General features: G+C 37.8%; 1 pseudogene, besides 1 other annotated feature; it reads right to left on the bottom strand.

The window, feature by feature from the left end:
• On the bottom strand, window positions 12,624-16,896 carry LOC100421257 (lysosomal associated membrane protein 1 pseudogene; annotated as a pseudogene).
• Window positions 33,953-34,032: an enhancer, noted in NCBI's record as "active region_13488". NCBI's record gives its function as "activates an Ori minimal core promoter by ATAC-STARR-seq in GM12878 lymphoblastoid cells {active_cell/tissue: GM12878}" and the evidence as "EXISTENCE:reporter gene assay evidence [ECO:0000049][PMID:35858748]".

The following is a 144,179-nucleotide window of genomic DNA, read 5'->3' as shown; positions in this document are numbered from 1 at the left end:
ACCTACGGATACATGAGCCAATTCTATTCTCTTTCTTACCACATTTCTGCTAGCTTAGTCCATGTGTTCTTTGTTGGAGAAAATCATTACTGTTAGGTAATCTATTTTTGTTCCTTTTTTTAACTCTATGATTTGTAGTTTTGAAGTTTTATGTAGTGTCTTTCTCTATCCCTAGGTTGGAAAACAGAAAATAGTTGTCCTGTGATTCATTCACTTCCATTGTAGGAGGAAAGCTCCCTAGGAGAAAGAAAAGAAAGCAGGTGACTATGTCCAATCTACTTGTAAGGGGGGCAGCTGTGTAAATTGATTAACAATATTTGCTCAAAAAATATACTTTATAATTTTTAATGTTCTTAGTAGGATATCCCTAACTACAGATTGCTTATCACAAACCCAGAATGCACACAGTTTTGAAAAATAGCTCCCAGGAAAATGTCATTATTAGGTCTGTAAGTTTCTGGGTTATAAAATGGAAATAACTTCAGTATTACTCTCTTTGTGAGGTAATAACCCATGATACCCCACTTGGAGAACTCTCCTATTATTCTGGGCCACTACTTGTCTGATATGAAAAGAAGGACCTGGCAGGCCACATGGGAAGTCCCAGAGCTCTTTCCATCTCAACTGTGCCTCTTTATTGCCTACATCCTTGGGATTATTAAAGTTTGAACTAATTTGTGTGAACCTGGTTTGACAATCTGACACCCTATGTTAGCTCATAGTTATGTCTCCACATTTTCTTCTATTAATTTTATATCATGATATATCTTAATTATGTCTTTATCTAGAGTCTAACTTTGTTAGAGGTGTTGCTAGTTTTATTTTTTTCTCTATGTCATGAGCTATTTTTTACACCACCACATACTTACAAATCTGCTTGATCCATTAATTTGTGGTGCTGTTTTCTTTAATCAAATATCTTTGTTTCTATTTTATCTGTTGGACTATTTATCTATTCTTCAGACAGCATCCACTATTTTACCACATTCTTGATGGAACAGTTTATTAACTACAAAGCAACTACCTTGTCTTTCTTATTCTTCATTATTATTTTTTTTGACGTTTTATCATTTTACTTCAATATTTGTTACTCAACATAAAATTTTAATGTATCAAGCTATTTAATAATCAATTTGGAATTGTTAATTGGATTTTGCTATGTAGATTAATTTGAAGAGAATTTTAATTTAAGAATATCAATTTTACTGATATTTGTATTATTTATATATTATATATTTTTATATATTTATTATGTGTCTATAAATATCTATAAATACTATGATATATTCCTACTTATAGATATATTCCTACTTATATCTATATATGTTACAGATATATAAATACATGTAAATATATAATGTAGAGAGAGAGAGATTGAATTTAAGGAACTGGCTCACATAGTTGTGGAGGCAAATCTGAAATCTACAGAGTAGGCCAGCAGGTTGGAGACCAAGGGAAGAGTTGTTACCATTCAAGCCCAAAGGCCATCTATCTGCTGGCAGAATCTCAACTTCTTTGAGAGAGATCAGTCTTTTTTCTATTAATGCTTCCAAGTGATTGAATGAGGCCCCCACACGCTATAGAGATAAACCTGCTTTACTCAAAGTCTACAGATTTAAATGTTAATCTCATCTAAAAAATAGCTTCATAGCAACATTTAGAATAATGTTTGACCAAATGTCTCAGAACCATGGCCTAGCCAAGCTGACACATAAAATTAACCATCACATCCTAAATTAGAGTTTTAAGATTTTCTCCAAAGAATTATTCTTCAAATAACTATGATTAATTTCAGATGCTTTATGGGTATTATCAATGGATATATTTTTATTATAACTTAATAGCTGTTTTTTGTTATTGTAGAGAACTAAAATTAAGTTGATTTTGTAACTGGCAATCTTATAAATTATCTTATTGCTTCCTAGTTGGTCTTTTTATTCTCTCACTTTTTCTAGATAGATGATAATGTCATCTAAAAATAAGGAGATGACTGTCTTTTCTCCCCACATTTTCCCCCTCCTATTTCACTTTATGTCCTCATAGTATTGGCAAGAACTTCAGCACAATGTGAACCTGTAGCAGTGATAAAATGCATCCTCACCTCGTCCTTGATCTAATTAGGTTTTCTTTTGCATCATTTAAGATAATCATGTGGTATTTCTCCTTTAGTCTGTCCCCGTGATAAGCTGCACTGATACTTTTTCTAATATGGAACCACGTTTTCATTCCTCAGGCAAAGTTTTTCTAGATCCCGACATAATTTTTTTAACTGTTAAATACATTTAGATAATAATGTATTTAATATGTCTTTTATCTAAGTATGTGTAGTAGTCAGTTTATGCATGATGTAATCTAGTAATAAACCAAACCACAATACAAATGGTAAGATTCACTTTTCACTTTGCACATTCTGCTACAGGTCTAGTAGTTCTTCAAAGCAACAATCCTCCAGTTGATAATAGCCTGCAGTAGTCATTTCTAATGTAGTTTGTTAAGGGAATGAACTTAAATTTTTTCTTACATTTAAATGTCTTTAATAAATTTTTCCATTAAGATTGCACTAGCTTCAAAAAAATGAGGTGAAATTAACTTTTTCTATTTTCTAGAAAAACTCATAAAATACAAGAATTAACTGGTTTTTTTTTGAGAGTCTTTGAGGGACACTCTTACACTAAAATCTTTTCCTCTGCAGTACTTATTGATATATCTAAACTCTGTATATTTTCTTGCACTCTTTCATGTTTCTGAAACCTATTTCAATTAGGTGTTCAAATTTATTAGCACACTTCTATTTTTTACAATTTCTATAGCTATTTACCTATTTTCAGTTCTGTATTTGGCTTATTTTAGTTTATTTTTTGTAATCTTGGGTTTTGTTAAAATGGTCTAAATTCTATTAGGTATTTCACTAATTTTCCCTTCATAATTATATTTCATTGAATAAAAAATAATATTTATTATAAATATCACCATTATCTATGAAAACTTGGAACAATTCATGCTTATGTATAGCAAGATGCATCCTGATTTCAGAAATGTTAAGATGTGAGTAAACGTGCATTTTGAAATTTGGAATTGCTCCCTTTTGGTTTATCTTACTTATTAAGTTTAATACTTAGATTACTTATTTTTTAAATTATAATTTCACCATTTATGTATTCAAAACTATAATGTTTCTTCTAAAGACAGCATTACCTTGATTATATTCTACTTTTAACATGCAATACTTTTATTATCACTGACTTCTGCTTCTTAATTAATCTATCATTTTCTTCATAATCAAAATTTAGCTAGTGCCATTTAGTCACAATTATATGGAACTAGTAGCTATTTTTGATAAAGGCATACCCTGGCAATATTGCAAGCTCAATTCCAGACCACTGCAATAAAGCAAGTATCACAAAAAAGGGACCTACACACATTTTTAAGATTCTCCGTGCATATAAAAGTTATGTTACCCTATACTTCAGTCTGTTAAGTAAAAAAAAGCATTATGTCTACGAAAAGTACATAATTTTTAAAACACTTTATTGCTATAAAATGCTAACAATCATTTAAGCCTTCAGTGAACTGTAATCTTTTTGCTGGTTGAAGGACTTCCCTCAAAGTTGATGACTGCTGACTGATTAGGGTAGTGGTTGCTGAAGGTGAGGTGGCTGTGGCAATTTCTTAAATCAAGACACCAATGAAGTTTGCTGCATTGATTGACTCCTCCTTTCATGAAAGATTTCTCTGTAACATGTGATGCTGTATGATAGTATTTTACCTATAGCAGAAGTTCTTTCGAAATTGGAGTCAATCTTCTCAAACCCTGTGGCTGTTTTATCAACTAAATTTAGGTAACATTCTAAATCCTTTGCTGTCATTTCAACAATGTTCACAGCATCTTCACTAGGAGTAGAATCCACCTCAAGAACCACTTTCTTGCCCATCCATAGGAAGCAACTCCTCGTCCAGTAAATTAAATAATGAGGTTAAAGCAATTCAGAAACATCACAGGCTCTACTTCTAATTCTGGTTCTCCTGCTATTTTTACCACATCTGCAGTTAACTACCTCCACTGAAGTCTTGAACCCCTCAAAGTCATCCATGAGTGATGGACTCAACTTCTTCTAACTTCTGTTAATGTTGGTATTTTGACCCCCTTTCATGAGTCAAAAATGTTCTTAATGGCATCTATAATGTTGAATCCTTTCTAAAAGGTTTTCAATTTATTTCACCGAGATCCATGAGAGGAATCACTATCTTTGGCAGCAATACCCTTATGAAATATATTTCTTAAATAATAAGATTAGAATGTCAAAATTACTCCCTGATCCACAGGCTGCAGAACGGATGTTCTGTTAACAGGTATAAAAATAACATTAATCTCCTTGTACATCTCCATCATATATCTTGGGTGATCAGGTGTATTGTCATGAATAGTAATATTTTGAAAGGAATTTTTTTATGAGTAATAGTTCTCAATGGTGGGCTTAAAATATTTAGCAAACCATGCTATAAACAAATATGCTGACATTCAGGCTTTGTTTTTTCAATTACAAAGCACAAACAAAATAGATTGAGTGTAATTTTCAAGGGCCCTAGGATTTTCAAAATAGTAACTAAGCATTAGCTTCAACTTAAAGTCACCAGCTACATTAGCCCCTAGCAAGAGTGTTAGCCTGCCCTTTGAAGCTTTCAAGCTAGGCACTGTCCCCTTCTCTCCAGCTATGAAAGTCCTAGATGGCATCTTCTTCCAACAGAAGAAGGGATTGTATACAATGAAAATCTGTTGTTTAATGTAGCCACCTTCATTAATTGTCTTAGCTAGATGTTTGGGATAACTTGCTACAGAAGGTCAATCAGCCTTTGCTGCTTCACCGTGTTCTTTTGTGTTATGAAAATGGCTTCTTTCTTTAAACCTCATGAACCAACCTCTGCTAGCTTCAAACTTTTCTTCTGCAGCTTCCTCTCCTTTCTCAGCCTTCACAGAATTGAAGAGAGACCAAGTCTTGCTCTGGATTTGTCTTTAGCTTAAGGGAATGTTGTGGCTGGTTGATCTTCTTTCCAGACTGCTAAAACTTTCTCTGTATCAGACACAAAGCTGTTTTGCGTTCTTATAATTCATGTGTTCACTGGAGTAGCTCTTATAATTTTCCTCAAGAACTTCTTTGTATTCATGACTTGGCCGTTCAGTGTAAGAGGTCTAGCTTTTCAGTCTATTTTGGCTTTTGATATGCCTTCCTCACTAAGCTTAATCACTACTAGCTTTTGATTTAAAGTATGAGACACATGACCCTTCCCTTCATGTAAACACGTGGAGGCCATTGCAGAGTTATTCATTGGCCTAATTTCAATATTGCTGTGTCTCAAGGAATAGGAATGTCCAAGGAGAGGGAGACAGTGAACAGTCGGACAGTGTAACAGTCAGAACACATACAACATTTATTTATTATTCCGCATCTTATATGTGGGTAGTTCATGGTGCCCCATAGCAATTCCAATAGTAACATGAAAGATCACAGATGACCCTAACATATATATATATATATGGTTTGAAATAATGTGGAAATTACCAAAATGTGACACGGAGACACTAAGTGAACACATGCCATTGGAAAAATGGTGTCAATAAACTTTCTCGATGCAGGGTTGCTATGAATTTCAATTTATAAAAGACACAATAAAGTGAAGCACAATAAAACACATATGCCTGTATTAATTTTTAAATATATTTGATTAGAGTCATACATCAGTCTTATCATATTAATCGCTTGGAAGACAAAGGGATCCATCTTACCACTCATGTTAAACACTGTACTCAGAACCTATCCATAGAGAAAAACAAACAAACAAACAAACAAACAAAAAAGCATCAAGATGGGAAATAAGGAAATACAACTCTAATTATTCTTATAGGATAATATGGTGTGTACTCCAAAGAAAATTACAAAATTATTTTACTAGAACTCATAGAGAAATTTAGCAAAGTCTCAAGATACAAAGTAAATACGAAAAAAATCAGTTTTATGTCTATATGGAAGAAATAAAAATTAGATGATAAAATATAAATAATGCCCTTTAGAAAAGCACCAAAATATATCATATACTTTTAGTAATAATTTTAATAAAAGATGTAAAAACCTCCCTCAGTGGAGACTAGGGACATTGTTGTAAGAAATTAAATACACTAAAGCAATAAATAAAAATATACCACGAAATTGAATACTAAATACTGAAATGCCAACTCTTCTTAAAAATGTTTTATAGGTTATATGCTACCCCAGTTAAATCCCCAGTATTTTCTTCTTTGTAGAAATTGAAAAGCTTTTTCTAAAATTTGTTTGAAAATGCGACAACATGGTAATGACAAAGATAGCCTTGAAAAAGAAGTTGGAGAATTTGCAGATCTGATTTTAGGACTCACTCTAAAGCGCTGCACTGAAATCATGTGGTACTAAAATGTGGATTGTTGAGTCAGTCAATAGAAGAGAATAGATTGCAAAGGTACATCAACGCATTAGGATTCACTGACTTTTAAAATAATTAGCCATGTAGTGTAATAGAGAAAAGAAGTTTTTGAACAAATTGTGCTGGGAAAACTAGATATCTATATTAAAAAAGTATTAAAAATGTGCTATATATCACACCAGTAAAGAATTAATTTGAGTCACATTGTATACCTAAATAACAAAAAGAAAACTCCAAATCACCTAGAAGAAAATGTAGAAGAAAATATTTTAAGTTTAAGAAAATATTTAAGATAGGACACAAAAAGCACTGACCATTTAAGAAAACATGGATAAACTGAACTTCAACAAAATTAAAAACTTTTGTTTGCCCAAACTCTGTTGAGAAAGTGAAAAGGAAAACCAGCAGATGGGCAGAAAATATTTGCAATAAATATATCTGAAAAAGGATTTGTATATAGTAACAAATATTAAAAACTTGGCTTAAATCGAAAATAAAAAGACATTTCAATTTTTTTTAGTGGGCAAAAGATGTTAGCAATTCAAAAAAAAACAAGAATTTCTATAAATGACCAATAAGCACATGTGATACTACTCCAAATCCAGTTATCAGATAATTGAAAATGAAAAACCAGAAGATATTGCCTCACCCTCAGTATACCGTTTCAGTTTAAAAAGACTATCAATACCAAATCTTGAAAAGAATGTAGAGCAATTGGAACTCTCATACATTGCTGATAAATGTTAACAATGGTACAACTGTGTTGGAAAACTCTTTGAAAGTTTCTTATAAAATGTAATACATTGTGCCCCATACTATGACCCAGAATTTCCATTCCAAACAGTTTCCTTTGTAAGTAAAAGCTTATATCCACAAAAAGCATCACAAAAGAATATCCATGCATGGTTTATCCATAATAGCCTAAAACATGACATAACTCAAATGTCTATCCAGAGAAAGGGAAAAAAATATTGTGCTCTATTTATATAATGGAACATGATCTAGCAATAAAATGGAATAAACTCAGGTACATTTGACAACATGGATGAATCTCACAGACATGCTGTGTAAAAGAAACCGGGCAGAGAAATATATATACTTTATAATTCTGTGTATATTAAGTTTAAGAATAGGTCAAACTCATCTATGGTGATAAAAATCAGAACACCGGTTATCGTGTGAGGCAGGAGAACTGATGAGAAAAGGCGATGGGGGCAATTTATACCTTAAGTTTACCAAAAAAAAAGTTATCCAATCAAAGCCCTCACTGTCCTCTTAACCTGTCCTCTTCCCCGGCTGCAATTACCCACAGACTACCCTACCCTTCATATGCCAGCTTAAGATAGTCTTTAATCTCCCCAGGAATTTCTCATACTATTATGGCTGCTTCCTAAAATCAGAATTTCTCTCTGGCTTTTTAAGTTTCTCCAGTATTACTTTTGGGAGATCATGCTGCCATTAGAAAAACCACATTTACTAGATATTATTTTTCACAATGAACATAGAAAATAACTGCCTTTATAAGTCTCTTCAATTACTTATACGAGCTCATAGCAATTGAAGCAAAACTGTCACCACAGAATGTCGGCATTTCCAATTTCATATTATTAAAGATGAAGTTACTGGTGGATAAATTAAAACCACTGGTTTTATGGTAAATATTCACTATCAGTCATATACCCCAAGGCAGAGAAAGGCATTTTTCATAATCATTTTCAGAGTCCTAACTTTGTAAAATTACTACAAGAGTATAAAGAAAAAATACTAAGAAGACTATTTTGTTTTTCTAGAGAGAATGACAATAGTTACAAGTGTGAAAAGTTACATAAGGAGAGATTTTTCGACTGGTTTTACTACTTGAAATAAGTGAATGTTTTATTCTTCAGAAAGAAAACATGTATGAAGATGTAATTTAGAGAGAAAAATTAAGAGGGATCAAGAAATGGATGAAAAGACAATTCAAGCAAATCTTTCAAGATAGAATTAGATATATGTCATAAAGACAGAAGCAAATTCACATCGGCAGGGTGGCTGCTTGTTCCTCATAGCCTTGGGAGTATAGTTATGGTTCAGCAATTTTCTCCAGCAATTTCTTGACAGAAAATATTTAATCACAATCTTATCAGCAGTTGGAGGATGTGAGAATCCATGAGGCGGCACAAGATCATATCTGTTTCAAAATAGCCCATTGTTTCCTATTCTGTCTGAAATTCCCTTCAGTACAGTCACTGTTTTAAGCCAAAGCCTCCAGAAAGTCCCTTTTAGTACTTACATATTCACTGAGTGAGGCTACTTGTGAGCACATTTTCACTCATCATATATTCTGTTATTTAGAGTTTACTTAGAGCTCTGGCATGTGAAATATGTACTGGGCTCACATAGGTGGACATAGCTCCAGAATGACCTAAAGCCTGGGGAAAGTAAACTACTGTTTAAAGATTGTCATCACTGGAAAATCAATAGCCACCTAACAACAATGGGAGTGATTAGAAAATGACTATCAAAGAGAAAGTGAGGAACAAGGGAATGGAAAATAGAAGTTATCAGAAGGGCTGACTTCTATGCAACAGACTTAAAGGGTTAAAAGAGAAGTTTCCCAACTGTCATTCATTACGTCCTGTAAATAGCAAATACAGCTCTTCAATTCTTAAGCAAAGAAGCACTATAGACATGTCATTTACCACCCCTCTTGGGGCAGGGCAGAATTCATGTTTTTGCTCTGGTGTTCAGAGTTGCTTGTATCTACAAGAGTTCATATGCTGAAACTCTAAGATTTCTGTATCTACCAGTTAAGCAGGATCACGTCTGTCCCATACTCATGATTTTAACACACACATCCTACTTCAGGTGTGTAACAGACTCAACTCTACATCTGATTCCAAGGACAGTTTTCAGGTGGCAGCTTGAAGAGTTCTTTAAACATCATGGTGCAACTGAAGCATGCACTTCTAAATACCATCTAGTCAGCAAGATGCTGTGAAAAGAGTACTAGATTTGAAAACTGTTGCCCAACCCCATGGAATGCATCTTCTCTCTCTGCAATAAACAATAAACCCAACTTTTTCAGGTACAGATATGTTCTTGGTGGTCTTTGTATAGACAGAATTGGCAGACTCTAAGTAATAGTGGATTTGGTTACAATGGATTTCCAAAAACATTAAATTATATTTCTAGGGCGCTGTCTTAGATGTTAGGCACCGTTACAAATAATTTATGCATTAACTTTTAGACCTGGTCATAAAGCTTATGAGATAGGTACTATATTATGAAGACACCCATATTAAACAAGGTTTTGTGATTTATTCGAAACACAGAATCCAAGTTTCCCAACTCTAGAATTTTTTCCCTCACCCACACAATATAATCAGAATTTACTCAGGTTTAGTCAGTTCTTCTTTGCTGCATTTGACAGTCAGAAAGAAAGCAGTAGAGGAGGACTGTGTGCCAAAAATAATGAGTGTATTATTTTGTTTTGTTTTGGTTTCATTTCATTGACAGCATAGAAATATACATTTATTTCTTTTCTTTGACAGCATAAAAATATACATTTATTTCATTTCATTGACAGCATAAAAATATACATTTGAGGATAATATGCTCAATATTGCATAGTGAAATCAATGCTATATTGAGCTTATTTCTACTCTTCTCTCAGAAATATTCAGATCTATTTAACTAGGTTGTTTTGATGCACATTTTGATGAAAATATTATTTTTTAGAATAGAACCTAATATCAAGAAAAAAATGTTTGGATATCTAAATGTATGGACTGATATATTTAAATCATGACAACTCTTGGTTAAACAGTGCTTGGCTAACCAAACAGAAATTTTTAAAAGATGAAAAAGTAAAAGGAAATTTTCCAATGGGCCTTCTCAGTACTTGAATCATACTTATCTTGAAAAGAACAGATATTTTCACTAAATGAGGTTTATTCTCATTTTATTCATGCCATTGACTCTTTTGTAATAAACTATTTATTTTGGAATATTAGATTTACAGACAAGTTACAACGATAGTACAGAGAGTTCCTATATGACCTTCACCCAATTTTAGTTACTACTATCTTATCACATTGCATTTGTGAAAACTAAGAAACCAACCTTAGCCAAGTAACTAAACTCTAGACTGAGCAACAGTGATATATGAGGGGCTCAGCATCAATCTCTGCTATTGACAGATTTTTCAGGTTTGTTTCTTTAGGCTTCAAAACAACTCACCAAGCCATTTCGCATTTGAAGTGTGTTTACCTAAGGCTGCCTTTCTTCCGTATCAACTGGAAGACCAACCTTTGCCCACAGAGAAGATTTCCGTTCACCACTGACCTTTCAGCCTTACTTTGGGAGTGTGATATGGTAGCAGTTTATTTCTGGCTAGCTAGCTCTAATATCTCATACAGATTCATTTGTAAATAAGAACCAAGACTCCTCCTCAGTTATTTGGTCATGAGGAATCTCAGCAAGCCCCAGGTATGAACTGAACCACAAAGGTGGTAACATGGGAGTCTAAGTCACTTGTTCATGTAATTTACTTACTCCTCCTAAAACAACTCAAGCTAGTTCCAAATACTCACGTCCTTCATCTAATGGATTGTTCAACTATCACCTGTCCTTATGAATTAGTGGATCTAATAATATCCAGCTCATGCCACAAAATTTTGATTGCATAGGCTCTGCCCCATGTCCCATTGTCAGTTGTCAGGTTCTATCAATGACCAGTAGCACATTAAGAGATGTTTTCTAAATGGAAAGTTACTTTGTACCATGGAGGGTATGGCTCTGCTTGAGAACTCTAGAGGTCTGTGCTGTCACTCACATTTACAGGTATAACACTTATCTTCAGCACAATCCAATCTTTCTTTCTTTTTTTTTTTTTTTTTTTTTTGAGACTGAGTCTTGCTCTGTCGCCCAGGCTGGAGTGTAATGGCACAATCTGGGCTCACGGCAACCTCTACCTCTTGAGTTCAAGCAATTCTCCTGCCTCAGCCTCCCGATAGGTGGGATTACAGGCACACCACCATGCCCAGCAATTTTTTTTTGTATTTTTAGTAGAAACCGGGTTTCACCATGTTGGCCAGGCTGGTCTCAAACTCCTGACCTCAAGTGATCCATCTGCCTCAGCCTCCCAAAGTGCTGTGATTATAGGCTGAGCCATCAGGCCCAGCCCAATTCAATCTCTTAGATCATAATCTATTCTCTGAGCATCTTGAACCATAGCTTGAACTTGCTATAGTACTCTCTCTTGCTCTAGGCCTCATGTAAAACTTGAATGCATCTATTAATCCAAAAAAAGTATCACAGAAGTAATTTTTTAGCAAAGAGACTTTGTATTAGCATTGTTACAGGCAAGGTATCATATGTGAACTGATCCTTAGAATGTACAACCTCAACCAAGCTGTAAGTAGATAGATCAATAGAGTGAAATCTATTATTGTATTATATAGAAATAGGATCACCCTAAACTTCAAACAGAACACTGAAAAATCACTTTACAAAAGAAATAAAAATACCACCCATTTTTATATTTTATAAAGTACCAGCTCTTAAATGGTAGAGCATCAAAAATATCAAAGGATATGCCCAATTAGCTTTGTAATGCTAAAATGCTTAACTGTTCATTCCATGTGGGCCAGGCCTGACCTGGTTTTCAAAGCTTAATTTAAACATTTCATATTTTCATTTTCTTGGGTCAGACTGTTTCTCTATTATCTTAAATTTCTTAAATATGTCAGCATAACATTTAACTAATCTTCATCACTTACAAGTATTAAGACCAAAGATTTCCCTTCCTAAGGTTTAAACCTGAGTAAAGAATAAAGAAACCAAACACAAAAATCTCGAAAAGTCCAATTACAGTGGAGCCAGTGCCAATTTAGAAAAGCACTCTTACTTATCCTCCCTTAGAGTTCCATGTTGGTAAATATTAACGTTTAACCAGCTAGCAAAATATTTAACCCAGTTAGCAAAAGTAACACAGGTCATTCCGATAGCTACTCTTTTGTGCACTACAAATGTTGCAAGATGAATTTCATTCATGTTAGATAAAATTTGAAAAACAGTTTAAGAGAAAGCATGCTTCCCTATCAACACCAATTTAACCTCAGAGAAGTGAATGTGGAACTCTTGCCACTGCTTTTGATCTGTGAGGATGGCCCACAGTGGGGGTGTTAAATCATCTGAGGGCCAGCATGACTCTTCTTCCTGACCATGAGGTAAACCATCTGGACGACAGGTCCAGTCTTGCCAGGGCCTGCAAACTGCGATGTAGACCAGCGTATTATTTTTATCCAGCTGATATTCTTCCACATATCCAAAATTTTCACCTTCACACTTGAAAGCCTGGACCCACAAAATATGATGACTGAAAATGCCTTTGTCAGTTGAATATCTTCCTCACTCTATAAGAATTTCCAGTAGCGGCTTAAAGTGCTGCCAGTGAGTCACAGCTTTAAATTGGGGTCTCTGGCATTGGGAAGAGTTGAATTCAGCAGAATTCCTTGTATGAAAAACGAGGTAGACCTTGCATTCATTCCAAAATGGAAGACTAGAAGAGTGACACAGTTCCAGAATCACCACCTGAGTTACAACTCTCATTGATAGTGGCTGATATTGAATCTCTTGTTACAGTCAACTTGCCACTCACTCAGGTAGTGCTCAGCTCTAACCCCAGGCTGGTCGGCAGATATGCCCCACTGAAGCTGCTCACATTGTATTCCTATAGAAAGGCTCTCTGGCACTGGCCATAGTGAAGGATTTGGGGGATTTAAACTGAGGTGCTTGTTTCACCATGCTTACTGCATGTCTCTCTCTTGCTGGAGTTATTATTTGAAAGTTATGCTTAGGCCCGCACAGTGGCTCACGCCTGTAATCCCAGCACTTCCAGAGGCTAGGAGTTCTAGCCCAGCCTGAGCAACATGATGAAACCCCTTCTCTACAAAAATTTTAAAAATTAGCAGCCATAGTGAGAGGTGACAGCGTGCTGGCAGCCCTCGCTCACTCTTGGCACCTCCTCGGCCTTGGCGCCCACTCTGGCCACGCTTGAGGAGCCCTTTAGCCCGCTGCTGCACTGTGGGAGCCCCTTCCTGGGATGGCCAAGGCTGGAGCCGGCTTCCTCAGCCTGTGGGGAGGTGTGGAAGGAGAGGCAGGGTTGAGAACCAGGGCAGCACGAGGCACTTGCCGGCCAGCTAGTGTTCCGCGTGGGTATGAGGTTGGCGGGCCCCGCACTGGGAGCGGCCGGTGGGCCCGCTGGCCCCAGGCAGTGAGGGGCTTAGCACCCAGGCCAGCAGCTGCGGAGGGTACACCGGGTCCCCCCAGCTATGCTGAGAGGTGACAGTGTGCTGGCAGTCCTCAGAGCCCTCGCTTGCTCTCGGCACCTCCCCTGCCTGGGCTCCCACTTTGGTGGCATTTGAGGAGCCCTTCAGTCCCCCACTGCACTGTGGAAGCCCCTATCTGGGCTGGCCAAGGCCGGAGCCCACTCCCTCAGCTTGCAGGGAGGTGTGGAGGGAGAGGCACGAGTGGGAACCGGGGCTGTGTGCGGCACTTGCGGGCCAGCTGGAGTTCCAGGTGGGGGTGGGCTTGGTGGGCCCCGCACTCGGAGCAGCCAGCCAGCCCTGCCGGCTGCGGGCAATGGGGGACTTAGCACCCGGGCCAGTGGCCGCGGAGGGTGTACTGAGTCCCCCCAGCAGTGCTCGCCCACCGGCGCTGCGCTCGATTTCTCGCCGGGCCTTGGCTGCCTTCCCAAGGGGCAGGGCTCAGGACCTGCAGCCCGCCATGCCTGAGCCTCCCACCCACTCCATGGGCTCCTGTGCGGCCGGAGCCTCCCCGACGAGCGCCACCCCCTGCTCCACGGCGCCCAGTCCCATCGACCATCCAAGGGCTGAGGAATGCCAGCGCATGGCGCAGGACTGGCAGGCAGCTCCACCTGCAGCCCTGGTGCGGGATCCACTAGGTGAAGACAGCTGGGCTCCTGAGTCTGGTGGGGACATGGAGAGTCTTTATATCTAGCTCACAGATTGTAAATACACCAATCAGCACGCTGTGTTTAGCTCAAGGTTTGTGAGTGCACCAATCGACACTCTGTATCTAGCTGCTCTGGTGAGGAAGTGCTGCTCTGGTGAGGAAGCAGAGAACCTTTATGTCTAGCTCAAGGATTGTAAATACACCAATCAGCACTCTGTATCTAGCTCAAGGTTTGTAAACACACCAATCAGCACCCTGTGTTTAGCTCAAGGTTTGTGAATGCACCAGTCGACACTCTGTATCTAGCTGCTCTCGTGGGGCCTTGGAGAACCTGTGTGTCGAAACTCTGTATCTAACTAATCTGATGGGGACGTGGAGAACCTTTGTATCTAGCTCAGGGATTGTAAACGCACCAATCAGCGCCCTGACAAAACAGGCCCCTCGGCTCTACCAATCAGCAGGATGTGGGTGGGGCCAGATAAGAGAATAAAAGCAGACTGCCCGAGCCAGCATTGGCAACCCGCTCAGGTCCCCTTCCACACTGTGGAAGCTTTGTTCTTTCGCTCTTTGCAATAAATCTTGCTACTGCTCACTCTTCGGGTCCACGCTGCTTTTATGAGCTGTAACACTCACTGCGAAGATCTGCAGCTTCACTCCTGAGCCCAGCGAGACCACGAGCCCACCGGGAGGAACGAACAACTCCAGACGCGCTGCCTTAAGAGCTGTAACACCCACTGTGAAGGTCTGCAGCTTCACTCCTGAGCCAGCGAGACCACGAACCCACCAGAAGGAAGAAACTCAGAACACATCTGAACATCAGAAGGGACAGACTCCAGAGGCGCCACCTTAAGAGCTGTAACACTCACCGCAAGTGTCCACGGTTTCATTCTTGAAGTCAGTGAGACCAAGAACCCACCAATTCCGGACACAGTGCCAGCCCACTGGGGCTGTGCTGGATTTCTCGCCAGGCCTTAGTAGCTGCCTCCCCGCGGGGCAGGGCTTGGGACCTGCAGCCCGCCATGCCTGAGCCACTGGGTGAGGCCAGCTGGACTCCTGAGTCTACTGGGGACTTGGAGAACTTTTGTGTCTAGCTAAGGGATTGTGAGTGCACCAATCAGCACTCTGTGTCTAGCTCAAGGTTTGTGAACACAGCAATCAGCACCCTGTGTCTAGCTCAGGGTTTGTGGATGCACCAATTGGCACTCTGTATCTAGCTAATCTGGTGGGGACTTGGAGAATCTTTATGTCTAGCTAAGGGATTGTGAATACACCAATCAGCACTCTGTATCTAGCTCAAGGTTTGTAAACACACCAATCAGCACCGTGTGTCTAGCTCTGGGTTTGTGGATGCACCAATCGGCACTCTGTATCTAGCTAATCTGGTGGGGACTTGGAGAATCTTTATGTCTAGCTAAGGGATTGTGAATGCACCAATCGGCACTCTGTATCTAGCTCAAGGTTTGTAAATGCACCAATCAGCACTCTGTGTCTAGCTCAGGGTTTGTAAATACACCAGTGGACACTCTGTATCTAGCTAATCTAGTGGGGACACGGAGAACTTTTGTGTCTAGCTCAGGGATTGTAAACGCACCAATCAGCACCCTGTCAAAATGGACCAATCAGCTCTCTGTAAAACAGACCAATCGGCTCTCTGTAAAATGGACCAATCAGCAGGATGTGGGTGGGGCCAGATAAGAGAATAAAAGCAGGCTGCCTGAGCCAGCAGTGGCAACCCGCTTTCGTCCCCTTCCAAACTGTGGAAGCTTTGTATTTTCGCTCTTTGCAATAAATCTTGCTATTGCTCACTCTTTGGGTCCATACTGTCTTTATGAACTGTAACCCTTACTGCAAAGGTCTGCAGCTTCACTCCTGAGCCAGCGAGACCACGAACCCACCAGAAGAAAGAAACTCTGAACACATCCGAACATCAGACGGAAGAAACTCAGGACACGCTGCCTTTAAGAACTGTAACACTCACTGCGAGGGTCCGCGGCTTCATTCTTGAAGTCAGTGAGACCAAGAACCCACCAATTCCGGACACAATAGTGGCATCCATCTGTAGCCGGAGCTACTCCGGAGGCTGAGGTGGGAGGGTGACTTGAACTGGGGAGGCAGAGGTTGCAGTGAGCCATGATCACGCCACTGCACTCCAGCCTGGGTGTCAGAGCAAGACCTTGCCTCAAAAAAGGAAAAAGAAAAGAAAGGTATGCCTGGACGGTGACATCACAGAGCATAATTACTTTATTCATGTAGACCTGGTTGCCATTAACCCAACTGTATTTTTATCCGTTTGCTTTCCTGTCAGCTATGGATTCTTGATTCCTTGGCGCTGGCACTGGGGAAAATAAGTGCGTCTGATAAGTTACAAATAAAATTCAGCAGTTGGACACAGTAACTTGCACTTCTTGTGACAAAAGCAATCATCAGGCCCGGGTCAGAAGCGTTCTCTTTACCACGAGAGCTGCTATTTAGCACGTCTGTAGCAAATGGCAAATCTCGTTCTTACAGTCTCGTTTGTCTGAGTTCACTGGGGCCACTGCCAAGTTCTGCAGGAGTCCCGCTGCCATTTCCACCAGAAACAGGATGCGGTCTGGGGCCTGGGGCAATGCGGGAAGCTCTGTGGAAGCCAGGGCCAGGGGAAAATGCAGGAGTCCTGAGGAGGAGCCTGTGGACCCGGCAGGCAGCTGAGTGCGAGGGCAGCTCTCCCGGGCGGCAGCATCCCAGGGACTGAGACGGCCTGCAGCTGCCTCGCCGGCCCAAGGAGTCTCTTCTTGGCCAGGAGGGCAGACATGAGCAGCACTGCTCCGCCCCTCGCTGTCATGTGGGTCTGCAGGGCCTCGCGAGAGCAGGCACCAGCAGGCTGGTCTGCTTCCGGGTTCCGTGGTTCTCCTGGAATCCGGTCCTGCTTTTGTACCTATCCAAGTCTGGCACGTGACCCCAAGGTCATATGAGCCAGCTTTGGCTGATAACCCTGGAATCTTATGATATCCAGTCTGGACCCCCAGGGGAAGACCTGTAGGTTTCTCAAGTCATCTGTGCTCTCTGAGCCGTACTGGCTCCCCAAGCCCTGGCTTTGTCCATTACAAGCCCCAAATCCAAAATGGACTGGGGCTCAGGAAAAAATGAACAAACAAAAGAGCTGCAGAGGAGGAAAGTGAGAGTGGAAGGAAAAAATGTTAAGTTTAGCCTAAAGCTGCCTCTTGAGATGTCTTAAAGGTACATTGTGAACTGTAACCTAACTGGAGGTGTGAACCGACTGTAACCTACCCTTGTGCCTATCACTGAGTTTCAGCCAATCAAAGGCAGCCAACTGTTCAAACCAGGTTCAAGTAAGGCAAATTCCAAGCTGTCACCAATCTGCTGTTTTTGTACCTCATTTCTGTTTTCTGTAGGGCACTTTCTTTTTTCTTCCTTTCCTTTTTCTGTTCATAAACCTTCTCAAACCAGGTGGTAGCCCTGGAGCCTCTCTCAGCCCGTCAGAGGCATTTGAACCAGAGCAACTCTCTCTTGAATGGGACTGGGTGAAGGAAGGCTGAGACCCACTGGGCTGCATTCCCAGGTGGCTAGGTGTTCTTAGTCACAGGATGAGATAGGGAGTCAGCACAAGGTACACGTCACGAAGACCTTGCTGATAAAACAGATTGCAGTAAAGAAGCCAACCGAAATCCACCAAAACCAAGGTGGCCACTAAAGTGACCTCTGGTCATCCTCACTGCTCATTATATGCTAATTATAATGTATTAGCATGCGAAAAGACACTCCCACTAGCACAATGACAGTTTACAAATGCCATGGCAACGTCAGGAAGTTACCCTATATGGTCTAAAAGGTGGAGAAACCCTCAGTTCCAGTAATTGCCCACCTCTTTCCCAGAAAACTCATGAAAAATCCACCCCTGTTTAGCATATAATCAAGAAATAACGATAAGTATAATCAGCTGAGCAGCCCACAAGACTGACCAATGGAATAGCCATTCTTTTATTCCTTTACTTTCTTAATAAACTGCTTCCACTTTATGGATTCTCCTTGAGTTCTTTTATGTGCAAAAACCAAGAATCCTGTCCTGGGGTCTGGATCTGGAACCGCTTTCCGGTAACAAATCTGTCCCGTTTCAGGGGCTGCGCAATTCACAAATTTCTCTTTTACCAATTAAACTCTGTTCAATTTAAATTGTTTCAGGTTTTTCTTTTAACCAGAGGAAGGGCTGGGAACAGGGAAAAAAGATGCAGCGTGTTAAAAGCTGCAATGGTCTCTCTGTTATAACTATTTTTAAGGGAGGTAAATGTGGCCTTCCGAAATTAACCACTTATCTCTTGTATCCTAATGGTAATAGTCGCAAAGTATGGCAACTTTCTCTTTGCCTTATAGGGAGATATCCCTGCATGACTGATACCCTCTACTGGTATGGCCTTCTCCTGAATGTTGATGGAGTTTATCCTCCACTTCGTGGTATACATGTACCTTTATGGAACATTTAGGAGAATTATAATTTTCCAGTTACCAGGTTTAATTAGCACAATGTCATGAATTGGGTGGACCAGCATGATTTTCTTTAGACTATCAAGATTACTGAGGTCTCTATATACTTCATTATGAAAGACAGCAGAAGTAGCATAGCCCTGGGGCAAGACAGTGAATGTGTGCTGCTATTCTTGCCATTTAAGTGCAAACTGTTCTTAATCCTCACTGATGATGGTTATGGAGAAAAAAGCAGTTGCCAGATAAAAGGCCACGTACTAAGTGCCAGAGGCTGTGTTGATATGTTCTGTTGAAAATATTACATCTGACACGGCGTCTGTGATTGGAGCTTCCACTATGTTAAGAGAGGCAATCTGCCATTGGAATTAAGTGTCCCTGAATGTTCTTTCTGGATATGCTAAGAATGAAAGGTCCTCACCAGACATACCTTCCTGGGCCATTTGTCAGGGCACAATTTCCAATAAGTAACTTTGAGGGAAGAGATAATGTCTCCCTCTGGACATTACATCTCCCCATCTCTGTGCTTCTCCATCGCGATGCAAATTCACCGCATACACAACATTCACCTAAGCCACTCTGCATTGCTCCTGAGGACTTGGAAGCAGGGGAAACCAGCCCAACATAATGCCCCTGCAGCTTTCTGTGTCATTAATAAAAAGGTATTTTGTCTCTGACTGAGGAGTTTCATGTTTTCTGTTAGCATTAATTAAATATTAACAGGCTCACACTAGCTTGTAAGAAGGGTAAAATCCTAGACCCTGACACGCAGTTTAAATTTATGGTAGGGCACCATCATCCACCTTGAACCATCTGTTTTCACAAAGGCCAGATGAATAAGGACGACTTCCTGTGCATTTTTGATGGTGGTTTTCATCTCTTTAATTCTTACCTGAATAAATAATTACTTATGGTATTAAAGGAAACCAGAATGTATCACCCCAACATATGCCTCTTTGACATAAAAATTATTTTGAGCTAAAAGCAATTAAGATGCTGCAAATGCAGGAAACGCTTTCTCTATCCTCCCCCTTTTATGCCTAAAGGCAGGATATATATTATCTCTTAATAGAGAAGACTCCAGACTCTTATCAGTCCAGAGATATTGTAACCGCCCAGTGGGTTCACCTTGCCTGTTGCCTAGACAGAGCCCCATTCATCAAGACAGAGGAATTGCAATAGAGAAAGAGTAATTTTATTCAGAGCTGGCTGTGCGGGAGATCCGAGTTTTATTATTACCCAAGTCAGTCTCCCCAAGCATTTGGGGAGCAGAGGTTTTTTTTTTTTTTTTGAGACAGTCTCGCTCTGTCACCCAAACTGGAGTGCAGTGGTGCGATCTCGGCTCACTGCAAGCTCCGCCTCCTGGGTTCATGCCATTCTCCTGCCTCAGCCTCCCCAGTAGCTGGGACTACAGGCGCCCGCCACCATGCCTGGCTAATTTTTTTTTTTTTTTTTTTTTTGTATTTTTAGTACAGACGGGGTTTCACCGTGTTAGCCAGGGTGGTCTCCGTCTCCTGACCTTGTGATCCACCCACGTCAGCCTCCCAAAGTGCTGGGATTACAGGTGTGAGCCTCTGCGCCCGGCCAGGGAGCAGAGTTTTTAAGGATAACTTGGTGGGTGGAGGTAGGGGGAGCCAATGAGCCAGGAGTGCTGATTGGTCACGGATGAAATCATCAGGAGTGGAAGCTGTCTTCTTGTCAGTTCCTCGGTGGCGGTGGCGGCCAAGAGATCAGATAACCTGGGTGGTGCCAGCTGATCTATCAAGTGCAGAGTCTGTAAAATATCTCAAGCACTGATCTTAGGAGCAGTTTAGGGAGGGTCAGAATCTTGTAGCCTCCAGCTACCTGACTCCTAAAACATAAATTCTGATCCTGTGTTAGTCTAGTCCGCAGGCAAAAAGGAGGTCTGCTTTGGGAAAGGGCTGTTACCGTCTTTGTTTAAAGTATAAACTACAAACTACTCCCAAAGTTAGTTCAGCCTACGTCCAGGAATGAACAAAGACAGCATGGAGGTTAGAAGCAAGATGGAGTCATTTAAGTTAGATCTCTTTCACTGTCTCAGTCATAATTTTGCAAAGGCAGTTTCAATATGGCACTAGAGAAATCTGCAAGCAAACCGTATTCCATCAGTTCGCTGTCATATATTTCCCTTCTCACAGTTTGCCACTCTTAGAAGCCTAAATTCACTTTTCCTTGTCCTGTCATTTTCTACAAATGTATTGTCTTTTGTTAAAGATGCTGTATAAGTCAGAGCCCTAAGCCACCTCTTCAAGTTACTAATTTTCTTGGGTGTTTCCCATGTACATATGAGATAAATATGTTAATAAACTTGTTTGTTTTTCTGTAGCTAATCTGTCTTTTATTAGAGGGATCCCAGCTAAAGACTTAGAAGGGTAGAAGGAAAAGAATTTTTTTCCTCCCCTTCAGTTTAAAACTTTGATGATGAAAATAATAAACATATTCAAAGCTTCCATTTGGCTCCTCCTGCCACAATCACCTTTACTCATTAGGGAAGCAATGTGAATAATGTTCTACCCACTGCTGAAGGTGTCTGTGCCCATTATATATCCAGGTAACAGAGAAATAATTACAGTGTTGGTCCATGGATCTCTTTAACCAACTGACTCAGACCAAAACTCCATTTATTACTGAGACAGCCAGGTGGAAATGGCTCCCTGGCAGAACTCTAACTGGTCTATGCACTGGGAAGAGCCCACACTGGGGTAGAGCCACAGAAGTTTGCCCATTTGCAGTGGGGAGGAGCCTGGCCCCTCCTCTTCCTGGGTGGGACCTGGAATTCAAGCTGCAAGGTGGGAAGCACACTAGGGGAACTCTGGCTATGCAGAGAGTCCCCGTTTCCCCTTATTTTCCTTTTCACCCAATAAAACCCAGCCTTTCTCACCCTTCAAATCATCTGCAAGCCTAAATTTTTGTAGCTATGTGACAAGGACCCCATCTTTCGCTAAACTAAGGAAAAGTCCCACAACATTACTTGGCCTCTAATGCCCACTGTAACTTAAAACCATAGTGCCATTTTGTGTCTCCTGCTATCAGTGTCATAAGACCTTATATCTAACCGTCCCTGAAAATTCTGAGTATTTACTTTTCTTTATTGTACTGTTAACCTATGGTTTGCTGCAGGACTCCTAGGAGAGGTAGTAGAATAACATTTACAATATGTAATTGTGGAGGATTTTCAGGGTCCTTCCTCAAGGCAACCCAAGCTCATTCCAAATGGCAGTCTCTGGATCTGTGAACTGGTAGAAATCTGGGACCTAAGTTAGGAATCCTGATTTTCCATTCTGGAATTCGATGTCAGTCTTCTGCTACTTAGCTCTTAACATTTCTCTGATTATATAATTTGATCAATACCCTAAACAGCTGTCTAGTTGTCTTCTAGGAATACCATGGCCTGTTAGCTACTACCAAATATTATTGACAGTTGTAGCATATTGATTGTCACTGTAGCCTTGACTTCTATAGTGGCAGTAATGACCATCCTACCTTTCATGTTTAAGTACTGATACTTGGCCTCTGCCATTTAGGGATCCAAGCATTCCTGCTGATAATAGAAAACTCAGTTGCACAGCAGTTTCTTCCACTGAAAACACAGACCTACAAAGGAAAGCCATTACTGAGATTCTCAGAAATGCAGGTGTCCACATCATCAATGGCTTTCTTAGCACATTAGTGAAGAAAATGTTCTCTGGACCCTCCTGTAGAGCACAGTCAAGTGATAGTTTATTTGACTGGCATTAAGATATCCATATTGATACATGTAACCACTTGAGTTCACTTGCCTTTAATACTATGCCAGCATGTTCTGGCATCTTTACTTTGTTTACTGTAGAAACAGTTATGACTATATTTCAGGGCTATCCCAGAATATCATTAGAATGAGTTCCAAGTATCCTTGCAAAACATCGAATTCTAAAACATGGGAGAGTTTGTGTTAATAATTCTCTCCTATGTTAATAATTCTCTTCTATTGTGGTAAGCATAATAATAGCTCCCTAAATGTGTCCGTGTCCTAATTCTTGTAGCTTGTGAACAAACATGTTAACTTACATGGATAGGGGGCATTTTAGATGTGTTTATGTTGAGGAGCTTGAGATGGGGATATTATCCAATTAGGACTAATGTTATCACAGGGTCAGAGGGAGGCAGGAGAGTGAGGGTCAGAATAGAAGATAGGACAACTGAAGGAGAGGTTGGAACAATTCAAGGAAGGAAGAACAAACCAAGGAATGTGGGTAGCCTCTAAAAGCTAGAAAAGCAAGGAAATCCTTTCTTTCCCAGGGCCTCCAGAGTGAACACAGCCTTGCTGATGCATTTTAGACATTTGACCTACAGGATACTAAGATGGCACATCTATGTTATTTTAAATCACTGTTATTAAGTTAGTTTGTTACAGCGCCTATAGTAAACTAACACATCTATTTCGCCTTATATTAATCTCCTCCCTTCAGCCTAACTCTCTTGATTCACTCCCAAATGTGTTTCTCTAGTTTTTGCCAGTAAATATTAGCCAGACCTGAAATCCTTTTGGTGTATAGAGCTTGAATTTCTCTATTTAGGCTGTATTGAGACCTAAACTCATGGAAGGGAGGTGAGAATAGTTCCTAAGGAAAGCAAGCATCCTTTTGCTTAGACATTGCTTCAGGTGAGAAGACAATCTCTAGGCAAAACATAGGAGCCACTTTTGCTACCCAGAAGAACTTAAAGTAATTTGGAGTCAATATTTTTTAGTTTTTTTTTAAAACGCAAATTTTCCAATCCTATGTCTCAGGGTTCCATTTTCCCTAGAAGAACCATGAGTTGGACAAAGAAAACATGAAAATTTTCAAATAAAGCTTCTTTTGTCACTGGGCCAGTATTAAAATATGAATCCTGGCCTGTTTTTTAGCACAGTTCAACCTGCAATTGCAGGAGAAAATTGTATACGTTACAGCTGCCATAGAGGCTCTCTGGCTTTCAAATACGCCTTAAGTTGCCAATTACCAACTCTGAACTTAAATGTCTGATATGTTTTTTATAATATGTTTTTATTTCAATGTCTTGTCTTTATGTAATAATTCCTAGCATCTCTAATTAAACAAAAACTCTACTACTATCATCCCAAATGATAAAATACTACAAGTGAAGGTAAATATAAGCTGTGAGTTGTGTACAGTATCAGTCACCTAAGCCACATCTCTTAACACACTGCTAAATGGCTAATATTGATCTAGCATCTGACTACTAGCGTGCAACCAAGAAAGAAACATCAGAGGGTGGTGAGGGACCTTTTTTCCTACTGTCCTTTCCTCAGCCACTCTACTGAGTCATTTAGTTTAGGTCAGTCAATTTTATAGTTTTATAATTTTTGTAGAACTGGAAGCTTGCCATTTAAATTGCTCTGAGTTTCTCATTTTTAAATGTAAGTATGTGGTATAATTGTTCTTCCAATGATTAGCAACTAAAAAGGGTATGCTTAGGGTTGTAACAATATAGGTACTTTTTTTCCGGAATCTTTTTTGTGGTGATAGTTGAATTGTATTTTTCAGGATTAGCATAAGAGTGACTTTTGGAGAGAATTCTATTGCTAAGTAGGCCATGCTTTCTTATGAAATAAAGCTTTATGGCTGAGTGGACATCATGCGCTACTGAGTCATTTGAAGGTACTCAGGGTTACCAGTGGCTCATATGGTACATTTGTAAAAATTACTAAAAAGCATCCCTATCTCCAGATACTTCACTTCCACTTATAGGAAAATTTGCATAATGTATTGATTTTCTTAAAATGATACTTTACTGCCATGTTCCAGGAAATTTTTCATAATCAATATACACATCTATGATGTCTACAACGTGAATGACTCACACTTAGATGTGGGGCCTAGTGCAGTACACAATTACACAACTCTGCATGAATGTCCTCAATTTCACTTACTCAGAGGTTAGTAGTTCTTGGCCATATATATTTTCTTGGAAAAGCCTGATTCTACATTGGTCTTAGAAGCTATGGTTTCAATGGTGTAAAACCAAGTTAATTAATGGGTAGATCTAGTCCAAAAGTGAACATAGTATTCAGCTATTGAAATAACAGTGGCAAACTCAAAGATCAGCAAATTTCTTCTTCTTTCATATAAAGCCAACTTCTGCTCGAATTATAGTGGATAAGTGATTCATCAATTACTAATAGGAAGTAGAGAATATGAATGGAGAAACACTGAGATTAGCCCAAGTATTTTCTTTCTAATCATGCAAAGGCTTCAGGGTTAGCCTGAAATAAGTGCTGTTGCAAGAGACCTTTCAGACCATGGGCTTACGAAATTTCAATTCAAGGAAATACATGAAGATTTAATATAAGCCCATGTCTTAGTTAGTTCTATGCTGCTATAGCAGAATACCTGACACTGGGTAACTTATAATAAACAGAAATTTGTTGGTTCACAGTTCTGGAGGCTGAGAAGTCTAATATCATGGTGCCAGCATCTGGTGAGGGACTTCTTGCTGCGTAGATACATGGCAGAGGCGAGAGGGAAAGCTAGAGCAAGAGTGAGCCAAACTTGCCCTATCATAATGGCACCAAGCATCCCCATAAGAATAAAGACGTCATCATCACTTAAAGGCTAAGCCTCTTAATACTGTTACAATGGCAATTAAATTTCAACATGAGTTTTGCAGTAAATATTCAAATCGTGGTATCCTGCCTCCAGCCCACCATAACTCATGTCCATCTCACAAAATATATCCATTCCATCCCAAAAGACCAAAAAGTCTTAACTCCTTCCAGAATCAGCTCAAAAGTCTATTGTCCATAGTCTCATCCACATGGGTGAGTCTCAAGGCACAATTCAAGATAGGCAAAAGATCCGGGCACTATGGCTCATGCCTGTAATCCCAGCACTTTGGGAGGCTGAGGTGGGTGAATCACCTGAGGTCAGGAGTTCAAGACCAGCCGGGCCAACATGGTGAAACCCCATCTCTACTAAAAAGACAAAAATTAGCCAGGTGTGGTGGTGCACGCCTGTAATCCCAGCTACTCGGGAGGCTGAGGCAGGAGAATTGCTTAAACCTGTAAGGCAGAGGTTGCAGTGAGCTGAGATTGTGCCACTGCACTCCAGCCTGGGAGACAAAGTGAGACTCTGTCTTGAAAAAAAAAAAAAAAATCACAGGCTTCCCAATATCTTTACAATGGCAATTAAATTTCAATATGAGTGTTGAAGAGGAAAAACATTTAAACCATCACAGTGCATAATGGTGTTTCAATCCAAGTAGTTTTGAAGACTCTTATTCCAGAATATTGAAAGATAATATTTATTATTCATTATTCCAACATATTTTCAATATTTTAAAATTTCAGCCTCTTTTCAGCATCATAAAAACAATTTCAAACTTCTTATATATCTTTCTAGTGGATTCTTGGCATATTTCATAGCACCTGCCAGTAAGCATTATAAATATCTCTAAATTATATGAACAGGCCTTTCATCTTTATTTATAGATTACTTTTTAAATTACCTGCCTTCCTTATCTATCCATCAGATAAAAACAACAAAGTTACAAAAATTCAGCATAGCAATTATAGAAAATAGGTAGTGTTACCTGAAAAAAAAAGGCAGTAAATACCATAAGCCAAAAAGTTATATTTACAGTTAAGGAAATGCTGGATGTTAGGAGATATTTTTACATATAAGCCATATAATCAAATAGTTAATTTTAGACTTCATTGTATTTACAGGCTCAATAACAATCAGAACTCTTGGTTTTTATCTTGATCTCCACTTCCTGGTTGAAACACTTCCTTCCCTTGGCTTTGGTGATATATATATTCCTAGTTTTGTCCAACATTTCTGCCCACAATTGCTCTGTTCATTTGTAGGTCCCCATCATCTACTTGTTTAACAGAGGTTAGAATTCCTCAAGGTTCTTTTCTTCTCATTCTATTCTATTCACTTTAGGAAATACCAACCAACATCAATCATACACAGAGAAATACAAATATGTTTCTTCTTTAAGGTGAAACCTATGTATTTGACTGCCTACATAAGATCTTACTGTACCTGAGTAGATTAAATCATTGATCAATTATATTTACTCCAATTTTAAGAGTATAATTTCCTGCCCCTATGATATTGAGCTTGGCATCAGACTTTCTTGGGCCCCATGATTTTCAAGGTTATGAGACCCACTCAAACTAGGAATGTTCAAGACCAAAGCAATGATCATCTTCCTGACTTCCTCACACTAATTTTGATTGCCTAGTTGGAACCTCTTTTTTGCCAAAAATCTTTTTTGGCATGAGGCAGAATACTTGGACCACACATAAAAGGTTTAACTCCTTCATGTGCATATCAATTCCATGACAATTTTTTTTGTCAATTTTACTTTCAAAATATTTCTATAAGAGAACTTTACATTTATTGCCAATATCCTAGTCAAAGCTATAATCATTTTTTATGTGAAGTACTACAAAACTATCTTAAGCAGCTAGTGATTCTTTAGTAAAGCTAATTTGCGACATTAATTTCAACTATGCACCCAAGAAACCATGACAAAACAGCTGAACAATCCCATAAACCATCTTAGAAATCCAGGTAGTTTTCTTAAGTTTCTATATTGACCCTTCTCTCTTGACACAGGGTAATAATAAAAGTGCAGCCAGAAGTATTAGTGGTTATACAGACTTCACCTTTGCTTGCAAGAAGAAAATCAGGGGCAATTCCATCATTTTTAGAATCAGAATGAGAATTAGTGAGATCAAACTGACTGGAATATCTTCCATTGCTAAAGTACAGTTATTAATCACTTAAGCTACATCAGGGTCAGATTTTGAATTTAAACACAACATTTTTAAATAATATATTATTAAAAGGAAATGGAAATGAAAATATTTTAAATGAAACAAAAGTTAAAACACAACATATCAAAATTTGTAAAATGCAAATAAAGCAATGCTTAAAGGGAAGATTATAGCATTACATGCTTATATTATCAAAGAAGAAGCCTCTCAAGACAATAATTTCAATCTTGGTCTCAAGACAGTAGAAAAAGAAGGACAACTTAAACTCACAGCAAGATAGAAAATAGAAAAAAAATAAAAATACAATGTAATTGCAATCAGAAAAATTAATGGAGCTTATCAACAAAATCAGAAGGGAGTTATTTGAACTGATTACTAACACTGACAAATCTCTAGCTAGATAGACCAACAGGAAAAAAAAAAACACAAATTGCCAACATCAGGAATAAAAGAGACATCACTATAGATCCTATAGACATTAAAAGTACAATAAGAAAATATTATAAAGTCTATGCCTATAATTAGACAATTTAGATGAAATTGAAAAGATCATTGAATAACAAAAATGGCCAAATCTCTCTCAAAAAGAAATACGTAAGCCACGTAGCCCTATGTTTACTAAAGAAACTGAATTTATAGTTAGGCTTTCTACAAAGAAAATTCCAGGCCTAGATGACATTATGGGTGAATTAGGTCAGTTAATAAATAATAGCAATTCTCCTTAAGCTCTTCAACATAAGAGGAAGGCCTATTTTATGGACAGAGTATTATTCTGATACTAAAACTAGACTTAGGCATTTACAGATAATTAATTAATCATATCCCTTATGGATATAGATGCAGAAACCTTAAATAAAATACTAACAAATTGAATATTAATAGAGACAAATGGGGCATTACAAAATGATTTAGAAAATCAATCCACAAGCATATGTTAGCTCTAAATATGTATGCACCAAACAGAAGTACAAAACATAAGAAGCAAAAATTGATCAGAATGAAGATACAGAAGAATTCAACAAAACCATCAAAGGATTGGCCCTCACCAACAACAGCACATATACATTTTTTCAAATGTACATGGAGAAGTCATCAGGATGGACTATTTACAGGGTCATAAAACAAACCTCAATAAATTTAAAATTATTGAAATTGAGTTGTGCGTTACTTACTGACAAGGCTACATTCTGGGACATGCATCGTTAAGAAATCTTATCATTGTATAAACACCAAAAAGTGTATTCACACAAACATAGATGGTATAGCCTACTACACACCAAGGCTACATGGTTTAGTGTATTGTTTCTACACTGAATACTGTCAGTGACTGTAACACAATAGTAAGTATTTTTGTATTCAAACATAGAAAAGGTATAGTAAAGATATGGTATTATAATCTTATGAAATAGTCATCATCTATGTACCCCATCATTGACTGACCACAATAAAATTAAACTAGAAATCAATAACAGAAATGTAGCAAAAAGAAAAATTCAAACCCTTGAAAACTAAGAAATACACCTCTAACTGATCCATGGGTCAAATAATTAGTCTCAATGGAAATTTAAAACTACAATGAATAAATGGAAATAAAAATCCAACATGTCAAATTGAAAATTTAACATGTCAAGTTTTGAGATACAGCTAAAGCAGTATTGGGAGGAAAATTAATAACATGAAAATGCTTACATTAGAAAGAAAAAATATATCAAATTGATAATCTAATTTCTCAGTACTAGGAAAAGAAAAAATAAACCCAAAGCAAGTGGAAGGAAGAAAACAGAGAAGATCAGAAAGCAGTGAATTTAGGCCAGGTGCCATCATGCCTATAATCCCATCACTTTGGAGGCCGAGGTGGGCTGATCACCTGAGGTCAGGAATTCGAGACCAGCCTGGCCAACATGGTGAAACCCCATCTCCAATAAAAATAGAAAAATTACCCTTGCACTGTGGCACATGCCTGTAATCCTAGCTACTCATGGGAGTGAGACAGGAGAATCACTTGAACCCGGGAGACAAAGGCTGCAATGAGCTGAGATCACGTCACTGTGCTCCAGCCTGGGTGATGGAGTAAGCCTCCATCTCAAAAAATAAAACAAAACAAACAAACAAAAAAACAGAAAGCTGTGAAATTGCAAGCAGAAAACCAAGGGAGAAAATCAATTTAACAGCTATTGATTACTGTGGTAATTACACAGATCTACACATGAGATAAAATTACATAGAACTATACACACACTTTAATGTAAATTTACTGGTTTTAATATTGTACTATAGTAACTAAACCAATGGAGAAAACTGGACAGAGTACAGAGAACTTCTGTATCATCTCTTCAACTTCCTGTAAATCTTTTATTATTTGTAAGTAATCATCAAGAAAAAGAATAATTAAAAAGTTGGGCAAACATTTTGAACAAACATTTCACCAAGCAGAAATGCAGATGACAAGCACATAAAAAGATTTTTGCATAGCCATTAGGCAAATGCAAATCGAAACCACCATAACATACTTCTACATATCTTTTATAATACCTAAAATTTTAAAAAAGTTACACAAACCAACAATAACAGACTGCAGCCAGGATGCAGAACAACTGAAATGTTCACAGACTGCTGGTGCAAATGCAAAATGAAACAGATGCTTTGGAAGACAGTTTGGCAGTTTCTTATACAGATTGCCATTCATTTATCACAAGGCTCAGCAGTCCCAGTCCTAGGTATTTACTCAAGTCAAAAACTTACATTGCTACAAACACGAACATAAAATTTATAGTATTTTTTTATAATCATCGAAAACTGGGAGCAACCCAAATATCCTTTAACTAGTGAATGGATAAATATATCACAATATACCACTGCAATGGAATACTAGTAAAGAATATAAAGGAATAAACTAGTGATATTACAACATAAATAAATCTCAGATTAATCATGATAAGTGGACAACTCAAACACTTTATACTGTATGATTATATTTATGTGATACTTGGGGAAAGACAAAACTCTAGGGACAGAAAAGAGAACAGTTGATGTAAGGGTGGGGGTGGAATGTGTAGAGATTACTACAAAAGGTAGCAAGAGAACTTTGGAGGGTGTGGAACTATCACCAGTGAAAGGTATCCAAGTTAACAGTGGTGAATGTGTATGCATCTGCAGCAACCTCCATTCTCACTTCCTCAGAAGAAAGCATTTGACTGAGGGGCATAAGGCAGAAAAAGAGACCAAGGCAATTTTCAGAGCAGGAGTAGAAATTTATTTAAAAAGGCTTTAAAACGGGAAAGTATGCTTGAAAGAGACCCAAGCAGGCAACTTGAAGGGCAAGTGTGGTATTGAGCCTTGGTCCTAGGACTTTATAGGCTGGCCCCTTTCCCATGATTCTTTCCTTAGGATGAGCTGCCCACATGTGCCGTGTCCTCCTTACCCTTGGAAGGTGAGTATGCACAGTGCGTTTAAGAAGTTGTACACATGCCCATCTGAGGCTTTCTTCCCTTTTCCAGTGGAGTGCCCCTGGAAAGTCATACTCCACCATTGTCTCTTAATGCACATGCCTGGCAAATTGCATCTCCCTGGTGCCTGCATTCAGTTAACACTTTAGTGCAACAGGTGTGGACCATCAGGAAATGGCCTCTCCCTGGCACTGGCTGCTAATTTATCACTTTTAGAGAAGCAATGTGATAAATGCAGAATCATCACCCAACGTTCTTACTGGGTGGCGGAAGAACCCCCTCCTGCCCCACTCATGCCTGTCTAACTACCTGTAACAGAACTGCTCTATATCTTTATTGTCTTGGTGATTATAGGCCTTTGTGTATTTGTCGAAATTCATAGAACTGCACACCAAAATTGTAAATTATACTGCATGTGAATTATACCTCAATTTCAAACAGAAATAAACAAACAAAAAAGAATGGCTACTGGGGAACATAAATTAAGATAGCAGATATAAGTTTAAATATGTAACTTGACCTTTTAAGAGGCAGAGATTCTCAAAATAGATATTATAAACTCAGCTATATACACTTAACTAGAAATATATCTAAAAGATAATGGCAAAGTTTGAGAGAAAAGTATAGAAACTATGTATCATATAAATAATTACCAAGAAAAATGGTTTAATAACAGTAGTATCAAAGTAAATAAACTTTAATGCAAAAATATAAAACAAAATGGAAAATGTGTCATTCATCTTCACAGGGAACTTTTAAATAGTATCTAACATAAAGATGTGTTACAGATATAACAAAATGTTAATAATTGTTATGTCTGATTACATTGGTACATGGTAGTTTTTCTCATTTGAAATATTTCCAACTAAACAATAAGCAAAAAAAGAAAATAATTTCAATATACAATAAAATTCTAGAAATTCTTAACCTGGATAAATTTTCTTGGAATTTAACTCTACCCTTTAGTTTCTGTACTCACTATAGTTCATCACAATTTAATTTGAGCATCCCACTTTATGGCTATATAAACTCTTATAGACACACAAATATGCACACATACACCAAATATCTAAAATTAATATTCACAATAACCAAGTCATTATTTAGAAACCTACTAATAAAGATGTCCATACTGAGGAAAATACCTTTCCTGCAGCAACAAAAGTAAGTGGTCCTCTGGTATTAATTAATAGCAGCAAGGGATGAATAGGGAATTTTAAAAAGCAAAATTAAAGTGATTTTAAAATGATGGTAATCATCAGATACCTGGGGCCTTAGGAAGTCAAAAGTAGAACAAGTAAGCAAAGAATGCCAGTAGGAGATTCAGACAGTGATCTAAATTCAAATAACCAACACTGTGCGTCCTTTGTAAAAGCATGAGGTGTGGTCTTTCAAGTCTTCAGGCCTGAAATCATTTTTATGCCAGATTTGCATGATATGGATAAGTTTTTTATTAGACAGTAAGTAGCCAGGTATTAAATATAACTTATTTTCCATCTTGATATCTGGGAGCAACTCATTAACCTTGCCAAAGTTTTGCCCTCATGTGCTAATCAAATCAGGAAATGTGTCATAAAGATCTGTCCAGCCAGAAAACTGCTCAGATGACCGCTACTCTATCTCTTTCAAATGAGAAAGTACAACATAAAGGGAGGAAAGTAATTAGTGTGAAAATGTCTAAAAAGATTGTGCTTAAGAAATATTGTGAGAGGTGGAAAGCATAGGGTGCTATGGAACATTCCCAGAAAAGAAGGCAGAGATGTTGTCATTTTTGGCTGTGTCACCAGCATCTAGAGTAATGGCCGCTCATAGCTGAAGTCTAAACAACATTTTAAAATGAATGAGTAAAAGATGTGATTCTCTGTAGAATAGAAAGGAAAATAATACCAATAGTTTTGGAACAGTTAAGAACATCACACACCAGGGGGAGGGGGAGGGATAGCATTAGGAGATATACCTAATGTAAATGACGAGTTAATGGGTGCAGCACACCAACGTGGCAAACCTGCTACGTTGTGCACATATACCCTAGAACTTAAAGTATAATAAAAATATATATATTAAAAAAAAAAAGAAATGTAACTCAGGCTCAAACTCCCTTCTCTAGCCATTGCCTCACACAGCATAGCTGCTGAAAGAATGCACCTGTGCCATTAGATGTACATCAACAGACCCTGGATACAGTGGATTAGCTAAGGTTTGGAATCATGATCAGAAAGAAGCCAATCCATTCTCCAGTGAGAATTTACCAAGATCTGTTTCTAGACTAACCTGATAGAAAGATTCAGGAGTCTGCAGTGGCGGGGCATGGGGAGGGGATGTGATGCCGGAGGCTGGTTCACTTCAGTAGGGATGGCACTGGGTCCAAGAGGTCAAAGAAAAGACCCAAAGACAGCAAATGAGGCATAGGGCTTGTTGGGGGACTTATATACAGGGATGGCCCCATGGCAGTGGACTGGACAGGAGAACCACTACTGTTTGTAAAAAAGCATGCAGTTTGTATAGCATTTTTATTTAGCCACCTCCATCTAGCAAGCCCCACCTAGCACCCTCTATCTAATCCAAAACAAAGGGCCTTAATTCCCTATATAACCTGCATTCCAAGGGATGGGTCAGAGGGTCAGATGTCCTTCATAGATAAGGAATGAATCTCAGGGTTGGCCACTCCAGGATTCCTTGGCTTGGGACTCCAAACACATATTCTTCTTAGACCATAGGGTCATTTTCAGGGTATGCTTAAGCTATGTTACTGCTGTCAAGGGCTGTCATAAACTTCCAATTGTTCAAATAATTAATTGGGAGACTATTCATGATCAGTTGAAGTATCTCCAGAGCCCTGTGTTCTTATGTAAGCAAACAGAAACCCAACTCAGTATAAATAGTAAAACAAAACTTAAGCTTAACCCGTCAGAAATCACCAACTAACCTCTAACTAGGGACTTTCCACTGGAACAACCCAAAAAAGGCTACTGCTTCACTTTAACCAATCAAATATTTTCCTTGCCTTATCTCCGTGTTCACCTTATTTAAAAAGTCTTCCCCTAATGCCCTTTGGTGAAGCCCTGAGCAACATGTGGTCTGGTACTGCTAGATTCATGAGTCCCCATCTGCTCAGGTAAACTCTTTAGAATTTCAGTGTGCCTAAGTTTATCCTTTAACACAGTTCTAAGGCAAACCAGCTAAATATTCTATGCTTTGCTATTATGATACAACTTTTTAGGTTTTGATTCATCTATTCATTGAATGAATGAAATAATACTGAGCTTCTACTTTATATCATGCACTATTCTATATGCTAGAAATAGAGCAATGAACAAAACAAAATATGAGCCCTCAGGCCGTATATTTTAATGGGAAAGAGAGAGGAAGTAGAAAATAAATGAGTAAAAAAAGAGATATAACTATATTAAATGGTGCAAAGCAAAGTGGGGTCAGGGGAATAAGGGAACTAGCAATTGGATTTGATTGCAATTTTATAAAAAGTGACAAGAGAGGCCGGGCCTGGTGGCTCATGCCTGTAATCCCACCACTTTGGGAAGCCAAGGTGGGTGGATCACCTCAGGTCAGGAGTTTGAGACCAGCCTGACCAACATGACGAAACCCAATCCCTACTAAAAACACAAAAATTAGCCAGGCATGGTGGCACGTGCCTGTAATCCTAGGTACTTGGAAGGCTGAGGCAGGAGAATCACTTTAACCCAGGAGGTGGAGGTTGCAGTGAGCCGAAATTGTGCCACTGCCCTCCAACCTGGGCAACAAGAGTGAAACTCCATCTCAAAAAAAAAAAAAAAAAAAAAATATATAGTGATCAGAGAAAGGAGAAAGACTGGCCAATAAAGTAATGAATTAAGAAGTTATCAGCAGAGGTATTAAAAATCATAAAAATCTGATAAACTAAGAAATGTGTATTGATTAAAAAAATAAATAAAAGAAGCCCTCTTTTTTACACTGGTTTCAGGAGATTTTTGCTCCTTGCAATCAAACAAGTTTGAATTAAAAGAGAAACTGTTACTGGAAGTAGCTAAGAATCCCCAGTGCCACTTTTTCTCCAGTTCTGGATCTCAGGATGCTGGGCTATGATGTGCATCTCTCATTTCATTAACTCCTCTTTATTTGACTTAGCTTGATTGGGTTTATGTTTCTTTCAAGCAAATACTCTTTACAAAAGAACCATAATAATAAACTTGGCTTCACACGTAATACCGTACAATTTTTGTCCCCTCAAAAACTCTTTGTACACCTCAGGACTAATTGGAATGCAAATGTTGCCATTTGGCTAGACCCTTAAAATGATTTGGAATAATTTAATCTTAATCTTCTTCAAAATGATTAAGGCAAAGATGATGATAAATCACTTATTATAAATAAATTATTTCCTATATATCAAAGTATATAGCAATGTCTGGTTTCAGACTGTATAAAAATAAATTTAAAGTAAGCAGGATGGCTGCCATACTTTTAACAACTTTCTAGACTGGCTGACTAAATAACTGTGTCTGTTGAGATAGTCTGTCAAATAAGATGAAAGAAATGGCACTTATAAATTGTTGCTTGCTGTAGCTGAAGGTTTCCAATATATTTTTCTGGTACTTTGTAATATCAGAGAACTTTCTGTGTCAATCTATATGGGTTTTTCTTTTGGTTGTTGTTTAAAAAAAAAAAGGTTCTGCTTTGCTTATTCTTGAAACAAACAAAATAATACACCTTACATTGTTGAAATTGCTAATGATTTTCCCCCAAAGGCTTACAAGTAAATGGCCAAAACAATGAGCAACAATCAGCTTGAGTATACTTTATCTGATTTTTTTCTCACCTATTAGACATATTTTTCATTTGTTCAACATGAACATTTTGATTGTCATTTTGACTCAGTAAAAATCTGCTGGAGTCCAGGTTAGTAAGCAACCTATAAGTTCTATTGACTTACACTATAAGGAGAGCGCCATGGCAGACACTTATAAGGACTCCAAAGGGGAAAAATGTGGCAGAGGCTGTGCCCTGGATAAGCTGAAAATCTAATACTCATGAAGTATTAGATAGCATTTATGAAGCGGAGTTGTAAAATGCTGACAGAGTGTTGGAAAGAGAGAGAGCCATGTGGACTGGAGAAGTCCTGAAAAGCTTCTCGGGGAGAAAGGTTGGATATGGGACTATTTGAGGTTATTAGGACAATAGCATTGCTCTGATTACCTTTAATATTCAATTTAATAAACATTTTTTGAGTACCTACCATACAGGAAGCATTTTGCAAAGTCATGGGAGAACACAGGCTTGATAAACTTGAATAAGACATTATTTCTGTCATCAGAGGATGGTAAAAACTTCTGAGAGTGGAAACAATTGTGTACACAAAAAATAAGAACACGTAAAGAAGAGGGAGGGTCATAATGTTCCTGTGATGGGGATGATTAGTCTCAGGCTTTCTAAATGGAGCATTTTTCTTTCAGGGATAGTCTCTTTAAAATCTGGTCAGTGATGCTGCTGATGAGAGAATCATATGACATTTGGTAAGAAGGCCAACAAGGGGCCAATTTTAAGCCTGATAATTTTTTTCAAAATGGACAAATACCTAAGTGATCAAAAATAGAGAAAATGTTAAATGACTTATAATGCACACATGTAAGAGAACATCATACTTCAATTTTTTATTGCCCCATCCTATAGTGACATAACTATATCTATACCACGAATACCAGTATTGACAGGTGTCAATAGAAGCAGAAAGACCAGACATGGACAATATTGTGTAAACTAAACAAAGTTTACTTATCTATCTAGATAATATAGAAAGAACCTGAACCCCTGTTGCCTATATATATTTGCATGATAAGAACAATAGGGTACATGTAGTTTTGCATCCTGGCTTTTTAATCAAAGATTGACCCTAAAGTTAAGCTAAGGATCCCCAGAAATCTTTGGGTAAGTGAGTCTTATTCCTCTTCTGCAGTTCTGGGCTCAGGACACGTAGCAGAGAGATCAGCAACAGTCTTATAGGGTGATGTAAACTTCCCGGCCCCCCCAAACCTCACCAGTGGCTCACAAAATGGATGATAAAATCTAGACTGAGAACATTGCATCAGAAATTCTGAAGGCCTTATCTCTCAGAACAGAGAAGCTCTACATGAGCCCAAACCTAGATATTTTTTGAGATCCCCTGACCTGGGCTAGATCCACCACATCTACTTCACAATTACACAATGCACAGCATGATTTTGGAACTACAGGGTGATGAAGTTCACTTAGATGTAATTAAACTTCTCGTTCAACACTCTCAGCCTCTCCAGTCATCCAAGGCTTTGTCCAACACATTCCTGAGCCCAGAACTGCAGAAGAGGAATAAGACTCACTTACCCAAAGATTTCTGGGGATCCTTAGCTTAACTTTAGGGTCAATTTTTGATTAAAAAGCCAGGATGCAAAACTACATGTACCCTATTGTTCTTATCATTCAAAAATATATAGGCAACAGGGGTTCAGGTTCAAAATGTTGGTACTGCTACACATATAGACTGGAAGTGAACAATTAAATATACAGGTAATGGACGATGGGAGACAGATTTCTCACTGCTGGAATGGGAATTTACAAAGACATAGTGGAGGAGGGTAGAGTATTCCAGGTAGTAATTGATTAAAGTTGGATACATTCATATGTACTCATGTTTAGCTTAATATAGGTATAGATGGTTACATATGAAGATATTTTTAGAGATGTATATGTATATATTTGGTTTATTATACACACATTTAGTTACTTGCTCTGTCATCTAGGCAGCCCTATAAATAATGATAACCGTAGTCACAAGCACACCAATTTCCCAAATATTAGCCTCTAAGATCCCATTCTTCAGTAAAATAAATCAGGGATCCTTGAAGAGTTATCTGATTCCAGGACAGAGACAAGAAATACACAAGATGAACTTAGAGTACCTGATAGTGCCAGAAAGTAAGAAAGGGCTCAAAAGAAAAATAACATATACACTTACAGGGGTATGTCAAAGGAACCAGAAGCCTCCTGAAAGAGTTCCCAGTAGCCTAACCTGAGACACTTTGGGCACCAAAATAAGCAAAGTGGCACTGAATTGTAACCCAAAGGACAAAGAAAATATTCATGAGTCCATAATGATATGCATACATTATTGAGTAAACTACCAATGGGAAAGAATTAGCAAATATCCCATGCAGAATAATTCCAAACAATTTATGTAGATACTCTGCCACCCAGGACAGGAAGTATCAATCCCCAGTCCTTAAATGTTGGCTGCATTTAGTGACTTTCTTCCGATGAGTACAGTAAGGGAAAGGAGGCAAAAAACATGGAGAAATAGGACAAACACGCCCTTAACTAGACGACCAAGGTTAATGTCAACAGTCATAATTCATGTTGATAATACATAGCCTTCATATAATTTGATGAAAACGGTACTTTACTTCTGTAGCCTTCCTTCCCATAACTTACAACCCCAGGCAAATTCCAATAGTGGGGCACTCTACAAATATCTGACCACCATTTCTCAAAACTGTCAAGGTTATCATAGAGGATAAGTCTGAAAAAATATCACAGTCAAGAGGGGCCAAGGAAGGCATAAGTAAGTGTTATGTGGTACCCAGGATGGGCTCCTGGGACAGAAAAAGAACATTAGGCAAAAAGAAAGACAATCTGAATAAACTGTGGACTTTTAGTTAATAATAATATATGACTATTAGTTTATTAGCCATAACAAATATACCATACTAATGTAAGATGTTAATAATAGGGAAACAGGGTGAGAGGTGTACGATAACCCTCTTTACCATCTTCTCAAAATTTCTATAAAATCTAAAACTATTCTAAAAATAGTTGATTAGAATATGTATAGGCATATTAATTAAAATTTTTAAAATATATAGTGGAGACAGTTGATATGTTGGAGTGGTGGAACAATAGGGAATTTTAAAAATATATGTTTTTGCTAACAAGAAGAAGGGAAATATTTCCTAATAAGATATTATAATGCTGAGAGCTATATGATTTTAAAACATTTTAAAAATAATCTCTTGGTTTTCATTTTTATAACTTACCAACATTTTTTTGAGAAATTAAGGAAATAAACAATGGAAAGAATTCTGTAACTTTGTCTTTACTTGTAGAGAAACTTTATCATTTAAATGGAACTCATCTGTTTCTAATGATCGAATAAAACTCACCCTAAGGGAAAGAAAGACATCTTTCCAAAGGCAAATTCATAATTCATGTGGTTATGGTAACAGGAAAATACTGAAAAGCATTTTGGCTTGTTATAAATATATGACTGATTTAGATGATATGAGATAAAAATTAAAATAAAAAAATAAAATGTTTAATTTTTCAACATCAGCTGTATGTTTAAGTAAAAGAAGATAAAAAAGATATCTGCTTCATGGCTTACATTGGCGTGTGTTTCTAAGAGACATGCAAAACATTTCCAATTTCTCAGTATGTTTTTTCAAAATGTTTCATTTGATATTCTACCAATGGCAAATATTTTTCAAGAGCCTCAAGTTATTATAATCTATCTTTGGCTTTCTTTTAGTGCATTTCTGAATAGTTTAAATCTGGTGGGCAGTTTTGATTTTATTTAGCTCCTAATATCGAAAGAAATTATCTAATTTGAAAGTATTTGCAATGCTTGTTTTAAAGCTGGAATACAATGTAATTTAATAATTTATTTTCAGATAAATTAGTTGTCTATTGGAACAGTTAACAAAAGATGGTTAATTATGGAAGATTCAGATAGAAAGGATGCTATTTACACATAAATAGTTCTTCCAAAACTGAAAATCAAGGGAAAAAAGCACATGGCCTGGAAGAGATGATTGAGTAGGATTGAGTGAATTCCTGCTCCCTTCATGGAAAAGTTACACATTATGATTTTAGAAAGCAGGAAAGGAAGGAGGAAGGGAGGGAGGGGAAAAGAAACAAATCTCTTGGCTTCCTCAGCTGGAGCAGGTCCATGGTCACAGGTGAATACTGTGAGCCTTCTTTATGTTTGAGGGTGGAAGGCAGAAACTTGAACCTTATTTGTAATCACAACACAGATATAAACAGCATTTCTTGGTTTGGAAGGGTAAACTGAATTCAGATTCCAGGGTAACTCAGGGGAATCCTGAGGAAGAATTTAAGGAAAGGGATGGAGATTGGCATAAAAAGAGAGACCCAGAGACCAGTGGATAGCAGGTAAGGCTGGTTCTGGGCCAGGTGCTGTGGTTGAAGGGAAACACAACTTTCACCTGCCACTCAGAAACAGGATATACTTGGAGAGAAAGTAGAAACTTATTGTATTAGTTTGAGGACTAAACTCTGATCTTTTTATCTTACCCAAATTCCTATCTAGGGGGTCTGGGGAATCATGCCCCACAAATCATAAATTCTCATCAGACAGGTTTTCTTTAACCCTATATATTGTGACTTACTTTCCAACCTGGCTCTGGCATAACATTACAAGACAAGGAAGAAAATAAAAATATTTTACCCCAAGATACGTTTCTTTACCATATCTTGAAATGTCCCTGCAAAGCGGTCCTTTGTGGGGGAAAATTTGCATCTGTAAGGAATCTCTATTAACATAGCTAGATCTTTTTCTTCCAGGCCCTCCAAATCCTAAAGAGATTAACTAAAAGTCTAGCCCCCTTTAAAAATATGAATAGGAAATATTTGTCATCTGTTGTCTCTAAGGGCAGCCACTCTAAGACTTCAAAAGAACCTTGGTCTCCACAATCCTTTATCTTAACCTGAACATTTCCTTTCTATGATCCCAGGTCTTTAGACAAACTCAATCAATTGTCAACCAGCAAATGTTAAATTTACCTGTAGCCTGGAAGCCCCCACTTTGAGTTGTCCCACCTTTCTGGACCAAACCAATGTATTTCCTAAATGTATTTCATTGATGTCTCATGCGTCCCTAAAATGTATAAAACCAAACTGTGCCCCGAGCACCTTGGATACACATTCTCAGGATCTCCTGAGGGCTGTTTCATGGGCCATGGTCACTCATATTTGGCTCAGAATAAATCTCTTCAAATATTTTACAGAGTTTGACTCTTTTCATTGACAAGTTCCTTCTCACATTGCTATAAGAAACTACCTGAGACTGGGTAATTTATGAAGAAAAGAAGTTTAATTGATTCACAGTTCCACATGGCTGGGGAGGTCTCAGGAAACTTAGAATCACGGCAAGAGGTGAAGAGGAAGCATGGCTCCTCTTCACATGGGCAGAGCAAGAGGAAGAAAGAAAGAAGGGGGAAGTGCTACACACTTTCAAACAACCAAATCTCAAGAGAACTCTATCATGAGAACAGCAAAGGTGAATTCCACCCCCATGATTCAATCACCTCCCACCAGGCCCCTGCTCCAACACTGGGGATACAATTTGACATGAGATTTGGGTGGGGACACAGAGCCAAACCACATCACTTACATGAAAGAAATTCTTGTTCACTACCTGCTGGAACACTCAGGGTCTCAAGAAGCCATGCTACAGTACTTTCTATATCCTCTCTTAAAGTTCAATAATGTTTTCTGTTGACTGTCCAAAGAGAGACATAGCTCTGCAGCCTTGGCACACAACTACATCCTCTCTTAAGGTACAGTAATGTTTCCTGTTGACTTTAAGAAAACAGGGACATAGTTCTCCATCCGTGGTGCACAACCATAGCATTACAATTCCTATTAAAACAGATAAAGCAGCATTTTGGGTCCATCAGGAGTCATGGCCAGAACAGTGCAGGGAGCTGAGTTCCTCCTTTCTAGAGAGGAACGGTGTGAGTCTTTCGGGGTTGGGCTGCAGAATCCTGGCTTAGCCATCTTCAGTGGTGAGGGAAAGAAGGATGGGTGTACCATCATCCAGTGTAACTATTTGAGCTGGACTATGACTTTTTCATGGAGACTCCCACTGCATTTCTTCCGAAGAAACACATCATTGTGTTCTTAATTTTAACGTAGTGGCTCAGGTATGAGCTGCCCTGTTACAGTTTTGATTCAGGGAAGGCAAGCCCCAAAGTAAGGCTTGGTCTACAAGCGTTCTTGGACTTGCCCAGGAGGGAATTCAAGAGCAAACCAGAGGTAGAAGAAAACAGCTTTATTAAAGAGGCAGTGTTACAACTCTGTGACTGTTCCTACAGAGCAGGGCTACCCCATGGGCAGAGAGTAGCAGCTCAGGGCAGTTTTGCAGTCATAATTATACCCACTTTTAATTGCATGCAGGTTAAGGGGTGGTTTATGCAGAAATTTCTAGGGAAGGGGTCGTAGCTTTTGGTTCATTGGGTCATCACTAAGGAATGGGGTAGTAACTCCCAGGTGTTGCCATGGCAATGATAAATTGACATGGCACACTGCTAGGTGTGTCTGATTGGAAAGCTGCTTCTGCCCTGGCCCTGTTTTAGGTACTCCTCAATCTGGTCTGGTGTCTTGAGTCCCACCTCTGGAGTCAAGTCCTGCCTCCTACCTCAGTTTCAGTGACTTTGGGTGAGTGACACCATGTTATAACCCCTTCTCACTGATGATACAATTTGTTTAAAAAAATTTTATAATTTTTCTTGTGACACAGGGCAACAAAAAATCATAAAAGCTTTTAAAACAAATGTTGGTATTATACCACTCTCCATGTTTTCTTTCAGTCACCTGTGGACATAAATCTTTATGTATACATTTACACCAGAAATACTCGTAAGAACTTTGTATACACAGATCAACTTTTAATCTATTTAGTACTATCCAATAGAACTTTGTATGATGATGAAAATATTCTATAATAATATGACTGACAGGGTATTTTATGAGTATTTTTCAAATATGTAAATATTTAGAAATACAATTTAGAAGCATTAAATATTATTCTGCAATTAAAACGTGGCTGGTGAGGCTCAAAATTGAAATGTTTATTTGATTTAACATAAATTAAAATTAAAATAGCCAATGTGGCTATTGGCTACTGCATCAGACAACACGGGTTTATAAAATGATAAGCACAAAGATTATTTAAATATATGTTTAAAATCTCATTTTTGTCAGTAATGTAAAATGTCTTCCTGACCAAGTCCAATAGCTCCCATTGAGGGGCTATCTTTTCATGACAGCAACTTTACTAAGAGTCATTACATGAAAGATTCTTTGCTAGATGTTGGGGTCTGCTTTCTTTGCCTCTCTCCCTTCCCACGGAGCACCTGGTAGAAGGGTGAAAAGAATGAACAAAATGCAGAACAGAAAAAAAGGAAAGGAATAAGCAAAGAGCAGTCATGAATGGTAATTATATCTGGAAAACCATTAGCCTCAGAATAATTGTAAATTGGCTAAGTTATAATGTAAGACTCCCAAAAGTGCCTAATAAGCAAAGTTACTTTAGCCATTTTGAAGCAATTTATTGTACTAGGGGAAATCTATTTCTCAGATGCTATAAAGGATAGAGAGTTAGATGACAATAGATTTTGTTTTGTTCTTTTCCTGCACTTTAACTTTTGTTCACATAACATCTCAGCTATAGGTATTTGAAATCTTTTTTCTGTTCTCCAATAAATGCTGATGGAGACAGATATGTCAATAATATCTATATTTTACCATTTTGAAAAGCAATTTTCTTCTCTGTGGCAGCACATGCTGACCATTTTAAAATCATGACTCTACATTTGAAATTTATGTTTACTTTGTTCTTTGCAGAATTCAAGATGGGATCTCTGCTCTTAGCATCAAGACCCTTTTTGATGAATGCAAATGGTGGCTGACAGAATGTGACTCAGAGGAAAGACTGACAGTCTACATCAGTCTCCTGATTTACAGCACATTTAACTCTCCTGAGTCAACACAAAGAAAAAGAAACAGGATATTAGTAACGGTAACTTGCCATTTTCTATTTGGATAAACATAGCATGAGGGTAGTTTTATATCTGCATCCTACTTTGATTATCACGTATTCCCAAACTCCTATTGGTAGGGAAGGTAAGAATTTTTAATACATCCAAAGGATTTTTTAAGCCTTAGTTGATGAGGAACAGATTGTAAGAGAGTAAGACCAGCTTCAAAAAACACCACTACGGCTTGTCCAGACTTTATCCTAAATCACTCAATTTGATAACAGTAGTCTAAAATATGTCATCTAGACTGCATGAGGATTATTGACACTCCGTATGTAAGACGCTAAAGAGCTTTCTCCCTCTGTATGTAGCAAAAAATTTTATTGGTTAAAAATCCAGAATAAACCACATTTACTTATCTTTTACCTTCTGTACTTCTCATATTTGTAATGGGTGGTAGTAACAGAATAAAAACCTTAGGAAAAAACTCTGTATGAGGCTGCCTGGAATCACCTGTGAAATCAGTCTTTCCATACACCAGTCATCCTATTTAGTTGCAACTACACCTGCATTTTGTGGTTGCCTTAAAAATATTTTTTAAAGAGAAAATACTGTCATTTTCTGCTGATGTAAAATGTGAATAACTTTTAAAAGAGTTAGCATCTTTTCAAGGTGTGCATGTGTAGAAATAATATTTATAGGAACTGAAACTTTATGATTCTAATTAGATTTAATGTAATATTCAATGGTAAGTTAAGGTAATGAAAACTGGTACTTTAAAAAGTGTTTTTACCTTTCTAAAACACAATAAATTGAAACATAGCTTCCCCATTGCTATGGACTTAATTATGTCTTCCACCCAAAATTTATATGTTGACGTCTGACCCTCCAAAATGACAATATTTGCAGATAGGGCTTTTAGGAGGTAATTAAGGTTAAATGAGGTTCATAAGGGTGAGGTCTTAATCTGACGGCTGGTGGACTTATAAGAAGAGAAAGATCTCAATCTCTCTCTGTCTCTTTCCATCCTCCCTCCCTCTCCCTCTCTCCTTCCCTCCCCATCTTTCTCTCCTTCCTTCCCTCCCCATCTCTCCCTCCCTCCCTCCCTCCCTCTCTGTTCTCATACACAGAGAAGAAAAGCCATGTGAATCCATAGGGAGAAGGCAGCTGTCTGCATACCAGGAGGAGAGCTCCCACCCGAACCCAACCATAGTGCCACCCTGATCTTGTACTTCCAGCCTCTCAGCTGTGAGAAAATAAATGTCTGTTGTTTAAGACACCCAGTTCATGGTATTTTGTTACAGCAGCCCAAGCAAAGTAAGACACCCCATCCTCTCCTATAGAGCAGTAACATCACCAAGGTTGGGCTCTTGCTAGGGGTTTCCAAGATCCCCTCCTGAGACCTGGCCTGTCTAATCACATACTACTTTGTTATGCTTTCTTTGGTTTCGAGACAGATAATTAAATAAGGCTTCAAACATAAAGCTGGCTATGCAGCTTGATTGTAACACAGCCACTAGAAATGAGGCGCCAATTCCCCATTTAAAGTATAAAGGTGGATTCCAGCAATGCATGTTTAAAGGAGAAGTATGTTACTTGCGTCTGGGAAACCCAGCCTATGAAAGCCTGGCCACTCCTGTTAAGTCAGAACAATGTCTAGCTGGTCCAAAAGAGAGGGCTTTTTGGCCATCCTTTCATGGTAGCCTGAGGAATTTGGATAAATGGTGAGTCTCTACTGGGCCCAGCCAGCAAGAGGGCTCTTCCTCCCATGGCCAAGAAAAGGCCACTGGACCCATCCACACCCCCTGTTCACACTCAGCTTGTGCCACCTAGGCTGAAAAGAAACGTGGCTGTTGCCTGCCTTTGAGGGCTCATTGTATTTCCTGGAGCTACGGGAGATGTGTAGTCAGGTTCAAGCTTGCTTTTATTTTGCCAACTCCTTGTGAACCTACATAATCTGCATGTGACTTTTACTCATTTAAAATAGAGTCTGGTCTTGATATGTTTCCTATGATTAGCAAATGAATCTCTAATTTATTTGATAGATGTTAATATATGTTGGTATAGGTTAGTTATTGCCCAAAAGCTTATAAGCACCACCATTGTCACTGCCCTGCTCAAAACCTAACCCTGCCCTGTCACCTACACAGACACCTGAGGGCCTCTCTGCCAGGGCCCTTTCCCCAAGGCTGCTTCCCAAAACAGAGAGAGGACATGATACCTTCCTTCCCAGTCCCTTGAGGAATTCACTGCAATGGTAGGCAAGGGCTCTAGTCTCCTGGGGAGCACGTTCAGGCTATGCAGGGACATCCAGCACCTTCTCGTGGCTAACAATTCACAGTGGCAGAAGACCAAGGCAGAACACTAGGTAGCATTTCCAGAACTAGGGGTCAGAAAGTCACATTTTTAGAAACATTTCAGGATTTAAAACATCCACTCCAGTTTCTTAACATTCCAATCCTATTTCCTTCCATAGGATTCAGGCTACTTTAAGCCTGAAATAAATCCTCTCACCTTGGAGGAGGTCGGCAGCCATTTGTTACTCAGCCAGCCTCAGAGCACCTGGGATGCCTGAGCCCTGAGGTAACTGAATTTCTTCAGTTACTTGACTCTCAATTATTTTTCTTAACTCATTAAGGAAGTATGCCTTATAAGAGAAATTATATTTAGAAAATCACGATGGATATTTTTGGAGGTTTTGTGTGTGTGTGTGTGTGTGTGTGTTCATGTGTTACATGTTATGTGTTTATGTAGGAGTGGATCTCAGATTTGCTTGGACCCTGGACTTGTTGAGTAATACTTTTTGAAATTAGAATTCCCCCAATTGAATCTTGCAACATAAATATGTTGAGATTATTTTGTTTCCATTACTTGTGCTTGGTGTGTGGGCAGCCATGCAGTCAGACATAGGAAAGCAGGCGGTCGGTTTACCAAAAGAAATGTATACACCTCTGCTGAAAGTGCAAAGAACAGATTTTCAAAACTGAGGGAATCCTCACTCCACATGAGCGAAATCTGCAGTAACTATGCCTCCCTGTGCAAGACTCTAAGAAGCCACATTCAATTACGCCTCCTTCTGGGATCCCTTGCTTATTACACCTATCCTCAATTATCTCATTAGTCCATTGCTACAGTCGAATGGTTTATTTACCAAAACCATCCTATACTAAATTTCTAAGATCAGCTATATTAAACAAACAAACAAACAAAATCAGGTTCAGACAAGTTACTGTATCAACCAGTATTGAATGTTTTGTAAAATAAAGCAACATATTCCTATTCCTCTTAAGACTAAAAAAAAAAAAAAGTCAGATTTCCTAAGCACACATGAATATGAGTGGATGAAGTCATGTATAGTTACATAGCATATAGCACTGAATGCAAATGGAGATGGGATTATGCTTCTAGACCCAAAGATTAATAAAATACATTAAACTTAAAGGCAGGATTATTAATAGAAATGGATTCTATAAATATCTATCTCTGGTATTAAAAACTGAACAAGTCAAATGTACGTAACACCAATCCTCTATTGAGTACAAGAATTAGTGCTCAATTGAGTATAATAATCAGTCAATCTGTGAGTGAAACCCAGCACACCATATTATCATTGTATTTGAATTAGAGTGGGTATATTTATCGATAATGTTTGTATATCTAGAAAACTCAGAACATTTATCTGGTGAGAATATAAATTAAGTGCCTTATTTTACCAAATTGCACTTAAAAATTGAGCAGCACCATCACTTACTTGGAAGAAAATATAAACAATTTTTTTACTTCAATGTTCAATAACATAAAATGCTAAACAGCAAATCTTAATTATTGAATTCATTTTTTAATCTAAGAAATTCCCTTTGCTAGTGCCCATGTAACATTATTTATTAGTACAGTTAATATTGTAAATCTTATCATCAATCTTCATGTTGAAGAGATAAGATTACAGGCATATGAAAATATCTGTTTCATGGCCTAAAGGCTGTGGATATAGAGTAATTACTGACACTCAATCCCCTAATCAGAATCCTTTCCCCCACCCTGCCTGGGATGTAGGTGACCACATGGGTATAGCTTCTTGTCTCTCTTCACTCCCACCTTTTTACACATCACCTTAACACAGAGACTCCCAGATCAGCATCCTCTTTCTCCTAGGATCTGGACAGATATTTCTCATGTCTACCACAAGGCAATGTTTCCAAATTATCAATCCCAAACCTTTCCATGCCAAATTCACTAACTCCTAGCTCCAAAGTAGTATTCAAATGTTTTTCAATATAGAAGATCTGAAAACCAAACCAGATAGATCAATTTGTCAGCAACGTCCTCAGTTCCCTGCTCTTTATTCATCCACATCCAAATTCTAAAATCTCCTTTCAATTCTTTCCTCCTATCCCTGAGTACTCCAGACCAACCTCGAACTTTTATCTGCTCATTAATAAACCTTCCTACTTGTAACCAATGGTCTTTTATTGAATAGTGGAGGATTTTCAAGGTTTTTTTTTGCTACTATCTTTCCATTTTTAAATGCTCCATGCCAAAAGCTCAAAACTTTTTAGCATAACATTTAAGAAATTCTACCATCCAGCATTATGCAGTGGCTTTAATCTTATCTCCTCTTCCTACCTACCGCATTCCTTCTCTTCATCTCCAATAAACCTGACACCTATTCATTGCAAATATTGGCCTCTGCGTTGGTCTTTGTCTTAGAAGTGCCTGTCATCATCTCAATGGAGCCTGTTCACTAGGCTCTGATACACATCATTCTATGTGAGCACATAGTACAAAAGAGTTGGCAGCCATCACATTCTGATTTAGGTTACAGTAGCCCAGATGTGTAGCTGATTCTTTAACTGGATGAAGAGATCTAAAAATCTCATTTTAGTTCTGTCCCGCAATCCCGAATGAATAAGTTAATGCAAAGTAGATGCTTTGGAAGTGTATTAGTCTGTTCTCATGCTGCTGATAAAGATATCCTTGAGACCGGGCAATTTATAAAGGAAAGAGATTTAATTGACTCACATTTCAGCATGGGTGGGGGGCCTCAAAAACTTACAATCATGGCAGAAGGGGAAGCAAACACATCCTTCTTCACATGGCACCAGGAGAGAGGGAAGAATGAGAACTGAGCTAAGGGGAAGCCCCTTATAAAAACATCAGATCTAATGAAAATTTACTCACTATCACCAGAATACCATGGGGAAAACCACCCCCGGGATTCAATTTCCTCTTCCTGTGTCCCTCTCACAACACATGGGGATTATGGGAACTACAATTCAAGATAAGATTTAAGTGGGAACACAGCCAAACCACAAATTCCGTCCCTGGCGCCCGTCCAAAATCTCATGTCTTCACATTTCAAAACACAATCATGCCCTTCCAACAGTTCCCCAAAGTCTTAACTCATTTCAGGATCAACTCAAAAGTCCATGTCCAAAGTCTCATCTGAGACAAAGCACCCTTTCACCTATGAGCCTGTAAAATCAAAAGCAAGTTAGTAACTTCCTAGATACAATAGATACAATAGGGATACAGGCATTCCAAATGGGAGAAATTGGCCAAAACAAAGGAGCTAAAGGCTCCGTGCAAGTCCGAAATCTAATAGGGCAGTCATTAAACCTTAAAGTTCCAAAATGATCTCCTGTGACTCCATATTTCACATCCATGGTGTGCTGATGCAAGAGGTGGGCTCCCATGGCCTTGGGCAGCTCTACTCCTGTGACTTTGCAGGGTACAGCCTCCCTCCTGGCTACTTTCACTAGCGGGCATTGAGTGTCTGAGGCTTCTCCAGGCATGTGAAGAAAAGCAAGCTGTCAGTGGATCTACCATTCTAGGGTCTGGAGAACACTGGCCCTCTTCTCACAGCTCCACTAGGCAGTGCCCTAGTGGGGACTTTTTGGGGGAGCTCCAACCTCACATTTCCCTTCTGCACTGCGCTAGCAGAGGTTCTCCATAAGGGCCCTGCCGCTGCAGCAAACTTCTTCCTGGACATCCAGGCATTTCTATACATCCTCTGAAATCTAGGTGGAGGTTCCCAAAACTCAGTTCTTGACTTCTGTGCACCTGCACACTCAACACCACATGGAAGCTGCCAAGGCTTGGGGCTTGCATTCTCTAAGCTGTACCTTGGCTCTATTTAGTCATGGCTGTAGTGGCTGGGGCGCAGGGCACCGAGTTCCTAGACTCCACACAGCATGGGGACCCTGGGCCAAGTCCACAAAACCATTTTTCCTTCCCAGGCCTCCATGCCTGTGATGGGAGAGGCTGTCGTGAAGACCTCTGACATGCCTTGGAGATATTTTCTCCATTGTTTTAGGGATTAACATTTGGCTCCTCCTTATGCAAATTTTTGCAGCCAGCTTGAATTTCTCCTCAGAAAATAGGATTTTCTTTTCCATCGCATTGTAAGGCTGCAACTTTTTCAAACTTTCATGCACTGTCACCTCTTGAATGCTTTGCTGCTTAGAAATTTCTGCCAGATACCCTAAATCATCTCTCTGAAGTTCAAAGTGCCACAGATCTCTAGGGCAGGCTGGGGCAAGAAGCCGCCAATCTCTTTGCTAAAGCTTAGCAAGAATGACTCTTACTCCAGTTCCCAACAAGTTTTTCCTCTTCATCTGAGACCATTTCAGCCACGACTTCATTGTCCATATCATTATCAACATTTTGGTCAAAGCCATTCAACAAGTCTCTAGGTAGTTCCAAACTTTCCCGCATCTTCCTGTCTTCTGGACCTTCCAAGTCTTTAGGATGTTCCAAACTTTTCCACATTATTTTCCTTCTTCTGAGCCTTCCAAACTGTTCCAACCTCTACCTGTTACCCACTTCCAAAGTTGCTTCCACATTTTCAGGTATCCTTATAGCAGCACCCCACTCTCTGCAGTACCAATTTACTGTATTAGTCCATTCTCATGCTGCTATAAAGAATTGCTCAAGACTGGGTAATTTATATAGAAAAGAGGTTAAATTGGCTCACAGTTCCCGTTTTCTGAGGAGGCCTCAGGAAACTTACAATCTTGGCAGAAAGGGAAGCAAACACGTCCTTGTTCAAATAGTGGCAGGAGAGAGAAGAGTGCCAAGCAAAGGGGGAAGCCCCTTAGAAAACCATCAGATCTCATGAGAACTTACTATCATGAGAATAGCATGGGGGAAATGGCCCCCATGATTCAATTACCTCCCACAGGGTCCTTCCCACCACATATGGGGATTATGGAAATTACAATTCAAGATTAGGTTTGGGTGAGAACGCAGCCAAATCATATCAGTAAGCATTTGTTAAAGTGATTAACAAGTCATTTGATTTAATTGAATATCAAGCAATTCAAGTTCTAAATAAGAGGGACAAAAATATGTACCTACAACTAATGACTACTTTCTGGAATTCTGTGTGAATAATTTTGGCTTTGTTTCACATCTCATAGCACTGACCTCATCGATGTCTTTTAGGTTAGATATTTAGAGAGTTTGTTCGTGGATACAGGTTGCTATGGCAACACAATCCTGCTAATATCTAATGCTCTTAAAACTTTATAAATTTCCTGAATGTAAGAACCCTGGAATAAGCATAACCTTTACACTTCAGGTATAGCTACATATTTTGAAAGTTAGGTCTAAAGGGAAGAATGAAGATAAATTTTCATATCAGAAGTGTATGCTTTTTTATAATATTCAAATTTCACTGTAAGAAGTTTAGGGTCCATAATCTTAAATATGCTTTATTTTATGTATCATAGGAATAAGTTTTGAGTCTACTGACTATATGTGCATGCTTTTAAAGTACATCTGGTAAGCTCAGCTGAAAATTTTTCATTGGAAAGATATTATGCAATGCTGCATCATTATCATAAATAAATGAGGTTATCTGAAGTTTATATATAAGCCCATTGTGTTGTATCACAGCAAAATTAAATACTTAAAAATAAGTTTCTATTAATATCATCTACAGTTCCAGAACTGTGTTTACAAATAGCTAATTACTGAATCACAATAATTTCTGAAATTTTTCACACATATGAACTTCATTTGAGATAAGCAATTGTTAAATTAAAAAAACTCTCTATTTTAAGAAATCTAATACTTTAAATTTCAAAGGGTTTTAATTAATATATTTAGATCTAATTTTTCACATTTAAAATAAAGTTCTTCATTTTCCAAAATAATTCATATTTAGCTTTCTTTAAATAAAACAGTTTCATAGTTAACTGATTCATATGGCCCATGTCCAAATTAGTATGTGAGGTAAAGAGAATAATGATAAATATTGCTTCCATTTCCAAAGACAGATGATAAACTAAGAAAAATTTAATTAACATTTGAATAATTTATATCTCTGCAACTTTCTTTCTCTAAGTTAGTGTAATTTACCCAAAATATAAGTCTCATGAATGCTTGCACTGAAGACTATTATTATTATAATTTCTCAGGTGCATACAATATTTTATTGCTGTATAATATCAAAGCCTCCAGATAACAAGATTAAGAATAACCAAGTGCTTATGAGAGGATGTGGATATAAATATTCACAAGCATAGTAACATTTGGATAATTTTCTTAAATTTTAGAGTCTTGCTTAACAGAAAACTCAATATATTTTGAAAAATAAAGCATTTTTTCTTTAGCTGTATCTCACATATAAAATTATATAAATTCAAAGCATACAAAATTTTCTTTGTACTCATTCAATCCAATGAAAAAGTAGAAGTCATATATTGCTTTCTGTGTCCCATTACACTATCTGTGGCTCTGTTTTTAAATTCAGAGAAAGTAGCAATTAATTACATTAATCTATACTTGATTGCATCATTGCTTATTTTTTTTCTTAGCTAGTTTTTCTTAGCTAGTTGTTATAAACTAGTTCTTAGCTAGTTGCAATTCATAAAGAAAGGCAGGGAATTAGATAATACAAGTGAAAAAAAAATTTTGCACCAACCGTCACAAGCTGGTTTGTGATGGTCACTCAGTTGACCAAGTAGAATGCAAAGAAAAGTTAATTGTCCCATCTACATTAAAGTTACTCAGCTTCTCTCCTAAAGTCAAATCATTTCTTGTGAAAGTTACAGTATCTTCTTCCAAAATGTTTTGTTGTTACAAATTATACTATTTCCAAATAAATCTTCTCCCAGTTCTTCTTGAAAAAGATAAGAAAAAGAGTTTCATAATAACAGATGATTTAGATCTCTGAATGAGCACCTCCATGCATACCAAAGGCTTGAGGTTGACTCTTGCAATACTAAATTTGGATAAATCTCACTCTCCCCAAATCTGCTTTGCCCCCAGTAGGGATCATAAAAATAATGTCTAAACTTGCTTTCTATATCTATATTATCTATATCTACCTATACACATGTATTTTAAAATATATAAATATATGGTTTGAAATACACACAGACACCCACACATATGATCTGAAAATACATTTTATAAACATTGTCAAAGTTTCTCATTGGGGATAATTTAAGAAATATCAAACCATTATTATTAAGGTTTTTAAAATTATAAGACCAAGGTTTTAAAACAAGAGTGTTCAATCTTTTGGCTTCCCTGGGCCACATTGGAAGAAGAAGAATTGTCTTGGGCCACACACACAAAATACACTAATGATAGTTGATGAGCTTTAAAAAAAAACTCACCAAAAAAATCCCAGGTTTTAAGAAAGTTTACCAATTTGTGGTGGGCAGCATTCAAAGCCCTCCTGAGTTGTATGTGGTGTGTGGGCTGCAGGTTGGACAAGCTTGCTTTAAAAAATATGATAAAGGCTTTGTAAATACACACACATATTTCAATATTTTATAATATTAATAGTCAATTAGAATTTTTCAATAAAAGCCAACATGTAAAATATTCATAAAGAAATTTAACTAATAACTATTGTTGAGGCTGAATGGCAAAAGTAAAATAAGATTACAAGCCAGGGCTGATGTTATCAGACTTAAAACAGACCAATAAGAGAACCACTAATGTACATGGAAAGGGAAATACACTACAGTTTGACTCAGCATTTAGGCATATTTAGAAATTCAATCTGTAAGTAATCTGACTAGCAATCTTATAGCATTGACTCATCTTATTCTCTGCATTCCACAACAAAAGTAAGTATCCACTCTCTCACATCATCTAGACTTAGTCTAGTCTTCAGGCTTTTTTGCATTTTATTTTAATTGTTTTCTAAAGAATGCCTCTCCCATCTAGGACAGAACACAAGTAGCACATTGTTTTTCTCTAATAGCAACGAAGAAGATTCTAAAGCAAACACTTTTGCTTGTATTATTAATTATTGACCATTAGCTAATACCAACACTTAAAGATAGTTCATAGGAAGGTCTTTAAGGGGAAGCCATTGCTAGTTCTCTGTTCTTTGCTGTCACTTTCCATTATTCAAAGCAGGTAGCCAAACAACAAAGACCAGTTGTGTGCTATCATACCACCCCATGAGCACAAGCCCAGTGCTAAAAGAGTTTGATACCAAAAGTACCTTTTGACTTAGTATAAATTTATTCACTAATCTCTGTAAAGGCTCACATCTATGAAATAGTGGTACTGCTGATTGATACGTGTAGGAAGACATGTTATTGGCAAATTATCCTTACTAATAAGGATTCCATAAAGAGAACACTGGCACTACAATTAAGAGCTTATAACATTAATGAAATCACTGTTTGGTTTTGACAATACAATATGCTTAAATTTTTCAACACCTAATTATCACCTTGATCAATGGCATTTTAATACATAAGTGCATCACTCTGCAGATGCTGATAGTATATTAAATATGTTTGACCAATATTAAAGTAGTCAATTGTAATCTACTTCTACTAATAGTAATGGGTATTATTTTGTCTTTACGGCTCAATAGCCACTGCTTCATGGATTATGAGCAATTTGCTAGATCCCCATCTGTCTTTCACAAACACTGCATCAAAGAATCCTACTTAGAGAATAATACGGCATTTCCTAATAAAAAATGCATAGTTAAAAATGTCAATACTTTTATCCTTAAAAATCAATATTTTTTTAGTTTATTTTTTATTTTATTATTATTATACTTTAAGTTTTAGGGTACATGTGCACAATGTGCAGGTTAGTTACATATGTATACATGTGCCATGCTGCTGTGCTGTACACATTAACTCGTCATTTAGCATTAGGTATATCTCCTAATGCTATCCCTCTCCCCTCCCCCCACCCACAATAGTCCCCAGAGTGTGATGTTCCCCTTCCTGTGTCCATGTGTTCTCATTGTTCAATTCCCACCTATGAGTGAGAACATGCGGTGTTTGGTTTTTTGTCCTTGCGATAGTTTACGGAGAATGATGATTTCCAATTTCATCCATGTCCCTACAAAGGACATGAACTCATCACTTTTTATGACTGCATAGTATTCCATGGTGTATATGTGCCACATTTTCTTAATCCAGTCTATCATTGTTGGACATTTGGCTTGGTTCCAAGTCTTTGCTATTGTGACTAGTGCCACAATAAACATACGTGTGCATGTGTCTTTATAGCAGCATGATTTATAGTCCTTTGGGTATATACCCAGTAATGGGATGGCTGGGTCAAATGGTAATTCTAGTTCTAGATCCCTGAGGAATCACCACACTGACTTCCACAATGGTTGAACTAGTTTACAGTCCCACCAACAGTGTAGAAGTGTTCCTATTTCTCCACATCCTCTCCAGCACCTATTGTTTCCTGACTCTTTAATGATTGCCATTCTAACTGGTGTGAGATGGTATCTCATTGTGGTTTTGATTTGCATTTCTCTGATGGCCAGTGATGGTGAGCATTTTTTCATGTGTTTTTCGGCTGCATAAATGTCTTCTTTTGAGAAGTGTCTGTTCATGTCCTTCACCCACTTTTTGATGGGGTTGTTTGTTTTTTTCTTGTAAATTTGTTTGAGTTCATTGTGGATTCTGGATATTAGCCCTTTGTCAGATGAGTAGGTTGTGAAAATTTTCTCCCATTTTGTAGGTTGCAAAAAGAGCCCGCATTGCCAAGTCAATCCTAAGCCAAAGGAACAAAGCTGGAGGCATCAGGCTACCTGACTTCAAACTATACTACAAGGCTACAGTAACCACAACAGCATGGTACTGGTACCAAAACAGAGATATAGATCAATGGAACAGAACAGAGCCCTCAGAAATAACGCCACATATCTACAACTATCTGATCTTTGACAAACCTGAGAAAAACAAGCAATGGGGAAAGGATTCCCTATTTAATAAATGGTGCTGGGAAAACTGGCTAGCCGTACGTAGAAAGCTGAAACTGGATCCCTTCCTTACACCTTATACAAAAATTAATTCAAGATGGATTAAAGACTTAAACATTAGACCTAAAACCATAAAAACCCTAGAAGAAAACGTAGGCATTACCATTCAGGACATAGGCATGGGCAAGGACTTCATGTCTAAAACACCAAAAGCAATGGAAACAAAAGTGAAAATTGACAAATGGGATCTAATTACACTAAATAGCTTCTGCACAGCAAAAGAAACTACCATCAGAGTGAACAGGCAACCTACAAAAAATCAATATTAAAAAGACAAATAACACAGAATTATCTGGGGAAGTATGGTCTGTGACTTAAGAATAGTTTGTCTTCTTTTAAGGAAGAAGATATTGGCATAAGGTGAGGAAGTTCACTTAGGAGTGGGCAGGCATATTTGAATAAGAAACCCCAGGCTCCCAGGGAAGAGAAAATTTGAATCCCTTACTTGTGAAATACAAAGTCACTGAAACCTTTCAGAATGGACCTTGTGGCTGAGAAGAAATGGGATCAGCATGATAAAATCACCATGAGGAAGGAAACCATGGGTTCAAAGTGTTTGGCCGCCCCATAATGAATTGAGCAAGTGAAGGAGCATGGTGGTGGGTGGGATTTGAAGTATCAAACACTGAAACCTGTTTCCATTCTGTTGCTGCAATGGTGGACTTGCACCACTGCCCTCCCACACATAGACTGAAGAAGCATGGTGGGGGGCTGGGGGAACAAATTGAATGATTGCTATGGTTTCAATAATGGTGTTCCCTCTGAAATTCCCATTGAAACTTAATTCCCAATGCAACAGTATTAAGAGACCTGGCCTTCGGAAGGTAAATAAGACACTGAGGGCCCTGACCTCATGAACAGGATTAGCACCCTTGTGAAAGGGCTGAAGGTTGATAGGAGTGCTCTCTTGCCCTTCCGTCCCTTCTTCCATGTGAAGACAGAAGTCATGTGAGAACACAGCATTCCTCCCTCCAGAGGATGCAGCAAAAAGCATCAACTTGGAAGCAGAAAGCAGCCCTCACTAGATACCATTCCTGTTGTTCCCTTGATCTTCGACTTCCCAGCCTCCAGAACCATAATAAATAAATTTCTATGCATTGTAAATTACCTAGTCTCTGGTATATTGTAGTAGCAGTACAAATATACCAAGACAATGGTCATCTGTCCTTGCTTTGAAAACCAATACAGCTTTGGGAAGGCCCCATACCTGCAAGGGACAAAGCTCTAGCCAAATGACTTTCCTGGCAAAAGTTGTAAGCAAACTATCTTTTCAGAATTTTCAGGTTTTAGTGAAACTGTAGCAAAGTGTTAGTTATTTCTGAAGTAAGGACTTTTAGTGACTTTGACCAATGCTTCCAACCTCAAGAAGGCTCATCAGAGCTTTGAATCCAGTGGCTGTAAGGAATAAACCTTAGAAGGGGACATGTGGGATTGTCCTTAAGTAAGCCAAAATATATTGCATTCCTAGAAAAATATGCTGGACCTTGCCCTCCAATCCAGCATGGGGTGCCTGAATTGTTCTTTGAATTACTCTTAACTGGCCATTTTGGCAAATTTAAGTTAGAAAGCAATATGCTCTAGTTAAATTTCTAAATCTGTTGCCTGACCTGGACCTTTAGCCAAGGGGTTATTGAAAAGTGCCAAATTGAATCCCAACTAGAATCTAGACATAGCCCTCTTTTTCCTTCCTCTATAGCAGCAACCCAATTTCTCCCAAATAATCAAGATCAGCTCTCCCAGGCAATAGAATGATCTTCTTTTCTACTGGGTCAGCCATGTGAAGAGCCTAAAATGGCCAGGGAGAAGTTTCAACTTTCATTTGATCTGTGTGCTCTGGTTATGACAAAGAAAAACCCAAATATCAGTGGTGGTGTTCAAGCACATAAGGAGCTCAATAGAACCAGTATTCTAACATCACACAGTTTCGTCTCCAAGCTGACATTCAAACTGAGCCACATTTGGTCAAGTGAACTGCTCCTGGGTAAATGGGAACATGGAGATACCAGTGAGTTCAGTGGTTATAAACCCAATAACACAAAACATAGCCTCTGTTTGAAGCAACATTGCAGGATACCATGGTGGTTGTGTTACTCCATTTTCACACTGCTATAAAGAGCTACCTGAGCCTGGGTAATTTATAAAGAAAATAAGTTTAATTGTCCCACAGTTCTACATGGCTGGGTAGGCCTCAGAAAACTTACAATAATGGCAGAAGGCAAAGAGGAAGCAAAGCATGTCTTACATGGCAGCAGGAGAAAGAGAGCGTGAAGGTGGAAGTGCTACACTTTTAAACCATCAGATCTCATGAAAACTCACTCACTATCATGTGAATAGCATGGGGGTAACTGCCCCCATGATCTAATCACCTTCCACCAGCTCCCTCCCTTGACACATGGAGATTACAATTTGACATGAGATTTGGGTGAGGACACAGAGCCAAACCACATCATTCTACCCTGGCCCCTCTCAAATGTCATGTCTTTTTACATTGATAAATGCAATTTTCCCCTCTCAACAGTCCTCCAAAGACTTAACTCATTCCAGCATTAATGCAAAAGTCCAAGTCCAAGGTCTCATGTGAGACAAGGTGAGTCTCTTCTGTCTATGAGCCTGTAAAATAAAAAACAAGTTAGTTACTTCCATGATACAGTGGGAGTGCGGGCATTGGGTAAATGTTCCTGTTCCACATTGGAGAAATTGGACAAAACAAAGGGGCTACAGACTCCATGCAAGTCTGAAACCCAGCGGAGCAGTCATTAAATCTTAAAGCCCCAAAATAAATCTCCTTTGACTCCAGGTCTCACATCCAAGACACACTGATGCAAGGGGCTGGCTCTTAAGGTCTTGGGCAGCTCTGGCCCTGTGGCTTTGCAGGGTCCACCTCCCACAGCTGCTTTCATGGGCTGGCATTGGGTGCCTTCAGCTTCTCCAGGTACACAGTGCAAGCTATCAGTAGATCTACACTCTGGGGTCTGGAGGATGGTGTCCCTCTTCTCACAGCTCCACTAGGTAGTGCCACAGTGGGAACTCTGTGTGGTGGTACTTCAACCCTACATTTCCCTCTGCATTGCCCTAGTATAGGGTCTCCATGAGGGCTCCATCCTGTACTTTTGCCTGGACATCCAGGCATTTCCATACATCCTCTGAAATCTAGGCAGAGACTCCCAAACTTCAACTCCTGTCTTTTGTGTGCCTGCAGGCCCAACATCATGTGGAAGCCACCAAGGCTTGGGTCTTGCATCCTAGGAAACAATGGCCTGAGCTTTATGTTGGCTCCTTTTAGCCATGGCAGAGCTGAAGCAGCACCATGTTGTAAGGCTGCACAGAATGGGGTCCTGGGCCTGGTCCACAAAACCATTTTTCCCTCCTAGGCCTCCAGGCCTGTTATGGGAGGGGCTGCCGTGAAGGTCTCTGAAATGCCCTGGAGACACTTTCCCTACTGTCTTGTCTATTAACATTCAGCTTTCCTTTACTTATGCAAATCTCTGCAGCTGGTGGCTTGAATTTCTCCCCAGAAAATTAGTTTTTCTTTTCCACCACATGGTCAGGCTGTAAAATTTCCATACTTTTATTCTCTGCTTCCCTTTTAAACATTTCATATTATCTCTTAGTGAACACATATGACTGTAGGCTTTTAGAAAAAGCCAGGTCAAATCTTGAATGCTTTGCTGCTTAGAAATTTCTTCTGCCATCTAAATCATCTCTCTCAAGTCCAAAGTTCCACAATTCTCTAGGGCAGGGGCAAAACGTCACCAGTCTCTTCTCTAAAGCACAGCAAGAGTGACTTTTACTCTAGTTCCCAATAAGTTCCTCATTTACATCTGAGACCACCTCAGCCTGGACTTCATTGTCCATATCACTATCAGCATTTTGGTCAAAACCATTCAACAAGTCTCTAAGAAGTTCCTAACTTTCCCACATCTTCCTGTCTTCTTCTGAGCCCTCCAAACTGTTCCAACCTCTGCCCATTACCCAGTTTTGAAGTCACTTCCACATTTTCAGGCATCTTTATAGCCGTGCCCCAAACTGCAGTACCAATATTCTGTATTATTCCATTTTCACACTGCTATAAGGAACTACCTGAGACTAGGTAATTTATAAATAAAAAAGTTTAATTGACTCACAGTTCCAAATGGCTGGGGAGGCTACAACCAGGGGTTGGCCAGGGCTGCAGTCAACAAGACTGCAGGTGAAGATCCACTTCTTTGATCACCAATAAAGCTGTTGGCAGACCCTAGGAGATCTACTTGCAAGCTCAAAGCAACTAAGACCTTCACTAACACTCCTCTCTAAATCCTTCCAGCCTCTGTCCACTGCCAAGTTGCAAAGCCACTCCTGTATATTTAGGTATTCTCTATTGCAGCACCACACTTCCAGTACCAAAATCTGTAAGTTATCCATTTCTATGTACTGAAATACAAGATTTAGCTTCAGTTTCAAACATTTATTTTATCTTACAGTTTTTGTGGGTTAAGAATCAGAGTTTCAGGTAACTGGCTGACCTCTGACTCAGGGATTCTCACAAGGCTGCAATCAAGCATCATCTCTAGGCTCAGTCGAAGGATAGTCTTCTTCCAAGCTCAAGCTTGTAGCTGTTGGTAGGACGAAGGTCCTAGCTGCCTATTGATGGGATATATCTGTTTCTCAACATGTGAGCTCTGAATATGGCTATTCATGATGTAGTAGATTCCAACTTCCTTCCCCCAGAGAAAGGGCAGAGAGAGAGAGAGAAAGAAAGAAGAGAATTCAGAGTGTTTCCACAACCTAATCTCATCATTATGCCATACATATCTACTGTGGAAGTTGACCATGTAAATCCATTAGTTAGAAGCAATTCACTATGCCCAGCACACTCTCAAGAAGAGATTACACAAGTCATGAATTCCAAGAGGCAAGATCATAGGAGCCATTTTTTGGAGGCTGCCTGCCACAATGGGCATCAAAGTAATGAAGCTCTCCTCCAAATGATTGGTCCTCTCACAGAGAGACTCAGGGTAGACTTATTCTTCAGCAGGTAGAAAACACAGCAGCAGCAGTTGCCATAAAATTTTGATTTCAAAAATGTAGCATTGCTCAGTCAATGCAAAATCACCATCTCTGATAACATGACCATTTTGTGTAAGGGCCCATTGAGAAACACCTGGATGACCAGGCAGAGAAGTTGATTCCCATGCACTAGTAAGTCATTTTGTCCACCTAGTAAGTGGCATCTTTATTTCTTCTTTTTTTAAGCGTCAATATCCTCAGATAGGCATCTTGTGTGGGTTGCAAATATTTTTATACTCTATTCCCCTTTCATCTTTCTCTTAGATGTCTTTGTCACTAGCTTTTAGATCTTATTCTTTCCAAGTCTTTGTCCAGCCAGCCAAACAATTAACTCCTGCCCACACATCAATGTAAACACATGCCTCAGGCTATTTCTCTTTCCACATAAAGTGGGCTGATACACTACCCAAACTTCTGCCCGTGGCATTCTCTTCATCAATGTCTTATAGCACCAATCTGAATGAGGCCATAATTCCACAGCCTCTCAGTTTTAACTGGCACCAGTTTACCATGAAATGTCTTTAGTCGACCATTATCAGGTTATAGGAACCCCCTCAAAGCTGAAACAGGGTGATTAATTACCATGAATATCTGAGCCACCTGCTCTTAAAGTTTACTTGAGCCTTCCAGACCTGTTAGGAGCCCATCTCATGTTCACCATTTCCAGTTTATAATGGAAGGTGCATGTTTTGAGAAACAATATAAACATCAATTCATGAAAGGAAGTGTGGGTGGGGGTGGTGTGCCCTCAGATCTCCCCCAGATGCTGATGTGAGGTATGCCGTCAACTGACAGCCCTTCTTGCCACACCTTAGGATCTGCTTCAGCATCAACATCAAGGCCCTGCTGACTCTGGGCTGCTCCTAGTGGATGCCTGGGCACAGCAGGAATACTAGAGTTGAGTCATTTCTGCTCAGTGCTGGACACTAATAGTGAATTTTTGCCCTGGACCTCCCAACAGCCTGGGAAAAAAACTTTCTCAGAATTGCACTGCAATCTGGAACTATTCTATTCAATGCTCCTGCCTCCCCTCTCTCTTTTCACTTATCACATCTTTATTGTGATCTGAATGAATGCTCTTCCCAGTTACTCCGACTCACAGCTTCCCCCATTCCCTATCCCTTACAAGTATTTCTCCCAGCAAGTCTGCATTTTAAACCTTGTCTTGGCATCTGTGACCTGAATTGTCATAAAGTGGCATAGTTTCTTGGTATCCCATGGTCAGCTGCTGAAGCTCCACCAATGCTCAGTAGCAAGTCAAGATGTTTTTATTATCCTTCTATTGGGAGGATTGGGGTATGACAGGTGTTCTATACTGCATCTCTTCCATAGTCAGTGCCAATAGCATTAAGTGTGTGATGTCCTCTGGCCCAATTATCAGGACAGCTATATTCTTCGGACTATGGAACCCTTTCCCACTCAACCTACTGGGTTATCTTGTAGATATGGCCTGCTGGGTGTGAATGTACCATGGTGATTTGTCTCTTGCCTTGAAAAGATACCTGATGTGTCTAAAACCAGTAAATTCCTAGAAACTTTACCAAAGAGGCAAATCCCTGACACTTTGCAGGATTAATCTCGTAGACCCTGGCATGTGTCTTTCTAAACTATCTACCACGCTTGCTATTTCCTACTTACGGGTCCAATTAGCTTAATGAATTTTTTTTAAGTTTACTGTTCAGTGGTATTTCAAAATAATCTAGATATTTCTGGACTTTATTATGACTGGACCAGAAGGACTGACCCAGCTCTGAGGCTGTTCAGTTAAGGTATACTCCTCTCTCTTTTAGAAGCAAATTGCTTTCTACTGAAAACAATGGAGGAAGAGCATCTGCTAGATCAAGAGCAAAATAACAGGTGCCGGAGGCTGTGCTGATTTGTAAGAATAGAGACAACACATCCAGAAATCCAGCTAAAATTGATAACACCATCTGATTAAGTTACAATAATTTCCTGTCCTTCTTCCTGATCCATCTGGCTTTTGCCATAACCAAAGAAGCAGTTTAAATTGGGATTTGGTAGGAAGTGCAACCCTGCATCTGTGAAGCCTTTGAAAATGACACTAATTTCATCATTTCCCTCAGAGACATGGTATTGCTTTGGGCTTATTGCCTTGATGGAGCATGAACACTCGTTCCAGAACTTCTTCTTTTCCTTCATAATAGCTTATATTCCAGAGGTCAGAGAATCCATGTGCCATTCTCAGTTACTATCTTTAAACTAGACAGTGAAGAGTAATCATGGCAATGCATAATGGCAATAAATATCTTTTCCTGTTTCATGTGTTCTCTTCTTGGGGCAGGCCTTATACTGTCTATTATTCATGCACTGGGATATAATTCTAGCTATGAACCTGGTGGCAATGACAAGTAGTAGAAGAGGAGTCAATATACCAGGCACCCCATATAAAGAATCTGACCCAGGTACATTTACTGAGTCCACTTTATGTAGAGGAAGCTGGTTCCCCAGACAGGGTACGGAGGATCTGCCTCTCATCGAGGGAGATTCAGAGGGTTTGGAGGATGAGTCCTCAGTTACTGTCTATCTGTCTTCTTAGCAGATATTAGCATCCCACTTCTCTCCGCAAGTGTGGGGTTTGACGATTTAATTGGCTCTTCCACCCTTATACTCAGGTTCTTGGTTTGATCCGTAGGCATGTATGTCTTGCAGATATCAGAGATGAGGGACTTCTTCAAAGTCAACAACATGAGTTTCCGATTATCCTCTTGCTTTCTCTATTAGACACAAACAGCTTTTATTTCCTCTGTTTCCTGTCTGCTGTCTGGCTCCATTAGAAGTCAGATTACTATCTTTCCCATTGTATAGTCACCATAGTGACTAAGTGTCACTGCCATTAGCTGTCTTGATATCTGACCCTCCAGCTGCACCTGCACATTGCCCTGTGCCAGCACAGATGAGAATCTGGGAAATGGAGATGCCACCAGATGCATTGTATTATGCTGGCCCTGTCTCCTTCCAGTAGGGAGGCTATCTGCTAGCTCTTCAAACATGTGAGGCACCCACTCCCAGAATCCCACTTTGAGGGTAAGTTTCCTGGCTTGTTCTTCCCCCAATTACTATATCAGTCAGAATCCCAACAGGAAAGTAGGACAATTCCATGCTGTAATTTGAGAGGCTGTTAATAGAGGGATATATACATGGTTTTAAGGAAACAACAGTGGGTAATGACGCCAAAGTACACTACATCACTGGGCTCCCTCAGTGAGGAGGATGTAGTGACCAGGCCCTATCCCTTCAGACTACCTTGGCCCAAGTTCCTCCTGTATAAAACAGGAATAATAATGCCCAACATCACATGATTAATGTGATGATAAAATTAGATGATATTTGTCAAGTGCCTGGCACATAAGTAATAAATAATAGTGCTATTAATAGAATTCTGTTCTCCTAAAATTCATATGTGGAACCACTAGCCCCTAATATGATGGAGTTTAAAGATGGGGTCTTTGGGAGCTAATTAGGGTTAGATGAGGTCATGAGGATGGGGCCCTCATTTGGGGGTTAGTGTCCTTATAAGAAGAGACACCAGAGACCTTCTCCCTCTCTCTCTCTCTCTCTCTCTCACTCTCTCTCTCTCTTTCTCTCACCCCCTCTCTGTCTCTCTCTCTTTTGCTCCCTCTCTTTCTCTCTCTATCTCTCTCTCACTCACTCCCTCTCTGCCATATGAGGACACAGCCAGAAGGTGACCATCAGCAAACCAGAAAGAGAGCCCTCATCAGGAACTTAATTGGCCAACACCATAGCATGATCTTGGACTTTCCAGCCTCCAGAACTGTGAGAAATAAATTCTTGTTCAAACCATTTGGTCTATACTATTTTGTTATTGCAACCTAAGCTAACTAATACAAGTACTTTTTAAAGACCTCTAGCAATTTTAATGGTTTTGTACTGTGGACTTAACACTACCCTAAGGTAACTCATTTAATCTTTGCTACAATCCTATGAGATAGAAAGTGTTTTTATCCCCATTTTTCAGAAGAAAAAACTGAGGCTCCAAGTAATACCTTAAGCCTCAATACCGTAAGCCCCAATACCTTAAGGTATTGGGGGAATACCTTAAGAAATTTAACCAAGGTAACACAGTTAGTAATTGTTTTGAGCTAGGATCTGAATCTAGGCTATTTGGCTCCAGATTTTTTGAGCCAAGATGCTATGTTATGGAGAGGAACCTCCCTTGCTAATTTTATTGAAAGCCTATCCTCTTCTACGTTTATTATCTTTGTGAGCAATGGAGCACATGTAATAAATTGCTCTATGTGAACCAGAGGATAAGTGTATACTCACAGCATAAAACAAGTATAAAAGGATTAAATCTGTAATGCATATATTCTGGTATATTATATATCCTTAAACTTTGTCAGGCTTTTTGACTATAAAATCAACAAAGTACAATCTATCCTTTCTGAACTCTTCCACCTATATTTTTTTCCTCACTTCTTTAATATAGGCAGAAGAGTGCAAGAGCTAGACTACCTCTGCACTCAAATCTCAGCTCTGTTACTTTCTGAGTATTCAACATTTTGCAAGTAACAACCTTGCTAAATCTCATTTTTTTCTTACATAAGTTGGATAATAGTCATCATTAACTATTCAAGTTGCTTTGATAATTGAATAAAATAATCAATGTAAAATTCTTGGATCAGTGATAGTACATGGAAAATATTGAATGTGTTAATTGCTAAATTTAGCTTCAAGTACTCTATCAACTCATGATGTTCTTGTTTATGTCCATGTATTGCCATATGTTTAGGAGTTAACATGAGGAAATTATGTCTTTTATCATAGTTACAAACTATTAGACTGGGAGACAGGAGAACCAAGCTCTAAGTTTCATGTATAATTTTTGGATTCAGATTCTTCAACTGACAAAACAGCTACTGGCACAGAGCTATATTAAAATTTAAATTTTGCTTTAAAAATTCTGTATTATCTAAATGTAAATGGTAATTTTATTATCATTATTCCATGGCCAACATAAAAATAAGTTATCCACAATGAGGCATTTGATTTTATATGAATTCAAAGCCAAAAAGAATTTAAGATCTATACACATTGACATTTTTATACTGAAGTGTGTCCCTTCCAGAAATCTGCCTAAAATGTCAATATTTTTGAGTCCTAAATTCATCTTATTTTTGAAATTGACCACACTTAAGTTCACGTTTGATATAATTTAATTATAAATTGGTGTTGATGATTTAATTAAGTTTTCATGTAGTTGTGTGTTTAAGATATATTAAAAATTCTAGAACAACTGAATTATATAGATACAATAATCAGAAAATATTCTGAGTACACAAAAATTTATATTTGTTTATGTGACATATGTTTAATACTTTCTCTTTGAATATTTTTGGAGAATTAAAATGACAACAACCCAAGGACTGTGATTCTGGTCCCAAATCTCACATCCCCAAGCTATACAACCTTGAGAAGATTAATCTCTAGATCACATATCTCCTATTTCCCAATGAGGTGGTTGGAACAGACATACTCAAAAGTTGTTTTTATCTCCAAAACTAACTTTGATAAGAAGATATGGCTATTGATTAAGAATGAAGGCATGGATGCAAATCTCACCTCTACCTCTTAGTTGGTATCTACCTTGAAGAAGTCACTTGTTTCCCTGGGTGAAATATTTCTATGTCTTTTCATGGGACACTAATCCTCCATCTTAAATATTGGTGGTATTTCATATGAAATCTATATTTAAAAATATGAAAACCATAACAAGCTATAAAATTATGTACATTATTATTAGATTTACTTATTTTAGTAACATTTATGCAATTTTTGTTTTTGAAATTTGAAATTTATGCACTTCTGTTTTTGTTTTTTGTTTTTTTTGTGCTGTGTTTTATTTCAAACAGCATTTATTGGGATCTTTACTATATGCCAGACACTGTGTTAAGTATTACAGACATTGTGGTGAACAAAAACAGGTGCATTCTCTGCTCATCTGAAAATACTAACTTCTACCTCACCCGCTATGAAAGGCACCAGTTGTCAAACATTCTTTTAATGTGTTTTACATAATTATAACACAGAAAACAGAGGGAAAATCAACAGAATAGAATCCCTAAGAAATGATATAGTGAATTCTAAAATAACTGGGTTTTGCCGTCTCACGCATCCCTTTACTATCAATTTCAGCATAAATTATTTTATAGACACAGAGAAAACAAATATAAAAGGTATTTACAGAAATAAGTATGCATTCATAGTAATCCAGTAAAGAAGCTAAATAAGTTTTGCTATAATGAACAACGTAGATTATCAGCTTTAGTATTGTCATAGTCATGAAAGTGTGTCAGTGGAAAACACAAATACACTCAAAAATTTCTTACAGCATTTCTTTTTTCTAAACAGAACACAAAAGTAAAACAATATAAGCAGATTTGTGTCTGTATTTCGGGTATTCAAAAATATAGGTTATATAAAAATAATAGTTTTAAAATATATATTCCACAAACAACTTAGGTAAATATTACAGAGGAAACAAAATTTTATTTTTTCTGCTTTCTCTAAATTTGATGTTTGTTACTGGAAATAAATATTTTCAAAAATAATTTTACTACATATATACAAAACCACAAATATTTTGCATGGCTTTAAACATGTTTCATATTGTTGAATCATTTTACACATTCTTTTATTAATGCATTTTATGTCTTTGAAATTTAGCTATTATGACACAAGTAGTTGTATTTTGTCTAATTTTAACAATGGACAGAAATTTCATACATAATACAGTATAATTAATTCATTTTTCTGTTGACTGCCATGTAAGGTATTTCTTTTACTTTTCATAGATAAACAATGCTGCAATTAACATTTTTTACATACTCTGATTACTGAATTTTAAGGGAGGTAAGATCTTCAACTTTTCTAGATATTGTCATTTATTCTTGCAGAGTATGGACTTTATTTCATCATCAGTGTTTGAGTTGTTTTTCTTCCTTATAATTACCAACATGATACTGAGTCAAATGGTATTAAGTTGATGCCTTAATGTACATAAACCTACTTACTAGTGATGTTAAGCACTTTTTTCTTACTTTCTCTCTCTCTTTCTCTCACTTTCTCTCTCTCTCACAGACAGACAGACAGACACACACACACACACACACACACACACACACCCCTTTAAAGACTCCACGTCTGTTAGTTGCATATCAGCTCATATCTTTGGCTCATTTTGCATTGTGGAATGATTTATAGATATTAGATCTCTTCTTAAGAAGGATATATAACTGGTATTTTCATTATGTTAACTTTTAAAGGACAAATTTCATGTAATCAAATATTTTGTTTCTTTTTGTGTTATCTCATATTTTTCCTAAATATTTTAAATTGTTGCTATCATAATTAATACTTTTTTACACCCTGGAGGTAATTTTTGTACATGGAATAAAGTTGTTGTATCTTTATTCTTTAAATATGAATAACCAGTTGTCCCAACAACATTTATTCAATAGTTTATTTTTTCCTACCAGTTCTATTGCCTCTTCTGTCACATAAGTGACCACGTATATTACTGGGTTTTTTATTTTAAATCATTTGTTTCCATATACTCTACTAGTACCATACTTTAATTGTTACCACTATTTATTAAGTCAGTATCTGGTATGAAAAATTTGTTTATGCTATTCTTCTTCAACACTGTATAGCTTATTATATATGTATATACACACTTAGATTTTATATATCTGAGTATATATAAATTCTGAGGAAATATACATATTATATATATTTCCTGATATTTATATGCACAGATATGTGTGTGTGTGTGTATATATATATAAAATACACATATGCACTCAAATTTTTGTATGTCCTCTTGAGCCACTTTTGAATAGTATATGAAAAAAAACATAAAATCCCCTTATTTTCCTTTTAAAGATATGTAGCAATATCTCCTTCCCCCGATGCTAGAAAACCATCTTTTATTGATTAATATTACAATAGTATATTATTTTCATTATCTTTTTAGATAATTTTAACTTTGTTTTATATTATTTATTTTTCTTTTATTATTACATTTTTCTTTCCTTCCTTATTTTTCTTATACTTACATTGAGTTTGATTTTCTATCAGAAGAGAAAAGAATCAATCAAAAGAGAACCTAGAAACTCCCAACAACAGATATACTTAACAACAGACATACAAATACAGTTACAGGTGCACCTACACAATTCCCCACCCCTCTTTTTACAATGTAAAAGATTTGCCTGTGTTTCTGTCAGGCATCCCTCTGCGTGGGAGCTCTGATCTCAGACCCTCTCATCTCCTCAAGGTCATTATTCCTATAATTCTCTCTCTCTTTCTGGCATCATCAATTAATCCGTCTATTGGCAATTTTTATTGTGATTTAGACAGGGTACAATGGATACTATCTTTAAAATTTTCTTCTTTTGGCATCACAGCCTCCTGCAGCCACTTCTCTATTTTGTCTCCTCTTTAGATCATTGCTCCTGGTAGTTATGTATCCTCACTGTCATCCCCTCTTCTCCAACAGTTTATCTCTGGAGCCTAGTGCAGCCAGGCTTGGTCTGCATCACTCCACAGACATTGTTTATGTCAGTATTACCAGTGACTTCCGGCATGCTGATGTCTATGATAATCTAACTTAACCTTTCAGCATCTGTGATACAGCCAATCACTACTTTATTCATGAAATACATCATTAGGATTTTGAGTTGAGTCTCTTTTTAATCCCCCTACTTCATGAGCTGCTCCTCCAAACTCTTCTTCGCTAGGGTATCTTTGTCTGCTGCACCCTGAAGGCTGGGATTCCTAATGTTAAAACCTCAGACCTGTTTATCTACCCTCTCCCCGATGAAACCAAATTTTATATCTTTCACCATAATATTGTATCTAAATTTTAGTTACACATAACATGCCCACTTCACATATAAAATTTTAGTACATGGTTTTCTGATAGGTACATCAAATTAAGTAGTTTAAATTGGAACTTTTGATTTTCCCTTTGAAGGTGCACTGCCCTCAATAAATGCCAACACAATTTTTTTTCTAGTTGTTCAGGCCAAACACCTTGGAATCATTCTTGACTCTGCTTTTTCTCTCACAACCTAATCAAATCCATTTAAAAAAAAAAAAAGTCTCTACTGTACACTCATAATCTATCCAGAATCTGGTCTTTTTTTAAACCTACCTCAACTACTAGAGCATTCCGCCTGAACTAGCCTTTTACCTAATCTCCCTATAGTTATTCTTTATAGAATATTAAGAACCATTCTTCTAAATTCTTAATCAAATAGTGTCACTCTTCTGCATAAAATATTCAAAGAGTTGTCCATTTCATTCTCGGTACATCCAAAGTCCTCCACATGGCCTATCAGATATTTCTCTGCTATCTCATACCTTATCCCCCTCCATGCAAACACTGTCTTCCTTTCGGCCTTTCAAATACACGAAGCATATGACTGCCTCAGGTTTTCTTTGATTGGAATGTTTTTCCTGAAATATCCATATGGTTTCCTCCTTGACTTCTTTCCAATGCATGCTCAATTGTTGCCTTATCTTAATCTTTACTGTATCAGTCTATTCTGATCACAATTTTTCTTCTAATTTCTATATACTTATGAACAGATAATAAGGTTGTTGGAAATTCATCTTTAGCTAGGTTAAAACATATGTTTGTGTTTATGGTTTCAGGTCCAAAATTTAACATGCTTGGAAGCCCTGACTTCTGTCCTTCAATAAGAAAATGCTGGACAACTTAAAATCAAAATTTTTTGGTCTATCAGAGAATTGAGGTTGCAGGTTATCTGCTTCCATAAAATTTGGAGAGAAAGGCACATTCAGAAACACACAGCTACTTGCCTGACCTTGAAGCCACTGGAACTATAAACCAGTAGGGTTAATTAAATAATGATTTTGGCAATTACTAGAAGCTGAGTATGAACTAGCATGAAAGTAAGAAATTCCTAGGCTCGGTATGGTGGCTCACGCCTATAATCCCAACGCTTTAGGAGGCCGAGGTGGGTGGATCATGAGGTTGGGGTTTCAAGACCAGCCTGGCCAACATAGTGAAACTCTGTCTCTACTAAAAATATAAAAATTAGCCGGGCGTGGTGGCAGGCGCCTGTAATCCCAGCTCCTCTGGAGGCTGAGGAAGGATAATCACTAGAACCTGAGAGACGGAGGTTGCAGTGAGCTGAGATCGCGCCACTGCACTCCAGCCTAGGGGACAGAGCGAGACTCCCTCTCGAAAAAAAAAAAAAAAGAAAGAAAAAAGAAACTCCTGGGCTCCCTAATCTTAGGGAGGACCCCCACATTTTTGTGGGCTCTTTTCCAGGTTCTCATGGTAAAGACCCAAGAAGAATCCCCTTATGGCTCTGATAGGATGAGGTTTAACACAAATAATCATTGTTAAATACACCTAGGGGCTTCTCCATAAGATAGTCCTACTTTCTAGGAAAAGGACTTTTCTAGAGCCTTATCCAGCGGGTGGAAGAACATTCCTCCCACTTCAGCCACCTTGAGCTTCTTTTCTAACTTAAAGAGAATAAAATATAGTCAACAGGGGTCAGGCTTCAAGAAAATATCTTAGGAATGCTGCAGCCAGGAAAGGGAGTAGCGGGCAGCAGGACAAAGAGCTATAGTACCAAAGGGTCACTTACGAAGGTTGCAAACCGGAAGACATAGGATTAATAAGAGATTGAGAATTAACTGGGAGAATTTAGAACACTCTTTTTCTTTTACACATAACCACCATACCAATGGACGTATAATAACAATGAGTTATAGATGAAGAGCTTCACCACACTGACTCTTTCTATAAAAGAGTACTTAGGAAGCTTAAAGTCAAGGAGGAGACAAAAACAAGGAAATTAGAAGAATTTGAAGGCTCTGTCATCTACAGGTATGGCAAACATTAAATGCAGCCCAACTCCTAGACATATAAACATAAATTCTCACACTAAAGGCCTATTCCCCCAAATTTGTATTACCCAATACAAAATGTCCAGCGTTCAACAAAAAATTGCAGGCCATGCCACAAGACAAGAGAAAAGACAGTCTGAGCAGACAAAGCAATCATTAAAAGCAGACTGAGATATTACACACATGTTGAAATTATCAGACAGGAACTGACATATAAGTAATATGTAAAAGTCTCTACTAGAGAAACTATACAAGTAACAATGGATGGGTAAAAAATACAGAGAGATGAAAATTCTATGAAAATATTCAAAGGAAATGCTAGAAGTTAAAGCACCACAACAAAGATGAAGAATGCCTTTGATAGGCATCAGTAGACTCCAAGGAAATGTCACAAGTATTAAGAGGGAGGAACTAGGAAGGCTCCAAGATTCTTCCACTATATATGAAGTAACATATTTGAAGGTGGTCTTAGATTAGTTCAAAATGTATATTGTAAATTCTAAGGCAATCACTAAAACTTTTTTTTGAATAAATGTAATTGAAATATAAGAGAGCAGATAAAATGAAATTGTATGTGTTCAATTAAAACCAGATAAGGCAGAAAAATGGGGCTTTAGAGAAACATGAAGCAAAGAATAGATAAATGGAAAACATTTACAAATATGGTAGATATTAAACTAAGTATATCAATAATCTCTTTAAATGTATATGGTCGAAATACTGCACATGTATTAAAAGACAGAATTTATACCAATTCAAATAAATTTAAAAAAAGACCCAACTATATGTTGTCTACAAAAAGCCCACTTTATGTAAAGACTCCAGTAGGTTAAAAATATGGAGATGGAGAAGACTCACCATGTTAACACTAATCAAAAGAAAACTGGCTGAGTAATATTCCATTGTGTATTTATACCCAATTTCTTTATCCATTCATCTTTTGGCGGAGACTTAGGTTTATTCTACATTTTGGCTATTGTGAATAATGCTGCAATAAACATTAGAGGCAATATATCTCTTTGATATAAATATTTCTTTAGGATATAAATATTTCCTTCCTTTAGGATATGTATATGTATATGTATATGTATATGTATATGTATATGTATATGTATATTTTAGATGATATGGTTTGGCCCTGGGTGCCCACCCAAATCTCATCTTGTAGTTCCCATAATTCCTACATGTTGTGGGAAGGACCCAGTGGGAGATGACTGAATCATGGGGTGGGTCTTTCCCATGCTGTTCTCGTGATAGTGAATAGGTCTCATGAGATCTAATGGTTTTAAAAATGGGAGTTTGTCTGCACAAGCTCTCTCTTTGCCTGCCACCATCCATGTAAGATGAGACTTGCTCCTGCTTGCCTTCTGGTATGATTGTGAGGCCTCCCCAGCCATGTGAAACTGTAAGTCCATTAAACCTCTTTTTCTTTCCATTCTTTGGTATGTCTTTGTCAGCAGTGTGAAAATGGACTAATACAGTAAAATGGTATCACTAGAGTGGGGTGTTGATGAAAAGATACCCAAAAATGTGGAAGTGACTTTAGAACTGTGTAATGGGCAGAGGTTGAAAAAGTTTAGAGGGCTCAGAAGAAGATAGGAAAATGTGGAAAAGTTGGGAACTCCCTGGAGACTTGTTGAGTGGCTTTGACCAAAATGCTGATAATGATGTGGACAATGAAATCCAGCCTGAGGTGGTCTCAGATGGAGATGAGGAACTTGTTGGAAAGTGGAGCAAAAGTGACTCTTGTTATGTTTTATTAAAGAACCTGGTGGCATTTTGCCCTTGCCCTAGAGATTTGTGGAACTTTGAACTTGAGAGAGATGATTTAGAGTATCTGGCAGAAGCAATTTATAAACAGCAAAGCATTCAAGAGGTGACTTGGGTCACCCCAGCTTTAAAAGGGAAAGAGAGCATGAAAGTTAGATAAATTTGCAGCCTGACAATGTGATGGAAAAGAAAATCCCATTTTCTGGGCAGAAATTCAAGCCAACTGCAGAAATTTGTATAACTAATGAGAAGCCAAATGTTAGTCCCCAAGACAATGGGGAAAATGTCTCCAGGGCATGTCGGAGGTCTTCACAGCAGCCTCTCCCGTCACAGGCCTAGAAGCCCAGGAAGAATAAATGGTTTTGTGGGATGGGCCCAGTGTCCCGGTGCTGTGTGCCCTGTGCCCCAGCTGCTCCAACCATGACTAAATGGGGCCAAGATACAGCTCAGGCCATGGCCTCAGAGGGTACAAGCCCCAAGCCTCGGCAGCTTCCATGTGGTGTTGAGCTTGCAGATACACAAAAGTCAAGAATTGAAGTTTGGGAACCTCCACCTAGATTTCAGAGGATGTATGGAAATGCCTGGATGTGTCCAGGCAGAAGTCTGCTGCAGGGCTAGAGCCCTCAGGGAGAACCTCTGCTAGGGCAGTGCAGAAGGGAAATGTGGGAGTGTAGACCCCAAACAGAGTCCCTACTGGGGCACTGCCGAGTGGAGCTATGAGAAGGAGGCCGCCATCCTTCAGACACCAGAATGGTAGATCCACTGACAGTTTGCTTTATGTGCATGGAAAAGTCACAGATACTCACCGCCAGCCCATGAAGGCAGCCAGGAGGGAGGGAGGCTGTACCCTGCAAAGCCACAGGATCAGAGCTGCCCAAGACCATGAGAACCCACCTCTTACATCAGCATGACCTGGATATGAGACATGCAGTCAAAGGAGATCATTTTGGAGATTTCAGATTTGACAGCCTTGCTGGATTTCAGACTTGCATGGGGCCTGTAGCCTCTTTATTTTGGCCAATTTCTTCCATTTGGAATGGCTGTATTTACCCAATGCCTGTACCCCCATTATATCTAGGAAATAACTAACATGTTTTTTATTTTAAGGCTCAAAGGCAGAAGTGACTTGCCTTGTCCCAGATAAGACTTTGGACGGTGGACTTTTGAGTTAATGCTGAAATGAGTTGAGACTTTGGAGGACTGTTGGGAAGGCATATTTCATTTTGAAATCTGAATATATGTGATTTGGGAGGGGCCTGGGGTGGAATGATATGGTTTGGTTATGTGTCCCCACCCAAATCTTATCTTGTAGCTTCCATAATTCTCCCATGTTATGGGATGGACCCGGTGGGAGATTATTGAATCATAGGGTGGGTCTTTCCCATGCTGTTCTCATGATAGTGAATGGGTCTCACAGGATCTGATGGTTTTAAAAATTGAAATTTTTCTGCACAAGCTCTCTCTTTGCCTGCTGCCATCCATGTAAGACATGACTTGCTCTTCCTTGCCTTCTGCCATGATTATGAGGCCTCCCCAGCCATGTGGAAGTGTAACTCCATTAAATCTCTGTTTCTTCCCAGTCTCATGTATGTCTTTATCAACAGCATGAAAATGGCCTTATATATATACTATATGTGTGTGTGTGTATATATATATATATATATATATACTATATGTGTGTTTATATATATGTGTGTGTGTATATATATATACACTATGTGTGTGTGTACATATGTATATATATACATGCAGCAGTGGAATTGCTGGATCATATGATAGTTCTATTTTCAGTTTTTTGAGAAACTTCCATACAATTTTCCACAGCGGCTGTACTACTTTATATTCCCACCAACAGTGTACACTTTCCTCCTTTCTCTGCATCTTTGCTAGCACTTATTTTTTGTCTTTTTTAAATAGCTATTTAACCAGAGTAGGATGATATCTTATGACGGTTTTCATTTGCATTTCCCCAGTAATTAGTGATGTTGAGTATTTCCTCATATACCTGTTGGCCATTTGTTTGTCTTCTATTTAGAAATGTCTATTGAGATATTTTGCCCAGTTTTTAATTGGATTATTTGTGGGGTGTTTAATGTTTGCTTGTTTGTTTGTTTTCATATTGAATTGTTTGAGTGACGTATATATTCTGGTTATTAATCTCTTGTCAGGTGAATAGTTTACAAAGATGTTTTTCCCATTCTGGAAAAAAATATGGCAAATTTGCTGTCTCTGCTTGAGCTGGGACATTCATCTTTTCCTGCCCTAGGACATGGTTGCTGTTGGTCCTCAGGCCTTCAGACTTCAGGACTTATACCAGTGACCACTCCCTAGCCCCTGGTCCTCTGGCCTTTAAACTCAGACTGAATTACACCAGATTTCCTGGTTCTTCAGTTTTCAAATGGCATATCATGGGACTTTCCAGCTTCCATACTCACATGAGCCATTCCCCATATTAAATTCCCCTTAATGTGTCTGCATATATCTTATTGGTTCTGTTTGCTGAAGAACCCTAACTAATACCGATGGGTTTGGCTCTTCATGATCTAAAACGCAGAACTTCTTATTGGGCCCTGATACGTAGGAAATTTAGCATAACCCATTAACACTTAAAAGTATACAGCAAATATATTTTCAGATGTTTGCTGTAAAAATGATTCATGTATGAATCAACCCTTTGGACTCTTTAAGGAGGGGAGTACTCCCCAGCTTTTCTACATAATCTTACCTTTTACCTGACCAAAACAATGCCTTAAAATTTGAACACAGTCCACTGTTGTTACAGCATGTACAATAACATCTTCTGCTACATCCTTCCTGATCCCACTGTCTATCCCCCAGTCTTGCTTTCTTCTTCTTTATAGACTTATCCCATATGAACAATAGCTAGCTCTTTATTTTTACCTCCCTATTCCAGAATATAAACTTCAAAAGAACAAGGATTGTGTCTGTTTTACTCACTATTGTTTCTGCGACTAGAATATTGCCGGGCATATAAAAGGCACTCAGTTGAAATTTATTGAATGAATGAATCATGCATGTTCTACACTGTTGTGATATATGTCATTCAATAGTATTTTTTATGTCCTATGAAGATAAAGAGATGTTCTACCATTCATTTTATTATGCAAATATGTTCTAGGTGATTGAAAAGTCCACAATCAAGTTTGTATACCTCAGAAATATGTGAAGACTAGAGAGAATATGGAACCTACTCCAAAACTCATGAGTTAACTCATTTTATATAACAATGTATCATAAATTATTCAACAATATTTTCAGCAAAATGCAGTCTGTTCATCAAGAAATATTGAGGACCTCAAACATTCCAGGTTTCATGATAAGAATTGGTGACAGACTGCAGGATGTGGCTGCAATGGCCCTGGCACATGTGGGACTTACAATATATGTCATGCTTGTTCTAGATGCAAGAGTGCTGCGAATTTTTATGGTACTCAGAAAACTCAGAAAAACTAGTTTTAGGCACGTGTAAATAAATGTTAAGTATAAGTAAGTCAGAAGGGAAAAGAGGAACCATACTTTGTAGTATCTTCGTCCTACTAAAATATCTGTTGAGCACCTACAACTTACCAGGAAGAAAATGTTTCTGCTCTTATGGAAGGGGCAGAAATAGAATCATGTACACACATACAAACACTATGTGTGTAAAAACTATTTGGTTGGTTGGAATAAATGCATGACAGAAAAATAAAGCAGGTAAGGATAGAGGGAGTACCAGATTGAGATGAGAGATACTGTTATTTTATATAAGATGGAGAGTAAAGTCCTTGTGCATAATGAGATATTTAAGCAGAAAGGCAAACAAAGTAAAGGACTAAGTAAGTCATGAGGATGCTTGTGGAAAACTGTTTCAAGGCAGAGAATTGATCAGTACAAAAGACCTTAGGCCTGAGAGCTGGGCATTTTAGGGGAAGTGGGAGGAAGCTGTGGCTGGAACAAGGATAGAGTAGTAGGAGGTGAAGCCATGAATCATAGAGAGATGAGAAACCGCTGGAGGCTTTAATCAGAGACTCACAGTGGCTACTGTGTGGACCATCTACACTGCAGAGCAATTGAGAAACCTGGATGCCAACTTAGAAACCTAATGAAATAGCATCAGCCATGAGTGATGGGGGCTAGACCAGACTGGTAACCAAAGATGGCATGATAAGATCATTAGTATTTATGCCAAAGATAGATGCAGAACTTCTAAAGGATTTTATGTGAAGTAGTGATCTGATAGGATTTTCATTAAAACACTGGTTGCAGGAGAGCAGGTTTGAGTATAAGGAGGCTAGTTAGGAAGCTATTACACAAATTTCAACATTTTCTATGTTTTTGTTCTTAAAAAACTCTAATGTAGGATGAGAATTCATGTTTATGATAGAAACTAAGTAGCTGTGTACGGTGAGAAGGAAGGGAGGAACTGAACTGAGAAAGGATGGGATAGGAACACTGCCTGACAGTTTGAAAAACTAATAAAGGGTAATAATGACTTAGAATGTATAAGATTTTCCATCATAAAAATAATCTACTATACCATGTTACAAAACTCACAAATAAACAGTAAGTATGTTTTTAAAAATTAAACTATTTTAATACAAAGATTGTGTTTATGGGTAAAATGCAGTGATTCAGCTTTGTAATTTATTTATAATGCAAGATTTTTGAGTGCGTTGAGACTGTTTGCTTATATACAAAGTTATCCTTTTTTAACCCATCATAATTGTGATGCTCTATTCATTATATCATTATTTATAACTGCTATCTTAGTTATTTTAAAGAGTGGACTTTGCTAATTAGCTCTTTTTGCATACTCTGTTTCCCTCTGATTCCTGCTTCCTTTTTATTCCAGGCTTAGTGCAGTCTTGCTTTTATTTGTATTGACCTTTGGCATTTCAATTTTCTGTTTGCTTTTTAAATCTTAGCTAATTAGAGGATTTCAAATTCTTCACAATAAAGAAGTTCTCGCACAGAACGTGTAATTAGAATATCTGATGACAAGAACTGGGATTTTAATACTCCAGGGTTGAAAGATCATACCTCTGAGCAGCATTTTCCCCCAGGATGTTTTGCATTTGAGCAATTAACCTCACATTCAGGACATGGCCCACTATTCATCTCTTAACATCTCTTAGCTGGGATTATTTCAAAGTCTGCTCTTTTATTGCCTTTTATCAGATGTGATGAACACTTAGGTCAAAGTAAAAGGCCTATACAGAAAGTGTCGTCATCTTGTAGAAATGATCACAGTGCCTTTTATTAGAAATGTTATCATTGAAAGCTTCCAAATTGCCTTTTGCCCTACATAAAACTGCTATACTTATGTTTCATTAAAATGTTCCAGTTATTTTCTCAGCAAACCAAATTGCAGTACCTGTTACACGTATGCACTTGTGCATACACATACACAGAGGAGTGCACACACTTTTTAAAGGATTCACAGAAATTGCTGGAGTGAAAATTAAGATCAGAGTAGACAATGAGCTGAGACAGAAAAGAATCTAGGAATTCTATTGTCACAAAGTCATAGCAGGGCCTCTTCTTCCTTCTTTGTGCAGTCATTCTCTATCTACCTAACAAGGATCCACTCTGTGGTAGGCACTCTAATCTATGTTGTGGACACAAAAATAGCAGTATCTAAAAGAGTGAGATAGGCCATGTGTGGTGGCTCACACTTGTAATCTCAGCACTTTGAAAGGCCAAGGCAGGCGGATCACCTGAGGTCAGGAGTTCGAGACCAGCCTGGCCAACATGGCAAAACCCCATCTTCACTGAAAATACAAAAATTAGCCGGGCATGGTGGCACAGGCTGGCCTGCAGTCCCAGATACTCAGGAGGCTGAAGCAGGAGGATCATTTGAACCCAGGAGCTGGAGGTTGCAGTGAGCCAAGATCGCGACACTGCATTCCAGCCTGGGTGACAAAGCGAGACTCCATCTCAAAAATAAATAAATAAAAGAGTGAGATAAAAGCTGAAGGCTCTTGAGGCCCAGGCCCAGGCCCAGAACTCCTATGTCGCTTTTGCTACCTACTATTGATCAAAGGAAGTCCCAAGGCTGGCCCTAAGTCCAGAGGTAGGAAAACAGACTCCACCTCTCAATGGGAGAAGTTGTGAACGATTTTCAGCCGTGTCAATCTACCACATCTCCTTAGGGTAAAAGCCACATGATTTGGATTTTGTATTCCCAATTCCTGACACAATTTTTCTTAAACCTATACTGAACAAGGGCATGTTTCTATGGTTCTATAGGATATACCTCTTTTACAAATATCTGAGATTCTGGGTTGGGTTTTAAGAAAAAAAGAAGGGAAAAAAAACACTTCTGCAATAAAAATAGACCTAGATTTATTAAGATTAACAGTTACAAATGAATCTCAATGGGAGAAATGAGATTTCTCCAAAGCCATGCATATGGCTCAAAGCCATGACTCTTCTCTTGAATTTCACCATCCCCCTGAGAGTTCACTTTTCATGGCTGCTAACATCACGTACTTAAAAACTATGACCCAGGAGCCTTTTCTTGATGCTACCTATTATCTTAGATGAAACAAATCTGAAATATTAAGCCAAATTCAACAAGAATTTACTGTGGAAATAAAGGTCAAGAGTAACATAAAACTAAACATGGCTTGCATTCAAAGATTTCAGACCAAATTCCAGTACCTTATTCATCCTTCAAGTTTCTATCCTGACTCTGTAATGCTAGAACCATTGCTGTAGCCATCATCTCCACAGTGATGCTTCTCACTGGAGAGTGGCAGGAACTCCTCCCATCTCCTTCAGGATTCTGCTTCCCTGAGTGAGGATCTCACTCTTTTTCAAATCCTGACTCCAGGATTATAGTCAGGGAGACTCTGCCCTACTCGCAGGGATGTGAGATTAACCCGTGGTCATTGCTAGAACATAAATGAAGAGAACTAATCACATCATCCATAAATGTAACACCAAGAGTCCAATAGCAAAGGTAAATGTGCTTTATCACACAGAATGTAAAATTAAGAAAGGTAAATGAAAGTGACCCAACACTATTCCCTTGTTTTTATTTACACAGAGAGTTTTCCTGATGTATCAGAGCAAGAAGAGAGTATAAGGAAGGTAGGAAGAAAGACCCAACATAGTTTGAAATCTATAGAAATATAATGTGCTGTTTCTTAATAAATTAAAATATGTTCAATGAAGCAAGTTACTTCTTGACATCTATGTAGTAACACTTTCTGGATACTATACAATGTTATTTTATTTAGCAATAATAATTTTTATGTTTTCACAGCACTAACATTACTCCTACTTGCACTGAACCAATGGGATAGAAGATTCAAAGAATTAGACAAATGATCATTGAGTCTCAACATATTCATAAGCCCATTTCATTAAAAAATAAAGATGCTAAATAAGCCTGTCCATACCCCTACAGTAAATAAATCTGAAGTATATTCCACAATTTTTCCCCTTGTCAGTCCTAGTCAGAGGGTGACATTTATTCAGAGTTGTAAAATTTTTCATTACATTCTCGAAGCCAGGAAGGACCTACGTAACTTAAAATGATAAATAGAAGACAGCATATAGGAAATGATTTTCCTTTTTTGTTTCCTACAAGGTCGCGTTGGAGTCAAAGTTATAGGAATGTAGTAGAAACAAGTATCTTCAAATAGATTACTTGAATTTAAAGGAATTCTATATTTCAAACAGAAAATGTCTAAAGGGAAAAATAGATTTATGTTTGAATTCTTTTAAATAAGCAAATAACAAAAAATATCAGAAATTTACTTTCACATGTTAAATGGAAATAATAAATAGAAATTTCATACAGAAAGCAACAAGGCATATTTGTGGTGATATTGGTGGAGAGTACTTAGACTATTGCAAATGGTTGATTCTCTATTAAAAAGTAACTAAACTAATGACTCTATTGTATTTTCAACTTTTGCAAACTGAAGATGTTCATCAATCAACATTAGAACTTGAAATTAATAACATGGTTCATCACAGCCAACAATATCTGTTTCACATACCTTTGGTGGGTTGATGCTGTTAGACCCAATGCCCAGATAAAGATAGAGGAAATTGGTCCATGGTCTAACACAGTCTAAAAGTGTCAAAGTCTTTCACACTAGACAGTAGGTACCATAAATCATTGGGAGTGGCCACCTTCCAGTGGCTGGTTCTTAAATAATACTGAATATAAAAGACGAAGTTATCTTTTCATTAAAATTAGATAGGCCATGAGTGGTGGCTCACACCTGTAATCCTAGCACTTTAGGAGGCTGAGGTGGGCGGATCATGAGGTCAGGAGTTCGAGGCCAGCCAGACCAACATGGTGAAACCCCATCTCTACTAAAAATACAAAAATTACCCAGGCGTGGTGACACGCACCTGTAATCCCAGCTACTCAGGAGGCTGAGGCAGGAGAATCACTTGAACCTGGGAGGCAGAGGTTGCAGTGAGCTGAGATCATGCCATTGCACTCCAGCCCGGGTGAGGGAGTGAGACTCCGTCTCAAAACAACAACAACAAAATAATAATAATTAGATATAGTGCAGTGCACCTGCAGTAAGAGCTAACACAACAAGCAACCAACAACTCACAGATGCATAGATGCAGGTGTTTGAAACTTCTGAGAATTATAAGATAACATGGCCATTTCAATTCCCAGAGACCCATTGTTCATGCATCAGTTGCTGCCAGCCTAATACAGTGTCTGCACCCATGCTGAAGTCACTCTTCAGTATTGGTTATGAATTAACTAGCAAAATAAAGCTCTTTTTCTCTCACATACTTGTTTTCTTTTCATTGCCGATGCCGCTAGACTCCAGTCCAAGTCTTTGATGCCCTAAGAGGGCATTCTGTTATTAATAGCTCCTTTAGGTGACACCAAACACAGGTTGAATCTTCCCACAGTACTGTAATCCAGAGGTTTTATCACCTTTTTTATCATTAAAATTTATCTTTTACCTCCGGTCTCTGCTAGTTCATCTGATTAACTGATTTAGCCAAAATGTTCATGGTTTATTTAGGTTTAATTTGCTATCACTGCCAGTGATCATGTTCATGCTCACTTGGGATTTATTGAACGAACTCAGCAATGTGAGTCTTGCACGAACTGCAGGAAGAGAACCAGAGGAAAGTATTTCTGGAAGCAGGTAGATCTCCTGTTTCTGCTAATCTTTTACTGAGTTTGTGGCTGCCTAGTCAGTGCAGGTTCACCAGGAGTCCAGATCTGGAATCATTTGCTGTAAGAGCTGCACCTGATTCAGATGCAATCCTCAACTGACAGCATTGTATTGCTTGGTTTGTATCTTCAACTTGAAATTCAGCAGGGAATGATACATAAGCCCATAGGATTTTTGATGTCTTGGTGGGAATCATGGATGAATTGCAGACTTTTTTAATGCTAGGAAAGAACTAGGTGAAGGTAATTGAAATGTAAATTATAAGTAAAAATAGTAATATAAAGAAAGGATGCATTTTAAATTTTATAGCAATCCAATGTAGTTACAAATTTTCCGGTGAAATCAGAAGCTATTACTTGCTGCTCCTGGATGGTGGACCAAGCATAGCTGATCGCTCTGTTATGATCATACTGGGAATTCACCAGATGTTAGAGACAACACAACCGAAAATCACCTGGTTGGATTATTGCCACTGAATAGGAAGCAGGGAGGGTGAAGCACTAATAAGAAATGAATTTAACACCTGCTCAGGACTGTAAAGTTTACATTTTCATTACCTGCTGCTTTTTTTTATTCCCTCTGTAATCTTTTCAGCTATTTTAAAACAATTTTTTAATACCCAAAATTAAGAAAGTACTTTTCTCTGGTCTGACAATCTTATTAAATATCATACGGACAAGATCTCTACTAGGCATTTATATTTTTGCTACCAAAGTAACAGTCTATATCAAGGATTAGTGAATTTTTCTGTGAAGAGTCAAACAATAAATAATTTAGTTCTTGTGGGCCTTATAGTCTCAGTTGCAACTACTTTATTCTGTCATTGCAATGGTAAAGTAGCATAGACGACTTGTAAATGAATGAGGGTGGCTGTGTTCCAATAAAATTGTATTTACAAAAATAGGGGCCAGGCATGGTGGCTCATGCCTGTAATCCTAGCACTTTGGGAGTCCAAGGCAGGCAGATTACTTGAGGTTGGAGGTTCAAGACCAGCCTGGCCAATATGGTGAAACCCCATCTCCACCATCTCTACGAAAAAAGAAAATAGAAAAATTAGCCAGATGTGGTGGTGTACGCCTGTAATCCCAGCTACTCGGAAGGCCGAGGCAGGAGAATCACTTGAACTTAGGAGGCAGAGGTCACAGTGACCAAGATTGTGCCACTGCAGTCTAGCCTGGGCAACAGAGTGAGACTCTGTCTCAAAAAAAAAAAGAAAAGGTAGCAGGCTGGATTTGGCTGGTGGAGTATAGTTTATCGACCCCTGTTTTATACAATGTTTTTATATAAACATTATTTTTCTACTCACTATCTGCTACATTGCTCTGCATATGGGTGATATGTAATATTTTCTGTAGACTAGATAACTAAATAAGTGACTTTTAAAACATAAATTATTTAGAGTTGATGATAAATGTTAACAAATTTCTGCAAAATCTTAGGAAATAAACAGCTGGATAACTACCTTCTCTTTTCTTTTTTGGCATTTGTTTAGCCTAATTGTTTTATCTTTTTTTTTTAATTTTACTTTAAGTTCTGGGATGCATGTGCAGAACGTGCAGGTTTGTTACATAGATATACATGTGCCAGGGAACCACCTTTCCTTTTCCTTTATAAAGTGATAAAATATCAAAATGGTCTTCCTGAGACCACCTCTTAAAAATAATTTTATATAAGCATGTAGAACTGTATAAGCTTTTATTCACAAACTACTCAAAAGACAATTTATACCACTAGATTCTTAGGAATTAATGCCTTACTAAAAGATTTTATTGTACTCTTTTTAACAGGCAATTAAATGTCAAAGGAGTACACAAAAGGAGATTTAAAATATAAAAGTATTGGTTAAAATTCTTTGGATTAAAAATAAAATACTTAATATAGTAATAATTAATTACAAATAATGAAATTTGGATGAGCAATTAATGTATAATGCTTTCAAATGAAATTATAATTTAGTTCACTTGTCTTTTAGACTAAGAATAATATTTTTAAATTCATGTTGGGTGATAACTTCACATCATTGCATGGCCACACAAATATATCCATGTCATGGTAAATAAGTGACCAGTTTTATGGCATTACAATTCTAATGACAGAAAGACTATCTAGCTCTTGGGTAATACACAGTATATTTAAGAACATTAAGCATAAAATGTTTTTGAAGTTCAAGGGAGACATGCTATCCCCCATCAAATTGCTGGGATCAAGAAATGATTTATGCAATTCAATCTTTTCAATAAAGTATATGAACCCCTACGTTAATAATCTAGAGTGAAATGATTTTTCTGACTTGATTTCTTGCTTCCACCATGTTGCCTAAATGTCCTGTCCATTTGTATTTACTCATGTGGTCTCTAATAACTAATACTAATCTTACACCTTTCTAACCTACTCTTCAAAGTCTACTTCAAATATCCTATCATGAAGTCTTAGTAACCTTGACTTCTTTCATGCCTACCAGAATTTACCTCTCTCTACTCAGAGCTGCAAAGCACTTTCTTTGTTTCCTGACAGAATGCCGGTCATATATTTTGATTCTGTCACATGTATGGTTGCGTCAAAACTATGGAGGGTCTGAAAAATTCATCTACGTACAAGCCCACAAGTTAGCTAACAGTTTTGTAGATGCTGGCAAAAGACACAAGACTCCTGCATCAGAGACAAAGAACTTTAGTACTCACAGTGGTGGGAGTAGCCAGATTACCAGCATCTGGGTTGCTATTCCAAGGCTCAATTTCTTCAGGAAATGTAAAGAGGTGATGCCGGCACACAAAGTAAACTGAATCACAGAAGAGGAGCCCTGAGTTTAGAATCCTGAACGTTTTCTTTCTTTCTTTCTTTTTTTTGAGATGGCATCTTGCTTTGTTGCCCAGGCTGGAGTGCAGTAGTATAATCGAGGCTCACTGCAATCTCCACCTCCCAGGTTCAAGCAATTCTTGTGCCTCAACTTCCTGAGTAGTTGGAACCACAGGCATGTGCCACCATGCCTGGCTAATTTTTGTATTTTTAGTAGAGATGCAGTTTCACCATGTTGGCCAGGCTGGTCTCAGACTCCTGACCTCAAATGATCCACCTGTCTCGGCCTCCCAAAGTGCTGGGATTACAGGGGTGAGCCACTGTGCTCTGCTAGAAACCTGAATATTTTCTAATGGGCAGTGAGCACACCCAAATTTTGCCTCCGAGAAAGATAATATTTTTATCATACTGGACAGTAAAAGAAACTTCCCTCTACTCCAGAAGAGGACACTAGACATATTATCTATGGATGTTTCCTGCAGAAGTATAATTGAATAGTTTGGAACAAAGTCAGTTAATGTGTGTACTCATTAGACCTACTAAAATGTGAGAAAATAACAGAGAATTGCCTCCCAACATGGAACTTTCTTTTCTTTTCACTCTACCTACTGGGAGTCTTGGTTTGTATTTCCTTCAGGAAACATCCTGAGATGAGGATTCAAGTGAAAGGAGTTGCGGGGAGGTGATGTCAAAAATTACCAGTAGGGAAGTAAGAAAATGAGAAAAGGAATAGAAGAAAAAATCTTTAAGCCTGAGTTATCAAGCCATATGCCACTGTAGGTAACTAGAAATGAATCATTCTGGAAAATCAGGGAGACTATGTATAATAAACAGCAGCCTCAGAATTATCCCCATCAGGGAGAAAGTGTTGAAGTATTTATATACCAACTTCCTCTAGTCATGGTTTGAGAATTGCTCCTGGAATATTATAATATGTCAGGTGCTTCTGGCTGTTGGGTTGAGAAATGTAATAAGCTCAGGTGCAAAAAAAGAAAAGAGAAACCCTCAGGCTGAAGGCAATAGGGCCATAAGCATCATGCACAAAAACGGTGAGACCCATAGTGATATGCACCAGTCATGATCAGTATCTCCTACAAAAGCAAAATTATGTTGTTGTTTTATGTTAACAATCAACAAAACTGTGTATATTGATAGCACTCAACAGTTTTTCTTGCCATTGAGTGGAACAGGAATAATCTGAAATAGGCCTACAGAACAAGGATATTAATAGGTATATTTATTGAAGCACTGTTTACAATAGCAAAGACTTAGAACCAACCCGAATGCCCATCAGTGATAGACTGGATAAAGAAAATGTGGCACATATACACCATGGAATACTATGCAGCTATAAAAAAAGAATGAGTTCATGTCCTTTGCAGGGACATAGATGAAGCTGGAAGCCATCATTCTCAGCAAACTAACACAAGAACAGAAAACCAAACACCACATGCTCTTACTCATAAGTGGGAGTTGAACAATGAGAACACATGGACACAGGGAGGGGAATATCACACATCAGGGCCTGTAGGGGGAGTTGGGGGGTAAGGGGAGGGAGAGCATTAGGACAAATACCTAATGCATGTGGGGCTTAAAACCTAGATGATGGGTTGATAGGTGCAGTAAACCACCATGGCACATGTATACCTATGTAACGAACCTGCACGTTCTGTACATGTATCCCAGAATTTAAAGTAAAATAAAAAAAAGAAAATATGGATTTGATCTTTAAAAACATTTACTTAAATAAATGTCACATCTAGTATTGTATGGAATAGGATGTAACTAAAATATTTAATTCTGCTAATTCACTTTTGAGCCATATGAAAAAAAAATGGCCGTATTACTCAAGAGATCATAAGGCCAGATCATCAAGCACTAGTGAAAACTGGCTCTTTTAAAGCATATGCATCTTTATTATATACAAGAAGTCATGAACTCAATGAGGCATGCTAAAGACAAGGTCTAATTCATTTGTAAACATCATATTTAATACTAAAATGCTTTGTCTCCTGTAATCTAAACTCTCTGTAAATTACACAGTCTAAAATAACATGTTTTAAAGAAACAATACTTTTGAAGAAAGTTGTATATTCTAAATAAAAGAATTATATTCTAAATGTTTGCCATTTCATAGCTTGGACTCTGTGTCTTCCATGGAGATCAAAACCACCCTAAATATTGACAATACAAAACTGTTTAAGAATGTCCTTATTTTTCCTAGAATATAAGAGTCTGTTTCTGGGCAGGTTTTATCAAACAGACCAGGAGCTTCATGAATTAAAGAGTCATCTTCAGTTTAGACATTGATCAAGTTATTGGCTGCACTAAGGGCTCTACTTGAGTCTTCCTTCAGATGCTGCCGAAATTTTCTCAAATCCTGACTGCTGCTAGCTAATTTTACCTCAGCCTGTCTTTGTCAAAAACAACAGAGGACAAGGCCACCTACAAGAGCGGCACGTCTTCACCCAAGTTTACTTTTTCCTGTTATAACTATTCACAAGCTACTCGATTTTGCTTGTTGGCCACATAACCTCACCTAAGAGAAGAGAGAAACTCAGAAGAAGTCCAATCATGCTTGGTTGTTCAGAATCTGACTACTAGAAGAGATACCAGGCGTCACCTAACGTTACTTCCCAAGCAAGTGTCCTCTCCACAGTGCTCCTGGCCAAGCATCACTTAGTCTTTGCTCTATTGTTTATGACCACAGAAGGCGAGTAGTGCTGCGAGTGGTGGTAAACTTTCCTACTGAGAGCCAAAACATATCTTCCTTTAACGTTTTTCATTAGTCTTTACGTTTAACCTGAAGCAGCAACAACAAAAAAGCACAATTAAGAAGCAGTTTTATACTGGAAGACCAAGCCTTTCCCTATTTTCACCTCTTTAGTTACTTAGGGTGTTTGTCATGATGAAGTCGGAGGCTGGATTTGACTCTGCAGGCAGGGCTTGAACACCAGACCAGATTGAGGACTAGCTGAAACAGAAACAGGGAGCCGAAAGCACCTCTCTGTAAGGCGTGCCCTCCACTGTCATGTCAGTTTACCATTGCCATGGCAACACCCAGCAGTCGCCGCCCCTTTCTATGGCAACAACCCGATGATCCAGAAATTACCACCCTACTTCTAGAAATTTCTGCATAACCTGTCCTTTAATTTGCAAATCATTAAAGGTGGGTATGAGTGCAGAACTGCTCTGGGTTGCTGCTGTGGGCACACTGCTTACGGGATCACCTTGCTCTGCTAGGAGCAGTCCCTCTGCTGCTGTGCACGGCCGCTTCAATCAAAGGTGCTGTCTACCACCACCGGCCGCTCTGAAATTTTTTCTTGGGCGATGCCAAGAACCTCTCAGACTAAACCCCAGTTCTGGGGCTTGCCTGCCCTGCCTCAATACGGTGTTTATCCTAGAATTCCTTCAGACTCATCACCAACCTTCTCAGAGTCCACGAAAAGTCCACTACACTTTTAAATATTTATTTTTAAATACTCAGATATTTACTGCTATTATCTATGTGAGATATGATGAATTACCTCACCAAATATTTTTAACATACAAAAGAAATTTAACTTCATACTTTATACATCATTTATAGTTACAAATTCACATTTATTCAACAGAAAAAGGCCATATTTAATTATTTAAAATATTTTAGATACCAGAATTAAGGGCATGTTTAATAAATATGTCAACTAAACAGTTAAATATTGTTATTCCCTTCTGCACGTAAACAATATGATTACATTATCAATAATCTAAAGGAGAAATAAGCTGTATATTTGACCATTATTTAGTACTAGTGATAGCAAATCTAATATCCTTATACATACTTTCTATGAATAAAAATGTTCTTTCTTATTTTAAAACACATAATCAAATTTTAAAGATGAAACAATCTGGTCACAGTGGCTCATGCCTGTAATCCCAGCACTTTGGTGGGTTGAGACAGGCAGATTGCTTGAGCTCAGGAGCTCGAGACCAGCCTGGGCAAAAAAGTGAGACCCCATCTTTACAAAAAATACAAAAAATTAACCAGGCATGGTGGCACACGCCTGTAATCCCCGCTACTCAGGAGGCGGAGATGGAAGGATGGCTCGAGCCCGGGAAGTGAAGGTTGCAGTGAGCTGAGATTGTGCCACTGCATTCCAGCCTGGGTGACAGAGATAGACTTTGTTGAAAACCAAAAGAAAGAAAGAAAAAAAAGATGAAATAGTCAAAAGAGTAGACTATGCAATTATAAAATGTATTTGTTTTCAGAGAAGAATAAACAAACAGAAGCATATGGTTTAAAGTATATTTGTGGACTTTCTTTTATAGATACTGGAAATGTGAGACATTCAGATCACAATGTACTATCTGTGGAATCTAGGTAATGGATAAAGCAGACATTGAATTCAAAAGTAATGCTTAATATATTCAAGGAATTATGAGACAAAAGATAGAAGAAAACGTTTTCTAGATACATTATCTCTACCCTATTTCATACACAATAAAAATATCTAAGTACTCACAAATAGAGTGTAATTGGACGTAAGGCATGCAACTACTATACCCATCTGCTTCATAAGAAATTGCTCACCTTGGCCGGGCGCGGTGGCTCACGCCTGTAATCCCAGCACTTTGGGAGACCGAGGTGGGCGGATCACGAGGTCAGGAGATCAAGACCACCCTAGCTAACACGGTGAAAATCCCGTCTCTATTAAAAAATACAAAAAAAATTAGCCGGGCGTGGTGGCGGGCGCCTCTAGTCCCAGTTACTTGGGATGCTGAGGCAGGAGAATGGCATGAACCCAGGAGGCAGAGCTTGCAGTGAACCGAAATTGCGCCACTGCACTCCAGCCTGGGTGACAGAGTGAGACTCCGCCTCAAAAAAAAAAAAAAAAAAAAACCAAAAGAAAAGAAAAGAAATTGCTCACCTTGCTTTCCAGTTTCTTTAGGTAGGAATCCATATAAAGCAGCAAAGCAGCTTCAACCATGCACCCTCGGGATGGCAGAGCAACAAGATAAGAAGAACCTGGCTTCGTGAATCACTTGATGAGACAAAAACACCTGTGTCTGTCTGGGCCGGGCACCTCTAGGCTGCCACCTTACTCAAGCCATTATGTGTTTTTGTTATGTTGTAGCAGCAGAGACTTTACCTTCCCTAAATCAGCAAGTGTCAGGATATCTGAAATTCCACCACTTCTTTTTCTTTTGGTTATTGCTCAATTTGCTATTATTGTTGTTAGAAGTGGAGCTTTTACAATCCAATTTCATTGTCTTAGGTTCAGCGTGTTTTCTGGGTACTACTGCCTGTGTGTATTCCTGGAAATGCAGGAATGTAAGAGCATTTTAAAAAGACTGCTTTTTACTTTTAATATTTCACAAAAGCACACACTGCACTTGATGATATATGTTCTTTGAGTGGAAATTTATGGCACATTTTTCAAGGCATTCACTGTCAATTCAGCTACATTGCTATTTTGGACTGTTTTATGATGTCCATTTTTCTCAGTGTGACACTCCAGTGGGTCCTAACACACACACATTCAGTGGGGAAGGAAGTCTAAACACTAAAGAAATACAGGATTATCAATCAAACAACAAACACTTACTGAGGGTCTACTAGGGCCAAGTTACTCTGCTAGGTGAGAATAATTCAGAAAGAGGTAAAATACGGACCCAATATCAAAGAGCTTACTGTCTTGTTAGAGAGCCAGAACACACACACCCCCAATATAAACTAATATCACTAGAAATTATATGATAAATGCCACTATGTTCAGGTAAAGAGTTGGATGGAAATACTTTAAGGTAAAATTAATGCAAAACATTAAAGCTGGATATATGTGCTCCTTGCGCTATTGATACATTTTGATATCTTCTTCACTATCTGTAACCCTATTCCAGATGCCTATACCCAATTTCTTAAATCTATCCTCAGTTATTCTGGTCCTCATGTTGTGGATTGCCACCTAGAGGTGCTGAAAACAGCAAAGACTTTTGCTTGGGATTTCAAAAATTCTTTCCTTTTCATTGTTTATTTTTTCTGCCCTCCCCCGCCCACCCCATAGATTTGAACTCAAATAAAATGATGATCTATAAAAAATTATGTGTGCCACCACAGCTCAGGTAAAATGTTTTAAAAAATCCAGAAGTGTGAGAGAGCAAAGTCGGAATGATAGACTAGGTCGCCTGCTGGCAACTCACGATTGCTACCAGATGCTTCTAAAGGTTTGGTAGTTCTCATCCCAATGAACTGTCTTCCTAAGGAATTGCAAATACATTTCCAAAATTCACTTGCCTAGATAGGACTTACTTAGAGTTTGCCAATAAGAAACTCTTGCATAAGATTTGGAATGCAGAAAAGATGGCGAAGCCAGTATTCTCTTTGGGGGTTGCAGGCAGATGTGTGGACAGACATGAAATGTCACAGTGAGCTCCTGTGAAGCACTGTTACAGACTGAGAGAGCTGCTGGTAGAGTCCCAGAGATTCTTTAGAACTGCCATCATTTCTTAGAAACTACTTGAGAACAACCTGCTTCTGAGCTTCTGGCTGAGGTCTTTCCTGAACTTCACTGGCAGCTTCCTAAAACTTTGCTTTTCTAGTTCTTGCTACATTTGTGTAAACTGCTTGCATTAGTCTGTTTTCACACTGCTACAAATAACTACATGAGACTGGGTAATTTATAAAGAAAAGAGGTTTAATTGACTTACAGTTCTGCATGGCTGGGGAGGCCTCAGGAAACTTAAAATCATGGAGGAAGGCAAAAGCAGAAGCAAGGCACCATCTTACATGGCAGCAGGAGGGTGAGCAAACAAAGGAGGAAGTGCCACACACTTTCCAATAATCAGATCCCATGAGAACTCACTCACTATCATGAGAACAGCAAGGGGTATGTCCGCCCCCAAGATTCAATCACCTCCCAGCAGGCTCCTCCCCCAACACGTGGGGATTACAATTCTAGATGAGATTTGGGTGGGAACACAGAGCCAAACCATAATACCCCTGTTCCTTTATTAAGCCCTTTATTGCTGGACTACATACATCAGCTTGTGTTTTTCTGGCTGAATTCTGATGGCCACATGTGGGAATCCTTAGGCAAGTGGGAAGATGATAGAAGGGACATGCTTGCTCTGTCAGGCACCCTTTCTCTACAGATGAACACTGAGCAATATGTGGGAGAAGTTGGGAAGAAATGGGATTCTAAATTTGAGAATTCACTTAAAAAGAGTGAGACAGAAAGGTTCCTGGTTCCAGAACCTGAGCCAGGAGTCAAATAGGATACTGGACGGAAACACTGGTGTATTAGAGCTAGAATAAAATTCTTAAGGGGAAGACAAATCAGGGAGAAGCTGGCTCAGAACACCATGACTGACACAAGAAGATTTAGGAAAAAGGCTCCCTGTCCCACCCACAAAAGGAGGGGTGAGGGACAAAGGAAAATAGAGAAGTTAGTTCAGCTGAGGAAATAGATTACATTGCAGAAGCCAGAGTGAAGATACTTTCCATTAGAAATAGCACCAACTACCTTGATAGGATTTGAAAAATCATTTCTATATAGGGCATTAAAATATTTTTCCCCATTCTCCCCAGCCTGAAGAGCCTCAGTTCCTGTGTAGCCCACAAATGCCATGGATGTCAACATCTCAAGCTTCCATTTTGGGTGTCCTTCTTCCTTTCCTATTCACTTCCATAAAATTTTTTAAATATCAAAACACAAGTTGCACTGCCATCTACTTCATCTAAGCAGTACAGTGAGCAGGAATTTTTTAAAAACCTTCAATAAAAGTGATAGAAGCAAAACTTGTATCATCTGATGAAATGCAGTATGATGCAGTAACTCCCAAATACGTCTAACAGCTCACTTTCCTTCCGAAGTCTCAACTACTCAAATGCACACAGTGCATACATTTTTATGAACTTTATAAAATTTGCTATGAATAGTGTTAAAATTATCTTTAAGTGACAAGGCAACCTATGGAATGAAGAAAATATTTGCAAATTATATATCTGATAAGGTGTTAATATACTGAGTACATAAAAAATTCCTACAACTCATCCACACACAAAAATCAACCCAATTAGAAAGCAGGCAACAGACTTGAATAGACGTTTCTCCAAGGACAATACACAAATGGTCAACAAGGCTATGAAAAGATGCCCAGTGTCACTAATCATCATAGAAATGCAAATCAAAACTCTAACATCACCTTACATCCATCAGGATAGCTACTATGAAAAAAAAAACAGGGGAAGATATGAAGAAATTGGAACTTTTGTATGCTCTTGGTGGGATGATAAAATGGCAAAATTGGTATGGAAAACCATATTGAGATTCCTCAAAAAGTTAAAAATAAAATTACCAAATGATCAAGCAATCTCATCTTTGGACTTATATCTAAAATAATTGAAAGCCGGGTTTTGAATAGAGATGTTTTCGCACACCCATGTTCATACTAGCACTATTCATAACAGCCAAATGGTATCAGCAACACAAACATCTATCAAAACATAAATGGTGTATACCTATGAAGAAATATTATTCAGCTTTAAATAAGACAGAAATCCTGTCACCTGCTACAACAAGGATGAATTCTGGCAACATATGCCAACTCCTCCATTATCCCTACTCGCAGAGCCTGCTAATCACCATTCTACTTTCTATTTCTATGAATTTTCCTGTTTCCAACTCATATAAGTGGAATCATCCAGTATTTATTTTTTTTGTGACTAGCTTATTTCACATGGCATATGTTCATCCTTGTTGTGGTAATAGAGGAGTTGTTTAATAGGTACTGAGTTTGAGTTTTGCAAGATGAAAACTTCCTGCATACACATTTCACAACAATGTGAATATTCCTAACACTACTGAGTTGTACATTTAGACTGGTCGAGATGGTAAACTTCATGTTACTTTTTACCATAATTAATAAAAATAGCTTAAAATAATCTTTAAGAACATCTCAGGAAAGATTTTGCACAGAATAAGGTGCATGATTCCTTTCAGACCTGGAAAATATGGCTCTTCTGTTAGTTAAATTTGCTAATGTCTCTTTTTTTTCTCCAGAGACCATCATCAGCTCAAATGTTTAACACATATTTGCTGAGATGCTACGTTATTCTTGGCACTCAGTATATTACAATGAAGAAAACACAGTCCTTACTGTCAGCACCTCACAATCAACTAAGTGAACAGATAATTATAACATTATAATTACAAGGAAAAGGAATACAATACAAGGTGAGAAGTTCAATGATGAAAGTGTATAGGCAACATGAATAGAAGATTATTAATTATCAGGACATACAATGAAAGCTTTGGAGAGGACTTAAAGCCAATCAAATTTACCAGGCAGATGGGAGGGAAGGGGGATAAGGGATTCTAGCAAAGAGAACAGCATCAATAGATGAATAAACATACAGTGTTCAAGGAACTTCAAGTCTTTCCGTGTTGCTTGATGTTGCAGGGCAAGGAGAAAAAAAGACAAAAATTTGCAGCAAAAAGTAGGGACTAGGTAATGGGGAGCCTTGTTATTTATACGAAGAAACTTGGCTTTCATATTGTTAGCAATGTGAATCCTCAGGGAGTTTTCAGTAGGGCAGAGAGCTATAAGCTCAATGTGGGGCAGAAAGTATAATATCAAACTTTTATTTTAGGAAAATCACACTGGCAACAGTGTACATTATAGTTTTTGGAAGAAAACACTATGAAAGGGAAAGGTATCAATAAGAAAACTCTTAAAACATTCCAGATTAAGGATATTGAAATAGTAATTTAAGGCAAATAGGCACATACCATGAGGGAAATTTTGAGAAACAGTTATGGAGTGAAATTTACAGGATGTAATATTTAGTTTGGCATTCTAGAAAAGGAAAAGAGAAATCTATGGTTCCTCATTGGTTCTTAACTTCAGCACCTTCCACAGAAGAAAGTAATATAGGAGAGAAGTAACTTTGGAGGATGAATAACGAGGGGATATAGGAGGCTGGGGAACAAGCAAATGACACATTGAGTTTGGGCATCTAGAATAGAGACTCCTGAGGAGCATGCAGACAAACAAGTGCAGAAGCAGTTGAATGCATGACTCTGGACCTCAAGGGCAAGATTGGGACTAGAGGTGGAGATTTGAGATTCATAGATATGAAAGATGGCATTCCCTAGAATGTAATGGTAGAAAAAGATGAAAAAGTACAGAGAAATATATATTCTATGAATGCAACAATTAAAGGTGTCAAGAAAGAAAAGTGCCTAGCAAACAAAATTATAATATGCGGAAGAAGTATTGTAAAGCTCTCAATATTACACGGAATTATCTTACCCAATGAAAACATCATTCATTAGTAGTACTAATCTGAATCTCTTCTCAAGTTTACCTGGAAGAAGAGCTATGAATTTTATATAAGTTTCTTGGACAAAAGACAGGTGTAGGTAAGATGGAATCATAATGGTTGTTAGCAGAGGGCGGTCACTTTAAGATGTCATGAATACTGAGTGCTTCAGGTGCATCAACTGCATCTCATAGGAAATTGCTTACTGTTTAAAGAATTTGTGTGTTTTGAATATTAGCTTCCTCTGGGCCATTCCATTTCCTTCTATTTATATTCAACATATAGAATCTTATTTTATTTCTTGTCTAATATGTCTCATAGGTAAGGAACTTAATCATCAATGTACACATTTTATGAATTCTGTTTATATCTTACATACTATTTACATACAAAGTGTGTATGCCTAACACAGCTTTATGAGTCTCAACTATGCTGATAATGTATTATCTATGCCTAATATAAATAATTAGTTTTTTAGTAGTTTCATTCATAACATGTCTTTTTCTCCTTATTTATAGTATAATTGTGAATTGTTAATTAAGGCAAAAATATATTACAACTGAATACTAGTCAAATTATCAAGCACATTACAGGTCATAAAAGGGATGTTTAGATTAAAAAAATAAAATGAAATGTCATTTCATAGACAATTGCTTACTGTTTAAAGAATTAAGTACCCTGAACATCTTGATACAATATCTCACAAAGATATTCCTTGGACACATAATGCAGAAAATACCAATTTTAGGATTGTTTCTTCTATTTATGTGAATAACATCATTGGTATTTTGATAGGGATTGTGCTGAATCTATAAATTGCTTTGGGTAATATGGACATTTTAACAATATTGATTCTTCTCTATTAGGTCCATTTGGCCTACAGTGCAGATTAAGTTCAGTGTTTCTTCCAATCCATGAAAATGGAATATCTTTCCATTTCTGGGGTTTTCCCTTCAATTTCTTTCATCAATGTTTTCTAGCTTGTATTGTAGAGATCTTTAACTTCTTTGGTCAAGTTAAATCCTAAGTATATTATTTTATTTGTAGCTATTGAAATGGTATTACTTTCTTGATTTCAGATTATTTGCCATTGGCATATAGAAATGCCACTGATTGTTCTGTGTTGATTTCATACCTTGCATCTTCATTGAATTTGTTTATCAGTGCTACTACCTTTTTGGTGGAGTCTTTAAACCTCTTTCTCTTGTCTGGTTGCTCAAACTAGGACTTCCAAGGCTATTCTGAACAACAGTCGTGAAAGTTGGCATCCTTGTCATGTTCTAGATCTTAGAAGAAAGACTTTCAATTTTTCCCCATTCAGTATGACACTAGCTGTGGGTTTGTCATGTATGGCTTTTATTGTGTTGAGGTACGTTCCTTCCATACTGTTTTTTTGACAGTTTTTACAATGAAGGGATGTTGAATTTTACCAAATGCTTTTTCAGCATAAATTGAAATGATTATATGGTTTTCTTCCTTTATTCTGTTGATATGATGCATCACATTGATTGGTTTGCATATGTTGGACCATTCTTGCCTCCTAGGGATAAATTCCACTTAGTGATAATGAATGATCTTTGTAATGTGCTGTTAAATTTGGTTCATTAGTATTTTTTTCTTCAATGTTTTATTTTGGGTTCAGGAGGTACATGTTCATGTTCATTACATGGGTAAATTTCATGTTTCTGGGGTTTTGTGTACAAATTATTTCATCACTCAGGTAGTGAGCATAGTACCCAATAAGCAGTTTTTTTATCCTCACCCTCCTCCTACCCTCTACTCTCAAATAGGCCTCAGCATCTATTCTTCCATTCTTTTTCTCCACGTGTACTCAATGTTTAGCTCCTACTTGTAAGTGAGAACATGTGATAATTGATTTTCTGTTCCTTTGATAATTTGTTTACAATAATAAGCAAATGCTTATGATAATGGCCTTCAGATTCATCCATATTGCTAATATTTTGTTACGATTTTTGCATCAGTGTCCATCAGGGATATTGGCCTTTAGTTTTTATGATTATTTTTTGGTGTTTCTTTGTGTGGTTTTGGTATCAGGGTAATACTGGCCTTGTAGAATGAGTTTGGAAGTAATCCCTCTTCCTCTATTTTTGGAATAGTTTGAGTAGGATTGATACTAATTCTTTTTTGAATGTTTGGTAAAATCCAGCAGTGAAACCATCAGGTCTTAGGCTTTTCTTTTCTGGGAGATTTCTTTATTACAGCATTGACCTCATTACTAGTTATTGGACTGTTCAGGTTTTGAATTTCTTCAAGGTTCAATCTTGATAGGTTGAATGTGTTTAGGAATTTATTCATTTCTTCTAGGTTTTTCAATTTATTGGCATATAGTTTCTCATAGTAGCCCCTAATGATCCTTTGAATTTCTGTTGTATTGTTTGTAATGTTTCCCTTTTCATTTCTGATTTTATTTATTTGGATATTCTCTCTTTTTGTTTGTTAGCCTGGCTATAGGTTTGTTGATTTTATCTTTTTAAAAAAAAATTTTTTTTATTTCATTGATATTTTATATTGTTTTCTTCATTTTAATTTCATTTATTTCTGTTCTGATCTTTATTTTTTTCTACTAATTTTGGCTTGGGTTTGCTCTTGCTTTTCTAGTTAAGATGCATCATTAGGTTGTTTATTTGAAGTTTCTCTACTTTTTGATTTAGACACAACATGATAAACATTTCTCTTAGTACTGTATTCAATGTATCATATTGGTTTTGGTACGCTGTATTTTCACCATCATTTGTTTCAAGAAATGTTTCCATTTCCTTCTTGATTTTATCATTGACCCAGTAGTCATTCAGGGGCATATTGTTTAATTTCCATGTGTTTGTATAGTTTCCAAAATTCCTCTTGCTACTAATTCCTATTTTCATTCAATTGTGATCAGAGGAGATACTTGACATAATTTCATTTTTTTTTTGAATTTTTAAAAACTGGTTTTGTGGCCTAAAATATGGTCTATCCTTGAGAATGATCTGTGTGCAAAGGAGAATAATATGTATTCTGCAGCCACTGGATAAAATGTTCTGTAAATATTTATTAGGCACATTTTGTCTATAGTGAAGATTAAGTTCAATATTTCTTTGTTGATTTTCTGTCTGGAAGATCTGTACAACGCTGAAAGTGGGGTGTTGAAGTCTCCAGTAATTATTATACTGGGGTCTACCTCTCTCTTTAGTTCTAACAATAATTGCTTTATATATCTAGGTACTCCTATGTTGAATTGCATATATTTACAATTGCTACTTCTTCTTGCTGAATTGATCCCTTTATACAATTACCTTCTTTGTCTCTTTTTACAATTTTTGTCTGTAATAGATGACTACAGTAATATAATGTACTCTCCATATATTATATGTTATACTATTATATAATAATGTAGTTGCTATATATTATAAACAACTATAATATAGTTTGGTTTGTCTTGTAGTTGTCTATAGTATAATAGTCAAAATCTGTTTTGTCTGATATAAGTATAGCAACTATTGCTCTTTTTTGTTTTTCATTTGTATGGAATACCTTTTTCCATCTCTTTATTTTCAGCGTATGTATGTAGTTATACATGTAGTGTGTTTCTTAAAGGCAACATATAATTGGGTCTTGTTTTTTAAATCCATTCAGCCACTCCATGCCTTTTGATTGGAAAGTTTAGTCCATTTACATTTAATGTTATTATTAGTAAGTAAGGACTTACTCCTGCATGTTTTTATTTGTTTTTCTGATTGTTTTGTTGTGTTCTCTTCCTTCTTTTCTTCCTTTCTGTCTTCCTTTTAGTTAAGGTGATTTTTCTCTGGTGATATGTTTCAATTTCTTGCTTTTTATTTTGTTGTGTATCTGTTATATGTCTTTTTATTTGAGGTTACCATGAGCCCTGCAAATAATATCTTATATCCTGTTAAACGGATGAAAACTTAACACTGAACATATAAACAAAAACTAACAAACAAGCAAAGAGACAACTTACAAAAACTCTACCCTTTAACTTTATCATTCTGTGTTTTAACTTTGTTAAAATAACTTTTTTATTTAACTTGTTAAAATAACTTTGTAATTTAACCTGTTAAAATAACTTTGTTATTTATATGTCATTGTACTATTTCTTTAAAAGTTTTTGTAGTTATTAGTTTCAATCAGTTCATCTTTTAGTCTTTCTACTCAAGATATGAGTAGTTTATACAGCACAATTACCGTGTTATAATATTCTGTGTTTTTCTATTTATTTTCTATTTATTTACTATTACCAATGAGTTTTGTACCCTCACATGATTTCTTATTGCCCAATAATGTCCTTTTCTTTAGAACTGGGGAATTCCTTTTTAGCATTTCTTGTAGTAGAGGTATGGTGTTGATGAAATCCCTCAGCTTTTGTTTGTCTGAGGAAGTCTTTATTTCTACTTCATATTTAAATAATATTTTCATTGAATATACTGTTCTAGAATAAAAGGTTTCTTTCCTTCAGCACCTACATATGTCATGCCATTCTCTCCTGTCCTGTAAAGTTTTCATTAAGAAGTCTGCTGCTAGACATATTGGAGCTCCATTATGTTATTTGTTTCTTTTGTTTTGCTGCTTTTAGGATCCTTTCTTTCCCTTGACCTTTGGGTATTTTGTTATTAAATGTCTTGCAGTAGTCTTATTCGGGTTAAATGTGCTGGCTTTCTATAACCTCCTAGTATTAGAATATTGATACTTTTCTCTAGGCTTGTGAAGTTATTTGTTATTATCCCTTTGGATGAAATTTATACCCCGTCTCTCTTTACCACCTCTTTAAGACCAATAACTTAGATTGGCCCTTTTGAGGCTATTTTTTAGGTCATGTAGGTATGCTTCAGTCTGCTTCATTCTTTTTTCTTTTGTCTCCTCTGAATGTGTGTTTTCAAATAGCTTGTCTTCAGCTAATTCTTTATTCTGCTAGATCAATTTTACTATTAAAAGACTCTGATGCATTCTTCAGTGTGTCAAATGCATTTTTCAACTTCAGAATTTCTACTTGATTCTTTTTAATTATTTCAATCTCTTGGTTAGATTTCTCTGATAGGATTCTGAATTTCTTCTCTGTGTTATATTGAATTTCATTGAGTTTTCTCAAAATAGCTATTTTGAATTCTCTGTCTGAATGGATACATATCTCTGTCTCTCCATGATTGGTCCCTGGTGCCTTACTTAGTTCATCTTGTGAGGACATGTTTTGCTAGATGGTCTTGATCCTGTGGATGTTCATCAGTGTTTGAGCATTGAAGAGTTAGATATTTATTGTAGTCTTTGCAGTCTGGGCTTGTTTGTACCCATCCTTCTTAGTAAGGCTTTCCAGGTATTCAAAGGGACTTGAATGTTGTGATATAAGTCATTGGTCACTGTAGCCATATCTGCATTAAGGGACACTCCAAGCCCAATATCACTGCGGCCCTTGCAGGCTTATTGAAGTACCACCTTGGTGGTCTTGGATGAAATCCAGAACAATTCTCTAGATTATCAGGCAGAGACTCTTGTTCTCTTCCCTTTCTTTTTCCAAATAAATGGGAATCCCTCTTTGTGTGCTGAGCTGCCTGGAGCTGGGGAAGGGGTGACACAAGCACCACTGTGGCCACCACCAGTGGGACTGTGCTGGGTCAGGCCTGAAGCCAGCACAGCACTGGGCCTCACCCAAAGCCTGCCTGAAAACCACCCATGTTCATGAAAGACCCAAGTGTTGTAAAATCAGCATGTGGTGAAGCTGGCCAGGCTTGTGTCCTTCCCTTCAGGGTGACAAGATTTCCCTGGTCCCAGGTGGGTCCAGAGGTCCCACCTGCGAGCCAGGGCCTGGATTTGGAAAACTTAGGAACCAATCTGGTACTCTATTCTACTGCAGCCGATCTTGGACCCAATCCACAAGATGAAGCCCTTCCTACCCTTCCGTGTCCTTTGAACAAGCAGAGGAGTTTCTCCCTGTGGCCAGCACCACTGAGGCCTGCAGCAAATACTGCCTGGCTACTATCAATATTCACTTAAGTCCCAAAGTCTCTTCAGTCAGTTTGTGGTGAATTCTGCCAGTCCTGATTCTCTCTCTTAAAAGAAATGGGCTCTCCTCTGGCCCAGGGCAGGTCTAGGAATGCCATCCAGGAGCTAAGTTCAGGAATAAGAGACCCCAGGCACCTGATTGGTGCTCTATCACACTGTGGCCTAGGGTGCAAAACAAAGTCCCCTTTACTCTTTTCCTCAACTAGAAGGAGTCTTTCCCCACAAGCACCACAGCTGAGGATGTGCTGGGTCACATGTGAAGCCAGCAATGCTCTGAGTCTCACCCAAGGCCTGTGTTGAGTACTGCCTGGCTACCATTGATGATTATTCAGGACCCAAGGGCTCATTCTTTAGTCAGCAGGTAATGAATCCTTTCAGGACTGGGTCTTTTCCTTCAAGCCAATGGGTTCCCTTATGGTCTATGGTATGTCTAGAAATGTTGTCCAGCATCTAAGGCTTGAAATGGAGGCCTTGGGACTCTGCCTGGCACCCCATACTACTGTGGCTAAGCTGGGATACAAGATACAAGACAAAGTCCTCTTCACTTTCCTGTCTCTCTTCAAGCAAAGGAAAGGATTCTCTCTTGAAGCTCCAAGCTGTAGTGCCTGGGGTTGGGGAAGGAGTGACACAGCACTCCCTTGGCAATGCAAGCTGATGTCTCACTGTGTTGTGTGCCCCCTAAGTCCACTGGGTGTTAGCCAAGGACAGCACCAGGACTTGACCAGGAATTGCAGTCTCTATGTCCTAGATTGCCCAGGAATTGCAGTCTCTGTGGCCTAGACTGCCTTTCAAGTTTATTTAGGATCCAGAGCACTGTGGCCTGCAGTTGTGAGGCTTGCTGGAACTCAGGTTGTAATCTCTGGGATGCATGATTCTCCTCTGCCTTGGACTGCTCTCTCCATGGGCACTGGCTGAGCTATGCCTGGTGTTGCACTGTGACAGGGCAGCACTGAATTCCAATGCAAAGTCCCACAATCACTCCGCTCTGTCCCCCTGCTAAGTGCACAGATTCTTTCTCTGCCCCAAGCTGCTGCCACTGGGACATGGGGAGGGGTGGCACTGGCAATTCAAGTGTCTTTCCTACCCTCTTCAGTGCCTCTTTCAGTGATAGAAAGTTGAAACCAGATACTGTGATTGCTTACCTGATTTTTGGTTCTTATGACAGTGCTTTTTTTCTGTGGATAGTGGTTCAATTTGGTGTTCCTGCAGGGAGGATGACCGGTGGAGGCTATTCAGCCATCTTGTTCTACCTCCTATCCTCTCCACCATATTTTGTAAGCATATAAAGAATGAATAGTAATGGAGAATAATGATTTTTTATTCACTAAAATAATAAGTACACTGACTTGTTCCGTTGTCATGAGTTTCTAAATAATAATTTAGAAAATTTTAAATTATTAAAATGTTTCTAGAAATACTTATTCAAAGCAATAATAATCACTCCATGCAGTTGTGTATAAAAGTCTACCTAGTGATGTCAGTTTGCTATGTGAATAACCATATTTCCTTGTAAAATAAAAACACCTTTCTTTGAAGTCTTATAATTTTAAGCATTTATTAATTTGCTTATTTGGTATAAAACAGGCTCAAAGAGGAATAGTCTAAACTAATTCTGTCTTTTCAGAGTCAAAAGATATTACCTCGTTAGAGGAAGAAATATAGTAAAATATAAATAGTCTATCATGCTCGCATTAATACCATTTACTATGCCAAGCCTTGTGCTAATTAGTAAAAATTCCAAGATATCAAATAAAAAACTTAAATATATTAATTTAGTGGAATTGGCAAGTAGTTATTTTTTGATATTATCCTGTGGATTCAAAATAAATTGGAGATTTTTGCCAATGTTTTTCATCCAGTATTTCATCAAGTTGAAGAGAAATTAGAAGATTTTGCAGTTAAAATTGTGTGACCTCCTAAAGGTACATTTCATAAATTTAAAAAGAAATTATATTTATCAAAAATATAAGTCAAATCTTTTATTGAAAAAAGAGCATTTGCTTCAAGTAATTTTGCTCCTGCCAAAAATACACATACTGATAAGGGTTTATTTTGGGTTCAGAGATGACTGGAGGAGTTAAGAAATCTTAAACTATGTACAAGGAGACAACCCAGAAGGCACCCAAGTAAAATCAACGAGGCATGGCAAACTATAGATTTCAGATATGTCATCATAAAATCTAAAGGACAAAGGAATCCAAACAATATGTGTAAAATGATGGACAACTGATCTGCCACAGAGTCAAGGGGTCATCCAACACTGACAGAATTAAGGTCATTCACCATCATCAAACTTACAGTGTCCAGTCTCTGACCCTAGATGCAAGAAGGTCAAGGAAGTTTAGATTTAGGCAGGAAAATGAAAGTATGGGAAACAATTCCCTCGAGGTCACATGTAACACATAAAAATGCACACATACAATATTTATCACCCCTTCTTCTGTTTCCTAGAGTGAATTTTTAGTACTGTGTATTCTTAATAAATACCATTGTAGGTGGGTATGCAGTGATGTGATTTCCTTCTAAATTCACCACGTAACTTAGAACTGCAGAATGAAATATTAACATACACAGATTTCCAGCTCACACTTCACAATGTACAACTCAAAATGGCCAGTAAGGTATAATTTCATCATGTTATCTGTAAGTGTTGAAGATGGAAAAAGATGCCCCCCACCCCACACACACACACAGCTCTTTCAATTTATTTTTTAAAAAAAATCAATATCGCATCTATTACCACAGGAATGGGCTGGGCACTGGTGAAATGCAAAGATGAGCAAAGACCCCAGAGTATCCTTCAATCCCATAGACAAATGGAAATGTCCATGAGCACCACCAGGAAATGAAGAAGATATTGGTTGCTATGGCCTAACTATGAACACTCCCAGCTCACATATCTAAAACAGAGCGTTGGCATTTTATATTTTTCAATTTAAAGGTCCATGCCAAAGGTCAGGTGTGCTGAGAGTCCTCAAGGGAGTTGGTGAAGATGAATCTGAAGGTTGTGGGTGAAGAGTAAAATTCATTTCATCTAAATGCTTGGTTATAGAGACTTATTCTACCAGGGACATAGGCAAAAGAGTGGGACAAATAGTGCATAATCAGGCATCTAAAAATATAACAAGAAAAAAAATGAAGTAATATGTTGAATATAATTCCTACCGAAAGGTTGAAAAACAATTTTCTCATATGCTAAAGACTTGATTGCAAATACTTTAAATAATCATGAGAGGGATAGATGCTACTTTAAAGATGAGATAAAAGAGAAGGAAAATATGAACACAATCATAAATTTGTCTTGAAGAATAGAAGTTACCAAGAGCAGTTGAGAGTTTAAAAGGAAAGACAGGATTAATGGGGTGACTTCCTTATAATACAGTACAATTTCAGACATTTTGAATCAATTAATAGCTAAAGTGGAAATTGGAGTCTTTGTGGCCAGGATGGAAATGTGGGAAAATGCCTTATTGATCCAACCAGTGTTTCTCATCCAGATGTGATTAATGCACTGATACTCCACAGAGAGGATAATACTGTGTTTTGGTTTGGTTTTCGTCCGTATTCCATTTGATAAGACTGAAAGGTAAAAGCTTGTTGTCAGCAGTAATGATTAACTGTCTGCCTTCACTATTTTAGCTTTGCCTCTTTCACAGATTCAAGTAAGAAATAAAATAAGGTTTATAAAAAGTGAAATGTGTACAATCAATATAACCACCACACACACAAGAAGTTTCCCTTTGCAAACTACTGGTTCAGGCTTTAATTTCTTCAAGATCAAGGTTAACAATACAGAGGTTTATCAAGTTACAGATGTCTGTCTGTTTCCATAAATTGCTTCAGTCTCTTTAGGAAAAAAATGAAGTAAGACATAGACAGACTAGATAAACAGTCTTAAAAGCCATTTCTAAGTCATGCAATAATAGAATGACTTCTTTTTCATTATTTCACTTGAAAAGAATTTCTTCTGAAGTAATGATGGGATTGTTAGACTTAATTCTTTTTTGCTGCAGAATACCAAATCTTCTATCTACCAGCCATCAAGATTTGTATCCTATTTAATACAACTTGCACTATTAAGTCTAAAGGTTCATGGGCTTCTCAGTCAAATGGTATCAAAACCTAATATAAGAAACAGTTTTCTAGAGTGAAAGTCAAGTAGCAAGCATATAAGAATTGATTTCTACCCACCACAAAGCAATGCCAATGCAATAGAGGAGGTACTTGAATCCAACTGGCTGTGCATAGAAACTTTCTAATATGATTTTAATGAGTGAGAAAGAAAAGTTATGTATCAAATATTTTGAAATAATTGCTTCTCTTATGTAATTTGTGTTGCCTTTTATTTGGTATAGAAAAAATTATTAATAATCTATTTTATATATGTCTTTTAATTACTTATTTTAAAAAATAATTTTAGTATCATAGATAAATAGATATTAAGCTCAAAGCTAAAGTAGGGGGAGACCCTCCATTAAGAGTAGAGTAAAACAGGGGCACGTTCCCATGTAAGCTTTTGTTCAGAAAGAAAATCAAGTCAATATCACTTGATATACATATGTTTGGGTATGATACATAATCCAAAATAATTTTGATTTGAAGAATACACAGATCACTTCATTTTCTGCCTTAAAATGACTATAGCTTCTTTTGATGAAAATTTCCAATTTTATGAACCACTAGGATGACTAACCCCAACTTTGCTAGATGACTATCATCTATTACCCCTGCTTTATAAATGGTCTTATTTAGGCTGTTAAGTACTTCATAAAGGAGTCCAAAACCATGAGCTTCTGAACCTGATTGAAATTTATAGTTGAGGAGAACCTTTGAAATCAGTTACTAGGCTTATATCTCCTATGTAGGGGAAGACTAAGCAGAAAAGTATTAATTTTACTTATTTCCCAGAGAACTTGGTCCAGAATGAAGCTCTGAGAGACTCAAGAGCCCTGAAGCCACCCTTGGTTTCAAAATGAGCATTGGGGAAAATAAAGTGAGATGACACACCTGAAGATGGCAAACTGAATCTGCCCTCAAGGAAGCACAACAGAATTTCAGTTATTTAATGATCAGTTCTCTTTATGGGAATAGAAAAGCCCTGAGATTGTTTCCTACAAGAAAAATATTTCACATTAAGTAAGTGTCAATATATTAGCAATAGAGATTGAATTGTATTTCAAATTTTGGATTTCTTGGCTTGACACTTCCATACATATTTTACTCACATCTCTCTACACATTTTATAAACACAAAGCCTTGAAACTGAACCCCATCCACAAGGGAGTGGCAAGATTTCATTAGTAAAGCGTGTGTAAGTTTCATTGAGATTCTCTCAGGTAAGGTGTTGCATAATATTAAGTCATAATGTTGAAGTTATTAGATCTTAGTAAATAGCATAATTAACTCTCTATGTTTAAATAGAAGACAAGTGAGAATTTATAAACTAAGATAAAATATGCACTATGTAATTAAGGTATGTAACATTCTTTCCTGTAAGCAAAAGCAAACACAGCTTTTTTTGTGTGTAGCTATAATGTCATTTTGAAAGTACCATGTTTCTCAGGGGCCATCAATAAAGGTACCACATCCATCTTTGTCGATTTCTTAGAGGAGTCATTAGTGAAATGTCACCTTCTGAGGTGATTTCTTTGCACCTTGAGTATGGAAAGTTTTTACTTTTTAAACCAGCAACAATAAAAACAACACCTGATAACATTTTGTGTACTAAAAGAGTACAATAGAAACATTACATATTTACAAAAAAACTCATCATCAATATTGTTGTTATAATTATTATAATTGAAAAATTACCTCAGCTATTCTGCCTTCCATTTAAAAATATCACTGAAATATTATACTACAATAAACACAACCTAGAGTAACTGTGTCATTTGCCAAATTACTCTTTCAACCTTTCCCACTTAGGAATGATTTTGTCATTGCTCATATAAAGTCTGAGATTTGGGAAATGGAGAGGATATTACAGATCACGTCATTCCTCATAACCCTACACAACTGGAAAGTAAGGATCAAGATCCAATATTAAAGGACTTGGTCTGAGGAAACCTTATCTGCATTTCCAAATATTTTGGTGATTAAATCACACTACCACCAAGCATGATGTTGGAGAGACTGTAACATGGAATGAGAAGCTGAGCTGTCTGACATCACATCATTTTCAAATACATGATTCCAAAATTACAGTAATTACGGATAATAATCAAATTTAGTTCTCAGATAAATTTTCATTTTGCCAAATTCCAAATATTTGCTCTTTAAAAAAGGCATAAAACACAGAAGAACAAAACTATGAATCTGCTCATATTCCTGCTTAACATGCATTTATTTTTACTGAATATGTTTTTCCTTAGGCCCCTGGTAACATCAAGTTGGGACACAAGTAATTGGAAGCCCTATCACATAGATATTGCTTTCATGTTTCTAAGACAGTGGTCCCCAACCTTTTTGGCACCAGAGAACGGTTTCGTGGAAGACACTTTTTCCACAAATGGGGGGCAAGGGGTGGAAGGAGGATGGTTTTAATTGTGCACTTTATTTCTATTATTATTACATTGTAATAAATAATGAAACAATTATACAACTCATCATACTGTAGAATCAGTGGAAGCCCTGAGCTTGTTTTCCTGCAACTAGACGGTCCCATTTGGGGGTGATGGGAAACAGTGACAGATCGTCAGACATTGGTTTCTTATAAGCTGTAAGCAACCTAGATCCCTCACATGCACAGTCCACAACAGGGTTGGCCCTTGAATTAGTCCGTTCTCACACTGCTATAAAGAACTACTTGAGACTGGGTAATTTATGAAGAAAAGAGGTTTGACTCACAGTTCCATAGGATTAACAGGAAGCATGACTGGGAGGCCTCAGGAAACTTACAATCATGGTAGAAGGCGAAGGGGAAGCAAGGACCTTCTTCACACGGCGGCAGGAGAGAGAGCGAAGGGGGAAGTGCCACACACTTTCAAACAACCAGATCTCATGGGAACTCACTCACTGTTAGGAGAACAGCAAGGAGGAAGTCCACCCAAATGATTCAATCACCTAATCCCCTCCCAGCAGGCCACTCCCCCGACACCTGTGGATTACAATTCCAGGTAAGATCTTTGGTGAGATATGGTTTGATGAGCCAAACCGCATCAGTGCTCCTAGGAGAATCTATTGTCGCCTGCTGATCTGACAGAAGGCAGAGCTCAGGCAGTAATGTGAGGGATCAGGAGCAGCTGTAAGTACAGATGAAGTTTTTCTGCCTTGCCTGCTCCTCGCCTCTTGCTGTGTGGCCCAGTTCTTAACAGGCAATGGACTGGTACCTGTCAGTGACCTGGGGGCCGGGGACCCCTGCTCTAAGAAATTCAAAACACGTAGCAGCAATGCACTGATTCAGCTCATTCAGTGAATCCAGGCATTAGTTCGACAAGATATCTTGAGCTCTTCTAAGTAACAAGAGCATTGGATACAAAGACAAATAAGGCAATTCCTGGCCTCAAGACTATTATAATCTAATTAGAGGCAAGAGACTGAAAACAAAGTATAATAAATGCTATACGGGATATACAATGTATTCTAATTCTATAACCAAGCCTTTGGAAATTTTATTAGTTTTCTATTGCTGCTATAACAAATTGCCACAAATTTAGTACTTAAAACAACATGAATTTATTCTCTTACAGTCTGGAGGGTGGAAGTTCAAAATGAGTTTCACTGAACTAAAATGAAAGGGTCATCTGGGCTGGTTCTTTCTGGAACCTTTATGGGAGAATCTGTCTTCATGCCCTTTCTACCTTCTAGATGCCACCCGTAATCCATGGCTCAGGGCCCCTCTGACATCTTCAAAGCCAGCTGAGTATCGTCTTCTCTCTTCTCTGGCCTCTGGTCCATTCTTGCACCTTCTCTCTCCGAGTCTGATTCTCCTTCCTCCCTCTTACAAGGATCACTGTGATTACATTGAGTTGAGGTAGATAATCCACTATAATTTCTTCATCTCAAGATCCTAAATTTCATCTGCAAATTCTCTTTTTCCATGTAAAGTAATATTCACACGATTTAGGAATTAGGACATAGACATCATTGTGGGGGAGTGAGGGACATTATTCAGCCTAGCACAAATACTATGGATAATTTCTTGCACATATCAAAATTTGTGTACTTTCAACCATCTTTTGGAATTTTCCTAAGTCATCTTTTTATATGCAAGTCCTCCAAATGTTATGTAATCTGCAGAACTATGCTAATTAGATACAGATATAAAAATTTTGTGAAATAAAACTAAATATATATTAAAAATTTTCCTGTTGTTAATAGTAAACAGTTTGGGTTTAAATGGCAAGTTATACCAGTCCATTAGCTGATTCTCATGTTTCTATACTCATTTTGGCTTGGAAAAACAATTGCATTTTATTTGAGCTCCATTAACAATTTTGAAAAAAAAAATGGCTATATGTATTTGTGTGTATATATACACACTCACACCTCATCACACACACATACTTATATCCATTCCACTAAATATATCCGTTGCAAAAATTTCACACACTCACAAGTATGTTTGGGTTGGAATATTTAGTGTTTAATTAGTTTGGAAGAATTCATAATTACTATATTGAGGAGATTTGGGGTTATGAGTTTACTATTGCTTGAAATTTCTATAATTCCTTTATTATGAAGGTTGAGCAATGTAATTCTCTTGACAGTGTAAATTAATGAAATACCGTAGAGCCCTAATAGATGATTTTCGCAGATTTCTCCATAAGCCGTTATTACTATCTGTCTGCAGAGGCTTATAAACTTTAGGAGCTTCATGGCATCTTCACATCTTGAGACAGATGTTCTGAAATAGTTTTCAATTACATGCCAATTTTTTGCAAGTCTAAGGTAGACTGGGAAGAGAGAATGGAAAGCAAATTCCAGCTTACTTGTAGTCTGACTTTTAGGGGATATCTCAGTTTGAAAGGATTCGTGAGTTCTTGAGGCATTTTCCTTTTTATCACCCCCACTGGATGCCAGCTTATATCACATGAGCACGTGATGTACCTACTATGGAAAGCACTGAACTAGGCTTTTTACACATTCATTTATTCATTCAATAACCATTGAGTTCATATGAGATATATATATATTTTTCAAGGTGCTAAGGATACAGAGTAAAATAAAACACTGTCTTCTCCTTGGAGAAATCCAGGTCTAGTAAGAAAGGACCTGTCACCTATGACTACAATATGATATAATTAATATTGTGATAGATGCAAACAGAGTGTATTATAGGTGCGCTGAAAAAGAGCATATAAATCCAACTTTTAATATGAGAATTTCTTCTTGGTGAATTGAGTTTTGAAATATAAGCAGGAGTTAGTTGAATAGGAAACAGGAAAATTGCATTCTAGGAAGAGGAGCAGCATAGACAAAGCGTGGTTGGTGAAAATGCAGGACATGACATGGCACCTTGAGGTATCAAGGAGAGTTCCCCATAGCTGGAGGAGAGAGAACTTAAAGGAGGCAGTGGCTAGATAATAAATGGTCTTTTTCTAAATTAAGCATTATGGTTTTTTTCCTGTGAGCTACCAGGATAAAATAAAGAAGAATTGGAAGCAGGGTGCTGGGATGGTCCAATTGTACATTAGAAGGATATCTCTGGCACCAGTGAGATGGACATGTTTTTTGATCACCAGGTCTGTTTTGACCTTCTAGAGACTATAATGTGTCCTTGAAGAATAATCTGTAGGACTATATCAGAGTTTCCTGGAACTCACTGCCTTAGGGGTCCATCAATGGATAACCTCACCAGAAGACAAAAGAGAGGAAATAAACATCAGTGAATATATTTCCCTGGTTTCTTTCCTGGTTGTCTCAGAATTACTGTTTCCCTCAACCAAGACAGAACACCTGCAGGTGGCTCCGTCTAGGTGGTACAGCCCCGCCATACTTGTGCTGGGATACTGCACTATCCCCTGTGGTTTCCTTACACTCTGCCTGTTTAGTCCCCTTATTAAACTCTGCTGTAATTCTCCAATATGAATGGACCACTTTTTATACCTTTTATTCTGCCCAAATCCTTACTAATACCACTTTTACTTTTATAACACAGTGAGATTAGTATTATTTTGTCATATTTTACAAGTGAAGATACTTGAATTCTATGTAAGAAGTTATGTAATTTTCTAAGGTCTCAATAAATAGGTGGGAGAACCAGGAATGGAGTGCTCCTCCCTATCTAGAAAGCCCTCCCCTTCTACTCCTATCCCCTCCCCACAGTGCACTAGCAGGACCTCCTTAAGGACTAGGGGAGACCTAGCATTCTGGCAGGAGTGAGGGAGAAACATCTGAAAGGTCTTGTCCCAATATCTCATGCATTTTCACCCTACATTGTGGTAACATGGTGGATCTGTAGAAAATGTAATGTGACTTTCCATGTATTTTGTCTTGTTGAAACAAAACTCATTTTGCCAAGACCTATATTATATATACTATATTTTTATTAAAATATATGACTATTTGAGGTGCATAGTATATTTATCCATTAAATATTATTCCTTCAAGGGATTATAAACTCCACTGAAATAGAAGGTGATAACTTTTTTTCTATCTATTTTATATGAACTTCAACGTACACCCGTCTTCTAATAGGAAGTATTTAACAAATGCTAAAAATATAAATACCAGTGACACTGTAAAAAGATTTTTTTCCAAGCAAAATTCATATGGTTAGCTTGTGTTTTTTCTTTTACGCAAGATATTAAAATAATTTAACTTATTTACATAGAGATTTCTTTCATATTATACCACAATATGGAATAAGGCATTGATATTTTACTAAAGGAACAGATATAAAAGACCAAAACTTTCTTTATACTATCAGTAGTTCCCCTTTTTTTTTTTCAGGATCTAGATTATACTTTCTAATTATATCCCAGCTCCTCCCTCCCCTAGAGTTGTCTTGTCATCTGAACTCTTGGTAAAGTCTTCAAGAATAGAAATGTGTGAAAGTCACTGGTACACTAAAAACCTTAAAAACAGATATGATGCCACCTAGTGGTCCCAAGAAAATGCATTTGCTGGAAGCAAAGTAGATTCAATGAATGTGCATAGAAAATAACTAAGAAAATTGAAGGATTTCAGGCTTAAAAATTAAGGCAAATGCATTTGCTCTCTAAGTATAGATGCCCCTCAACTTGCAAATTGGAAATATCACGAGTGGAAAATGCATTTATCCACCCAACCTACCCGACATCATAACTTAGCCTCGCCTCCCTCAAGTGTGCTCAGAACACTTCCCTTCACCTACAGTTGGGCAAAATCATCTGGCAACACAGGCCACTGAAGAGCCTGGCTTGCCTCCCCTGGTGATGTGATCTCATGGCTGCGTGAGAGCTGCGGCTCCCTGCCACTGTCTAGCAACCACAAGAAAGTATTGCATATCCCTGGCCCAGAAAAAGATTAAGAGTAAAAATTCAGAAATCAAAGTACTGTTTCTACTGAATGCATATCGCTTTCACACAATCATAAAGTTAAAAACTTGTAGATCTAACCATAGTCAAGGACTGCCTGTATATATGTTCTTCACTTATTTAACTTTACATTTCTCAGGGGACAGACTGAATTCATTCTAAAGTGATTTATCTTCTTACAAATCTTTTGTATACTGACAGAATACATTTGAACTAGCAATATAAAAAAGTAGATGAGGCATTCTACAGAAAGATTAGTCTAATCTGAATTAATCAATGAAATAATATTTAATAGGTCATTTGGTGTTGATGTTTAACCCAAGAAAACTTTCAAAGGGGCTCTTCACATTTCTGTGATTTTTTAAATTCATAGCTAACACAGAGCTAAATGAAACGCTATACAACCTTTCACTGTAATATTTACAAATAAACAAATACCCACCTTTCCAAATTCCTCAGAGAATTTAAAATGACAATGGATTTGAAATGCCACAGCCTTCAAGATAATAATTTAGGTGATGTCTGTTATTTAAATTATCAGAATGCCATCATAGAAAGGACTTTGTGTTTAATTTCCTACCTGCCATATTAAAATGTCAAACTATATTATACAAGCTATTAAGGATGACCCCCAAATTTGATTCCATTTTCTATCCAAAAACAAATTTGGTTCAAGGTATGTGCAATATCCACTTTATTACAGGCTAAAGAGAGAAGATAAATACAATATTAATTCTCAGTTTTATCACACAGTCATATCAAATGGAGAAGATGCCTGGCCTTTTGCGCTATATTATTGGAAATAATAAAATAAAGCGTGGTTTAAATTTGAAACACAATTTCCTAATGTAAGTGTGCAAGCTGGTGTGAACTGTGGAGAAGTGAGCATCTGGGGAGAGGACCTAGTGCCGGCTGTGCTTCCCCACATGGATGGCCTCAACTCGATGACTATACATGTTGACCTTCAGATCTTTCAGCACAAAATAATACAGTGTGCTTAGATGACTGTGAAATTCTGCCTGCTTCTACGATGCCACTCTATTTAAGCCGTCAAACTCAGGACTAACAAGAGATTATTTACCTGATTTGCCCTGTAACCATAAAGTTTCAGAAAATTATTTTCCTTTAATTTTGTAAGGCTATTGTGTTCATTAATTACATGTACTCCTCCAGTTGTATAAATTCACCAGGAATAATAATGTTAAAAATCTTGGATACAATTTGCAGAAAACACTAAAGCACATTCATTAAATTTAAACATGTAACTTTGAGACCTTCCACACAGAATTTAAAAAACATTTTCGGCCAGGTGCAGTGGCTCACACCTGTAATCCCAGCACTTTGTGATCCCGAGATGGGCGGATCACATGGTCAAGAGAGCGAGACAATTCTACCCAACATGGTGAAACCCCATCTCTACTAAAAATGCAAAACTCAGGGCCGGGCGCGGTGGCTCACGCCTGTAATCCCAGCACTTTGGGAGGCCAAGATGGGCGGATCACGAGGTCAGGAGATCGAGACCATCCTGGCTAACACGGTGAAACCCCGTCTCTACTAAAAATACAAAAAATTAGCCGGGCGCGGTGGCGGGCGCCTGTAGTCCCAGCTACTCGGGAGGCTGAGGCAGGAGAATGGCGTGAACCTGGGAGACTGAGCTTGCAGTGAGCAGAGATCGCGCCACTGCACTCCAGCCTGGGCCACAGAACGAGACTGGGTCTCAAAAAAAAAAAAAAAAAGAAAAAAAAAATTAGCTGGGCGTGGTGTCATGATGCACCTGTAGTCCCAGCTACTCGGGAGGATGAGGCAGGAGAATTACTTGAACCCAGGAGTTGGAGGTTGCAGTGAGCCGAGATTGCACCACTGCACTCCATCCAGCCTGGCAACAGAGCGAGACTCCGTCTCAAAAAAGAAAGAAAAAAAAAAAAAAAGAAAGAAATTTCATCCGCTTCTGAATTACTTTCTTGAAGGACATCACAATTAATTATGCAAAGGGGGTTTTATTGCATATACTTACATATTTAGGAGGAGATGGAGAAAGGCACAAATAAACCTTCACTACATTTGAATTCATGTGATGGTGAACTATGCCCCTCCCCTGCATTCCATTTATACAGTCTGACTAATAATATGCCTCTATTTAGTTTCCGGCTTCTGGTGGGAATTATATATTAAACATGGCCTAACTTCTTGTTTCTACATTAAGATCATCTTGGGGGAAAAATAGCTATTTCTGCTTTTTTCTAATATATGCCCCATAGTAAGAAGGCATAAACTCATTCTATAGGAAGGGTAATCAATTCCTTAATCATCTCATAAAGGCATAAAAGCAGAAGTTCCTGGTCGAATTCATTTCATTGCCCTTGATCAACAGCAATATCACAGAACTGGACCAAAATGTGTGCCATTCTTAATTTAGAGCAAAAAGACCCTGAAAGAAATTATTAAAATCAACATATGTAGTTATAATATGATACCCTTAGATCAAGTTTGCCTTTTATTTTTTATAAGCTCACACATCTCAGTATAAGAAATATGAGCAACTTTCCACTTTACCCTATAATTCAAGTATGAATATTTAGAAGAATAAAATTTGATTGTTTTCTCAAATATTATATTAAAACCCAAAGAATAAATCAGGAAAGTCCATGAATATTCATGGGTTTCAAACGATGCATCTCTCAGTTTCAATTTAGTGAACATTAATATTCGCTTAAACGTATGAACATAAAACATACAAATATGTATGAATTTCAATACATGATGCTAAAGGCTCTATTTCATTGAGTTGTTAATGACGATATAAATAAAATGAACACGGCTAGAGTATATTATTTTTTCACCAAAATGCCAAAATGCAAATATATCTTTCTAATAAGTTAAAATGGGAATCGGTTTATTACTTGTAATAAAGTGGCTGACAAACCTACTAACCCTCAAGTAATGTTAAAATGAATAACACTTTGGGTAACACATTATTCAAGCTAGGATTTTTTCCCAGCTCTTTCTATGTGCTTTCAAATTTTTTTTCTTTGAAACAGATGTCAGGTTACGGTACCATTATATCCATTTTATAGATGGCTCAAGTAACATTGCAGGATATTAATTAGAAAACAGTTCTTTCTGAGAATAATCTCTTGTTTATATTTTGTTTAACTAAAAGTAAATGTGGTAAGATTTATTCCATATATTTGATCCATTTATATTCAACATCAAACTTTTCATCTGAATCTACACAGAGAGTACTTGTAAACTGATCAGCAATTCGAGTTCATTAAATAAACTATAAAATCCTATTATGTTGGAACTATTATAGGAAAAAAATAGAAAATATTAAAATATAAAAAAGTACAGAATGAATAAAACTATTTTTAGTCTGTATTGAACTCCAAACAACTTGAAAATTTCAAATAAAATTCTTTAGCAAAAGCCTAATAAATTATTTGACGTTAATACAACCATGGCACAATCACTGGTAGCTTTGCTATCAAACAAACAGGTAGATAAAGATGCTATAATTTTATATTCTAGAAATGACTTTTAAAACCATTCAATTGTAAATTAATCTCAACCACAAAGTATGACGTTCCCAAATGTCCTGGTCTTCATTTCTGGTTTGAAAGGTTCAGCCCACTTAACCTCTCTAAGAATCCTATTAAGATCCTCCTACTGATCTACTATTGGGCCAAGACAGAATTCTTTCTCTCTCGGGGACAATGTTTTATTTATAGAATGAGAATAATATCAAAAAGAATTATTTAGAGAAGTTACTGCCGATTAATTCATGACTATAAAGCACTTTTCATGTACTCCACGCTCTTCCTAGGGAATGTAGCCAGAGGCAATTTTACCTTTTCAGATAGTCTTACGTAAAGCCTAAGAATTCTGAACATAGTATTTTTCTAACTGTTTTATTCCTTCCAATCATCTGTAATGACTGGTTGTTTCACATTTCTAAAATGCAAAATATTATATCATCAGAGGCTTTCTCCTGGTTTTATAAGGACAGAAGGCTTCCAGAAGTTGAGATTGTCAGTTAAATATTACGAGCTAACTTTATCAAAACTAAAATAACGTTGTCCTATGCAAATCTGGCTTCAGTACTTTTTTGGTATCTGCCCCACTGCAATATGCTTCCTTACTGAATTATAACATGTTATCTATTAGGGAAAAAAGTCTGAAGAGCAGAATGCCATGAAAAATCTCAGTTAAATTATATGGCCTATGGCTTGTGTTACTTGGATCAAATATTCTCAAGTTAGGTAGTAACATTTAGACTACAATATCATCTGTGTATTTTTTCATTCTTCATTAGCACTATGCCTTAAATTGCCTACTTTGAAGATTTTGTATATCAACCTTAAATAGAAATATACAAATAAGGAAAAATACATAATCTTCTACAAATTATTTATTAAGGTTTTCTCTATTTCATTACAAATTAGAACATTCATCACTGGACAACACTAGAGGTGAAACTGGCACAAAAACTTAAAAAGAGCTGAAGTTGTAGAATATGGATTCTATGTAATATATTTGGCTTTATAATAAATTGTATACTTATATGTGGATATGGGGTTGTCTGAGATTATTGGAATTCAGAAAAGATATTAAAAATGTTAAAAAAAAAAAGGCAGGGGGGAGATTGAAAGTTTAAAAGCCAGGTTCTGCAGGGCTGGGCCCTGCTTAACTTCTTTGTTTTGACTGAGAATATTTCTCTGTATCAGTAGTAGATTTTAAATATACAGTGGTTTGTATACATCAGAGAACCAAGTTCATAATTTGCCAAAAAATTTCCAGACATTACAGTCACTTGTTTTAAAGGGATAATAATATCGCCCATTTGTCAAACTGGGAAAAGGGAGAAGAACAAAGCAAAATTCACTGAAGATCTACCATCAATCAGATTTTTTAATGTACTTTAATACGCAAGATCACATTTGTACTCCCTCATTTCTATGTCATTCTGGAAACAGAGGACCTTGTCTCAGGTGGATTCTGAGAACTCTTCTCAAAATTGACAGGATATTCTATCCCTGTCCTAAGTATTGCTCTTCTCACTTAAGCAAATCATCGCTTTTCTTTCTGGGCTGGAATACTGCAGACTACATTGTAGGAATAAGACTAAACAAAGAAGAAGATAATGTTAACAAAAACATTCTGTAACTTAATTAAGCATCATACCTCAACATTGGGAAGAGTTTATATTATGCAAGTATTTTATGTATATAAGTATTTATTAAGTCAACACTTGCCCCTACCAAGACAGCATCTTTAGGCTAGCAAAACTGCATCTTCATTTTCTGCACCAAATCAAGTCTCCTCATTCTCATATCAGCAATCTGATGATTTTTGCAGCGAACTTGTGGTGAAACTACTATGGGACCAAGATACGGTGGCCTTAGGTGAGGTGAGGGAGGGTGGCGAGCCTCAGCCAAGATCAGCTGTTCTCCCTTTTCATAAATAAACACCTCAGGATGTTGCTTGCCATTGTTGATTTTAAAAGTGCTGCCACGGTTGCTGTCACAATTTTACCCAGCTAAACACGTGTTTTGGGAGGAGTGAAGATTCACCTGCTTATTCACACCGTCACAATCAGAAGTCCTTTCACTCTTCCCTTTATCTTTGAAATATAATTTTCCATGACAGTAAATATTCAAAATGTATAAATAAAGAAACCATTTTGGGGAAAATTTCGGTATTGAATAAGTTATCATTTAATTTTTATCATATATAGAACATATTTACAGGGGCCAAAACAATACTTCAGAGACATAATAAATACAATAAACAGTTGATTTAGTGGCAGTACAAAAGAATAATCAGTAGTATATTTACACAATAAGATTACTTATTTATGCAGTAGTGTGCAGAAGCTCTTTAGTTTAATTAGATCCCATTTGTCAATTTAGCTTTTGTTGCAATTTCTTTGGCATTTTTGTTGTGAAACCTTTGCCCATGCCTATATACCTGAATAGTATTGCCTAGGTTTTCTTCCAGGGTTTTTATGGTTTGGGGCTTTATATTTAAGTCTTTAATCCCTCTTGAGTTAATTTTTGTATAAGGTGTAAGGAAGGGGTCCAGTTTCAGTTTTCTGCATATGGCTAGCCAGTTTTCCCAGAACCATTTATTAAATAGGGAATCCTTTCCCTATTGATTGTTTTTGTCGGGTTTGTTGAAAATCAGATGGTTGTAAATGTGTGGTGTTATTTCTGAGGCCTCTGTTCTGTTCCATTGGTCTATATGTCTGTTTTGGTACCAATAGCATGCTGTTTTGGTTACTGTAGCTGTAGCATAGTTTGAAGTCAGGTAGCATGATGCGTCCAGCTTTGTTCTTTTTGCTTAGGGTTGTCTTGGCTATCTGGGCTCTTTTTTGTTCCAAATGAAAGTTAAAGTAGTTTTTTTCTAATTCTGTGAAGAATGTCAATGGTAGTTTGATAGAAATACCATTGAATCCATAAAATCTATAAATTGCTTTAGGCAGTATGGCCATTTTCATGATATTGGTTCTTCCTATACATGAGGATGGAATGTTTTTCCATTTGTTTCTGTCCTGTCTCATTTCCTTGAGCAGTGGTTTGTAGTTCTCCTTGAAGAGGTCCTTCACGTCCCTCATTAGCTGTATTCCTAGGTATTTTATTCTCTTTGTAGCAGTTGTGAATGGGAGTTCATTCATGATTTGGCTCTCTGCTTGTCTATTGTTGGTATATAGAAATGCTTGAGATTTTTGCACATTCATTTTGTATCCTGAGACTTTACTGAAGTTGTTTATCAGCTTAAGGAGTTTTTGGGCTGAGACGGGGTTTTCTAAATATGGAATCATGTCATCTGCAAACAGAGACAACTTGACTTCCTCTCTTCCTATTTGAATACCCTTAGTTTCTTTCTCTTGCCTGATTGCCCTAGCCAGAACTTCCAATACTATGTTGGGTAGGAGTGGGGAGAGAGGGCATCCTTGTCTTGTGCTGGTTTTCAAAGGGAATGCTTCCAGTTTTTGCCCATTCAGTATGATATTGGCTGTGTGTTTGTTATAAATATGGTATTATTTTGAGATATGTTCCATCAATACCTAGTTTATTCAGAGTTTTTATCATGAAGAGATGTTGAATTTTATCGAAGGACATTTCTGCATCTACTGAGATAATCATGTGGTTTTTGTCACTGGTTCTGTTTATGTGATGGATTACATTTATTGATTTGCATGTGTTGAACCAGCCTTGCATCCCAGGGATGAAGCTGAATTGATCGTGGTGGATAAGCTTTTTGATGTGCTGCTGGATTTGGTTTGCCAGTATTTTATTGATGATTTTCACATCAATGTTCATCAGAGATATTGGCCTGAAGTTTTCTGTTTTTGTTGTGTCTCTGCCAGGCTTTGGTATCAGGATGATGCTGGCCTCATAAAATGAGTTAGGGAGGAGTCTTTCCTTTCAATGGTTTGCAATAGTTTCAGAAAGAACAGTAGTAGCTCCCATTTGTACTTCTGGTAGAATTCAGCTGTGAATCTGTCTGGTCCTTGGCTTTTTTTTGGTTGGCAGGCTATTAGTTACTGCCTTAATTTCAGAACTTGTTATTTGTCTATTCAGGGATTCAACTTCTTTCTGGTATAGTCTTTGGAAGGTGTATGTGTCCAGGAATTTATTCATTTCTTCTAGATTGTCTAGTTTATTTGCTTACAGATGTTTATAGTATTCTCTGATGGTAGTTTGTATTTCTGTGGGGTCAGTAGTGATATCCCCTTTATCATTTTGTATTGTGTCTATTTGATTATTCTCTCCTTTCTTCTTTTTTAGTCTAGCTAGTGGTCTATCTATTTTGTTAATTTTAAAAAAAACAGGTCCTGGATTTGTTGATTTTTTGTAGGTTTTTTTTTGTGTCTCTATCTCTTTCAGTTCTACTCTGATCTTAGTTATTTCTTGTCTTCTCCTTAGCTTTGGATTTGTTTGCTCTTGCTTCTCTGGTTCCTTTTTTTTCCCCCTGAGATGGAGTCTTGCTCTGTCACCCAGGCTGGAGTGCAGTGGTGCAATCTCGGCTCACTGCAACCTCTGCCTCCCAAGTTCAGGCAATTCTCCTGCCTTGGCCTCCCAAGTACCTGGGATTACAGGCATCTGCCACCATGCCCAGCTAATTGTTATGTATTTTTAGTAGAGAAAGGATATCATGTTGGCCAGGCTGGTCTCGAACTCCTGATCTCAGGTGACTCACCTGCCTCAGACTCCCAAAGTGCTAGGATTACAGTCTTGAGCTACCACACTTGGCCCTCTGGTTCTTTTAATTGTGATGTTAGGGTGTTCATTTGAGATCTTTCTAGCTTTCCAACGTGGGCATTTAGTGCTATCAATTTCCCTCAACACACCTTTAGCTGTGTCCTAGAGATTCTGGTACATTGTCTCTTTGTTCTTATTGGTTTCAAAGAACTTCTTGATTTCTGCCTTAATTATTTACCGAGGAGTCATTCAGGAGTAGGTTGTTCAATTTCCATGTAGTTGTATTGTTTTGAGTGAGTTTCTTAATCCTGAGTTCTAATTTGATTGAACTGTGGTGTGAGAGACTGTTTTTGTTTTAATTTCAGTGCTTTTGCTTTTGCTGAGGAGTTTTTTGCTTCCAATTATGTGGTCAATTTTAGAATAAGTGTCATGTGGCACTGAGAGGAATATATAGTCTATTGATCTGGGGTGGAGAGTTCTGTAGATGTCTATTAGGTCTACTTGGTCCAGAGCTCAGTTCAAGTCCTGAATATCCTTGTTAATTTTGTCGTGTTGATCTATCTAATACTGACAGTGGGGTGTTAAAGTCTTCCATTAATTTTGTGTGGGAGTCTAAGTCTCTTTGTGGGTCTTTAAGAACTTGTTTTATGAATATGGGTGCTCCTGTATTGGGTGCATATATATTTAGGATAGTCAGCTCTTCTTGTTGCATTGATCCCCTTACCATTATGTAATTCCCTTCTTTGGTCTTTGTTGGTTTAAAGTCTGTTTTGTCAGAGACTAGGGTTGCAACCTCTGGTTATTCTTTGCTTTCTATTTTCTTGGTAAATGTTCCTTTATTTTGAGACTATAATGTGTCTGCATTTGAGATGGGTCTCTTGAATACAGAACACCAACGGGTCTTGACTCTTTAACCAATTTGCCAGTCTGTGTCTTTTAATTGGGGCATATAGCCCATTTACATTTAAGGTTAATATTGTTATGTGTAAGTTTGATCCTGTCATCATTATGCTAGCTGGTTATTTTGCCCATTAGTTGATATAATTTCTTCATAGTGTCAATGGTCTTTACAATTTGGTATGCTTTTGCAGTGGCTGGTACCAGTTGTTCCTTTCCATATTTACTACTTCCTTCAGAAGCTCTTGCAAGGCAGGCCTGGTGGTGATGAAATCTCTCAGCATTTGCTTGTCTGAAAAAGATTTTATTTCTCCTTTGCTTATGAAACTGTTTGACCAGATATAAAATTCTGGGTTGAAAATTCTTTTCTTTAAGAATGTTGAATATTGGCTCCACTATCTTCTGGTTTGTAGAGTTTCTGCTGAGGGATCCACTGTTAGTCTGATGGGCTTCCCTTTGTAGATGACTGGGCCCTTCTCTCTGGCTGCCTTTAACATGTTTTCCTTCATTTTGACCTTGGAGAATCTGATGATTATGTGTCTTGGGGTTGATTTTCTCTTGAAGTATCTTAGTGGTGTTCTCTGTGTTTCCTGAATTTGAATGTTGGCTTCTCTTGCTAGGTTGGGGAAGTTCTCCTGGATAATATCCTGAAGTGTGTTTTCCAACTTGGTTCCATTCTCCCCATTTCTTTCAGATACTGCAATCAATTGTAGGTTCAGTGTTTTTACATGCTCCCATATTTCTTGGAGGTTTGGTTTGCTGCTTTTCATTCTTTTTTCTCTAATCTTGTATGCCTGTCTTATTTCAGCAAGATAGTCTTCAATCTCTGATATCCTTTCTTCTGCTTGGTCGATTTGGCTATTGATACTTGTGTATGCTTCACAAAGTTCTTGTGCTGTGTTTTTCAGCTCCATCAGGTCATTTATGTTCCTCTCTAAACTGGTTACTCCAGTTAGCAGCCACGGTAACCTTTTATCAAAGTTCTTAGCTTCTTTGCATTAGGTCAGAGGATGCTTCTTTACCTGAGTGGAGTTCGTTCTTACTCACCTTCCGAAGCCTACTTCTGTCAATTCGTCCATCTCATCCTCCATCCAGTTCTGCACCCTTGCTGGAAAAGTGTTGCAATCATTTGAAGAAGAAGAGGCACTCTGGCTTTTTGGGGTTTCAGTGTTGTTTTGTTAATTCTTTCTAATCTTCATGAGTTTGTCTAGTTTCAATCTTCGAGGCTGCTGAGGTTTTTGTGGGAATATTTTTTGTTCATGCTGTTGTTGTTGCTTTCTGTCTATTTGTTTTTCCCTCAATAGTCAGGTTCCTCTTCTGTAGGTCTGCTGCGGTTTGCTGCAGGTTCACTTCAAGTTCTATTCATCTGGTTCACTACAGCATCTGGAGATGTCACTTGAGGAGGCTCGAAAACAACAAAGATGGGTGCCTGCTCCTTCCGCTGGGATCTCTGACTTGAGGAGCACTGACCCGATGCCAGTGGGAGTGGTCCTGTATAGGGTGTCTGATAATCCCTGTTGAAGGGTTTCATCCGGTTGGGTGGCACAGGACGCAGGACCTGATTAACAAAGCACTTTGGCTGTCCCTTGGTGGAGCGGCTATGCTGTGCTGAAGGAAAACCCACTCATCTGGGCTGCCCAGATTCCTCAGAACTAGCAGGAGGAAAGACTAAGTCTGCTGGCTTGCACTTAGCCCCTCCCACTAGGGGCTCAGGCCCAGGGAGATCAGAGTTCTGTCTTTGAGCCCCTGGCTGGAGTTGTTGGAGTTCCTGCAGGGAGGCCCAGCCTGGTGAGGAGGGATGGGGCAGGGTCAGACCTGAAGAGACACTCTGGCTGCAGTCTGCCACAGCCGGTGTGATGGACTGTGGGGAATACCTCTTGGGACCAAGCCATCCCTTGCTCCAGCAGGGAGAGAAGTGCAGCCTGGAGCTATGGCAATGGCTGCCACCCTTCCCCCACCCTGGGAACTTAGTGTGTTAGGCAGCTATCAGTCCTAGTATTGGCTGCTGTCCCTCCCATAACAAGCTCAGATGGCTTAGACAGCAGGCAGCTGTAGCTGTGGTGATGACCACCCCCTCCCCTCAGGAACTCGGCAGGCTTTGGCATATGCTAGCTGAGTGACTGTTGAGAATCTCTGAAGCTTATTGTTTGCGACCCCAGGCCCAGGTGGTGTGGGATCATGAGTAGGATCTTGTGACTTTGGGTTGCACAGTGCCATGGAAAAAGCACAGTTTCCCGGGCTGAACTGCTCTTCCTTCCTCTCCAGCCAGTGTGACTGACACACATAGTCAGTGTGATGATAGAACCTGGATACCTTGATTGATGGTGCAGAATTAGCATGCTGTTTCAGTTCTTTTTGATGGGAGACCCCGACCGCCACTTCTAGTTGGCCATATTGGCCCCACCCCTGCCTTCAATTATTTATATGAATTGTTTATGAACCTTTTTCTTTACACATTATTGAAAATAATTTTTATTACAATGCTCTCCTTTACACATTTTTATGGTCTTTAAAATTTTTATTCTGAATTTAAGCAGTTGAAATGAATAGAATTTCAATTTTATTTCTACTATTAAACTTTTAAATTAAAAATTAAAAATTCTCATTTTATACGTATCCAGTGGAGATCTAAATAGTCACCATTGTCCATATACAAACATACATAATTTTTCAATTTTTTTTAATAATTTGAAATTGTATATCATTTATCTTTATTTTTATCCTTAAACTATTATTTATTTATTTATTTATTTATTTATTTTTTGAGACAGAGTCTTACTCTGTTGCCCAGGCTGGAGTGCTGTGACATGATCTTGGCTCACTGGAACCTCTGCCTCCTGGGTTCAAGCGATTCTCTTGCCTCAGCCTCCTGAGTAGCTAGGACTATGGGTGTGCACCCCTACACCTGGCTTTTTTTTTTGTAGAGATGAAGTTTTACCATGTTGCCCAGGCTAGTCTTGAACTCCCGACCTCAAGTGATCTACCCATCTCAGCCTCTCAAAGTACTGGGATTCCAGGTGTGAGCCACCATGCCTCGCCATATTTTTCTCCTTAAACTCTTAATTCTCTACTACCTCTACTACTTACTCTTGAAAATTTCATTTATAAAATAGAATTTAAGATATATAAATTTAGAAGTTTAACGTATATATGTCTTATGCTTTTTTTTAGCAAATAGTATCTCTGTAAGAAGATCCAGAATTTTGTGTAACTAATTTTTCTGCATAAAATTGTTATTTATTGCATTACAAATAAAACATTTGTAATTTATTATAACAAAGTAAATATGATAGCTATTAAACAAAAATTGAAATTTTATTAGAATGATATCTCTTAATAGATGGTGAAAGTCTTTCAATATTTTCCTTACTTGGTATTTTTTTAACAACATTTCAGGACCCCATTCGTGAATATTGGAGACATTTAAGCATTAATTCTACTCTAATTGTTGATAGATGTAAGACTTACAAAGAAGAAGCCATGTTTTTAGAAATTAGATGGGAACTATAGGGCTTTTATTACAAGAAAAATATGTAATACTTTTAATTCCTTCTGAGTTAAATGTCAAAAAATACATGGCGATTCATCATCAAAAATGTAGAAAGTTCTTTTTGGTGTTTGTGAAATTCTATTGAAAATAATTTCTTAGCACTGATCAGTATAATTATTTTATATACAGTCATTAAATTCATTCCCCTCAATATCAAGAACAACAGGTTCCACTTTAATTTCTTCAGTGCTATTAAGGTAAGGCACCATAGAGAAATACAGGATATGCCAGAAGCATGGCATTGTTTTGTATACTGGGAGAAGATAAATTGCAAAATGAGAGTGAAAAATTAAAACCAATGTGACTGCTTAGCCAAGGGACTGTTTCAGGAAGATCAGTTTAGACAATAAATACAGAGAGAGTTCTAAGCTCTTGAAATTGATGCCTTATAAATACCAATGCCCATGTAACTGTGTCATATTCATTGAGTAATGATAACTCAGTTCTGAGACTGTTGATGTACACTGAACTCTAAATGTACAATACTAGCCTACAATAAGTCAATTAAACATGTCTAATGTGAAGCTACATGTGAAGGAGGGCTGTGGATATACCCTCCAGTATGTAGTGTACTTAAAAATTGCAGGTTTAATTCATTAATATAAAATAATCTTAAATAAGTTTTCACATAAAAATCAAATGATTTGCAAATCCTAATACCCGATTTTAATTTATCTTAAATCATTGTGACTAATATGAACTATTAAGATGCTTTGAGAGTCTAGTATTAGAAAAGAGAATGTGAGCCAATTACAATCGCTATTTATCAAGACTAACTGCTTGTTTACCAGTATTTGCTTCGAAACCTTTGGTTCCCCCTGCACACTAATCATAGGCCTTGATGAAAAAACCTAAGTAAAAGAGCTGTTAACTTGTTTAACATTGTAACATTAATCTCTTAGACATTTAAATATACATCTCTCATTAAAGAGACACAAACCATCCTTGAATTACTGGAAAACTGTTCAGACTGCATACCTGAAAGTGAAGGTTTCTAGAAATTTTCCAGAAACAAATGATTTTGGAGAAGACAGCTTCTAAGGAAGACCTTCTGACTGCATGAAGTAGACATCTTCCATGTAAGAATCACAAGATTCAGAAAACTGAAACCTTTCATTATCACACTGTAATCTTAAAGTTTTTATTTTTCTCTACCCAACATTTTTATTCATCTTTGCTAGTTTATAATTCTGCATTATCTTAGACATTTATGATAAATTTAAAATTTTTTTTCCTTTAGTATTTTTCATCTTCCTTCTTCAGTGTCTCCTTGGTATTAGCTTATATGCTAGTGACTAGGCAGCTAAAACATAAATCAAACAACTGTTGAGCTGGTATCACTTTCCTTCGAGTGCACCCAGCTTTCTTTGATACCAGTTTCTTGTAAAGTTGGTTTCTTGCATAATTAGACTCACCCAATGAGCAACTTTTTAGAAAGCAATCAACCCAAGACTCTTGTCATCCAGTAATTTAAAACCACCTGTCATATTCTTTCTAGACAGAGATGTTGCTCTTTCCATAAAAACAACACTTTTTGTAGGAACCAGATTTTTAAATCTAAACCTACACAGAAATAGACTTTAAAACACAGAAACTACATATTGTAGGGCCATGATCTTACTTTTGTAAGTCATAAAATATAGGAACACTACTCAGTGCCATTAGGAGCACTACTCAACCCAAATATTTTTGCTAAAGAATTACCTGATGATCTCTATTTTATAAATTTCATCAATAGATTCCAGGACTACTCTTGGTGAGTGGTAGCAAAACATCTCTAAACTATTCCAAAATCATATAGGGTAGTTTGGTACATACACACACACACACACACACACACACACACACACACACACACACACAAAATTATTGGATAGCTCTGAAAAACTGATAATGAATTTGTAGTACAAAAACATTTTGGCTACTATATTTAAACTAAACATGACTATTATTATTTTGAAAAAATAAAAACTGTCTTCAGAATATTTCTGATTTCACTGAGTTCATTTTGTCCATCAGTTTTTCCTTTCATAATCCAAAAAGAGGAAATGCTGAACCTTTAATTAATACAAAGCACACATGTATGCACGCAAAGGAAGATCTTGCCTACTTTCCTCTATACCTAAGCGTCTTCATTTCAGGCTTTAAAAGACATGTGGAGAAGATGGCCTAATAGGAACAGCTCTGGTCTGCAGCTCCCAGCGAGGTTGACACAGAAAGTGGGTGATTTCTGCATTTCCAACTGTGGTACCTGGTTCATCTCACTGGGACTGTTTGGATAGTGTGTGCAGTCCACGGAGGGCAAGCTGAATCAGGGTGGGGCATCGTCTCACCTGGGAAGTGCAAGGGGTCAAAGGAAGCTGTAAAAGACTGTACCGGGAGGAATGGTGCACTCCAGCCCAGATACTGCACTTTTCCCACGGTCTTTGCAACTGGCAGACCGGGAGATTCCCTCCGATGCCTACGACACCAGGGCCCTGGGTTTCAAGCACAAAACTGGGCAGCCATTTGGGCAGACACTGAGCTAGCTGCAGGAGTTTATTTTTTGTACCCTAGTGGCACCTGGAATGCCAGTGAGAGAGACCTGTTCTCTCCCATGGAAAGAGGGCTGAAGTCAGGGTGCCAAGTGGTCTGGCTCAGCTAGTCCCATGCCACAGAGCCCAACGAGCTAAGATCCACTGGCTTGAAATCCTCGCTGCCAGCACAGCAGTCTGAGGTCAACCTGGGATGCTTGAGCTTAGTGTGGGGAGGGGCGTCTGCTATTGCTGAGGCTTGAGTAGGCAGTTTTACCCTCACAGTGTAAACAAAGCCACTGGGAAGTTCAAACTGGGCAAAGCCCACTGCAGCTCAGCAAGGCCACTGTGGACACATTGCTTCTCTAGATTCCTCCTCTCTGGGCAGGGTATCTCTGAAGAAAGGCAGCAGCCACAGTCAGGGACTTATACATAAAATCCCCATATCCCTGAGACAGAGCACCTGGGGGAAGAAGCGGCTGTGGGTGCAGCTTCAGCAGACCTAAACATCCCTGCCTGGTAGCTCTGAGGAGAGCAGTGGACCTCCCAGCACAGCATTAGAGATCTGATAAGGGACAGACTGCCTCCTCAAGTGGGTCCCTGACCCCCGAGTATCCTGACTGGGAGACACCTCCCAGTAGGGGCTGACAGACACCTCATATAAGAGAGCTCTGGCTGGCATCTAATAGGTGCCCCTCTAGGATGAAGCTTCCAGAGGAAGGAACAGGTAGCAATCTTTGATGTTCTGCAGCCTCCACTGGTGATACCCAGGCTAACAGGATCTGGAGTGGACCTCCAGCAATCTCCAGCAGACCTGCAGCACAGGGGCCTGACTGTTTGAAGGCAAATTAACAAACAGAAAGGAATAGTATCAACATCAACAAAAGGACATCCACTCAGAGACCCCCATCTGAAGATCACCAACATCAAAGACCAAAGGTAGATAAATCCATGAAGATGGGGAGAAACCAGTGCAAAAAGGCTGAAAATTCAAAAAGCCAGAACCCCTCTTCTCCTCCAAAGGATCACAACTCCTTGCCAGCAAGGGAACAAAACTGGACAGAGAATGAGTTTGACAAATTGACAGAAGTAGGCTTCAGAAGGTGGTTAATAACAAACTCCTCCTAGCTAAAGAAGCATGTTCTAACCTAATGCAAGGAAGCTAAGAACCTTGAAAAAAGAACTAGACTAACCAGTTTAGAAAAGAACATAAATGACTTAATGGCACTGAAAAACACAGCACGAGAACTTCATGAAGCATACACAAGTATCAATAGCCAAATCGATCAAGGGGAAGAAAGGATATCAGAGATTGAAGATCAACTTAATTAAATAAAGTGAGAAGACAAGATTAGAGAAAAAGAAGTGAAAAGAAATGAACAAATCCTCCTAGAAATAAGGGACTATGTGAAAACACCAAATCTACACTTGACTGGTGTACCTAAAAGTGATGGGGAGAATGGAACCAAGTTGGAAAACACCCTCCAGGGTGTTATCCAGGAGAACTTCCCCAACCTAGAAAGACAGGCCAACATTCAAATTCAGGAAATACAGAGAACACCGCAAAGATACTCCTCGAGAAGAGCAACCCCAAGACACATAATCGTCAGATTCACCAAGGTAGAAATGAAGGAAAAAATGTGAAGGGAAGTCAGAGAAAGGTCAGGTTACCCACAAAGGAAAGCCCATCAGACTAACAGCGGATCTCTTGGCAGAAATCCTACAAGCCAGAAGAGAGTGGGGGTCAATATTCAACATTCTTGAAGAAAACAATTTTCAACCCAGAATTTCATATCCAGCCAAACTAAGCTTCATAAGTGAAGGAGAAATAAAATCTTTTTCAGACAAGCAAATTCTGAGAGATTTTGACACCACCAGGCCTGCCTTACAAGAGCTCCTGAAGGAAGCATTAAACATGGAGAGGAACAAACCAGTACCAGCCACTGCAAAAACATACCAAATTGTAAAGACCATAGACACTATGAAGAAACTATATCAACTAATAGGCAAAATAACCAGTTAGCATCATAATGACAGGATCAAATTCACACATAACAATATTATACTAAATGTAAATGGGTTACGTGCCCCAATTAAAAACACAGACTGACAAATTGGATAAAGAGTCAAGACCCATTGGTGTGCTATATTCAGAAGACCCATCTCAGGTGCAGAGACACACATAGGCTCAAAATAAAGGGATGGAGGAATATTTACCAAAGCAAATGGAAAGCAAGAAAAAAGCAGGGTTTGCAATCCTAGTCTCTGATAAAACAGACTTTAAGCCAACAAAGATCAAAAAAGACAAAGAAGGGCATTACACAATGGTAAAGGGATCAATGCAACAAGAAGAGCTAACTGTCTTAAATATATATGCACCCAATACAGGAGCACCCAGATTCATAAAGCAAGTTCTTAGAGATCTATAAAGAGACTGAGACAACCACACAATTATAATGGGAGACTTTAACACCCCACTGTCAATATTAGACAGATCAACAAGAGAGAAAATTACTAAGGATATCCAGGACTTGAACTCAGCTCTGGACCAAATGGACCTAATAGACGTCTACAGAACTCTCTACCCCAAATCAACAGAATATATATTTTTCTCAGCACTTCATCGCACTTATTCTAAAATTGACCACATAATTGGAAGTAAAACATTCCTCAGTAAATGCAAAAAACGGAAATTATAACAAACAGTCTCTCAGGCCACATTGCAATCAAATTAGAACTCAGGATTAAGAAACTCGCTGAAAACCACACAACTACATGGAAACTGAACAACCTGCTCCTGAATGACTACTGGGTAAATAACAAAATTAAAGCAGAAATAAAGATGTTCTTTGAAACCAATGAGAACAAAGACACAACGAACCAGAATCTCTGGGACACGTTTAAAGCAGTGTGTAGAGAGAAATTTACAGCACTAAATGCCCACAAGATAAATTGGGGAAGATCTAAAATCAACACCCTAACATCACAATTAAAAGAACTTGAAAAGCAAGAGCAAACAAATTGAAAAGATATTATAAGGCAATAAATGACTAAGATCAGAGCAGAACTGAAGGAGATAGAGACATGAAAAATCCTTCAAAAAAAATCAATGAATCCAGGAGCTGGTTTTTTGAAAAGATTAACAAAATAGATAGACCATTAGCCAGACTACTAAAGAAGAGAGAAGAATCAAATCGACACAATAAAAAATGATGAAAGGAATATCACCACTAACAGAAATATAAACTACCATCAGAAAATACTTTAAACACATCTACACAGATACATTAGAAAATCTAGAAGAAATCGATAAATTCCTGGACACATACATCCTCCCAATTCTAAGCCATAAAGAAGTCAAATCCCTGAATGGACCAATAACAAGATCTGAAATTGAGGCAGTAATTAATAGCCTACCAACCAATAAACATAATCCATCACATAAACAGAACCAATGACAAAAACCACATGATTATTTCAATAGATGCAGAAAAGGCCTTCGACAAAATTGAACAGCACTTCATGCTAAAAACTCTCAAAAAAACTAGGTATTGATGGAACGTACTTCAAAAAAAAAATATGAGCTACTTATGACAAACACACAGCCAATACCACACTGAATGGGCAAAAACTGGAAGCATTCCCTTTGAAAACCGGCACAAGACAAGGATGCCCTCTCTTCCCCACTCCTATTCAACATATTATTGGAAGTTCTGGCAGGGTCAATCAGGCAAGAGAAAGAAATAAAGGGTATTCAATTAGGAAAAGAGGAAGTCAAATTGTCTCTGTTTGCAAATGACATGATTGTATATTTAGAAAACCCCAACGTCTCAGCCCAAAATCTCCTTAAGCTGATAAGCAACTTCAGCCAAGTCTCAGGATATAAAATCAATATGCAAAAATCACAAGCATTCCTACACAACAATAACAGACAAACAGAGAGCCAAATCATGAGTGAACTCCCATTCACAACTGCTACAAAGAGAATAAAATACCTAGGAATACAACTTACGAGGGATGTGAAGGATCTCTTCAAGAGAACTACAAACCACTGCTCAAGGAAATAAGACAGGACAGAAACAAATGGAAAAACATTTCATGCTCATGGATAGAAAGAATCAATATCATGAAAATGGTCATACTGCCCAAAGTAATTTACAGATTCAATGCTATTACCATCAAGCTACTATTGACTTGCTTCACAGGATTAGAAAAAACTACTTTAAATTTCATATGGAACCAAAAAAGAGCACACATAGCCAAAACAATCGTAAGCAAAAAGAACAAAGCTGGAGGCATCATGCTACCTGACTTCAAACTATACTACAAAGCTACAGTAACCAAACCAGCATGGTACTAGTACCAAAACAGAGATATAGACCAATGGAACAGAACAGAGCCCTCAGAAATAACACCACACATCTACAACCATCTGACCTTTGACAAACCTGACAAAAACAAGCAATGGGAAAAGGATTCCCTATTTATTAAATGGTGTTGGGAAAACTGGCTAGCCATATGCAGAAAGATGAAACTGGATCCCTTCCTTACACCTTATAAAAAAAATTAACTGAAGATGGATTAAAGACTTAAACATAAGATCTAAAACCATAAAATCCCTAGAAGAAAACCTAGGCAATACCATTCAGAACATAGGCATGGGCAAAGACTTCATGACTAAAACACCAAAAACAATGGCAACAAAAGCCAAAATAGACAAATGGGATCTAATTAAACTAAAGAGCTTCTGTACAACAAAAAAAAACTACCATCAGAGTGAACAGGCAACCTACAGAATGGGAGAAAATTTTTGGAATCTACTCATCTGACAAAGGTGTAATATCCAGAATCTACAAAGAAGTTAAACAAATGTGCAAGAAAAAAAAACCATCAAAAAATGGGCAAAGGATATGAACAGACACTTCTCAAAAGAAGACATTTATGCTTCCAATAAACGTATGAAAGCTCAACATCACTGATCATTAGAGAAATGCAAATCAAAACCACAATGAGATACCATCTCATGCCAGTCAGAATGGTTATTTTTGAAAAGTCAAGAAACAACAGATGCTGGCAAGGCTATGGAGAAATAGGAATGCTTTTACACTGTTGGTGGGAGTGTAAATTAGTTCATCCATTGTGGAAGACAGTGTGGCGATTCCTCAAGGATCTAGAACTAGAAATACCATTTGACCCAGCAGTCTCATTGCTGGGTATATACCCAAAAGATTATAAATCATTCTACTATAAAGACACATGCACACGTATGTTTATTGGGGTACTGTTCACAATAGCAAAAACTTGGAACCAACCCAGATGTCCATCAATGATAGACTGGATAAAGAAAATGTGGCACATATATACCATGGAATACTATTCAGCCATAAAAACGGATGAGTTCACACCCTTTGCAGGGACATGGATGAAGCTGGAAACCATAATTCTCAGCTAACTAACACAAGAACAGAAAACCAAACACCACATGTTCTCACTCATAAGTGGGAATTGAACAATGAGAACACATGGACACAGGGAGGGGAACATCACACACTGGGGCCTGTCAGGGGGTGGCGTCCTAGGGGAAGGATAGCATTAGGATAAATACCTAATATAGATGACGGGTTGATGGATGCAGCAAACCACCATGGCACGTGTATACCTATGTAACAAACCTGTACATTCTGCACATGTACCTTAGAACTTAGAGTATAATAAAATAAATAAATAATAAAAGACTTGGAAAATGGAAAAAATGTTACATGTGACAGTTCAGAGATTGACAAGGAAGAGAGAAATGACCTTAAGACCATAGAAGTCCTAGTCTTAGAGGTACTGAAATTGGACAGTTGATGTTTCAAAATTAAGTGGCTTTAGACACAATGCTGACCTCTTTAGGTGGAAAATACATTTTTTAAAGGACTGTTGTCTTCTCATTGCTACACAGATTTGTGGGAATCTTTCATTTTATTAAAAATATCAGGGAACTAAGCAATCATGAAATTAGGTAAATTTAACTCCCTATCTGGCTCTGTAAACTCTGAGGGCTGTCATAAAATCTGTTCATTTGGCTTACCTTGGGCATTTTTGGTCCCTGAAATAGACCTAGACTTAAACTGGTGATCAAATCTTTCTCTTAATATTATGTTACAGGGCTGCTCTCTCTAGTCTTAAATACTGCTTTCTAGCCACTGTACCGTCAAATGATCAAATGTGAGATATTCCACTGAAAGAGAGAGAGAGAGAGATGGGTGGGGAGAAAGAGCAGCAAGCAAGCTTGTAAAGATTTAAACAACTACCATCAAAAACTGTATGAGTAATCATGACACACTGAGTAGTGATACAGATCCAGATTGATCATATCCCCTAAAAATAATATTCTATCCTTCAGCTTAGACGGAAAAATGTAAAAGTAGGGGACTGAAAATTGAAACCAACAAACTTCAGCTGCTCCTTTGTTAAATAATTTTGGAATCCTAAGAACTTTTCATGTCTACTTAGAATATTGCCTTTTTGTTGTTGTTGCTAGGGGGAGTCTCGGTCTTGTCGCCCAGGCTGGAGTACAGTAGCACGATCTTGCACATGGCAACCTCCGCCTCCCAGGTTCAAGTGATTCTCCTGCCTCAGCCTCCCGAGTGGCTGGGATTACAGGCAACTGCCACCATGCCCGGCTAATTTTTGTATTTTTACTAGAGACGGGGTTTCACCATGTTGGCCAAGCTGGTCTCGAACTCCTGACCTCAGGTGATTCTCCCGCCTCAGTCTCCCATAGTGTTGGGATTACAGGCGTGAGCCACCGCGCCCGGCCAGGATATTGCTTTCTTTAAAACGGTACTGAGAATGAGAAGAAGTAATTCAGCTGTTTACTCCAGGAAATATTTGCTCCTGAGAAATAATATTATTTGCAAGATAAAATAGTTTACTTAACAGTTTGCTCATCTATACTTGCTTCAAAACTTTGCTTCAGTGTGCCCACCAATCTGAAGCTATTCTGTGTTAAATTCTGCCCATTCCCTCCCTTCCTTCTGTCTTGAAAGATTTGCCTTGAAATCAATCTATTCAAGCTCTAAGATCCAATTAATATCCTCCCATTACTTTCCCTCATAAGACACTGCTAAATTCTGCCAAGGTAATGGTTCCTCACTGTATTCAGTCTAACAACCCACCTTTGCTTGATCACTTTTTCTGGTGATTTTTGGAAACATAACAGTTGACAATATGTACTGACCTTGTAACAGTTTTTATAATTATGTATAGAACTGTAATTTATTTTGATATCGTTATTCAATAATTTATATGTTTTTGTTTCCTAGTCAGAGTTTGAACACTATTAGTAGGGGCTATTTCTCATTTGGTTGTTTATGTGCCCCCATGTTACTAGATCTTAAGCATTTAACATTCCGATCAAATATTTATTCAACAAATACTTGGAAAAATATGACTAAGAATTATTAGTGATATATGTGCATTAGTTAAATTCCTGTGTATAAATCCGAATGTGTATATATACACAGAAATACATGTGTGTGCCAAAAGTTTCTAATAGATATACATTGTAAGAATCAATAAATATATACATAATCCACAACACTGAAATATAATTTATATATTTTACATGTGTGGATACATATAGAGATATATATAAGCATGTGTGTATATTTTTATATACGTATGTGTATACATACATAACTTTGAAACTGTATATACATTGTGACAGCATAGATTTTATACTTTGTACTTCTATTTTTCTACTATTTTAGATGTAACATAAAAAATATTCATTCAAATTAGCATTTTAACAAAACTAAGCATTTTCCATAATTTCACGAGCCATCATTATAACACAAAACTTATATAAAAGTAAACTTACACATAAAATGGGGAGATGGCAAACTCATAACTCATTTTCTATTCAAAAGTATATGTGATAGTTATTGATAGTAAAAATGCCTCATGACTCATCTGATTCCCCAAAACCTAAAATTGAATACATTTATAATTATCCTTCAAATATCAACATGTTTTCTTTTCCATATTCTTTCCCAGATCCAACCTATAAATCATTCTTTCCTTTAAAACTTCTCATGATGCTCTGTGCTATGAGACAGTTGTAACAAGCCAAGGACTCAATATTTGAATGCCCAGATTTAAGCTGGAATTTTCTTTATTGTTCTGCGCCTGTGAGTTTCAAGCCAGTTAACTTTTTGCCCTGAAGAAATAAAATATTCAATTTAATATATTTGTGAAAACAAATCCATTGAAGCCACAATAAATTCCTATGAGAGTTCTAAATATTCCTGGAGCATATTTCATAGTCCCTAAGCTGTGAACACATATTGAGATATAGCAGCTTGGTGGAGGCAAGATGCAGCCCTTATTCACCTCTGTCAGCTAATGGAAGGCTAAAATGCTACAGCTGCCAGGGTAAATACTAATCACTCGAAAAAGGAAAATTGTATTAATCTCTTGTGAATGCTACATTTATATATGAGTGCTATTTATGCACCGTATGCTATGCTTTTGGTAAAATAACCCTACCCTTGATAAGCCATAGGGAAATTTTGTGATTGGAAACAACTCATGCATTTACGTGGGTTAAAGCATTAGCATACATTAAGGATAAAGAAAGGCCAGCATTATTAAATGCAGAGAATCACAAATGTAATTGAAAATCAAAGCTGGGCTTTTCCTTAAGCAGGATGGTGGAAAAGTACAAATAAAAACCCTCGTTTTCTCAAATATCACTCGCCTTTCTTCTTCCCCACAAATAATATAAAATCAATTATTTGGTGTTACGCTGAGTTTATTTTTTAAGCATATAATTGGGGTAGAGGTTGATTCATTTTAATTTCAACGTGGAGTCCTGATTTAGACTATGTTTTGGCAATCTTTTCAGTCAAAAGTAAACAAAATCTGACATCTATGTAATGCTGCTGCTTCTTGCTGAGTCATAGTTGGCAGCTGTTTCTCAAAGCCCAGCAGGGAGACGATGCTTGTCTACCAGGGGCACCTGCTGCAGCCCTCTGAATCTTCAAGGAAGAATATCCTCTGACCCAATGCTATCTAAGTCCAGGATTGCCTTGTTCTGCTCTTGAAGATCCATACACAACCAGCCCTGAAAGGGCCAGCACACTTAGGAGAACAATGTTAGAAATGATTTTGAAATCTGGCTCTCAGCATTTAGAAGCAATGTTAATTATTTCTTCCTATGGATTCAAACTATCTAGGGCTACTTTTTTTTTCTTCTCAACACTAAAGCGTGTGGGAGTGGGGAGGGCTGAGTTCTGGATAATCATAGCATGATGATCATCTGACTCTCAACTAATTTTCCTAAAACTCCACTAAGGGATAAATATAAAAGAACAAAAAGCAATGATGAGGCACAGTGTAAAGAGTCGTAAGTGAAGAAAAAAATTAATGAAGAACTTAGGGAAACATGGTGGAGGGGAGGTAACGTGGGCAGAAGTGCTTGCATAGGAATATGCTGTTGAAAGGGAAACAAAGAGAGCTTGAAATGATGAAATCTTTGGCTTGAAAATGCCAGAGAATGGGGTAATAATTTGGGCTGAAAATAAGGGGATAAATTGAAAGTCCTATGCATGACTTTTAATAACCTCTAACATCATATTTGCATACCAACATACAGGAAAGAGAAGGCAGGTTTCTAATTTCAAGTTTAAAAATAAAATAAAAGGTTCTTTAGAAGTTTGAAAGATAGTAGGAAAAAAAAGTGTCAGACACTTTTGAGATTTTCTACAGTGATAGGTGGGTTTGTACCTGATTACCCTAAAATAGAGAAAATTCACCCGGCCCTCCCCACAGTCCCCACATGCTCATGGTTCCCAGTGAGCTTGTCTATGCATCTGTTTGAAATATAAAGAAACAAGTAAGGAACACGAGACCTCACTGGAAATAACATAAACAACAACAAAAATGACCTCTGAAAATACTGATAAAAGACTTTAACAATACAAAATATCTCCAATTAGATTTCTCAGAAACACGTACCATTACATCACAGCCAGAAAACAAGATTTATGTTTATATTAATGAATGAGAGGATAATATTACTTAGAAAATAAAATATGATTATTAAAATTTAAAAGGTTTGGAAGAGCATATTAAACATTTCTTCCAGAAAGTTGAATGAAATCTCAGAAATAGAAAATATGAAAGTCAAAATACATAAACAATCCAGTTTAACATTTAATTAATAAAAGTTTCATGGGGAAAAAAAAGAAGAAAGATAGGAGTGATGGGCATAAAATAAATTGTACCACAAAAATTCCCCAGAGCTTATGTATAGAAGTCTCTAGATTAAAAAGTCATACAAAGGGTCCAAATTAATGAACAAGGAAACAGTAAATACAAAAGTGTGACCAAGATATATGTCCTTGACATTCCTCTCACTTGACTAAACTTTAGGCTATTCTGACTTCCGTTTTCTAAGAGTATTTGCTTAGAAAACTTGTAATTATAACTCTTTTCTATTCTCCTTTGAGAGGTAAATCTTCTCTCAGCCTCCTGAGGATATCACAACCCATGAAAGTTTTTCTCAAGTATCTGGGAGCCATCCCTTTGAAATGTAATCATTCACAGAGACAGTACCTGTCACAAGTGGTGCAAAGTTAGAGATAACCAGGTCCACGCACGTTTGCGTCTTTCCACAAAGTTGGGCTTTTATTGATGCTGTTACCATCAAAAAAGCCAAGAGCTACATGGAGTTCCCAAGAGGGTAATTTTCCTTAGCACTTTCTGTTCACTCATTCACTGGGTAGACCGACCATATGCACGCAGGCTCAAGCCACTCCACAAGGCAGTCAATATTGCCAACCATACATCATGGTATACTTAGCCAATATATAAATGCTATAGATTCAACATTCCAGAACAAACAAAGTGACATTTACCATCAACAGGAAAATGTAATAGAAGAAAGTGTTAACAAACCAGTCTGGGGTAGTGAAGGATGACAAAAGGAGTCCTGGCCTGGGCCTGGTGGTCCCTCGATCTTGCAAGGAAGATTGATGAGGCAGAGCCTTGGGCGGCAGATGCCAAGTTTTTATCACGAGCGACTGCAAGACAGTGTCAGTTAAGACACTGTCCTGAGCTACTGAAAGCCCGCTCTTTTATAGTCCGAGTCCTCAGGTGAGAACTGATAGTGGAAGAGTGTGCTTGTTTGTCTCCTTATCTAGTTAGATTTGGTCTTTTTATTATTATTATTATTTGTTTATTAAGCAAAACCTCTTATCCTATTGGCAAACTGTCCTGTGAAACATAAAAGAGGGTCTCTTTCTGAAAGGAAGTTAGTTATGTCAAGGTTGCTCTTTACACACCCCTGCCTCCCAGTATCTGTGAGAGGGTAATTGAGAGGTAAGAGCCTAATTGAGACCACGAATTAGCCAACACAGGTGGTCTAATCACATCCACCAACTTCCACCTCGTCGTCCTCCAGCAGCACTTACAAACTCTCCCGCGTTTTGTTTTAGTGGAACTGAGTTCAATCTCTCAACTTGCAGTAGTTCTTAATAAAGTCTTCCTTGGCTGTTTAAATTGTCTGGTGCAATTTTTCTTTGACAAGTGCATGGTCAACAATTTTCAGAATCATGGAGATAAAAAGAAGACCTGAAGTAACTCCAGAAGAGGGGATAAAAAGATTCTCAATATCCCAAACTTCCAAATAACTCCATACTGGAAAACAAAGGAGAAATTCTTTCAAGTTATAGAAAAAAAATTAAATGTAGGACTCCATCTTTATCCAAGCCATAAATCAAAATAAAGAAAAAATATATAAACCATTTTACAGACATAGAAGTTTCCTCCTTTAAACCTTTAGTTTAGTCAATGAGATTTAAAAATGTGTTGGTGTTGAGGTTGGTGGCCTGTGGTTGGTATTAACTAGGATAGGTTTTATTTTATAAAACAGGAAGCTTCCAAGTTGAGTAATCTTAAAAGAGATAGAAATTTATTTCTATCTTATATAACAGGGCTGCTATAACATCTAAAACCCAGAACACTTCAATTTCTGTTTCAACTTTCTCAGTTTTGTGTTTTGATACAAGACAATGGTTGGAACTCCAGTCATTCTATGATGATTCTAGGTAACCAGATGAAGAATAGCAGACCATCTCTTTTTAGGAGATCTCCAAGACAATTCACTCGCTCCTTCTGCTTATAACTCACTGGCTAAAACTTAGTCACATGGTCATAGATTAATGCAATCGATACTAGAAAATGTTGGCTTTCCTATGGGGAGCATCATGCAAAATTTAGGATTCTGAAATCTGAAATTTCACAGTAAAATGGAGGGTAATAAGGCAAATAATGTCTGTCATAAGACAGCACTCAAAAGTCAAGAAGATTTAGAGACTAGGAAGACTACTGGTGTATGAAAATGGCAAATAGTCTAATAAAAAGTAAATCATAAATTTCAGAATATATTATAGTACCCTTCAATCACACAATTAAAATGGACACTGAATTAGCAAAGATTCTACAGATGTGAGTGATGCAAAGGGAAAGCACATTTGAGTGGCTTTCTAGATTCAGGAAGAGCAATTTATATAATCACATGTAGAGCATATGTAATTTAATTTCAAGCACATAGGAAACACAAAAGTTGACTATATATTTGACCCACAAAGGCAGTCTCATTTAATCTTAAAGAAGGAATACAATACCTATTAGATCAAAAAAGGATTCCATTTAAATTCCCCAAAATCAATGACCCAGACCACAAGCTCTTACCATAATAAAGTTAAATTTAGAAATATTGATAAGAAGGAGTCAATCCTGACATTTTTTTAAATTAAAAACTCTCACATTGAGATTGAAGAATTTCAATAGATGCAGAAAAATCATTTGAGTGCTTCTCAGGACTATAGTGGACTAGATATTCTTTAAAGCTTTCTGTTGCCACAGATCAGATGTCAGAAAGTTGCAAAAAATATGTACTTACACACGTTTTTTAGTTCAAAAGAAAGTTGCAAATGACTTTGAAAGGATAGGAAAGTGAAACTAAGTATGAGCATATTAACTTGAAGTTGGAATAAAACTGTTCTTCCTTCATGGAAATGCCAATACTGGAAAAAGGAGAGTAGGGAGAAGAGGAGACTAGGAGGGGAGAAGTGTGGACAGCTATCATTCCCATAAGAGAGGGAGGAAGCTGGCTGACATGCGCACCAGCATGAAGATAAGAAATTCAAGAACAACACTCAGCAGAAAAGTGACTGGGGAGTAATTTGTCTCCATGTGATGAAACCCACAAATAAATCTGTCTCAGACTCTGCTCTGGAGAAATAATAATAATAATAATTAGAGTCAAAAGATTTGTTAATGGATTGGATGTTTTGTTTGGGAGAAAGAGAAAAGTCAATGGTAATAAGAAGGATTTGGAAGTATGGTGGCATTCTCAACAAAGAGGGAGAAGCAGGGTCGTTGCAAACTTGGGAGGCAAATCCAGGGTTTTTTTTTGGATATGTCATATTTCTTTGTCTTTCTTTTACTCTCTTTCTCTCTCTATGCCCCCCTCCCTCCTTCTATCTGACTACCCTGTGCATAGAACACATATGAACTCAGTCCATTTTGAATGAAAGGGCTTCAATGTATAATAGAAAGGTGTGTTCCTGAATAGGTAACATTGCTGTTTCTTTCAAAGATGTATGCCTTTCCCTTTTCCTCGCTTTCTTATCCTTCCTGGGACTGTCAGAACACTGTTAAGTAGAACCTATATTAGACATCTGCGCTGCCATCATTGCCCTGCTAGATGACTTGGATGGCTGCAGAAGCCTCGCTGCTTCTGCTCTTTCCCTAGAAAGCCTCTATCGACATGGCACTCAGACTGTCCCCTTTAAAAGTGCGACTACTGTAACTCTTTTGTACAGAACCCTCCACACCCATTTGCTCAGATCATATCCCCCAACTTCTTGGTAGCTCACAGGATCCTCCGTGAGGTGACCCTGATAGCTGTTGGTGCTCATCTGCTGTTCTGCCCCTTGCTTACTTGCTCCCCTTAGGCCAGCCATTTCTGAAACATTCCAGGTGTTCTCTTAACTTGGGACCTTTGTTTCAGGTTGTTCTACTGCTTGAAAACTTCTTCCAGATGCCCTCTGTGCTGCACTGCCCAATTAAATTCAAGCTTGTGCTAAAATACCTCCACCTCAAGGGTGTTGCCAATGACCACACTAGTTAGTATTCCAAGCATTCCACATACTTCCAGCCCCTCTTCTGGGCTCTACTTTTAGTTTTTGCCATTGCACACATTAATTCCTACATATTATTATATGTACTATTATTAAGTGTGTCATCCTTTCATCAGAATGTATGGTCCAACAGTCAGAATGTGTGATTGTTTTAAATAATGAAAACGTACAGCTTTAAGTAATTACCAGAGACATGCCTGAAACACAAGGACACAAGAAATCCAGTCATGAATTTACTTTTCCGAACATTTATTACAGGTTCATTTATCATCAAATGATTATAAATAACTGAAAAGCACAGTAGAGGACTGGTTACATAAATTACAGGTCCTCCATACAATAGGAAATCATATCTTCATTAAAAATGATCAGGTAGCTCTAATTATGGTGTATGGAACATCACCAATATATATGGGCAGCCAAAAATAAATAAGTAAATAAATAAAGTAATGCACAGAGCAATATGTATTATATGCTACAATTCCATGTGTATATAAATGATATTCATGATCTATTGTTTGTAGCAGTGGTGGCCTTCAGAGCAAGCAAACCATCTGTCTGGGGGACAGGTAAAGAGGAGGGACTTCCTAAATTTTTACCACATAAATGTAATTGCTATAAAACAAGGAATTGGATGTAATGCTAAAAAATAAATAACTAAATTGGAGCAGAAGCTACTTGCTTTTAAATGTATGTATACATATATATATAAAGTTATATATAAATATATATGTGTGCATGTATATATATATATATATCTATAGGAATTTGATGTAATGGCTAAAATATATACACCTAAATTGGAGCAGAAGCTGCTTGCTTTTAAATGTATGTATGTATGTATGTGTGTGTGTGTGTGTATACATATATAAAGTTATATATATCAATATATATACACATATAAAGTTTATACAGATTTTAAAAGTTTTAAAAGATCCAACCACGCTCTTTTTCCTGAAAAACTTAGACCTTCTAGTGTTGGAAGAAAAGTAGCTACCTTGAATATCCCTAGAGTACCCCACATCCACCTCCCCCAACCACACCCTCATCCCTCCTAGCGATGTGCCACGATTTAAGTGGCTTTGCCTTCTAAGGATAAACAAATTATTTTCTAGTACCTTTTTATCTGTTTCAGAGAAATA

This window comes from Homo sapiens, chromosome 18 (genome assembly GCF_000001405.40).
Source record: "Homo sapiens chromosome 18, GRCh38.p14 Primary Assembly".
Lineage (NCBI taxonomy): Eukaryota > Metazoa > Chordata > Mammalia > Primates > Hominidae > Homo > Homo sapiens.
Note: the sequence above shows the minus strand (reverse complement) of the source record. Positions and strands in the feature narration are given on the sequence as shown.